General features: G+C 42.9%; 1 long non-coding RNA gene across 1 annotated transcript; it reads left to right on the top strand.

Annotated features, from left to right (window-relative positions):
* The first annotated feature begins 14,407 nt into the window (after positions 1 to 14,407).
* On the top strand, positions 14,408 to 55,453 carry LOC147015366 (uncharacterized). Its single transcript, XR_015050302.1, has 4 exons — positions 14,408 to 14,653; positions 50,960 to 51,044; positions 52,179 to 52,225; positions 54,344 to 55,453. It is a non-coding gene; the product is annotated as an uncharacterized LOC147015366 (long non-coding RNA).
* The last annotated feature ends 53,374 nt before the right edge of the window (positions 55,454 to 108,827 follow it).

Below are 108,827 nucleotides of genomic sequence, written 5' to 3'. Positions count from 1 at the left end.
CGGAGGATATTGTGTTTTTTTGTTACTCACGGACATTTCACTTTTTTCTGAGGAGATTGTGTTTTTTTTGTTACTCACGGACATTTCACGTTTTCCTGAGGGGATTGTTTTTTTTGTTACTCACGGATATTTCACGTTTTCCTGAGGAGATTGTGTTTTTTTGTTACTCACGGACATTTCACGTTTTCCTGAGGAGATTGTGTTTTTTTGTTACTCACGGACATTTCACGTTTTCCTGAGGAGAGTTTTTTTTCTTACTCACGGAAATTTCACGTTTTCCTGAGGAGAGTTTTTTTATTACTCACGGACATTTCACGTTTTACTGAGGAGATTGTGTTTTTTTTGTTACTCACGGACATTTCACGTTTTCCTGAGGAGAGTTTTTTTATTACTCGCGGACATTTCACGTTTTCCTGAGGAGATTGTTTTTTTTCTTACTCACGGACATTTCACGTTTTCCTGAGGAGATTGTTTTTTTTGTTACACACGGACATTTTACGTTTTCCTGAGGAGATTGTTTTTTTTGTCACTCACGGACATTTCACGTTTTCCTGAGGGTATTGTTTTTTTTTGTTACTCACGGATATTTCACGTTTTCCGGAGGAGATTGTGTTTTTTTGTTACTCACGGACATTTCACGTTTTCCTGAGGAGATTGTGTTTTTTTGTTACTCACGGACATTTCACGTTTTCCTGAGGGGATTGTTATTTTTGTTGCTCACGGATATTTCATGTTTTCCTTAAGATTGTTTTTTTTGTTACTCATGGACATTTCACTTTTTCCTGAGGAGATTGGTTTTTTTTGTTACTCATGGACATTTCACGTTTTACTGAGATTGTTTTTTTTGTTACTCACGGACATTTCACGTTTTCCTGAAGAGATTGTTTTTTTGTTACTAATGGACATTTCACTTTTTCCTGAGGAGATTGTTTTTTTTTATTACTCACGGACATTTCACGTTTTCCTGAAGAGATTGTTTTTTTGTTACTCACGGACATTTCACATTTTCCTGAGGAGATTGGTTGTTTTTGTTACTCACGGACATTTCACTTTTTCCTGAGGAGATTGTTTTTTTTTGTTACTCACGGACATTCCACGTTTTCCTGAAGATTGTTTTTTTTGTTACTCATGGACATTTCACGTTTTCCTGAGGAGATTGTTTTTTTTGTTACTCACGGACATTTCATGTTTTCCTGAGGAGATTGTTTTTTTTTGTAACTCACGGACATTTCACGTTTTCCGGAGGAGATTGTGTTTTTTTCTTACTCACGGACATTTCACGTTTTCCTGAGGAGATTGTGTTTTTTTGTTACTCACGGACACTTCACGTTTTCCTGAGGGGATTGTTTTTTTTGTTACTCACGGATATTTCACGTTTTCCTGAGGAGATTGTGTTTTTTTGTTACTCACGGACATTTCACGTTTTCCTGAGGATATTGTGTTTTTTTGTTACTCATGGACATTTCACGTTTTCCTGAGGAGAGTTTTTTTCTTACTCACGGAAATTTCACGTTTTCCTGAGGAGAGTTTTTTAGTTACGGGCATTTCACGTTTTACTGAGGAGATTGTGTTTTTTTTGTTATTCACGGACATTTCACGTTTTCCTGAGGAGAGTTTTTTTATTACTCACGGACATTTCACGTTTTCCTGAGGAGAGTTTTTTTTATTACTCACGGACATTTCACGTTTTCCTGAGGAGAGTTGTTTTGTGTTACTCACGGACATTTCACGTTTTCCTGAGGAGAGTTTTTTTGTTACGGACATTTCACATTTTCCTGAGATTGTGTTTTTTTTGTTACTCACGGACATTTCACGTTTTCCTGAGGAGATTGTTTTTTTTTGTTACTCACGGACATTTCACGTTTTCCTGAGGAGATTGTTTTTTTTTGTCACTCACGGACATTTCACGTTTTCCTGAGGGGATTGTTTTTTTTGTTACTCATGGATATTTCACGTTTTCCGGAGGATATTGTGTTTTTTTGTTACTCACGGACATTTCACTTTTTTCTGAGGAGATTGTGTTTTTTTTGTTACTCACGGACATTTCACGTTTTCCTGAGGGGATTGTTTTTTTTGTTACTCACGGACATTTCACGTTTTCCTGAGGAGATTGTGTTTTTTTGTTACTCACGGACATTTCACGTTTTCCTGAGGAGAGTTTTTTTTCTTACTCACGGAAATTTCATGTTTTCCTGAGGAGAGTTTTTTTGTTACTCACGGACATTTCACGTTTTCCTGAGGAGAGTTGTTTTGTGTTACTCACGGACATTTCACGTTTTCCTGAGGAGAGTTTTTTTTTGTTGCGGACATTTCACGTTTTCCTGAGGAGAGTTTTTTTGTTACTCACAGACATTTCACGTTTTCCTGAGGAGATTGTTTTTTTTTGTTACTCATGGACATTTCACGTTTTCCTGAGCAGATTCTGTTGTTTTTTTTGTTACTCACGGACATTTCATGTTTTCCTGAGGAGAGTTTTTTTGTCACTCACGGACATTTCACGTTTTCCTGAGGAGATTGTTTTTTTTCTTACTCACGGACATTTCACGTTTTCCCGAGGAGATTGTTTTTTTGTTACTCACGGACATTTCACGTTTTCCTGAGATTGTTTTTTTTTTGTTACTCATGGATATTTCACGTTTTCCTGAGGAGATTGTGTTTTTTTGTTGCTCACGGACATTTCACGTTTTCCTGAGGGGATTGTTTTTTTGTTACTTACGGACATTTTACGTTTTCCTGAGGAGATTGTTTTTTTTGTTACTCACGGATATTTCACGTTTTCCTGAGGAGATTGTGTTTTTTTGTTACTCACGGACATTTCACGTTTTCCTGAGGAGATTGTTTTTTTTCTTACTCACGGACATTTCACATTTTCCTGAGGGGATTGTTTTTTTGTTACTCACGGATATTTCACGTTTTCCTGAGGAGATTGTGTTTTTTTGTTACTCACGGACATTTCACGTTTTCCTGAGGAGATTGTGTTTTTTTGTTACTCACGGACATTTCACGTTTTCCTGAGGAGTGTTTTTTTCTTACTCACGGAAATTTCACGTTTTCCTGAGGAGAGTTTTTTAGTTACGGGCATTTCACGTTTTACTGAGGAGATTGTGTTTTTTTTGTTATTCACGGACATTTCACGTTTTCCTGAGGAGAGTTTTTTTATTACTCACGGACATTTCACGTTTTCCTGAGGAGAGTTTTTTTTGTTACTCACGGACATTTCACGTTTTCCTGAGGAGAGTTGTTTTGTGTTACTCACGGACATTTCACGTTTTCCTGAGGAGAGTTTTTTTGTTACGGACATTTCACATTTTCCTGAGATTGTGTTTTTTTTGTTACTCACGGACATTTCACGTTTTCCTGAGGAGAGTTTTTTTGTTACGGACATTTCACGTTTTCCTGAGGAGAGTTTTTTTTGTTACTCACAGACATTTCACGTTTTCCTGAGGAGATTGTTTTTTTTTGTTACTCATGGACATTTCACGTTTTCCTGAGCAGATTCTGTTGTTTTTTTTTTGTTACTCACGGACATTTCACGTTTTCCTGAGGAGAGTTTTTGTTGTTACGGACATTTCACGTTTTCCTGAGGAGAGTTTTTTTTGTTACTCACAGACATTTCACGTTTTCCTGAGGAGATTGTTTTTTTTGTTACTCATGGACATTTCACGTTTTCCTGAGGAGATTCTGTTGTTTTTTTGTTGCTCACGGACATTTCACGTTTTCCTGAGGAGATTGTTTTTTTGTGTTCCTCATGGACATTTCACGTTTTCCTGAGGAGATTATTTTTAGCCACATCGTGTTGCGAACGCTGCCTCTAAGAGAGCTTCGCGTTGTTGTTGTTGTTGTTGTTGTTGTTGTTGTTGTTGTTGTTGTTGTTGTTGTTGTCTGCTTCTTCTTCTTCTTCTTCTTCATCTAATCTTCCTCTTCTTCTTCCTCTTCCTCTTGTTCTTCTTCTTCTTCTGCGGAAGACAAAACCTTTCTGACGTGGCTCTTGGACACATTTGGCCTTGTTTTTCTTACTCACGGACATTTCACGTTTTCCTGAGGAGATTGTTTTTTTTTGTTACTCACGGACATTTCACGTTTTCCTGAGGAGATTGTTTTTTTTTGTTATTGACGGACATTTCACGTTTTCCTGAGGAGATTGTCCTGAGGCCTCGGATTGTATTAGCACGGACGTTTCGCGAGTTGTTGAATTTTGTTTTTTTCAATTCTGCTCGCCGTTTGTTTCATGTCGTGATTCCTGAGTAACGATGATTTTAACTTTGAGCCTAATTTTCATTGGTAAATACATTTAATCCAACTGTTCTACAATGCACATGAAATAAATGGTGGGTAGCAATAATTGTATTTGTCATCTTTACAATTTATACACACTCATTGCAGCTGTGACAGTCTGTCCAGGCCAAGCGATATTGGGTCTTATCTTCCCAGTGAAGCCAAAGCATTGTTGCAAATTGAGGCCCCATCCAGAGGTACAAATTCACATGTTTCCCTCCAAGCCAGTTGATTGACTTGAGGGCCAAAGGCCGAGTCCTAAATGCAGATAAAATTCAACTGTGCAAACGATATTAATTGGTCACATCCTTACACATCAGCTCACATTCCTTTTTAGGTTTGGATACACTTTCAGGTGAAGGCAAAATGATAACTGCATTCCAAAGCAAATTGTTTTCTTCTTTGTATGAACTATAAAAGAATTATTCAAGATGTTTTTGATGATGTAATGGTTTGAGTGTTGACTTTGAATCTAAGAGGTCAGCAGTTCAACCCTTGCTGAGTCATACCAAATACTTTATAAATGGTATGTGCTGTTTTTTTGCTTGACAGTCAGCGTTTAAAACAGATAAAGCATTGCCAAATAACCATAGAGTGACAATCATAGTGCAGACAATGATGGGCCTATTGGCCTCCTGTGTTGAAGTGCCAAGGGAACATTTATTTCTTTGTTAATTAACGGCCCAAAGAGGAAGCGGCCAATTTCATTGGCAAGACATAAATATTTTGAAGAATGTATTCTTGATGGCTGATGGGTGTACAGGATTCTGCTTAAGAGTTTGAGATGTTCTCCCTGAGGGCTGGCACTGCATCACTCCTCAAAAAAGAACAGCACAAATAACAATTTGGAAAAGTACAACATTCTTAATTTCCCACACCACACTTCCCCACAACAGGCAATTCTCCAGTGCTTGTGGTGGGTGGGTGTTGTTGGAATGTGCAGAAACATCTTTACATTCATTAATGTTGTACTTATTAAGAATGGGTTTATATTTGATCAGCTTCACTATGATATCTGTCCAAAACAGCTAAAACGACAAAGGCACCTGGTAGAGCGCATACCTCCACCACCACACATTTTCTGATCCACGAGAACATATCGGGCCCAATACATTTCTGAAATATCATGCTATATTGTCGTTTTTGGCCTGATCTCCCAATGGTGAAGAATCACTTTACAAATTAAATAATTAAAAAATTATAGAATTCTTCTGTCCAGATAGACTGGATTCGGATCTTCACCAAAATTAAATCAGACAATTTGTCGTGATCATACACCCAACCTGTCCACAAATTTTTGAGATATCGCGCTATATATTAGTTCAGCCTCATCTCTCAATTGTGAAGAATCATTTAAAAAATTATCCGATCTGGACCCGGATTTGGATCTTCACCAAAATTGAAGCAATTCTTCATTATCACACACCCAACATGTCCACCAAGTTTTGTCCGAATCTGTCCACAACTTTTTGAGATATCCTGCACACAAAGACAGAGAGGGGTGAAAACATAACCCCCTTCACCTTCGGTGGTGGAGGTAATTAACAAAGAAAACCAAACTAGCACTTCAATCTGTTTTACAGAACTAGATGGTATTCATAGAATACTTACCCCATGCAGTTTTGAGAAGGACTTGGTGTGAGCCAACTTGTCTGATGGCAAATTTGTAATTGCATCTGTCTACACTTCTGATATGAGTTAAAGGTGTACAAATTATACTTTGAAAAATCTGCCGTAAGAGTATATTCATAAGCCTTTACAAAGTAGTTTTTATTCTCGTTCTCGAGTATTTTCATAACTACCAAGGCTGATAAAGATGCCAGAATAGATGGCTGAAGTATAAATTGGCAGATCGTTAAAATGGCAAATTCTTCTTCTTCCTGTTCACTTTTTTTCACCTGCCGAGCACATTAAAGGCTGAAGCGATTACAACAACTCAAATAGTCATGTAACATGTTGTAAAGTTTCAATTTCATCTGTTGAACAGTTTTCAATGTCCACTCATAACACTAGAAATGCCACTTTATAACTGCTGGCAGTGATGGCCGGGTACCAAGACTTACCGTTTTGTTGCAACTCTGCTTTGATCGGATACCTGACTTGTTACATCCATTTTATTCAATTGAATTCAGAATGGGATTAAAAAAAAATACAAAACAAATGAAAGACCAAATATAATCGGTACTGCATTGGTGTCATCATAAGGAACCTGAACAAGCAAAAAGCAATGATGAAGTCATCAGAAGGAACCTGGATAGGACCCATGTTTCAGCTGCGACTCCTCTACCCTCAAACCCATACCTAGGTGCAGGCAAGTGAACCTTATTTTTTTAAAAATCAAAATCAAAATGAACCTAAATCCTGTGGAGACGTTCCGAATTAATGGTGGACAATGCGCGGGGGTCGTGAGGAGAAACCCGAAAACCTTGGAGCTTTTAAAACCAACAGGTTTATTCCCAAAACCACAAACAATAACTCAGGGCCAATTGACCGGCGGAGGGATACGATGGTGGGTGGTGGTGGGGAAGAAAGGGGAAATTCGAATCGATAATAAATAATTATGTACAATGTGAATAAAAATGATGGTGCCACACTCCAGACTCGGTCATTAATGGGGAAAAGGGACAAAAACCGGGGGACTCGGCTCTGGTAGTAGTGGGGACAAGCACGTGATGAGCGATGAAGGGACAATAAGGACGATGGGTGGCAGGTAGCAGGCAGAGGAAACAAAGCACAGGGTGAAGAAAACAGGCAGAGGCAGGCAGAAGTAGGCAGGCAGGACAATCTCCTCAAAACTCTTAGCCGATCAGCCCCAGTCCGAAATTTTGGTCACCGGTATCAAATTAGGGGAGAATGCTTATAGTGTTTTTTTATGAAGGTATAAACCCCTAGAGTTGGAAAACGTGATAGCATTGTGGCGGTGGCAGCTTTATGGGAGTTATCCCTCTTTTTCCAAAATGGCCTCCAAATGCTCAATACCCTATTATATAGCAGATTTTAGACTACCTAGAGCAGTGATACTGGTGTCTACGACTAGGTTTGAGGGGTCAGATATATCATTTCTGTATTTACCTAAAATATTGGATACAGCCTTCATATTAAAATTCAAGATGGCCACCAAAATGGCTGCAGATACATATTTAAATGACTGCTTTTAAGGTCCGAGAACAGTTACGACAGTGATTTTGGTGTACATTGGTGATTTTGGTGTATATATTGACTCTAATACTCATCATTTACTGTCAATAATTACTGTTCATCGGCATCCACATCGTCATCCTCGTCCGTACTCTCCACATCATCTGATGACCGATTCTCGCAGTCTGACAGTTTGCACATATCAGTGCACTTAAGTCCATTTGCCAGACATACACAATTTGGCAGCGTACACTTCCTTGAACATTTGCAGGCCAGTAGGGCCAAGATAGCCTCAGGTGCTGGCTGACCATCCATCCAATCCACTACCATTAATTTCTCGGCTCCATCCATGTCAATTTTCCACCCTCTGCCAATGGGACTTGGTACACCTGGGTCTTGCTCAAGACATCTTCTCCATATTCCAGCCTGGTAGTTTGCCCTTTGTGCATGTTTGACTAAGCAGTCCCTGCAGGGTGGAAGCTGATGACTCTCTATCTCACCTTTCTTAACACAGAACAAGTTGTACCTGAGATCATTGACCTTAGTGAATGCTGCTTTGGGGCCATAGAGGAGACATGTGACACACTCTAGTTTGTTCATCAGTTCTGAGGAGAGGTCCCATTCCTGGCCCAACTCTGTGAATGTGTTCTTGATTTCCCTGTTGTTGGTCACTAATTTTAGAGCACTTGCCTTTCCTTTACCTGCGAAAGCACTGGTAGTGTCACATCCAGTGTATGCATGTATACCAATAAGAGCTCTGCAGACATCTATGCCGACAGTGGCAGCGACTTTCCCGATGTCAACTAATCTAGTTCTGGTTCTAGTTCCACATTTCTGGAATAACGGAGCTCCTATCTTGTCATGGAATGCCAAACACATGATAAAGACATCTGTGTCCTCTGCGCAAATCACTACAGCCTGGTAGCCCTCTCTAGCAGCATGGACAGCATGGAAAAGTAGGCGTCCATCTGCTTCCTGGTGCTGGCACTGGAGGTCTGGTACCTCTTCACTGCCCTGTGATGTAATTCTGTAGCATTTGTCATCTACAGTTATATACAGAATCTTCTCATGTAGTTTCTCTCTGTACACTGGCTTCCTCCATTCACTGACAATGAAGTTATCAGACTGGTTTTGTTAGTTATTCCTGTCAAGAAACTTCTCCGTTGCCTCACAATTTGTGCGCTTGTGATACCCTGCAGCTAGTGTCCAGTCTCTTCACCTCGTGCCGATCTCTCACTGTTCTTGATAGAATTCTCTCGATACGTGTCGAACACAACATCTATTCTGGTACTTTTACTTCCTTCACGCAATGCCATAGACAGTATTGTAGTGGCATTGTCTCCAAACGTAGCTTGATCACCATTTACTCTTTGAACTATGTTCTTGAACTATGAACTATGTTTGAGCTATGAACTTCGTGTTCAATGTTGACTGATCTTTGTTTCAGTTTGTCAATGATTGGAAGTTCAGTCGTGGGTGGATGAGGTCCATAGACCTGAGGCTGGACCGCTATTCCGTTGACTCGATGTGATGTACCTTTTCCAGTAAGTGTCTCCTCCAGTCTGTCCATATTATCCCATGCAAGATTTGTGAAGACATAGGGCTTGAGGGAGACTGGTAGAACAGCTCTCTGGTTGAAGCCCATTGCTAACTTCTGGAGACACAGAGCGGTATCATTCTCTTCCAGCTGGTCATAAGACACCCCATGTCCAAACTTATTCAGTGTCCGAATGACCTCAATGTTTCCAGTGAGTGCTTTTACCGCATAAGGAAGCAGGAAATGTTTTGGTGGTTTATACTGCCCACGTGTCACAGCGTATATCATGTCCTGGCTAAATGACTCGACTAGAATAACAGTCCTTTGGGATTTATTCGTAGTACTAGTAGGATTTCCAGTGAGGAGCCCGACCAGAAATCGCTCTAGCTGATTTAGTATGGCGATATGAGTAGCTACATCAGACGGATGATATGGCCACGGGGTGGAAATCATGTCCTGCTTGATGGCCATTCGGATATGTGATGTAGTCTGATCTATGATCTTGTTGACATCTGTAGACTTGGCTTTCCAAAGCTTGAGCTCTCTATGTAGAGTTTGATTTTCCAAGACAACATCCTTTAATGATACACAGCAGGGAACCATCAACAACTTTCCATTGTGGTCGGGAAATATTTCCACTGCACCTCCAAGCTCGGACTTCAGTCTTCTGTGCATATTCTTCTTCGTTGAATCCTTCAGAAGATTAACTCCACCAGACAACATTAATGATTCCAGTTTTGTGGTCAAGGATGTGATTGGTATAAGCCTCTTGTTGGGAATAATATCTGCTCTGATGTATTCGAAAAGTTCTTCATAAGCTTCTCCTTCAACCTTGTGATACAGTATAAATTAATGTCTCTTTCTCTTCTTCATTCTCATTGTCTCTAGTATAATTCCTCTCGCATGAAGTGTGATAGTGTGCCTCGGCGGCAACAATGTCTCTACTGGTTAGTGCTACCATCCTTTCGTCTCCCTTTCTGACGGCACTCTCTCGTAGTGTTTGATCTACTCTCAGTTGTGAAGCTAGTGTAAGTTTTTCACGTGTATTGGAGTGCTTTTGGTACTTGACCTTGCTACAGAATATGCAGATCGGATCATAAACTCTTGATTCTGTTGTCGATCTTCTGGAAGACCGTTTTGGAGGACAGCCACTACTACCAGGGAGATCACGACTGCTTTCACCTGCTTTCCTTTTCAAAGTCTCCAAGTCTCTTTTCATGGTGAAGATGCTTCTACGTTTTCGATGATAGACCATAATTGGAACTTCTTTGTCCTCAAGCGTTTTTGCAACGTCTAAAATGGGGACATGGTTCCTGACTTTGGCGGCTTCAAGTAAGGTTAGCCAGGAGTCATGACTTTGAGGACTGATTAAATGTTCATCTTCGTCGGATACTGCCTGGTGTATGATGCACAGTTTCTTGGCGAGTCCCTGGGGCGTTTCCATGCTGACGGACATCTAATGCTAGTCTACTGTATTCCAGGCCTCTTACGTAGAACTTCCACAGCTACCAGAAAAAGAGAATATAAACATTATATTACATCTATATTATATATATATATATATATATATATATATATATATATATATATATATATATATATATAAAAATATACATACATTCAGCCTGGGGGGTTTGTCGGTATCAAATCGGGGGGGGGGGGAGGGGATGCTCATAGTGACTATCTTGGCCGCCAAAATGCCCAGTACCCTATATATAGCAGGTTTTAGACCACTTAGAGCAGTGATACTGATGTCTATGACTAGGTTTGAGGGGTTGGATATATCATTTCTGTATTTACCTAAAATATTGGAAATGTACATCAAAATCACTGTCGTAACTGTTCTAGGACCTTAAACGCAGTCATTTAAATATGTGTCTGCAGCCATTTTGGTGGCCATCTTGAATTTTAATATTAAGGCTGTATCCAATATTTTAGGTAAATACAGAAATGATATATCTGACCCCTCAAACCGAGTCGTAGACACCAGTATCACTGCTCTAGGTGGTCTAAAATCTGCTATATATACTGTAGGGTATTGAGCATTTGGCGGCCATTTTGGAAAAAGGTGGATAACTCCCATAAAGCTGCCACTGCCACAATGCTATTACATATTTTCTAACTCTAGGGGTCGACATCATCCCAAAAATCACGATGAGCATTCCCCCCCAATTTGATACCGACCAACCCCCCAGGCTGATCGGCTATCTCTCACACAGCGATGGTTCACTCCTCAGGCTTTTTCTCCTCTGTTGTGTTTCCTGTTTCCCTCAGACCAACTCCATTCTCCTCAGACGTCGATAGTTTTCTCTTCGCGCTTCCAACTCTATCATTTCCAACTTCCAACCACCTGATTAGCTCGATCATCTTCTCTCTCGGGCAATGCTCCGCCCCTCCTTGGTGATCCACAGCTCCGCTTTCTGGGAGGCAACAAACGCTCCTCTCCTTACTCTCGTGCCGAGTCTCCTGGCACCCTCCCCGGTTGAGGTTGACATAGAGGTTATGCAGCACAATTTATTTAACCATAATCCCTAACCAGTGATTACACTGCACCACCCCCTGTGTGGTGCACATACAAAAAAGACATCCTTAAGCTGACGTTCCCCTACTTATTACATAAAGATGGGCTTGCTACTCGTACACAGACCATGCTATTCTATACATTCCTATGTGCTCTGTGGAAATATCCCCTTGCCCCCCCACAAACATAATAATATATTCCCCATCACTACAAGATCATAATTTGATCATAAATAAGATCAGAATAGTAGATCTAGATCAAATCATAATCATCACTACTAAATCATAAGTCGATTGATGTAGGCAGTCCAAGAGAGAATTTTAAAAACATTTTCCTTCAAACCAATATGGCTGCCAAATTTTGTGATCGATCAATTATTCGTGAACACTCTGGTAGCTCGTTAGACATTTACTAACACAGCATAAAACTTATCAATATATTAAAACAGCTAGTCAGACATTTATTAATGCAGCACAGAACTTATCAATGTATTGAAACAGCTTGTAAGACAATTACTAACACAGCACAGAACTTATTGGTCAATTAAAACAACTGGTAAGAATTTACTAACACAGCACAGAACTTATCAATCAGTTAAAGCAGCTAGTAAGACAATTACTAACAAAGCACGGAACTTATCGATAGATTGAAACAGCTTGTCTGATATCTACTAACACAGTGCAGAACTTATTAATATATTAAAACAGCGAGTCAGACTTTTACTAACACAGCACAGAACTTATCAATAGAGTAAAACTGCTGATGAGACATTTACTAACATAGCACAGAACATGTTATTACATTCAAACAGCATGTCAGACATTTATGAACACAGCACAGAATGTTATTGCATTAAAACAGCAAGTCAGACTTACTAACAAAGCACAGAACATGTTAATACATTAAAACAGCTCGTCAGACGTTTATTAATGCAGCACATAACTTATAAATGGATTAAAACAGCTGATGAGACATTTACTAACATAGCACAGAACATGTTATGACATTCAAACAGCTGATGAGACTTTTACTAACATAGTACAGAACATGTCATTACATTCAAACAGCATGTCAGACTTTTACTAACAAAGCACAGAATGTTATTGCATTAAAACAGTGAGCAGACTTTTCCTAACAAACCACAGAACATGTTAATACATTAAAACAGTGAGTCAAAGTTTTACTAACATAGCACAAAACATGTTATTACATTCAAACAGCTGATGAGACTTTTACTAACATAGCACAGAACATGTTATTACATTCAAACAGCTGATGTGACTTTTACTAACATAGCACAGAACATGTTATTACATTCAAACAACTCGTCAGACTTTTACTAACATAGCACACAATGTTATTACATTAAAACAGCGAGTCAAACTTTTACTAACGAAGCACAGAACATGTTATTACATTAAAACAGCTGATGAGACTTTACTAACATAGCATAGAACATGTTATTACATTCAAACAGCTAGTCAGACTTTTAGTAACATAGCACATAACATGTTATTATATTCAAACAATGAGTCAGACTTTTACCAACATGGCACAGAACTTATCAACTAATTAAAATGGTGAGTAAGATATTTACGAACATAGCACAGAACTTAACAATAAATTAAAATGGCAAGTATAGTAAGACATTTATTTACAGGGCACAGAACCTAACAACATATTAAAACAGCAAGTAAGACAATTACTGTCACAGCACAGAACTCATCAATATATTAAAACAGTTAGTAAGACATTTACCAACATAGCACAGAACTTATCAACAAATTAAAACGGCTAGTAAGATGTATGATAACACAGGGACCTACAGTTAACAGATTAAAACAAGTGTTCTTTAGGGTTACAAAATAATCGGTTTCAGTTGTGGACCAAGGCTCACAGTTGTGGACTCACTGTTCCGAGAGGTTCTGGGCTCAATGGGTCGAAACCCGAATGAAGATCGGAATGCAGATGATAATCATGGCAATTAGAAAATCCTTCCATTGTTTAGGCCTTCGAGGTTAATATGGTTTTTCGCACAGATTGAGGTAAACAACCATTGTGAGGTTTATAATGAAGACAACGATAAGTTTCTGATGTAGAATTATTATGAGTTGCAACATCCTTTAAATGTTAATATATAGTACAGCTGTTGTACTTTAGCAATCGCCATTACTGATTAATAAAAAATGAGATTTCTGAGAAATACTCGTGTGTGTGTGTGTGTGACTATGTGTATGTGTGTTGCTGTGTGTGCGCGTGTGTTTGTGTGTGTGTGTGTGTGTGTGTGTGTGTGTGTGTGTGTGTGTGTGTGTGTGTGTGTGTGTGTGTGTGTGTGTGTGTGTGTGACTATGTGTATGTGTGTCGCTGTGTGTGTGTGCGTGTGTTTCTGTATGTGTGAATGTGTGTGTGTGTGTGTGTGTTTGTGAATATATGTGTGTGACTATGTGTATGTGTGTCGCTGTGTGTGTGCGTGTGTTTCTGTATGTGTGAATGTGTGTATGTGTGTGTGTTCCTGCATGTGTGTGTGTGTGTGTGTGTGTGTGTGTGTGTGTGTGTGTGTGTTTGTGAATATATGTTTGTGTGGCTGTGTGCATGTGTCTGTGTGTGTATGTATGTGTCGGTGTCTGTGTGTGTGTTTGTGTGTGACTGTGTGTATGTGTCGGTGTGTGTGTGTGTGTGTGTGTGTGTGTGTGTGTGTGTGTGTGTGTGTGTGTGTGTGTGTGTGTGTGTGTGCGCGTGTGTGTGTGTGTTATGATTGCCTTGGAGTAATTCCCACTCCCCCCTTCGAAGTTCATGCCTTTGGATAAATGGACATTAAAGGGATGACGCCCATCTTCGGGTGGATTTTCATTTTTCATTCAAATGCTATAACCGCCACCCACCTCCCCCCCCCTCACTCCCTGCTGCCCCCTATTTCTGGTTAATATGATCTTCGTGAAGGGCTCGTTGGTGTTTTACAAATGTAGTTTTAAAAAAATGAACAAAGTTATTTGTAAAAGTTGTTTTAAAATGCTGAATTCTAATCAAGCAGAGTAGTCTAATTAGGCTGATTCCTCACGGCACGAGAAACATGTTAATCATCACTGTGACACCAAAGCTCCTCATCAACGTCACAACGAGGGAACACCACAGGTGTGCCACAGTTGCCCGTTCCACCGGTGAGCAGTGACATTCATCTCCACGTGAGTAATCAAAGGGAGCCACTGTCACGCAGTCACAAAGCTGTTTGGGTATGGCAGCCCACCTTGGGGGAGAGGCCACGACGCCGCTAAAAGCTAATAGGCTCCGATGATGCGGAAAGGCGCTGAGCAGACGCTTTCTTGCCGCGCCTCGTCCCTCGGCGAGGCGCAGGCTTAACGGCAGGATTGAGTCAGGTGGCTCCTGAAAGCTTTTTCTTTCCTCCCCCATCTTGATGGGCCCTCAGATGATCTGTCATTTCGTGTAAAAGCTCAGTGCAGGACGTTTTCATTGGGCTGGCCCTGAAACGTGTGGCCAGTTGCCTGGGAAGCAGCAGCTCGCATTGGCTCTCTGTCTGGTTTGCCTCCAAACATGAACGCTGATTACATGGTCCACCGGTCCAGGGCGTTTCCTGTGTTTCGTGTAGGGGGTGGGGGTGTTTTCATCATGGCTTTCTCCAGCTTGAATGGCTGTCAAAGTTGTGAATGTGATCGCTTGCCGGTGCATTACGTAACATTAGATTACATTCATTGAGTGGATAAGCTAATGGACATCAATAAATGGCCTATATGTCGGCTTGCTTCCACATTCGCTTGCATTCCTCACTCACTCGTTCATCCCCATTTCCCTCATGATTTTCTTGAGTCCTGTAAATTAGTTCTTTCTTGATGTTCATGTTACCTGAATTTCACCAGCAAGGTGTATGTAATTGGAGTGTCGTTGACATATTGGGTCAGAGTAACTTTATTAAGTACAGATCAAAAATAATTAATTAAATAATTGAATATGCAATCTGCATTCACGATATGATTTCCTGTTTCCATCAAAGAACAAAGGGGTGTTGGAGGGGGGAGGAACTCTGGTCCTGACTGTCACATCAGAATACAGCTGCATTACATCATCACACGTAGCTGAAATTTAGTTCGAGCTTGACAGGTCCATGACAACTCCACATATCAGAAGATACAACACTAAACTGTTCAAAATATATTGAAGTTAATTTTGAAAACAAACTTTCCACTCAATTCGGTTGTACTTAATTATAATATCGTTATGCAAATATTGCATGCTGTTTTCCTTGTAACGTTCATTATGAGGCTGTGAGCATGAATTCCGGATGGTAAAACATCAGGACATGAGTATGGACAAATATCAGATGCACCAGACTTCCATCAATTAGCAGATTTCCATTTTTATCCTCTGCTTGCTTAATATTGACATTAATGCAAATCGGAAGGAAATTATTTAATGGAGGAGAGTTTATGAGGGTAGAGTGGATGAGGGGTTAACTGGTTTGTGGTGAAGGGATTGTCATCAGTCTGGGGTACATGCGTTTACTTGTCAGCATGGTGAATAGCTCATTATGCATCATTTTACGATACTTTTGCATGTTATTATGATTATTACTTGCAAAATTTGAAGCCTTTTCAAGTATATTGGTTGGTCTTGTGCAGTAATCTGTCTTTGTCTGTCTGTCTGTCTGTCTGTCTGTCTGTCTGTCTGTATGTCAGTTGACTGCAGGTCACAATTTTAAACTGATCTTCACGAAACTTCACCACCTGGTAGAATTTGTCATAAGCAAGAAGCCTATTGTTTTTGAGGTCAAAAGGTCAACAACTTTGTCAAATCTCTAAAATCTTCAATTTTCATCCGATTGACGAGAAATTTGAACATGATTTGCATATCACGTCACTGAATTCAACTGCTAATTATTTTTGAGGTCAACATAATAAAAAAGGTCAACATAGGCCTAATTTCTGAAATTGTCAATTTTCATCCGATTGACTTGAAATTTGAAGAGGATTTGTGTAATGATCATTTAATTCAACCACCAATTATTTTAAGGTCAAATTTGTTTTCTCGATTTCATAAGTATCATGTTACACATGACATCTTTCTTATTATTACCTTCGCATTCTGCGAAAGGTTATGTTTTGGTCGCTGTGTATTTATTTATTTGTGAATATGTGTGTTTGTTTGTTATTCGCATAACTCAGAAAGTATTAAACCGAATTGCATGAAATTTGGTGGTATGATTCGTGAGTATCCAAGGACGATTTGATTAGATTTTGGGAGCGATCGGGTCAAAGGTCAAGGTCATGAAAAGGACAAAAACACTCTTTTGAGCATAACTTCCTTCATAATACAGCTATCGACATGCAACCACCGCCATATTGTTCCATGACGAGATACCTTTCGGATATGTAGTGTCGGATTTGACATAACGTCATCGGAAGTGCGTCTAAATGACGTCACAAGATGACGTAAATTTTCAATTTTCGACCTCATCAGTTTTGATCATACCGTTTTGTAGGACTTACCTTAAGGACGTCACACACCAAATTTGACTTCGATCGGACTGACCGTTATGACGTCATTGACGTTTGAACATGACGTTTTTCAATTGTGGCTAAAATGTCCTGATATTTTACATTCAAATATCTATATAATTTATAAAGCAAAGTCTCCCAAATCCAGGCATTAGGATCAGTACCAAAATATCTGTTTATTGATGTACAGGTTTTGCCAATTAACTCTGTAGTCAAGGTCACACTCAAGGTCAAAATATACTTGTAGGCATAGCTTCAGATCTGTAGGCATAGCTATTGACATGAAACCAACGTTAAAACGTTCAGTGAACTACGAGCTTTCAGAATGGTAGTCCCCGATTGGACGTGACGTCCCCGAAAGTGCGTCAAAATGACGTCAAAAGATGACGTCATTTTTCAACTTTTTAATTTTTCAGTGTTTATCATTCCATTTTGTTGGACTGCCTTCAAGGAGGTTACACACCAAATTTGACGTCAATCGTACTGACGGTTGTGACGTCATGGACGTTTTAAAATGACGTTTTTCAAATGTGCCCGGAAAAAAGTTGCGGCGGCGAAGGTATGCACTCTACCGAGTGCCCGTTCTAGTTATTTATTGATATCAAATCAAGATACTGTAGGTTATTTCGCTGCAAACCTGGCTATCAGTTACAATGGCTACAGATGTTGTTTGGCTCTTTTTGCAGGTTTTCCTCATTGTTACAACAGCATCACATGTTGGCAACTTGCAATTATTACTCCGCACATGCGAAGCGAAAAGCAGGGTTAAGCATTTGGTTCATTTCTGTCTGTCTGTCTGTCTGTCTGTCTGCTCTTCTATCTACAAACATCAGTTTATGATTGAGGAACAACTTAATTTCAATTGAATGTTATATTTCTAACACAAATCCAAAGACGAACTTGTAGTATAGCAGTACTTTGGCTCTGACTTTGTCCCGATCGCACATGCAGAGAGGACTGAGCTAATTTTTTTTAAGCTGTCTGTCTGTCTGTCAGTCAAACAAAACTAAAAATCATTTCAAACAGGAAATTTGCTGTTTTTAAAGACATCACAAAGGACACAAACAACAAGCACGAATAAATAATGTAACATGTTAAATAAGGTGGTGTAATTGACACTGCATCAACAGTGGTAAACTTCTGGAATGTTTTTTTAGATCCTCGTGGAGGATCTCTAAGTCTTACTCACGTTGTTCTTGTGGACTTTTTTGTCTCACAGCCTACAGTTTTCATCGAAACTTCCTGAAACTTGGCGTATACATGTAAAAAATACCCTGCGCAGACAGTGACGGTCTCCGATTTTGAATATTCCTCGTAGAAAAAAAAGTTATGACGTCAAAATATCTCCATTCATGGAAATCGCCTAAAAAATTATCTCCGAAACTAGGCAAGCTTTTTGAATTCTGTTTGCGGGAATCGAACAGGGCATTAGCAGAGATTAATTACCGCACATATGATACATCACTATGACGTCATATCAATTTTTATGACGTCATATCAAAATTTTATTCCTATTTTTGACATTTTTTGTTTCACAACCCAGAGTTTTCATCGAATCTTCGTGAAACTTGCCATATATATGCAGAAAGCCTATGCGCAGGTAGTAGCCATCTCCGATTTTGGAAATTCTTCCAAGAAAAAAAGTTGACGTCAATATCGCCACTAATGGAAATCGCCTATACCATTATCTCCGAAACTAGGCAAGCTGTTTGAATTTTGTTTGCGGGAATCAAGCCGGGCATTAGCACAGATAATTTATCGCAAACCTGATACATCACAATGACGTCATATTCGTTTTTATGACGTCATCATTAAGAGGACGAGGATCTTAGCTCATTCGAACTTGTTTTTATACAACCTTAAAAATATTTATTTTATTTTAATTGAATTATATAGTTGAATACTGCAGAACACAAATTGCTTTTTTGCCACTTTCAAAACACTTCTGTTTCAGCAGTACTAGGACAAAATATTGCGACATTTTTTTTACATCATCAAGACCAATCAAATTTGCCACTCGTAGACCCAGTCAGGCTGCCATGTTCTTGTTGTATTATATTGATAACTGTCTTTTTATGCATCAAACCTTGAAGTTTTTGGAGAACAATTATATCGACATTTGTGAAATCACAAGGCAGGTATCTCGATTCCAGAAAAATATCAGAAAACTTTAGCTTTTTTTTGTTAACGATGTGTAAATGTTGACTCAACCAAACCAGGCCAGGATTGTGGAAGGGAGAAAGATGGACAGTACCATTCCAAAAGTCATACATATCCAAACCATCCCCCAAATCAACTGAAACAAGTATTAAAACAATTTAATAACATCGATGGATTTAATCCTTACCAAAATAACAAAATACATAAAATATTCTGCATTTTATTATTATTTTTAAAACGATGACCACATTGTTTTGTATATGTGGTAATCCACATCATTGGCTGAACCAAAAGCCAGGATTGAGGGAGGAGTGGAAGAATGTACTATAAGCAAAATTTAATAACATAGATGGATTTAATCCATACCAAAATAACAAAATATTTAAAACATTAAGCATTTTACAACTTTAAGAAATTGCAGAAACAAGAAAAAAAAAAAAACAGAGGGATGAAAACTCAAAAAACAACCAAACAAGGTAGGAATGACACCACATTGCGATGCTACAATGTGACACCACAATCCTCATGGATTACCATCACACCATCTTTTGATATTTTACTTTTATTATGGGACTGCGATGGATGAAGAAGAAGAATAATATGAAAATGACACCACATTACGATGCCATCATATCAAACAGCATCACGATATCTTTTGACGTTCTATCACAATTCCCCAACAAAAGTAAAATGTCAAAAGATGTTGTGATGGTAATCAATAATAGTATCGTGGTGTTGTATTGTGGCATTGTAATGTCATGTCATTCTTCATTGTTATTCTTCTTCTTCTTCATTCTTCTTCATCCATCACAATCCCACAACAAAAGTAAAATGTCAAAAGATGTCGGGATGGTAATCCATAAGAGGATTGTAATGTTGTATTATGGTGTCATTCCTACCTTGTTTGATTGTTTTTTTTAGCTCACCTGGAACGTAGTTCCAGGGAGCTTATGGGATGGTGCGTCATCCGTCAGTCTGTCTGTCCATCCACAAATACTATCACTTCTTCTCTGAAACTACACGTGGGATTTCAATGAAACTTTACCACAACCTTCATCACCTGTGATGCACCAAAGTTTGTTCATGACATTAGAAAAATCAGGGTGTAAGGGAGGGTTGCCACCCAAAATATGTATTTGCTTTTTTTCTCCAAAACTACACACACAATTTCGATGAAACTTGACCGCAACTTTCATCACCCGTGATGTACCAAAGATTGTTCACACCATTAAAAAACAAATCGGAGTCTCAGGGTGTCTAGATGGGGGGTTGCCTCCCAAAAGGGCAATCTACCCTACCATGCTCATCTCCCCCACCCCAAAATCCTAAATCTTTAAGGTTTAAACCACTCCTTACCATTTTTTTTGGGGGGGGGTTGCCCCCAAAAGAGGTATTCGCTTTTTTCTCAGGAACTGCAGACACAATTCCAATGAAACTTAACCACCACCTTCATCACCTGTGATGTACTAAAGTTTGTTCATCTTATTAAAAAATTGGGGTCTTGGGGATTCTACCTGGTGGTTGCCCCCAAAAATATGTATTTGCTTCCTTCTCTGAAACCACATACACAATTTCAATGAAACTTGACCACAAGCTTTATCACGCATTATGTACCAAACTTTGCTCATGGCATTAAAAAAATATTCCATCGGTATTTACTTTCTTCTCCATTACATATTTTGTTGGTCATCCATGCCTACCAGTGGTTCCCTGGTTATCTTATCCAGCCGCTATCAGGTAAGTGCCCAGGGGTATTGCTCCTATGTTTTGAGATTTCATCCCTCTATGTTTTTACTTTTTTTAAATGATTTTTTTCTTGTTATAATAGACGAGTACGTACTAAATAACCACAGAAATTCCATGTTATGTAAAATGTGACTTCAACAATATTATGCACAGCATAGTTAAACATTGTTACGAATTTGGAAGCCTTGTGCACACAGACAGAGAGCCGTCCCCCTATAGCTCAGTTATATCGGTAAGTGTGTATTTCTAGTTAGGGTCCCGTCCCTTGTTTAATGGGTAATTAAATGTTCATGTGCTGCGAAGTTATTTTGATAGTCAGGGTTTTCTTTTATTTTTACACCCCTGATAACTACAACATGCCTTCACCTCGCTTCCTCACACCGACACCATTGCCTATGTGCGTGTCAGCACGTATGTGGGCGGAGTTCACAAGACCTGACGTCGCTCTCGCCCAATCAGGGAGATGCGAGCGAGTTCCCCCGGCGGTCGTCCAATGAGCACAGCACACAGGATAATATTACTCTGCCTGTTTGGGGGGGCGGACATCCGCCACGCCCCCCGGTCCAATCAGCGGACTTGGCGTCATTTGTGGCCAATGGGTGATGACCGAACCACGCTTGAAAAGGGGAAGAAGGAAGAGAGAACAAAATAATCTGCGCCCCATCTTCTCGTTGTTGGCGTGGTCTGTATTTGGCTGCCCTGGACCGTCTTCTGGCGACCGGAGCTCCGGGAGGGGTTGGACGTCCAGCCGCGCGCTCGCGGCCAGGTAGCCTGCCATGTTCTCGTCCCTCAGCTTGAATTCCCTCCAAGCCGAAGGGATAATAAAGACCATTTAGGTCTGTTTATTTTGGTGTGCGTCTGTCTGTGTGCCCGTCTTTAAGTAGGAACTGTTAAGTACTTTCGCTGTCCATAATTTGCCTTGCTTTAGTCGGTTTAACTCTGCTCTTATGTGTTCCTTCCCCACCTATTGTAAATAAATATCCATGTGTTAAATGTATCAGCTCGTTTGTGTGTTTCTTCCATTGGTTTAACACGATGCGTGTTGGGTGATTAAAAAGGCCGTTGCTGCTGTAAATGTATGTTTGGACCGACGGAACCTCGGTAACCATCCGCTCGGGTTACGCACGGGTCGAGCACGGAAACGACTCGTCCCGTTTGAGTCGCGTCGAGGGTGTGAATACTCGGTAGCTCGCCACGTGGGTCTAGGTATTTTGAAGTTTGGCAAATAACCCTGTCCCACATGGTGGAATTATTGACGATTCATGGTCCTGTAAGGGACCCGTACCCACGGAGTTTTCCAAAAGGTATGATCTAGATTCCGGGTGTTCGGTAGAGTCGACCCTACTGCTCCACCTAGCGGTCGTGCTCACAACCGACGCCCGGCTCCACAACAATATCAGCGGAATTTAATAGTGTCGAGCTTTGTGCTCCTTTAAGATGTACCTCCCCCCGACCACAAGTCCTCAACCCCTCCTGTCCAAAGTGTTAATCCCCCTCTCCTCCCAAACCAACTCTCTGCCCCTTCTCTGCCCCCCACCCGACTCTATCCTTCCCTACACATTACTTTGTTATTCAAAGTCGGAGGGCATTCTTATATCATTACATGTTATTTCTTCATTATCTCATTAAAAGGGTTTGGGGTGTGAAGTGATAGTCGAAACAATGTCACATTCACAATCCAGTGAGATATTGTTACGAATTTGGAAGCCTTTTGCACACAGACAGTCAGCAGTCCCATAGTTCAGTTATTTTGTTAAGTATATGTGGATATTTGGAATCCCTCCCCTATGTCTAATGGGTTAATTTCATGTGTGCACTGTGGGTTTCTTTTATAGTTAGATTTTTTACATCTTTAAATCTGCCAACGCCAACAAAACCCTCACTTCACTCCTCCTCCCACTCTGCGGGCAAACAAGCGCTTCACCCGCCCAACCTTCACTTCACACCACGGCGCCATAATGCACGTGTTTCTGACTACGGAAGTGGGTGGAGCCCCCTCGCCTCGGAGCTCTGACTCCGCCCCATCAAGAAAGAATGTCTACCCTGTTGACAATGGGGAAGGCAAAAGAGCCTCTCTCAGGGGAGGAGCACCGAGACGCCGACACGCTCCTCCTCCAATCACGGCTGGCCACCACGCCACCCAAAACCCCTCGTCCAATCCGGAGGCAGGTTACCAGAGAAATTTATCCCTCCACCCCGCACGGCGGTGGGGGGGGGGATAAAAAGAATCGCTAGGTGCTCAAAGATGAGTGGGGGTCCTTTTCCGGTCGTGCCTTGGTCATCTTGGTTCCCGTCTTCGTTCCCTGTTCGTCATCGTTCGTTGGTGGCTGGTGGTCCATAGGATCCTGGTTGCTCGCTGGATTCTGGCTGTGGGTTCGAGTCCCACCGTGGTGGTTTGTGTGCACTCGTTGGATTGTGTTTCGGGTGGAGCGCTCGAGCTGGGGACCCCGATCCCTTTAACGGACTCCGAGCTCACAAGTGTGAGTCGGCCAGACTGCACGAGGCGGCCAGGTACCCCACCAAACTCCAACCCCCAGCTTGCCTATCCTCCGCGGCTGGAGGGTCCGAATAAAGGCCAGTTGGCTCCATTTCTTTTTGGGTGTGTGTCTGTCTGTGGCCAGTCTTATAAGTAGAATTGCATAAGTGCCTTGCTTATTATTGTACATTGCAATTTAGTCAGATTAACTCTGCTCTGTGTCTCCCTGATTATTGTGAATAAACCCCGTGTTAAATGTACCAGCTCGATTTCTGTGCTTTCTCTCATTGGCCTAGCCTGGTTCGGGTTTGAGTTATAGTGAGGCCGATTGTGCCATAGATTGTTATTTGAACGGGCGCGGCTTTGGTAATTCCCGCTCGGTTATGCCGGATCCGAGTCGGTAACAGCTACTCGGTTCGGACAAAGCCGGCCGAGGGTGTGGCTTCCCCGGGAGCTAGACCGCGCGGCTAATTAGGTAAATTGGAATCAGACAAAAAGACCATAACCGCGCGCTCGAAATATTAACACGAAATATTAACTCGAAATAAGACCATAACCGCGCGCTCGAAACATGGTCCATTAAGCGACCCCTCGACTTCGGAGTTATCCGGAGTGACGACCTTCAATTCCCGGTGTTTGGTGAGAGACGGCCCAACTGCTCCATCTAGCGGTCGTTCCCTGCCCCAGAACCCGCCACCACAACAATATGTCCTGCGGAAATCTGTGGAATTGCCACTGTCAAGTGATTGTGAGTCACCTCATAGTGTTCATAAATGATCCGAAATGAATTATCTTATTTGTGATGCATATATGTCAGTAAATAACACGTGAAGATTAAACAATGATGAAACAACGTTTAATTCATAATCTTGCAAGATTCTGCCATCTTGCGGTTCTGTGACGGCGGGATAGACAGACTGACAAGTGTATTATTTCATAGTTCAGCAGGGACCCACAGAAATTCCACATACTGTAATTTGTGACCTCCCCCCACCACCCTACACCCAACCAAATATTTTCACATGCCCTCTCTCCTCACAAGTCTTCAACCGCCTCCTCCCCATCGCAAGTCCTCAAGTCTCCCCCCCCCCCAAAGCCTAAATCCCTTCTCCAAACTCTCTGTCCATTGTCTGCCCCCACCCAAATCTCTGTTCTCTCCTCCCCCATTCTTCTTCAAGTCATCAACTCAACTCATCCCCTCTAACCACCAAGGCCTCACCCACCCCTCCCTAACCACCAAGTCCTCAATCCTCCTCTAACCTCCAACTCCTCAAATGCCCCCAATCCCAAGTTCTCAAGCCCCCTCCCAATCCCATGTGCACAAACCCCTCCCCACCCTATTGTCGAATGCCCTCTCCACTACAAGTCTTCAAAGCCACTTCCCACCCAAAGTCATGAACCCCCCACCCCAAGTTCTCAACACCCACCCCCCAAACTGCAAGTCCTCAAACCCACGACCCTCCAAAGTCTCAACCCACCCCCCTCTCCTAACTCTCTGCCCCCATCACCACAACTTTCTGTCCTCCCAGCACCCTCTCTTCTTAAATTCTAAACTCCCCCTCCCTAAAATATGTCCTCAACCCCCCAACCAACCACAAGTGCTCATCTCCACCACCCCGAATCCTGTCTTTAAACGACTCCCTATCAAATGCCCACCCCACCAAAAATACTCAAACTCCCCCCCAATCGCAAGTCCTCAACCCTCCCCTCTCTTTCAAAACCATAAACCCTCCCCTCCCAACTCTCCCTTCCCTGCCCCCCCACGGCACCTCTTTGTTCTCCCCTGCCCCTTTCTTCTTGAAACATCAATTTCACCCCACCCCATCCTCCCTACCCCAAGTCCACAACCCCATCCTTCCAGCCCCAAATCCGAAACCGCCTCATCCCAACCCCAAGTCTGCAACCCCCTCCTCCAAAACCCAAATCTGCAACCCCCTTGTCCCAACCCCTAGTCCGCAACCCCCTCATCCCAACTCCAACTTGGTAATCCTCTCGTCCCAACCCCAAGTTGGCAACTCCCTCGTCCCAACCCAAAGTCGGCAACCCCCTCGTCCCATCCCCAAGTCGGCAACTCCCTCGTCCCAACCCCAAGTCCACAACCTCCTCCAACCCATCACAAGTCCTCAACCACACTCTGTCCCTTCTCTACCTATCTCACACACAAACTCTCTGCCCTCCCCTCCCCCCTTCTTCTTAAAGTCCTGAACCCCACCCCCCAAATCCTCAGCCCCCTCTCTCAACTCTTTGTCTCCTCTCTGCCCCCCACCCAACTTTCTGTCCTCCCCTCCCCTTTCTTCTTCAATCTTCAATCCATCCCCCAACCCAAAGTCCACAACTCCCTCCCCCTTCCACAAGTCCTCAACCGCCTCCTCCCAACCCCAATTCCTCAATCCCCCACACCACAAAGCCTCAACACGCCTCTCCCAACTCTGTCCCCTCTCTGCCCCCACTCAGCTCTCTCTCTCCGACACTCCTCCCAACCTCAAGTCCACACCCAACCCCCTCCTCCCCCATCCATTGTAAGCTTGCAAGCCTTCAATGTTTTACCCATCGCCACCTTATCTCCAAATGCCCTCCCTTATCTCCAAATGCCCTCCCAACTATATGTCTTCAAAACCCCTCCTCAGCAAAAGTCCTCAACCCCCCTGTCCACCTCAAGTCCTCAACCCCACCTTCACCGAAGCCTCAACCCAGCTCTCCCAATTCTCTGTTCCCCCACCCCAACTCTCTGCTCCCCATCCCAAAACTTTTCCCCCCACCCAAAGTCTGTCCTCCCCCTTTCTTTTTCAAGTCCTCAACTCCCCCCACCCCCCAAATCTCAACTCTTCAAATTCGTCCCCACCCTGTCTTCAAATGCCCTCCCCCAAATCATTTTTGAAAACCCCTCCCTACCCCAAGTCCTCAACCCCACTCTCTATCCTCTCTCTGCCTCTCCCCCACCCAAACTCTCTGGCCTCCTCTCCCCCTTTCTTCTTAAAGTTCTCAACTCCTCCCCCCAAACCCCAAGTCCTCAACCTCCCCACACACAACCCCAAGTCCTCAATCCCCACCGCAACGCCTCAACCCTCCCCCACACTCCAACTTTCTGTCCTCTCTTCTCTCTTTCTTCTTCAATCCTCAACTCCACTCCCTCCCAAACTCCAAATCTGCAGCCCCTCCTCCCAACACCAAGTCCTTAATCTCCCCCCAAAGCCTCAACCCCCCCACCCATCCCAAATCTCTGTCACCTCTCTGCCCCTCACCCCAACATTAACTCTCTATCCTGCCTTCCCCCTTTCTTCTTGCAGTCCTCAATTCACCCCCCCCCAAAAACCCCAAATCCACAAGTCTCACCAACCCCAAGTCATCAGCCTCACTCTCCCAACTCATCTCCCCTCCCACCAACCCCCCAACACCCACAACTCTCTATCCTCCCCTCCCCCTTGCTTCCCGTTCTTAACAATGATCCTGATCCAGTTCGTTAAGAACAATGTGAAAAGTAAATAAACTGGAACATCACTTTTCGACGTCGGGACATGCCAGATGTGCCTCCGCCCAGGCCCAGGCAGGTTGGTGGTCTTTCTGTCTTCTCGTGTCTCCTCTCTGGCCTTGCTCTCCCCCTGCTCTGTCTGTGATATGTCCCCCCCCCATATTTCTGCAGGGCACTCAAGGTCCGCCAGCAACCCCCTTCTGGTAAAACTACCAAAATCACGAATCACTGCTCACCTTCACTCTCTCATTCCTCTTTTGTCCTGACTTTGGAATAAACTCCCACACTCTCTTCAATCCCATTCTTCCCTCCAGATCTTCAAAACAATTGTTCACCACCACCTCTTATCTTTCCCCATCCAAATCCTCGATCTTTTCTTCCCTCGTTAATCCACCCCAAACCCACCTTCAAATTCCCTGCTTTCCTTCCTGAAAGTCCCTGTAATGTCCATCTTCTATTCCCCATGTTCCCCATCCCATCCCTCTCCCTTCCACAGATCTCCTAATGTCTCTGTTCCCCACTGTTTTGTTCTTTCCTCTCTCGCCCCTCTTGTCTCCTGCTCAACTTATTGTACGTTCTGCGTGTTAGCTCTCATACGAGTCTCAACATTGTATACAAAAAAACAAAAACAACAAGCTCGAATGAACGAAGATCCTCGTCCTCTTAATGATGACGTCATAAAAAGGAATATCACGTCATTGTGCTGTATCAGGTTTGCGATAAGTAATTATCTGTGCTAATGCCCGGCTCGATTCCCGCAAACAAAATTCAAACAGCTTGCCTAGTTTCGGAGATAATGGTATGGGCGATTTCCATTAGCGGCGATATGACGTAAACTTTTTTTTCTAGGAAGAATTTCCAAATCGGAGATGGTTACTGCCTGCGCGTGGGCTTTCTGCATATGCATGGCAAGTTTCACGAATATCCGATGAAAACTCTGGGTTGTGAAACAAAAAATGTCAAAAAATAGGAATGACGTCATAAAAATTGATATGACGTCATAGTGATGTATCATATGTGCGGTAATTCATCTTTGCTAATACCCTGTTTGATTCCCACAAAGATAATTCAAAAAGCTTGCCTAGTTTTGGGGATAATTTTTTAGGCTATTTCCATTAGTGGAGATATTTTGACATCATAACTTTTTTTCTAGGAGGAATTTTCAAAATCGGAGATGGTTACTGGCTGCGCAGGGTATTTTTACATATATATGCCAAGTTTCATGAAGTTTCGATGAAAACTGTAGGATGTGAAACAAACTAGTTTTGTTAATAATGGTATAGGTGATTTCCATTAGCGGCGATATGACGTCAACTTTTTTTCTTGGAAGAATTTCCAAAATCGGAGATGGTTACTGCCTGCACGTGGGCTTTCTGCATATACATGGCAAGTTTCACGAAGATCCGATGAAAACTCTGGGTTGTAAAACAAAAAATGTGAAAAAATAGGAATGACGTCATAAAAATTGATATGATGTCATAGTGATGTATCATATGTGCGGTAATTCATCTCTGCTAATGCCCTGTTCGATTCCCGCAAACAGAATTCAAAAAGCTTCCCTAGTTTCGGAGATAATTTTTTCGGCAATTTCCATTAGCGGAGATATTTTGACGTCATAACTTTTTTTTCTAGGAGGAATTTTCAAAATCGTAGATCGTTACTGTCTGCGCAGGGTATTTTTACATATATATGCCAAGTTTCAGGAAGTTTCGATGAAAACTGTAAGAAGTGAAACAAAAAAATAGGAATGACGTCATAAAAATTGATATGACGTCATAGTGATGTATCATATGTGTGGTAATTCATCTCTGCTAATGCCCTGTTCGATTCCCGCAAACAGAATTCAAAAAGCTTGCCTAGTTTCGGAGATAATTTCTTAGGCGATTTCCATTAGCAGAGATATTTTGATGTCATACCTTTTTATTTTTTCTGGGAGGAATTTTCAAAATCGGAGATGGTTACTGTCTGCGCAGGGTATTTTTACATATATATGCCAAGTTTCAGGAAGTTTCGATGAAAACTGTAGGCTGTGAAACAAAAAAGTCCACAAGAACAACAACGTGAGTAAGATTTAGAGATCCTCCACGAGGATCTAAAAAAACACCTCTCTCTCCCTCACCCCTCTCCCTCCCTCACCCTTCTGTCTTCCTCACTCCTCTCCCTTTCACCCTCCCCTCTCGCCCCTCTGCCTCTCACCTCTATCCCACCCCTCTCGCATGTACAAATCAGATTCAGAGTGAGCATATCGGTAGGGTGCAAAGGTCGCTGCATGTATAAGCATGCATACATGCAGGCAGACTTTGCCAGGAAGATAGCGTGGGTTTTAAATGCTCCCAACCCAATTTTATATGGAACCTAATAGTTAAAAATAAAATGTTGCTGTTTGGGAGCATTTTATTGCTCTTCCCTTCCTCTTCCCTCACGCTGCCTTCCCTTCTACTCATGCTGCCTTCCCTTCCACTCAGGCTGCCTTCCCTTCCGCTCACGCTGCCTTCCCTTCCACTTGCACTGCCTTTCCTTCCACTCACACTGTCTTCCCTTCCACTCCCGCTGCCTTCCCTTCCACTCACGCTGCCTTCCCTTCCACTCACGCTGCCTTCCCTTCCGCTCACGCTGCCTTCCCTTCCACTCACGCTGCCTTCCCTTTCACTCACACTGCCTTCCTTTCCACTCACGCTGCCTTCCCTTCCACTCACGCTGCCTTCCCTTCCACTCACGCTGCCTTCCCTTCCACTCACGCTGCCTTCCCTTCCGCTCACGCTGCCTTCCCTTCCACTCACGCTGCCTTCCTTTCCACTCACGCTGCCTTCCCTTCCACTCACGCTGCCTTATCTTCCACTCACGCTGCCTTATCTTCCACTCACGCTGCCTTATCTTCCACTCATGCTGTCTTATCTTCCATTCACGCTGCCTTCCCTTCCACTCACGCTGCCTTATCTTCCACTCACGCTGCCTTCTCTTCCACCCACGCTGCCTTCACTTCCACTCACGCTACCTTCTCTTAGTGACGTTTGGTTCAGTGTCACTCTCCCCCCTCCCTTTTCCTTGCTCTTCCTCCCTTCCTATCTTCCCCAACCCTCGTTGCTCCTCTCTTCTCACTCCCCCACCCCTCATTGCTCCTCCTCCCTCCTCGATCTCCGCACTCCCTCCTCCCTCTCTCCCCCTTCCTTCCTCTCTCCCCCTTCCCTCCTATCTCCCCCTTCCCTCCTCTCTCCCCCTTCCCTCCTCTCTCCCCCTTCCCTCCTCTCCCCCTTCCCTCCTCTCTCCCCCTTCCCTCCTCTCTCCCCCTTCCCTCCTCTCTCCCCCTTCCCTCCTATCTCTCCCTTCCTTCCTATCTCCCCTTCACTCCTCTCACCCCCTTCTCTCCTCTCACCCCTTCCCTCCTATCTCCCCCTTCCCTCCTATCTCCCCTTCCCTCCTCTCTCCCCCTTCCCTCCTCTCTCCCCCTTCCCGCCTCTCTCCCCCTTCCCTCCTTTCTCCGCCTTCCCACCTCTCTCCCCTTTCCCGCCCCTCCTTCCCCTCTCTCTCCCCTTTCCCTCCTCTCCTTCCCCCCTCTCTCCCCCTTCCCTCCTCTCTTCCTCTCCCTCCCCTCTCTCTCCTTCCCTCTTTCTCCCTCCCTTAATATACCCGTCTTCAAAGCGACAGGTTGTATTTGCTCGGCACCAAGAAAAAGGTACCACAGGTAAACTTTCAGTTGTGGGAGAGAAATGGAGCAGGTATGAGAGGGAAGACAAGCTGGAGCTCGAAGAGGAAGAGGAAGCGGCCAAACACATAATCTATCAAACGATATATGAGCAACCATCGAGTTGATGTTCTGGGCAAGTGTAGGTGAAATATAACCATATGTGCTGCCATTTTTAGAAATGATGTAATCTCCTGTAATGCCACCATAGACCCATATAACACAGCACGCCTGCTGGTGTTCCTAGATTCAATATATGAAAATATTATCCCCCCAGAAGAGAGACTGCTGGATGGCCAGAATGGATAAACTTTGTCATTGCATTGGACACTGTCAAGTTCCACCACTCTATACATGTCCGAGGGTGGATTGAAGCTTATACACACTTCTCAATGCTGGTCATCCAACCCTACTCTCCCAATTCCTGAACCCCATAGAGTTTTTTCCACCTGGCACTGGAAAGTGTATGGCCGTAGTCCCCACGAGCAGGCAATACTTCTCCAGGCCATGGAGGAGGCATGTCAATACATCACTGCAGATGCAAGCCAAGGGTGGCTCCACAATACAAGGCACTTTTTTCCAGCATGTATGGCCAGAGAAAACATTCTCTGTAATGCTGATGAAAACATGTGGCCTGGCAGAAATCAGAGGCTGGATGTTGAATACCTATAAAATCCCTTTTTTGTTCAAAAAAATTATTTTCACTGTAATTATAGCAAACTATGATTTTATGTACAAGTTTTCAGTGGTGTCTGGATCATCTGGGGCTATAAGTGTACTGATAAAAAGGATAATTTATACACTTATAGGTAACATGTAATGCCACATGACACAATGTCCAAGAAAGTAAGAGGAGAAAACATGCAGAAATCGAATTAACAAAAATGAATGAAAAAGGTTGAATATTTTGATATTTATATTTTTTATTTATTGCACCTTTGTGAAACGGTTGACAAATGTGAGCTTTTCATTTGATGACAAATGTATGATTTTTTCAGAATATTTTATTTTGAGATTTGACAGCATTATTGCATTTTACAAAATATTTTTGAATTCTGGCAAACTACAAGACCATTTTGATTCGTGTGTAAACTGTTTTGGTAAGGTAGGATATTGGTTCAGGAAATGTGTTCAAGTGATCCAGAAAACTATAAGGATTCGGCGTGTGTTTGCAAGACACTCACTAAGCGCCTTTCATAAATTTGGCCCAAACTAAGGGTTTTGTCAATTTATCTTCTCTGCGAGTGCAGTGTCTGCCCTTGTACTTCTTTTTTCCTTTATATCTGTAAATTAAGAATGCCTCATTCATGTGTGTTTGTGTGTCTTGTCTCTCATCTGGCTTGAACACTACCCTCTCAAGGTTTTTGTTTCCCTTTCTGTATAGATCTCTCTTCAGGTTATAGAGCTTAGTAAGGTTGAGTATTTCTCCCCTTCTGGTTCTCTTTCCATTGATTGGTCAATCCAATCTGACATCACAAATAACACTTTGGGTTATACAAATCAGGAATTTGCGAAGAGTACAAATCATGCAACATGGAGTCAACCATTTACACACCAAGCTAAAAGCCCTGCATATTTAAGTTTATTTATGTCTTCTGATGATGCCATCATGGTCGAAAGTCGTGCATTTAAAATTCTGCCTCGAATGCCCCCTCCTTCCTAAAAGGCCTATTTTCTGGAGACTCTCTTGGAATCTTCCACCACTGCCCATTTAATTCACATATATCTTCTCAATTACACTTTCTTACTTGTTCTCTAAACTGAAGAGGTTGATGTCAACTTTGTAAACTTTTGGGTAATTTAATATCATTTGAGAATGCATCGTTGACCCTTGCTGATGAAGTGTTAGTGCTGTACTGTATTTAATTTTCCTTTACTGTGTTCTTTTATGTGTATAATCATAACTTCTCCGGTTGTTTGTTTTTGAGTTGTGCTCGTGGGAGTCGAGGTGATTGTGTAGGACAAAACAATCTCAGAAATATAAACAAATCAAAATGTAAGCAGCTTGTTGAGCAAGGTTGTTTGCCTGAGGCGGTGGGAGGTGACTGACGATCTTGTGAGGAGCTGACAAGACCAGTCGTCGTTGATATGTCAGGTCCCCCTCAGCCAATTACAGGTAAAGTAGATGCGCTCTCGCCTGGAAAGGCCGTAATTGGAGGGATTAGACAGCTGTGAATGGCGCAGCGACGCCGTGACGGGAGCACGCCTGACATCTGGCTCGGCGGCCCTTCCAGACGGGTAGCCATGTGTGAAGGGACGGCCGCTGACAGACGGCCACGCTAAACGGGCCGCACCTATGCGGACACCGGGGAGGTCGAGGAGCAGGCCGACCCTGGGAGAGATGCGGCCTGATGGGTCCGCAGCCTTCCTCATCCCTGGCAAATTGCTGTCGATGCACGCCTCACTTTGTCTCACAGTCTGAGTGTTGTTCCATCAAAACCTTCCGTTTGTCGAGCGCACTCACCTCTTTACTGTGCATCAAGCTTAAGCTTTCCATAAAATGGAATCTGAACAAGGAAAAGGAGATGGAGGATTAAATTACAATCTATTTTTCCATGTAGCTTGCACCATATGTAACTCTCCACCATGTTCACACCTCATCTCGCATGGAACAATAAAACACAAGAACACCGTAACACAGCGACAGCATTATTCTACTTTAGATTTTTTTTTAATTTATCTTTACACAAGGGGGAGTAAATAAAGAATTGGTCGAAATCCATGTTCACAGGATATTTCCAAGATACGTATGAGCAAAATGAGGAGAGAAAATGGAGGTAGGAAATTTTGAGGACCATATAATTATACAATATACATGAGAAATGTGTAGGCCTGCACACACACACACACACACACACACACACACACACACACACACACACACACACACACACACACACACACACACACACACACACACACACAATTTCTCTATCTCCGTCTCTCTTCTTCCTGTTCACCTCAACAACCTGTATTCATCTATTCTCATCCATCCAAGGAAAAATCCAATTTACTTTTAAACTGATCAACCGTGCATCCTCACTCCTACTCTTTCTGGCAAATAATTCTACATATCAATGAGTATCTAAGGTAAAATTGACTCCCTGCCTTCTTGATTAAAACTACCTTTTTCCTTTGTGCTGTGGTCCCCCCTAACCCTCACCCTAGCCCAGGGGTTTGTAACCCAAACCCTCAAAACATCCATCCATACATTGTCAATTTCCTTTAATATCTGAAATACTTTAATATCTGAAAAACTATATTTGCTTGTAATTGTTACATGTATCATGACCTGTGCCATTCTTCAAGCATATTCATGATATCCTAAACCTGTTTCTCCTCTCAGCTGTTGTCTCAGCTTCTCAGCTATATCTTGGCACTGATGTAAGACTGATGGATGAGCTTATGCATACGCTACATACAAGACAAGGAAATCAGGTGGCATCAGTGCTTTTGTTTTAGTTGCATTGACAGTTGCAGAAAATGTACACACCAACATGGCATATGGGATTTCAACCTGAGGTTGCATAATCGTGAGCTATATGCTCAGATCTGAATGCCAAACGAATCTACCCAAATTAAGATGAACTAATTCAACTCCTTCAGCTAGATAATTTCAATAAAGAATGAAGAACAATGGATACAGAACTGACCCTTGCGATACCCTGCTGGTTACGACCACCTGTCCTAACCATATTCCCATTTGCTGTATACTAAACAGGTCGATAGAACCAAGAAAAGAGGGATTCATGAGCCAATTTTCTGTCTCGTCTGCTTGCCTTCCCTTCTCCCCCCCCCCACCCCTGACCATGGCACTTGCTCTAACCTTATTTTCTCACCTCTTATGTGGAACCTTCTCAAAAGCTTTCTCTGAAAATCTACTTCAACCACATTTGCTGTACTATCATTATCCACCCAGCTCGTTATCGCCTTGAAAATCTCCAGGATGTTAGTTAGACATGATCTACCTTTCATGAATCTCCGTGCAGACTCCCCCGAATCATATTTGACTTGGACGCTGCCTCACTAAGTCTCTAATTATAGTTTAAAATACCTTTCCTACTATCAAAGTTAAACTTAGTGGCCTGCAATTCCCTGATACTTCCGTTGATCCTTTCTTAAGTATTTATACGACATATTTTACTTTCATCCAATCTTCTGGTGAAACTACTTTCCTAATCGAGCTACTGAATATATCCACCAGCATTGTTCTCATCTTTTTCTGTCTCCTTCAGCAATCTTGAATGTAGACTATCCATTTGCTCTCTAACTTTCTATTTTTCATACAACTGTGAAGGCTCATCAAAGAACATAATTGTAATCAAAAGGTAAAACAGCGAGAAAGTGGAACAAAATGGGAAATGTGAGGACAGCGCACCACGGCAAGAGGAGACGAGTTTTAAGTTAAAGGTAGATGGTTAATTAAAGTTCAGAGGTAGAGATTTGAGAGACAATAAGGTGAGGAGCAAACTTTCTAACTTCCTCCATACTCTGAACAACTTCTCTCACTGATCCTCTTTTCCTCCAGTAAACACATTTATTTTATTTTGGTGTAACGTGCTCTTCCATAGACCTTAACTTTTCTATTGAAAACAAATATTGTTATGGATTTGGAAGCCTTTTGCACACAGACAGTCAGCAGCCCCCGCAGTTCAGTTATTTCGATAAGTATGTGTTTATAGTTAGAGTCCCGTCCCTTATGTCTAATGGGAATTTCATGTGTGCGCTGCGGGTTTATTTTTTAGTCAGGGTTTTTTTTTTACAACAACAACAGCGGCACCGTCCCTCACTCAACCCGGTCGCCATTACGCACGTGTTTCTGGCTGCGGACGTGGGTGGGACCCCTCACTCCAGAGCCGACTCCGCCCACGATGGCAAGGGTGCGCCCTTCGTCCAATCAGGAGGCTCATCACCTCAGATCGGGACTCCACCAAGAAAGGTGGGAGTTGCCCCGCCTACCGTGGGCCTGTCCAATGAGGGACGGCCAGCGAATCATGCGACGCAACCATCCAATCAGGAGGCGAGTGGCGAGGAAAGAAATCCCTCCCACCTCAAGAGAGGCTGAGTGATCGGCGCGTTCTGTCTGGCTGTCTGGGTCTGCCTTGCCTGGTGTCGTCTGATCAGTGGAAGCTTTTTCGGCCTTGATCGCCTGTTTCCTCATCATCTCTCGCCTCGTCTGCCTTCGTGCTGGCTGGCATCTTCGTGCTGGGAAGAAGGCTCGAAACCTTTTTGAAGGGTGCAGGAGTCCATTGACCGGCTGGGAGCGTGGCTGTGGAAAGGTGAGTATTGAGTAGAGGGCACCCTGGGCACCGAAGTAGTAGGCCCTGGGTCCAAGGGACCGTGTTGGTGTAATGGGCACGGGCGACCCTCTGGATGGGACCCGGAGCACCAGGAATGCCACATGGGCATATACGGGGGTGTAGCCGCGAAGGGCACTCCCCACATTCATAGGGAGCAGGTAGGCTCGGAGACAGCCTCAGGCCCGAGGGTGCCGTAGTTTGAGTTCGGCAGACGGATGTCCCTGCCAGTTGAGCCACGCTGCCCAGCCACGAAATTGTGCAAAGGCACGAGAGAAAATTTGCGGCAGGGCCCAAATTGATAATGGACACCAACACAGGCGATGGGAATCATGGTTTCTTGAACCAATAGTTCAAAGAGACAGGCGTGTTGAAAAGCCCCGGGGATAGTTTAAAGTTTAATAAATGCAAGGATAGATAGGAAATGTACCCCTTCGCACCATCCATCCCTTCGCTCTCCGTAGGCTGCTGGACTCACTGTGAGAAGATTGCTGAACTCTGTGGAGATTATTCTGAGGCTACGTTGGGCCTCGAGACGGATCCACCTGTCTCTTCCTTATTCCCCTCAAGAAGGATCTTAGGGGTTGGGAGTAGACAGACAGGATAGGTTAGCTGGGCAAGGACAGTAGGAGGGTTAGGGACAAACAATTATAAAGAAATATATATATATATATATATATATATATATATATATATAATAATTATAAAATAAAAACTAGAACGGGCACTCATAGAGCGCATACCTTCGCCGCCACTACTTTTTTTGTTCTTGGTATGAGTGTGGGAAACTGATTTCAAATGAATGGTCTTATGACACAAACCACATATCTATAATGTCATGACCCCCCCCCGACTTTCGGGGGCTACGGACTAAACAAAAATCAACTCACATCGTTTTGGCGAGTCTTCACTCGCAAGCTCGGTGAATACGTTTCAACAAGAGAAGGTAATCTCGTTTGATGCTGGCTTCATGCAAATCAAATAAGAATTGACTGAGTTATGCCGAAAACCGCATATTTTTCAAGGGCGTGACCCCCCCCCCCCCGACATTTTACCCCAACCGGTGACATGTGTTATGACGTCATTGTGTCACAAGATTGGGCATTAAATTCTGAACATTTTGGTGCTGGGTTCATGTAAAGCGGACAAGAATTGACCGCGTTATGACAAAAACCGCATATTTTTCAAGGTCGTGACCCCCCTGACCTTTGACCCCTAACCGGTAACAAGAGTATGGGCGTCATTGTGTCATATTGCATATCACAAGATGAGGCGTTGAATTCTGAACATTTTGGCGTTAGTTGCATGCAAATTGAATAAAAATTGACCGTGTTATCGTAAAAAGACGATTTTGACCTTTTCGTGACCTTGACCTTTGACCCGAACGATCCCAAAATCTAATCGAATGCTTCCTGGATAATAACCAATCATCCCACCAAATTTCATGCAATTCGGTTTAATATTTTTTGAGTTATACGAATCACAAGATTACAAATAAATAAATACACGCCGACCAAAACATAACCTTTCGCAGAATGCGAAGGTAATAAATAAACCAATGTCACCCCCAGGGTGACCAGTATCTTGCCAAAATGTGAACTTGAGTGACTTATTTATTCGATTAAAGTTACTCAAAAAATAAGGGTTTCGTCTACCTTGATGCTTGACCTTTTTGTGACCTTGACCTTTGAACTTGACCTTTATATTTTCGTACGGTTAATGGTATCTCTCCAGGACTGTTGTACATGCAATATCAAGAGATTTTGATGATAACTGAGGAAATAAAATTTTCATGAAAAATCCGTTTTTTCGTTATGACGTCATAGCGTCAAACTTTTGACAGATCTGGAAAGCACTTATCAAGTGCTTTCAGATGAGGTATTACTCGATATGGTATCTAAGATTTCAAAATTTGACCTTGGGGTCAAAAACTTTCGACCTCCAGCGCTAACCATGAAGGTCAAGGCCGATCGCCACCAAAAATTAATCAGCTGAGCGCCAGAGCATGAACTATATTCCCATGAAGTTTGAAGACAATCCGATCAAAATTACTCAAAAAAGTAAGGGTTTCGTCGACTCCCCTGATTTGCGACAAAGTGACCTTGACCTTTGACCTTGACCTTGAAAATTTTATGCGCTGAAAGGGACCTCTATAGGACTCTGATATGCGAAGTTACAAAAATTTCCAATGATAACTGTGCTCTGCAGAGTGATCGATACGTGATTACAGACAAACAAACAAAAAAAAAACAACAACAAAAAAACATACAAGCTGACTAACATATCTTATCTTGCAAAAACTTCGTTTTGGCAAGATAATAAATAAATATGGGGAAGTCTAAATTTTCTTGTTGCAAACTAAGGGAGTGGGTATGGAACAAAGACAGGCAAAGACGAGAGATTGGGGGGAGACAGTAGGGTAGGTCCGAGCCCGTTTTCGGAGCGGCCGGCACCACCGCACTCCCTCCACAGAACCTCACGGACCAGACCAGAGGCCGGCAAGCTTCATATGCCGGCCTGTTGTGTTGCATCTGCTGGTCCGCGTTTGCCATGCATTGTTGCCTGCCTTTGCCTTGACCCCATTCCTGCTTGCCCTTGTTTGCATTGCCCCTGTGTCACCATCTCAACCATGTGCGCCAGGATCATCTCTTCAGTGTGTTTGCAAGGACTGCCCTGCAGGCAGCCATACACGAGGACTGCATTTGAGCAGCCCATGCGTTCATTTGTGTTTTGCATCCTGTCCATCTACATCCATTCTCATGTGCCAGAGACTGCATTGTGCAGCCCAGCTACCTCCTTGTCTTCTTGCTTAAAGGCCAATTCAAATGGCCTGTGGGATGGCGCATGGCTTGCCGTGTTAGGGTGAGTTGCCTCCAGCAGCTGAAGACTGAAATGAAAGAGAAGGCTCAGTGACAAAAGGGACCTTTTGAGTAGTCCATGAAGACGCCTGACCTTCATGCTGCTGTGCACTCACCCACACAAACTGTTGACTTTGCTGTGCGTTTTCCCCCACAGATCACAGGTCCTGGGCCATGGTTTGTGTAAATAGATAAGTTAGAATTGCAAATATTTTGCAACCCACCTGTGTGTTTCTCTTAGTGCCAGCTATATAGTTAAGTTGTCCGTGTGAGTCTGATAGTTTAGTTACGCAGCGCACGAGGTTCTTTATTTTTGGGACATGTATACAAATGTCGCACTCAGGGATCCGTCGGTAAAATGTATGAGGGGAAGAACCTACACCTCAGGACGAGTCTATAGAAAAGAGGGGGGGGTAGTGTTACGGATTTGGAAGCCTTTTGCACACAGACAGTCAGCAGCCCCCGCACTTCAGTTATTTCGATAAGGATGTGTTTATAGTTAAGGTCCCGTCCCTTATGTCCAATGGGAATTTCATGTGTGCTGCGGGTTTATTTTTTAGTCAGGGTTTTTTTTTACAACAACAACAGCGGCACCGTCCCTCACTCAACCCTGTCGCCATTGCACACGTGTTTCTGGCTGCGAACGTGGGTGGGACCCCTCGCTCCAGAGCCAACTCCGCCCATGAGGGCAAGGGCATGAATCGCGCGACGCAACCGTCCAATCAGGAGGCGAGTGGTGAGGAAAGAAATACCTCCCACCTCAAGAGAGGCTGGGTGATTGGCGCATTCTGTCTGGCTGTCTGGGTCTGCCTCGCCTGGTGTCATCTGGTCAGTGGAAGCTTTTTCGGCCTTGATCGCCTCGTTGTCTCTCGCCTCGTCCGCCTTCGTGCTGGCTGGCGTCCGTCGCTCTATCCCTCATCCCTGGTGCTTGGTGCCTGGTATATCGGTGCGGGTTCAAGTCCCGCCACCGGACAAGCTCGACCAGACTGCACGAGGCGGACAGGTGCAAGTGCAGGCTCTTGCCCTCAGCTCGCCTTCCCTCCCGAGCTGAAGGGCCAAATAAAGGCTGCGGCCACCATTTATTTTGGGTGTGTGCGTGTGTGTCTGTGGGCCCAGTCTAAAAGTAGCAATTCTTTAAGTGCCTTGTACATCCTTGCATTTCTTTCTGATAGTCAGTTTAACTCTGCTCTTTATGTGCTTCCCTGCCCCATTATAAATAAAACCCATTATAAATTGTTCAATGTACCAGCTCGTCTGTCACTTTCTTTCATTGGTTTAGCATGGTGCATATTGGGAATTAGGGAGGCCTTGTTGCTGTAATTGTTCATTTGGACCGACGGATCTTGGTAATCCCCGTTCGGTTTACACCCGGATCGGGCTCGGTAAATGGCCCGTTCCGCCCGAGGCCCGTCGAGGGTGTGGTTTTCCCCGGTAGTTAGATGACCTAGGTACTTAGGTATATTGAAATTAGGCAATTAACCCTTCCCCACGCCATCAAATTATTGGCGACCACGGTCTGCTAAGGGACCCGTGACCTTTGGAGTTATCCAAGGGTTACGACCTTGCAATTCGGGTGTTCGGTGGAAAAACCCTACTGCTCCACCTAGCGGTCGCTCCTCCCACCGACTCCCAGCCCACAACAATATTACTTTTTCCTCTGTAAATCAAACTAATTGCTTCAAATCTCTGCCATCTCCCCATCCCCTCAAATTAATTGCTTCAAATCTCTGCCATCTCACCATCCCTTACTCACAATTTGTCATGGACGTGGACTTCTCATGAATGTGCATATGGTGCTTCTGGGTAATGGGACCGATTTATGAATGGTAAAAACCCATCAATTCATTCTTATGTACAAGACTTCAGAGATATAATTTATTTGATGAGGTGATTCAAAGTTGACTATTCATAACATTCAGTGTCAAATGTCCTTAAACCAATTAACATTCTCCAGCAGTTCTTGATCTTTTTCATTTATTCCTTTGGTGTAAACTGCTTTGTTTTATTCCATAAAATTTCAGCCACTTATTCTTGTAAGTACTCTTAACATTTACATCAACATTGAGTTAACCCAACAGCAGAATTCCTCTCTTTATCTTTATCTTCCCGCTGCTATGCAATATAATTATTATTCCTCAAAGAGATATAAACCCATTGTTGCCTTATCTGAACAATCCATTTGATGGAGAGGTGACTGAACTGACATGCAGATGGCACTTTGCAACCTGGGGTTATTATGAGATCTCAGTTATTGTGGGGGTTTTTTTTTTCTTCTCATCTCTACGTTGGAAAAGTGTTGTAATATGGTCTTGTGATGGGAATTACGCGTTCCAAGCAGGCGGCCCAGTAAAATATCCTCTGCTTTCCAGAAGATAGATGCCATAACCTTACTTGATGATGCCTTGGCCCTGAACTTTCAAGGTGATGGAGAACTACATCGCTTCTTCTGAAAACTAGCATACTTTGTCTCTGGTTTAGTGCTAGAGTGCGAGATGGATGTCGTAATCTGCTATCATTTCCCCAGATAAACTGATTTGCGTATGTATTGTACTGTTGAGGTGCTGCCTTTCACTGAAGGTCAATAGTGAGCTAGCTGGGATTTCATTGATAATCTGACACCGACATTAATTCTAGCTCAGCTTCCAGAAGCTTAGAATCCTAATCTCTTAAAGCTGGTGTGTTCTGTCAAATTTGAACTCCCGACCTCTGGGGTGACGCTCCATTTTTCTTTACGACCTCACCACCATACAATTGTTCCACCCTATATCTTTATATATAAGCAACAAGTATTGTTTTCATGTAGAGCTTGTGATGGTTTACATGATATAAGAAAGAGAAGTGATCCTAATATATATATATATATATGTGTATGTATATGTATGCCCCGGTTAGAATAGTATGCCACGGTTATGTAGAAGTGTATGCCCCGGTTAGAATAGGTGTACCATATCCCTGTGTGTCGTAAGAGGCGACCAGGGTTGCGTCAGGAAGGGCATCCGGCGTAAAAACCTATGCCAAATCATTATGCGGACAACAAAACGAATTTCCATACCGGATCGGTCGAGGCCCGGGTTACCAACGACCGCCACCGGTACCGGTGGTCAGCAGGGTACCAGTGGAAATTGTGCTACTGCTGGGCGAAGGAGGAGAAGGAGACGGGGAAGGCGAGTCCGGAGGCAGTGGGAGAGGGGGAAGGGTAGAAGTGTGGAGGTGAGAGTTGGAACTCTGAATGTTGGGACGATGACTGGCAAAGGGCGAGAGTTGGCTGATATGATGGAGAGAAGAAAGGTGGACATACTGTGTGTACAAGAGACCAAGTGGATGGGGAGTAAGGCGAGGAGCATTGGAGGTGGTTTCAAACTGTTCTACCATGGTGTGGATGGGAGGAGAAATGGTGTCGGGATAATCCTGAAGGAAGATCATGTCAAGAGGGTATTGGAGGTGAGGAGGGTGTCTGACCGAGTGATGAGTGTGAAGTTGGAAATTGAAGGGGTGATGATGAATGTCATCAGTGCATATGCCCCACATATGGGGTGTGAGATGGAATATAAAGAAGATTTCTGGAGTGAGTTAGATGAAGTGGTGGAGAGTGTATCCAAGGATGAAAGAGTGGTGATTGGAGCAGATTTCAATGGACATGTTGGGGAAGGGAATAAAGAGGATGAGGAGGTGATGGGGAGGTACGGTCTCAACAAGAGAAATGTGGAAGGGCAAATGGTGGTAGAGTTTGCAAAAAGAATGGAAATGGCAGTGGTAAACACGTATTTCAAGAAGAAGGAGGAACACAGGGTGACATACAAGAGTGGAGGTAAGTGCACACAGGTGGATTACATCTTAAGTAGGAGATGCAACCTGAAAGAGATTAGTGACTGTAAGGTTGTGGCAGGGGAGAGTGTAGCTCGACAGCATCGATTGGTGGTCTGTAGGATGACTTTAGAGGTGAGGTTGAGGAAGAGAGTGAGGGCTGAACCAAGGACCAGATGGTGGAAGCTGAAGGAGGAAGACTGTTGCGTGAAATTTAGGGAGGAGGTGAGACAGGCGCTGGATGGTGGTAAAGATGGGTGGGATGATTGGGCAACGACAGCAGAAGTTGTGAGGGAGATAGCTCGGAAGGTACTTGGTGTGACATCTGGACAGAGGAAGGAAGATAAGGAGACTTGGTGGTGGAATGAGGAAGTACAGGAAAGTATAAGGAAGAAGGGGTTGGCTAAAAAGAAGTGGGATAGTCAGAGAGATGAAGAAAGTCGGCAGGAGTATAAGGAGTGGCGTCGAAAAGCAAAAAGAGAGGTGGCAAAGGCCAAGAAAAAGGCATATGACGAGCTGTATGAGAAGCTGGATACAAAAGAAGGGGAAAAGGATTTATACCGATTGGCAAGACAGAGGGACCGAGCTGGGAAGGATGTGCTGCAGGTTAGGGTGATAAAGGACGCAAATGGGAATGTGCTGACGAGCGAGGAGAGTGTGTTGAGAAGGTGGATGGAGTACTTTGAGGAGCTGATGAATGATGAAAATCAGAGAGATAGAAGGTTGGAAGAGGTGGAGATCGTGAATCTGGAAGTGGGGTGGATCAGTTCGGATGAAGTGAGGACTGCTATGAAGAAGATGAAAAGTGGAAAGGCGGTTGGCCCAGATGGTATACCAGTGGAGGCATGGAAGTGCTTAGGAGAGATGGCAGTGGGGTTGTTAACCAGATTGTTTAATAAAGTCTTGGAAAGTGAGAGGATGCCGGAGGAGTGGAGATTAAGTGTACTGATTCCGATTTTCAAGAATAAGGGTGATGTGCAGAGCTGTGGAAATTACAGAGGGATAAAGTTGTTAAGCCACACCATGAAGTTGTGGGAAAGAGTAGTGGAAGCTCGGTTGAGAGGAGAGGTGACGATCTGTGAGCAGCAATATGGGTTTATGCCAGGAAAGAGCACCACTGATGCGATGTTTGCTTTGAGAATGTTGATGGAGAAGTATAGGGAAGGCCAGAAAGAGTTACATTGTGTGTTTGTGGATTTAGAGAAAGCTTATGATAGGGTGCCAAGAGAGGAGTTGTGGCATTGTATGAGGAAGTCGGGAGTGGTGGAGAAGTATGTGAGGATCGTGCAGGATATGTATGAGGACAGTGTGACAGCGGTGAGGTGTGCGGTAGGAATGACGGACCGGTTTAAGGTTAAAGTGGGATTGCACCAAGGATCGACTCTGAGCCCTTTCCTGTTTGCAATGGTGATGGACAGGTTGACGGACGAGATCAGACTGGAGTCTCCATGGACCATGATGTTCGCGGATGACATCATGATCTGTAGGGAGAGTAGGGAGCAGGCTGAATCGAGCCTTGAGAGGTGGAGGTACGCACTGGAGAGAAGGGGAATGTTAGTCAGTAGGAGTAAGACGGAGTACATGTGCGTAAATGAGAGGGAGGGTAGTGGTATGGTGCAGTTGCAAGGAGTTGAGGTGGGGAAGGTGGATTGGTTTAAATACTTGGGATCAACTGTCCAAAGTAACGGAGAGTGTGGGAGAGAAGTGAAAAAGAGAGTGCCAGCAGGATGGAGTGGGTGGAGAAGAGTTGCAGGAGTGATTTGTGACAGAAGGGTAGCTGCAAGAGTGAAGGGGAAAGTATATAAGACGGTAGTGAGACCAGCTGTGTTGTATGGCTTGGAGGCGGTGGCACTAACAAAAAGACAGGAAGCGGAGCTGGAGGTGGCAGAGTTAAAGATGCTGCGATTCTCGTTGGGAGTGACGAGGATGGACAGGATAAGAAATGAGTGTATTAGAGGGACAGCGCAGGTAGGACGGTTTGGAGACAAAGTGAGAGAGGCGAGATTGAGATGGTTTGGACATGTGCACAGGAGGGAAACGGAGTATATCGGGAGAAGGATGTTGAAGATGGAGCCGCCAGGCAGGAGGAGAAGAGGAAGGCCAAAGAAGAGGTTCATGGATGCGGTGAGGGCGGACATGCGGGTGGTTGGAGTGTCAATGGAAGATGTGGAGGATAGAGCAAAATGGAGACAGTTGGTCCGCTGTGGCGACCCCTAGCGGGAGCAAGCCGAAAGAGGAAGAAGATATATATATATATATATATATATATATATATATATATATATATATATATATATATATATATATATATATATATATATATATATATATATATATTTCTCTCTGTGACCTATGCACGCAAAAAGTACTGGACTGATCCTCACCAAACTTCACATGCTGACAGAACATGTACCCGGGAGTGTCCCGATGTAAAAGAATTGTACTTCCGGTTTCCGAATTATGACGTCATCACCTGATTTCGTAACGTTAATTTTTCAAGTTCAGCCGATTGACATGGGGCCAACGCCATTTGCAATAGAATGAAAAAAATAATGCTACAGTCAATTGAAGACAATGACTTCCGACTTCTCGGTTTCTGAATTATGACATGCATTCGACACACACACACACACACTTGAGGCGACCAGGGTTGCGTCAGGAAGGGCATCCGGCGTAAAACATGTGCCAAATCACTATGCGGATCATGTGGATGATCCGCTGTGGCGACCCCGAAAAGGGAGCAGCCGAAAGAAGAAGAGGAGAGCATTCGACACACTTGCAAAAATGACAGTATGTATATTATACCGTATGAGCCTGGTGTTGGCACAGTGGTTAGGGCAGCAGCTTGGGACCCAAAAGGTCCTGAGTTCAAACCCCGTTGGGCCACTGAATATATATATATATATACACACACACACACATATACACCAAGTAGTATAACACCAGGGGGTTGACTCAGCCTGCCATCCTTCCGAGGTCGGCGAAATGAGTACCAGTGTACTGGGCCCGGTGTATGCCCCAGTTAGAATAGGTGTACCATATCCCTGTGTGTCGTAAGAGGCGACCAGGGTTGCGTCAGGAAGGGCATCCGGCATAAAACCTGTGCCAAATCATTATGCGGATCATTGATCCGCTGTGGCGACCCCTAATGGGAGCAGCCGAAAGAAGAAGAAGAAGAAGAGTATATTATACCATATAATGATATAATAATCATCTGTAAGTCATATTTTATTAACATTTTCTTTGTTCATTATTGTTATAACCATGATTATAAAAACCATTTTTATTGTTACTGTATAACGTTTTTACATCACTTCGGCCTGGATTCGGGATCAGCGATCAAATAATGTAAATCACGATTAAAAATTATTTTTTGATGATGCGGGAATTATCTTTATTAAAATCAGTAGAGGAAATATCCACCATGTCTGATATTTGGGTCTTTCATGTCTCCGAGGATGCCTTTATTTCCAGGGACTCATCATTCCCCATGACAAATACCAGAAGCAAAAGGGTCATACCGACGACACGGATTCCAAATTGCCAGGGTATTGTGTTGTTGTTGTTGTTGTTTACTATTCTCTCATGTGCACGCGTTGAGTATGAAGCTCACTACATTCGCTATTAAATGCTGTGCGGTGTATAAACACGATCGGGTTTGATTTCTATGTTGAGAATATTAAACGCTGTGCGGTGTATAAACACAATCGGGTTCGATTTCTATGTTGTGAATATTGTATCCACACTATTAAAAGTGTGTTTGTGTGTGCGTGTGTGTGTTTGTGTGTGTGCGTGCGTGTGTGTGTGTGTGTGTGTGCGCATCAGTGTGTGTGTGTGTGTGTGTGTGTGTGTGTGTGTGTGTGTGTGTGTGTGTGTGTGTGTGTGTGCGTGCATGTGTGTGCGTCAGTGTGTGTGTGTGCGTCAGTGTGTGTGTGCGTCAGTGTATGTGTGGTAGCCTCTACAATTTTACAATTAACTGTGACATATACTCCTTCAGACCCACCGTCATCCACGCGATTCCTGTGCGGAGCACAGGTATCCCTGCTAATACAAAATAAGGCAATTATCTGTACATCTGTAATTAGAGAAAGTAAAATGGCTGGGCCTATCTCCACTAAATTTTGCATACATGCTCGGGGTACCCAGGGTCAGGTTATGGGCACAAGATAATCCCTCCTCCCCCCCCCCCTCAGCAAGAATGGGGAGATAACTTGTGATTTTCACCTGCACACGGAGAATCATGAAAGTGGTTTAACCATTGACCCTTGCTGGAGGGAGCAGGTATGGAAACTTTTTCTGTTGCTGGAGGGAGTGGGTGTTACTATTATTAAAAGGAGACATGCCCACCCACCTGTCACATGAAGAGGAAGCAGGGCCTCGAGCCGTTTGTTAATAAAAATTGTACTTTTGGAAAGTTAATAATCAATTTGCTTGCTTGGAAAGCTAATAATCGATTTACTTGGAGCAAAAGTTTGTGTCCATTTCATCATGAGGATACCCGTTTTAAAAGCCCGTCTTTCCAGGATTGAAGATAAGGGGGAATTGGAGCTTATTGCAGCTGTTCTAACAGTAACACTTATTATTCTATGACAGGCCCAAAGGTTCTATGACATAATTTATTATGCTATGTCAGACCCATGTGGCCTCAGGAGTTTGCAATATGGGGAGCTACAGACTATCAGCTTTTTGGGCAAGTTCAGAAAGTTCTCCCACTCTTTCGTTCCACAGAGATACACCCACTTTCTGACCGTACATTTCCAAGTAATTTCAGCTTATTTTAGAAGCTTTGTGAGCCATTTTAGGCAACAGTCCTTGCACACACGACATACGTTTGGCTGCCCTGATCATCGTTGGACTTATTACTCCAATGCTAGTGGTGTGGCAAAGAATATTATTCATGTTCTCGTTGATAGTCACTGGAGGTTGCTCCCATACTGCAGGGTCTACCAGAGTGCTCAGTTCCTCAATACCAATCACAGGCTTGTTGTAAGAACTCTAAATCTGCAGCTGAAATCCAAGAGAATGGTACCATCCCAGTATAGGCTGGATGTTGGCATGCTCAAGGATGAAAGGGTAGCTGAGGAGTTTTTGAACAAGTTGAGTGGGGGGTTGTGATTATTCCTTTCAGTGTGCTGGTTATGATGATGGGATTTAAATCAGAACAAAAGAAATCTCACACATTTAAAATGTAATGACGTGTTGTAAATGAAGTTTGGCTGATAATTATTCCTCTGTCATCTCCCCAGCGGTTGGTGAAGAAGGAAGGATTTATTGGTGTCAAGAAGCTGTGGCTTTAAAGTGGTGTCCAAGATTGCAAGCATAAGAGGATACTCGTTTGTTTTCATCGTAGTTGTTCACCAAACAAATGAAATCCACTTCGCTAAATTGTCTTGATGATGTCGAACAAAACTCACTGTTAAATATTGACATGTTGAGTGACTGGTGAATAAGAAAAGGCTTGAAAGGAAAAGCTTCTTCTAACATGTCATGGTTACGAGCTCCCGTTGAGTGCCTTGCAGTGTCCACTAGTCTTTTGGCTCTCTCTGAAAGGACTCCACTGATTGGCTACTAATGCTCACATATTTGCTTTATTCCTAAAATTTGCAAAATGTGAAGAAAACTTAATCACTACAGGAGTCTAAGGTATCTGGGTGTTTCAGGAGATTCCAAAGGGTTGCGGAGTGCCTTCAAGACTACCATCCTTGTTGTTGCCATTTGGCATCTTGGAACCCACCATCAGGTGAAAAAGAACTTTGTCTCCCAAGGGATACTAAATACCATTGACCAGTGTCTCAGGGCCAGGCCGGATAGCAGAGCTGAGCTGTTCAGGTAGCTGAGACATAAAAGTGCACGTTCACTTCGGGAAGACAAGGAGGTCTATGTGCAATGAATCTGTGAAAAGGTAGAGCATCATCTATGGCCAGGTCAGGTATGGGAGCATGCGCCAGAGCAGCGCATCGCTGTGTCCACTTTCCACCAGTACTCCAGGGGCCTCCGTCTGGCCATCTCCCAGGCAGATGCATGGCCCATCCCCATCTCCTCGAAATGCCAATCAACCTGCTGCAACCACGAGGCACGTGGTTGGCCCATTAGCCTCCTCCATTCATGAGACTCCCTCGCTGAGAGAATCTGGTGAGCAGGATCAGCGTCAGGAAAATGAGCCGCATGTCCACACAGCCGCAGCTGACACTCACGGACTATGCAGGTAACAAATCTCATTTGAGTCTCTCTCAGCAACCACTCGTTGGACACAAAGTCCGACCAGCAATAGCCAAGGATTCTCCAAAGAGACCTGGTACCAAAGGAATTAAGTCTCCATCTCAGATCCTTGGTCAGAGTCCAAGTCTCACATCCATAGAGCAAGACAGGAAGCACCCAGGACCTGAAGACTCAGACTTTCGTCCTCCCGCACAGGTACCGGCAGCGCCATACCCAATTATCCTATGAATCCATGACTCCCCAGGCCCGACCCAGACGTCTATTGATCTCTGACTCACAGCCAGCAAAGACATGAATATCACTGCCAAGGTAAGTGAAGGCCTGTTATTGGCTTAAGGGAAAAGGTGGTTGGCTTAAAATCCTATGGTCTGGAGTCCAAACCCCTGTTGGGCCATTTAATTAACACCAGGTAAGGTTGAATCAGCCTGTCATCCTTCCAAAGTTGGCAAAATGAGTACCAGCACGCTGGTAACCGGGCCATTGCATCAGTGGCACAACAGTGCCCCCAGAAAATGCTGCAGCCAAACAGCCTCAGGCTGCATACATATAAATGTATATCTGTGGTGAAGTGATTACTGCCTTGAGGAATCGGTGAACTGCATTCCTCCAAGCCCATACCTCAGTGTACTGCAGTTAGAGCAGAGAGTGGTGCACTCTTGACAGAGGAGTCTGAAGTGAAGTCCTGCTGGGTCGGTTACTTTTAGCAGCTTTACCAGGCTGACCCACCAGCTGTTAAGTTGGATGTCAGGGGTTAACTATCCCTGTTGCTGACCCTCCAATCAACTTGAACAGCCTTCATTTGTGGAAACACAGGCTGCAGTGAACCAATTGAAAGGGGGCAAAGCTCCTGGGATCTGTGGCATCCATGCTGACTTTCTCAAGGCTGGTGGAAATGCTTTACTCGTGTCATTGCATGCAGTCACGTGCTCTGTTTGGAGCACAGGTATCATCCCAACTGACTGGAAGAGGGATCTTGGGTCCCACTGGAAAGGGAAGAGCGATAGCCAGGACTGCAATAATTACAAAGGGGTGACGCTACTCTCAGTGCCGGGCAAGGCCTTTACTCGCATAATTCTTCATAGAGTTCGTCACCATCTGCTTGAGCACCAGTACCCCAGAGCAGTCTGACTTTAAACCAAAGAGGTCAGCGATTGTTCGTATCGTTGCTTTTTGGGTCCTCATTGAACGCAGGCTGAATGAGGAGTCAGAGCCACTGTGATTATGGGTCTCCTGGGTCAAGACTAAAATCCAGGCTTTCACTCACATATTGGATGCTACTATCTTGTCTGTACATGTCTCTGGCAAGGATGGTGAGGTCACAAAAAGATTCAATTCCCTTAGCAGTGACATTCATGTGTTTGCATGTTCTGAGCTAGATGTCAATAGACATCGAGGTCGAGCCTGTGGAGTCTTGGATTCACTGGACCATGTGGAACTGAACCCTGACCAAGGAGCTGAGACAAATACTTAACGCCTTTGGTACCAGGTCTCTTCAGAGAATGCTTGGCTATTTCGCTGGTCAGACTTTATGTATAATGAGCATTTGCTGAGAGAGACTCAGATGGGATTTTGTTACCTGTATGCTCCGTGAATGTCAGCTGCAGCTGGATGGACATTTGGCTTGTTTGCCTGACACTGATCCTGCTCACCAGATTCTCTCAGTGAGGGAGCCCCATGAGAGGAGGAGGCCAACAGACTGACCACATGCCTCATGGTTGCAGCAGTTTCACCAGACAGAGCACCCCGAAGTACTGGTGGAAAGTGGACATAGTGATGCACTGCTCTGGTGCATACTCCTATACCTGATCTAACCTACCCCGATGACCCCCATTGCTTGGGGTTTCTGTGTATGTGCGCCAACCATTCTGGGGTGTAATATTTTTGAAAGTCCCATATTATGTGTCATAAAAGATCCTTTTTCGCACGTGTCATTTCATGTATTAATTTCTGAATCTTATAGAATCAAAAACTGTTTCCAATCTCCATCAAAGTTTGCTTATGTGCTTGAGCTGCCCAGGGTTTGGGGGTGATCCTGCCCAATGGAGGTGGTATTGATATCGTATTTCACTCAACCTGTGAGGTAATCTCAAATTGAAATCAAAATTCTTGACAATCGATCAAATCTTTATTCGGGCTGGCAAGATAGCGAAGTGGTGTGCAGACTCACCTGTGAGATGTCGAGCCTGGATTTCAATCCCAACCCAGCTTTAAACTGTTAATCTGGTGTTTTGCATATGGGATGAGGCATTAATGTTTGTGCCGTTCCACAGATGTACGTTCGACTGGAGGACCCGTTTAAAACCACTGATCGTTGGTGGATGCCAAAGATCCCACGGTGCCTTAAATGAAAAATAGGTGAGTTATCACCGGGACCCTGAACAAAGGGCAGATCCCTGCATCTTCAGTTGAACGTCCAGTCTGGCAAGCCACTTCGTGAATGGCATATGCCAAAATAGTTTCCAAAGGCAACCCCACAAGAATGATGGAATAATTAGGGCCGTCAAAGTAGTATTAGTAGTAGTCGTAGCAGTGGGAATTCTTTTACCTTTTTCCTGTTTTATCTGAACATCTTTCATTTACCACTAAACTCCCAATATTTTGGAAATTGTGGTTTCAGAGGTGTAACATGTCGGTGTGTCAAGGCCAAAAAAGAACACTTTATACAGTATTTGAGGCATTTTGTAGCAGCTGCAGCTTCAAAATTATCTGAGATATCATTGTAAAGATTGCTGTGCAGGTTGACAACTTTTTGGGAACATTGTCAATTAAGCTATCAACTCTCAAAGATTGAAAATATTGACTGAACAGGGAAGTTGCTATCCCTATAAACTGAGAAGCAGCCATAAGTTCTTGATTGATTCTGATGGACCAGATGATGTACCATACTCTGTTACAGGGCATCAGTGCTGCCAAAGAAGTTTCTTGGCAAAGGTTGTGCTGGGGGTTTGCCATTGCCTTCCTAGCAATAGTTTGAGCAGGAATTTGTCCAGGGTGCCAGCGACAGCTCGCCTTCTCTTTGCGAAAGACACTGTGGGATTTTTAACATCCACCAACTAATGCCAGCAGATTCCGTTCAACGTCCATCCAAGGGACAGCCCACACATTGATGAATCACCCTGCCTGTGAAACACCAGGATGACAGTTTATAGCTGGGTCGGGATTCGAACCCAGGCTAGACAGCTGAGGGACAATTGTGTGTACCTTCAGGCCATCCTGCTAGCCCACTGTAGGTTCTACTACCCCTTGAATTTGTCTCCATTGAGAAAGATTTGCCTGACTGTCCTTGAAAACCCTAGCCCAATATCGTGACATCTGTTTTTGCATTCTGATCTGTGCAAAGCTGTCAGACTGCACAGGAATTTATGTGATGAAATATCAGATAATTCTGAAGCTACAGCTGCTGCAAAATGCCTCCAAAATAAAATGATTTTATTAGTCCTGGATGGCCTCCAGCTCTAAAGTGACTATTTTTGTGTGTGTGAAATCTAGGTTCATGGAAGAGCGAATCAACGGGGTTAAAAGGCAACTTACTGACAGTGAGTTCTGGAGCTACAGTTTGACACAATAAGTAAGGGAATGGTGAATGGAAAAGAGGAGGGAAGGAAACACAGCAACCTGCAAGTATGAGGTTGGATTAGGTATGGTTAGTGAGGATACAAAAGATGACATGCATGGATGGGGCAGGGGTGACATGATTTGGTGGTGATTGAGGTCCTGATGGGAGGGCTAAAAAGACAAAGTATCTGCTGTTGTGCACAGCAGGTAGGATTCTGAATGGCACAGTTAACTTTCCAGTGCAAAAAGGCCATTAGACTTTCCATCTGTGCTGACCTTTCCTTGGCTCATCATGTTTCTGATCTCGCTGCTCACAGAGAGCACCCATCTTGATGTTAATTGCTGGGTCTAGTTCTCTCTTTGCTATGATAAGGTACTCAATATATGGTGTACTTGTAACTTTGTTTGAGGATCCTCTCCTTTAGGTTTGAAGCACCTGATGCTCTTCTATCACTTTTGGGATCTGTTGTCCGAAGTCTGAAACATTTTTAAAGTCGTGTCTAAAGCATAGACATCTGAGCTTATCCTTCAGTCTCTCTACACTGCAGGTTCTTTTTTTCTTTTAAAATTACCCCACGTGCATGAAGCGAAAAGCAGGGTTAAGCAATTGGTTCACTTTGTGTCTGTCGGTCTGTCGACAAATTATCTGGTTTATGATCGAGGAACAACTTGATTAAAATTGAATGTTATATTTTGAACACGAATCAGAAAACGAACCTGTAGTTTAGCAGTACTTTGGCTCTGAATTTGTCCTGATCACACATGTGCAGAGAGGTTTCAGGTAATATTTTTTTAGTCATTCCAAACGTCATTTCAAACAGAAAACTTACTGTTTTTATGGACGTCATAATGGACAAAAACAACAAACATGGAGAACTAATGTGACGTATTAAATAAGGTGGTGTACTGTTTTTATGGACGTCATAATGGACAAAAACAACAAACATGAAGAACTAATGTAATGTATTAAATAAGGTGGTGTAAAAGCCACTGCATCAACGACTGTAAACTTCCGAAAAAGTTTTTTTGCACAACTCTTAAAATGTTTATTTCATTTCAATTTATATACTTCAACATTGTAAAACACAAATCACCTTTTTGACACTTTCAAAAACCTTCCATTTTGCAGTATTTGGGAAAAAATATCCATGCCCTGAGGGCAGAGTAACTATGAGAATCAGCATTCACGCTTCCTCAAGCTATGATGGCAGAATAACTGCGTGAGATTCTGCATTCTGATAAGTTTGGCGACGCCAAGTGCTGTTTGTTTAGTGAATCTGTTTCTCAAAAATTGTTCCAAAATCGTCATTTTCTCCGAAAGGAGCTGGCAGAAGGTTTTCAATTGTGCAAATGCAGGAATAAACCTCGATGGCGACGAAAAACGCATCTCAGCAGAGCCTCTTCAGCTCTGGACTGTTTTGTTTGACCCATTGGATTCATATGGTTATCATCACGCCTGTAATGTAAGCTTCACAAGCAAAACAAACATAGATTGTGTTCAGAAACGCAAAGCGAGAGTTTAAAAGACTCTTCCCATGTCCTTTTTCAAAAGATTGCTTGGAGTCAGGTGTTGTATGAATTAAATTGTTCTCTCTTTTTAGTTCTCTCGAGTTATAATCCCATAATCTCTAGTTCCTCTCTCTTTTTCTGGATGGTAAATTATAATTAATTAAATGTTTATCTACTGCTTTTTTGTGTGCCGTCAGGAACAACCAGCATTCATTCTCTTGAACATCTTTGCAATTATCGATTTTTGTTTGGATTTCCTTTTTATCCTTGATCTTTAAACAAGGTACAATTGTTTGCTGCTTACTGATCCTTACCTTTGTTTACGGGTTACTCCCCGTTAGTGTAATCATAAAATGTCTTTAAACCATTGTGTTTCAAGAGATGTCTCTTGTTATCTTGTTCAAGTTAAATGTATGTTGACTCTTCAAAATAATGGTGAATATCACTGCCATGTTATAGAAGCATTCTCAATGGATTTCCATTTTCATGTTCTTCTTTTACCAATATGTGAAGCTGATTATCATTCTTCTCTATTCCTTCCTTCCTACTCCTATCATTCATTATACGGCTTCCCCAATCTATCCCAACAGCTTTCTTCTACTAGCTTCCATGACTCGAACCAGGACTTGATCTCCAGATACCATTGGTGCTTGACATTCTACATACTGGTTTCAGGGTTCAGACATCCAAGTGAGCCACCACCAGCACTTCTGACACCTTTGCTGTGCTAGTGACTCTGTCAGACAGTCCGTGAGAATGTGTTGGCACCGATACACAATGGGCTCCTTGCATCTTGATTTCATTGACATTTGAGATATGTTTTGCCTTGTACACCACAGCCAAAGGGTTTCCTCGTTTTCACCAAATATATTTAATTTATTTCCCTGGCTAATATGTAAACATGTTATTGTTAGCGATTGATAGGATGTACAATATAAATGACTTCTCATGGATACAGAACCTTTAAGCCATGTCCGATTTTATAATTTCGTCATTTCATGTTTTCTATTTTCAACATTGTAGAATGTGACCAAACCTGATGGCTTTTCAAGGATGTTAGCAAAAGGTTTGAAGAGTACAAAATCTCTCACAACCATAAACCGAGATAACCAAAGCAATTTTTCAATTCACAAAGTCATGGTTCTTTTTACATTTTTGTTTTATTAAGATGAAACTTGTGCCATGAACACCTCCTGAAAATACATTTTTATTTTGATGACATTGATGCCTCTCCCTGCCTGTGAAAAAAAAAGAGGGTGACTTTGTCGCTGGATCGGGATCCAAACCCAGGCTCGACAATCTCGGAGGCGAGTGTGAATACCTGTCAACCCAGACATATGGTGGCCACATCATTTTTCAGACACATTGACTAAGAACAAAATATTTGTAATGGCACAATATTGTCCTTATATTTCCCATTTGGACATTTCTGACTTTTAAGACATTCATTACAAGGCATTGTTAGCAAACATTGGAATCAAATAATTAAGAAAACCTAGCTAAAGATTGTTTTAAGTGTGTGTGTGTGTGTGTGTGTGTGTGTGTGTGTGTGTGTGTGTGTGTGTGTGTGTGTGTGTGTGTGTGTGTGTGTGTGTGTGTGTGTGTGTGTGTGTGTGTGTGTGTGTGTGAATTGGTTGAGCACGTGAAATCTGATAACCATGGATGCCATTTTGCATCAGCAGATATATATATATATATATATATATATATATATATATATATATATATATATATATATATATATATACTTTGTTGAGGCTCATATAAGAGCTAACATGCAAAATATAACAAAGGGATAAGGACACAAGAGGGGCAGGAGAGGAAAGCACAAAAACAGTAGGGAACAGAGACATTCGGAGATCTGTTGAAGGGAGAACGTTTACAGCTTCCAGGATAATCATACCAACATGCGTTTATCAGGTAATTTTTGTTTATTGAAGAATTTGCTGTTTCTAAGGAAGAACAATGAATTTCGAATGAGAGGAGTAAGACAGAAATGGAAGGACTCTGCTGTCTGCTGTTTGCAGCCGGTTTACTTAGCCGTGGGAGTAACTGGCATCGGGCCTAGCTCACTAGTTCTTCCACAAGCGGCTCCTCCAAAGCTGCTTTTTTCTCGTTTTTTGTGCTGACATGAGACATAAAAAATAAACACAAAGAACCATTGTGTTTTGTCATTGACGGGCTTTCAAGGATGTTTGCAAAAGGTTTGAAGAGTACAAAGTCTCTCTCAACCATAAACCCGAGATAACCGAAGCAATTTTTCAATTCACAAAGTCACGGTTATTTTTGACATTTTTGTTTTATTAAGATGAAACTTGTGCCATGAACGCCTCCTGAAAATACATTTTTATTTTGATGACATCCAGCACCTCATAAATTAGTTTTTCTGTCCTTTTAACTGGAAACATAATATGAAATTTGCTTAATTATGATTGGGGATTTCTACAGAAGGCAGGAGCATATCTTATTATGGAAGTTCAACCAAAAATTACCTTTTAGGAAGACCACATAACTGATATTGTGAAGCAGACATCACAGATTGTTCTCACTAATTGGTACACTGTTACACCTGGAACTTAAAGGAAAATTATTTATTAGTGATAACTTTCCGTGAAAGGTATTTGAAGCTGTCCTTCCTGACCTTTAAACAATGACTATGAAGCTGCTGTTTCATTATGTAACTCAGACATGGTTCAAATATGTAATAAAGCTGGAGGTCAAAAAAGTGTTGAATTATCTGGAAATACACCCATGGAGAAATGCCTATTGGTGTTGAGTGCTGATTGGTCAAAATATTAGCTACCATTGATGTTGTCTCTCTTGCAGTAGTTTTTCAAATGTCTGCTCACTCACTATTCAGTAATGTTCCTGCTCTACTGCAGCCCTGAGTTTCATCTTCCTGGCTCTTTTTTTGTTGAGGCTCATGGTTAAGCAATTGCCGTGATGAAGCTCCCCCTACCAGTTTACATGGCAAATCCTATTGAACATAACTTTGGAACCTCTCATAATTTTCAAAACAAATGTGTTTGTGTTTTGAGATATGTCAGATCCCAAAATCCAAGCTCACACAAAGCTGAATGAAGAACGAGTCTTGCTGGTGAACGCTCGTGTCGATTTGTGTTGGCAGACAGGTGGTACAATCAATTAAATCGACAGGCTGTTGATTGTGGTATGCTAACCACCGTGGGAAGCACGGAGAAGCCAATGTTTCAGGCTTTATCCCTTCCTTCATCAGGGCAACAGAAAACCTATCTTAACTTTTCCAAAACTGTCTGGTGCTTGGTAAAGTCTGTCCTTGAAATAATGTTTGTTGTGACCGGTTAGCCATGATATCTTCTTGTTCTTCTTCTTTCGGCTGCTCCCGTTAGGGGTCGCCACAGCGGATCATCCGTATGATGCGCATAGTGATTTGGCACATGTTTTACGCCGGATGCCCTTCCTGACGCAACCTTGGTCGCCTCTTACGACACAGGGATATGGTACACCTATTTTAACTGGGGTATACACCGGCCCCTTGTACTGATACTCATTTCGCTGACCTCGGAAGGATGACAGGCTGAGTCAACCCCCTGGTGTATTAATTCAGTGGCCCAACGGGCTTGAACTCAGGACCTTTTGGATCCCAAGCCACTGCCCTAACCACTGCGCCAACACCAGGCTCTTAGCCATGATACCTGTAGTGTTCATATTTTCTGATCATGAAATTCCATATTTGCTTCAGCCTGAATGCAGTGGAAGGTAATGCAATGATTACTTGATAGTACAATGAATGTCGGCCTGAAGCGTAATCATAAGATGACGGCAATTTCTCTGGTCATCTCGTTCATTCAACATCTTATGTGACACCCTGTAGGACATATTATCAGCAAGTGGCATCCAAGCCCACTGTATTCATAGATGGCCCAATCCGTGACTTTCAAATGACGTATTCCACCCCAGAATGCTCGGTGCCCATGCACAGTAACCCCAGGAAACGCCTGCATTCGCGGCATCATAAAGCCCATTGTCTGTGGTAGATATGGATTGTTACTTCCAATGGCTCACCAAGCTTCTGAAATAATCTGAAAATACTTGGAAAAGTACCTGAGGGAAAGGGCTGTTCCTCTGCACAATGAAAGAGTTGGAGAACTTCCTCAGCTCGCCGAATGGGAAGCTGCTCGTAGTACAAACTCCCGACCATGTGGATTGTTGCAAGACCAGTGTGGACGGACGTGGACAGCACAACCCCCTGATGGATTGCTGATGGTGAATGTTCTGTGTATCTGGTTTGGGTGCTTCTTAACACTGAAGGGAAGGATATATCTGGGGCTTGTGAATGTACAGGGTAAGTTTTAAATGATGATATTTACTATTAATCATGTTTGGAGGAGGGAGCTATGGCAGCTGTGAGGGCAGTTATAAATATATTATTTGTTTGGTTCTGGGGCCATAAGAGGAATTATACGAGATTTTTGCATTTATTGCTAAAAGTTGAAGTGTCCATGTGTGTGTATGAATCTTTTTTTTTATTTATACATCATCACTGCGGCCACTAATTGTATTAACAAGGAATTATACGATGTAAACACCTCTCTGTGTCATCCACGATATTTGTCGTATTTCCCTGAGTCCGATTTGCATTCAGGAGCAAAACAATTATGGTTATCCTTTTTTGAAATTGGCCATTCTTTCATTTAAATGCTGAAAATTCTGTTAAAATGCCGATTTTTAATTATCGATTTAGTGCTCGCAGCAGGATAAAAGTACCCGGCGAGCAGAACCGAGTCACTGAAAACGCACACACAGTGCATCTGCAAAAGGCCTTGTTGTTTCGCATTCATATGTCATTTTGAAAGTCACGTATTCCTCCATGAATACAAATAGCATGATAACCGATAACGCAACTTTGTCCCATCCCCTCCTTTGTTATTGTCATTACACAGAGCAATATTCTTGCTCGAGGTAAATTTGTTATATGCATTAACAAACGATAAGCCTTTGAATTAAGCCTTGCCCTTTATTTTGTTCATTTTTTCATTCTATTTCATACGATGTTTTACTTCAAATAAAGACAGCAACTTCACCATTGAGTTTATGATTTAAAAATAAAGTTTCTTGCGAACATTAGTTTTGTTGAGACATTGGCAGAAGCCCAGTTGCTCTTGCTCGTTGGAATAGAAGTCAGCCACGGCCCGTCTTGTGCTGAACCCATATTCATCCTGGCCATCCAAGCCAAGCTTAGACTGCACATCCTGTGCTGGGCCATGGTTGTTGGTGGTGGTGTTAATGTTGTTTACACTCCCAAGATATTCGCAACATCGCAAAACTTCATACATAGTGTCATCAAGTGCATTGCATTATGCACTAGAATCTCAATATCTCATCCAATATCTATTGATTGTAAAATGCACTGCTTTGGGCATTATCAATACCTCTCGTCCTGGGGATCTGTTACTTAGCAAAGACTGGTTAGCAGCCTTGTTGGGTTTCTTTTGGGTTTATCTCAGAACTTGCATCACCTGCCTGTCTTCATATACCAACCTGGATCGACATTTCAGGAAGCTTGTGGCATCGTACATTGTCTGCTATCCATTGATTAACATAAAGAAAATACTAATAACTGTGGGGTTTTCACAAAATTTGGAAGAAACCTTCCTTATGGGGTGATCATTCAAGTTTATTGAAGCCATCCATTCACCCTTGAGCCAGACCCCAAAAGTTTCATCATCGCTCTCATTCAGAGGGAGCAAGGGTAATTGTGATTTTTAGCAAGGCTCGGGTCTTTAGAGATGTAAAATGTGTGATAACAATGTGTAGCTCTTTGCCTTCTCTATTTTATCACCACATATACAACCATACCCTTAAAACCACAGATTGCCAGATTTTTCACCCAAAGTGTATATTGTCATTGTCAGTTTATGGTGTATATAAAATGTACACAAGTATTTTCACCAAAATTTTGTATGTTGTTGGCAAAGATATTAAATTCCTCATTTACTGTTATAAAATTATGCACCATTAATAAATATAATGGCCACAATGAACTTTCAAATGCGATCGAAATAAGTGTTTAAAGCCACTCAAAATGAAGTATTTTCAATCATATAGTTTTACATTTAATTATTCAAAGACATCATGCAGCCAAATAGTATCATTCATCAATAATTTGTACCATGAGCCCTTTCCCAACATTTTGATACAATTTGCAATCTTATCTGATGTATGCTGACATGTATGTGCTCCATTTTATTCACTGACCCTGAAATTACGATTCTCACCAATTTTGTGACTGAAATTGGAATGTGACACTCTTGGCAATACTGATGTGATGTTCCCAAGTTTGAATGTAAAATGTATATTTATGCTTCACCCATGTCTTTCCTCATACATATTCATGTTTTGCCTCATGTATACAGTATTTATGCTCCACCCATGTGTTGCATCATCTCTTCTGGGAGGGGCGTGGGGGTTCAGCCCTTCCCTCTCTGTCGGAATGGTAGTTGTGTGTGGAAAAAGCACGATTTTTACCGTCGCACTTGAAGTGTTTTAAAATAAAGAAAAAGTGATTGAAACCTCTAAGTGTTGGTAAGCTACCTGGAGCATTCTTTTCGAAAAGAATCGGGATGCAGAGGCCCTTCCAACATAGTAAAAACCTGACTTCATGCTTGTCTCGCCACCGTGCAGACAGAGCTGTCATATCGAGCTGGCTTCACATGTCGTCTGTCACTGGCTCCTGGGGTTCGTCCAACTCTTCCAGATCCTTGCTTATATTGAAGGCTAGAACAGAAGCAACCAAAGCCTCTTTCAGAGCTGCCATGGAATGTAAATCAGAAAAGCTTGATTGCTCCTCAAGAAGCAACAGATGCAGCAGCTATTGATGGCTGCACAGCAACAGAGTGATCTCGAGCAGGAACAGAGTGATCTCAAGCAGCAACAGGCACAGCAAAAGCAGCAACAGATGCATCAACAAATGCAGCAACGATTGAAAGCTACGCCACAACAGATACATCTCAAACAGCTGAAGCGTGAGGACGAAGGTGGCATAGCTCAGACCCGTTTGGAAGTGATGTCTGTCACCATCCATTCTATCTGAAGATGATAATGAAGGTATTCCACCAGATACCCGGGTATGTGCTGACCCAGCTCTGTTGCTCGAACCAGTGTCATTTCAGGCAGACCCCCTTTCACTAGCCATCAATGCTGCAGCACCGGCATCCATGGATTACTCATTGACATCAAATGTGTCCAACAGGCAAGTTCTGTCTGTTCAGTATAACATGATGCCAGTTCCTGGTCTATCATACACAACTCACCAGCCACCAACTAATGCCTTACACACAATCGTCGTGTCATCATCCTTATCCAATGCTGCGTGCTACAGTTGCACATCGACCCCCACTGTGCTCACGTGTCCCGCTATGAGCTCATGGATCACAAACCCAGCTCAGATTATGGCCGATCAGTATTCCACGGTGTATGCTGACCTTATCCAGTGGAATTACCCTGACCAAGGTCCTTCTTGCCCAGTTGCTCAGTTTTTTTGGATGGCCAGCTCTAGGAAGAGTCTGGGTAATTCTATATTATTTCCATTTCTTAATGATGGAGCACACTCTGCTCTTGGGAACTTTCAATACCAGAAATGGTTTTATACCCTTCCCCAGATCTATGCCTCCTCACAATTCTATCTCTGAGTTCTACGGACAATTCCTTGGAATTCTTGGTGGAGTTTCTGCTCTGACATGCACTGTCAACTGTGGGACCTTATATAGAAAGGTGTGTTTCTTTCTGAATCATGTCCAATCAATTGAATTGACCACAGGTGGATTCAAGTCAAATGCTAGAGAAATCTCAAGGATGATCAAAGGAAACTGGATGCACCTGTGCTCAATTTGGAGTGTCATAGTGAAGGGGTTGAATACTTATTGATGCAAAACATTTCAGGTTTTAATTAATATATAAAAATTTCTAAAAATATGTTTTCACTTTGCCTTTATGTCGTATTTTGTGTAGTTTGATGACAACAAAAATTAAATTTAATCCATTTTAAATTCAGGTTGCAACACAACAAAATGTGACAGAAGTCGAGGGGTGTGAATACTTTCTAAAGACTCTGTATGTGGTGATAACACAGAGAAAGCAAAGAGCTACACAATACTCTCACATATTTTCCATCTCTAGGCACATTAGCCTTACTAAAAATCGCAATTAGCCTTGCTCCCTCTGACTGATACTGACCAACCCCATTGGCTCATAGTCTACATCTCCCAACTGACATTATATATTGCTCATTGTGGTGTCAAAAAGGACCTAAACAGCCTCTTGAGCCATTACTAAAATATTTAGCATGGAATTGCACATACATTTGTTGATTAACTTAGGATCCAGAACTCATTGTAGATCTATAAAGATGCTCAGACCCAACTGACCAACAGGGAAATTGGGCTTTTTAACCCTTTCACATGATACAGCATTATAACATTGAAAAACTGCATCAAGAAACTCACAACAACGTCATATCGAATTTAGGTGTGTTTGCTTATGTCCACTCTTTAATATACCCGTAGAAGACATTTCCAAACTGCCATCCTTCTTACTCTTCTCTCCAAACTTTCAGGTTGACAGTCCAGAAACTCCCCCATTTTTATTTCATAGTCTCTGCTACTTTAGATCAGGAATGCTGCAACACATTGGGTTGCTTTGTGGTTTGTTAATGAGAAGTACAGGATCAGTGATTACTGAAATGGCAGCAGTTTGTTTTTTTGTTCAGAAGACCTCTAAATTTTGTTAGGACAGTCAGGCTATATTTTCTTAGCAATGTCACTCAATATTTATTAGGAAGGTGAGTTGATATTTTATAAGGAAGGTGAGTTGATATTTTATAAGGAAGGTGAGTTGATATTTTTTAAGGAAGGTGAGTCTATATTTATTCCGAAGGTGAGTCTATATTTTATGAGGAAGATGAATCTATATTTATTCGGAAGATGAGTATATTTTATTTGGAAGATGAGCCTATATTTTATGAGGGAGATAAGTTTATATTTATTTGGAAGATGAGTCGATAGTTGTTGGGAAGATTAATTTATATTTTATTCCGAAGGTGAGTATATTTGATGAGGAACATGAGTCGATATGTATTAGGAAGATCAGTATATATTTGTTAGGAAGATGAGTCTATATTTATTAGGAAGATGAGTCTATATTCTTTCAAGTAGATGAGTCTACATTTTATTCGGAAGCTGAGACTATATTTCATTCGGAAGATGAGTCTATATTTTATAAGGAAGATGAATCTATATTTATTCGGAAGATGAGTATATTTTACTTGGAAGATGAGCCTATATTTTATGGGGGAGATGAGTTTATATTTATTTGGAAGATGAGTCGATAGTTATTGGGAAGATTAGTTTATATTTTATTCAGAGGATGAGTATATTTTATGAGGAAGATGAGTCGATATATATTAGGAAGATGAGTCTATATTGATGAAGAAGATGAGTCTATAATCTATAAAGTACATGAGTCTACATTTTATAAGGAAGATGAGTCTATATTTTATCAGGAGGATGAGTATATTTTATTAGGAAGATGAGTATTTTTTACCAGGAAGATGAGTATATTTTATTAGGAAGCGGAGTCTATATTTTATCAGGAAGATAAGTCTTTTTTATCAGGAAGATGAGTCTATATTTTATCAGGAAGATGAGTCTACATTTTATAAGGAAGATGAGTCTACATTTTATAAGGAAGATGAGTCTATTTTATTAGGAAGATGAGTATATTTTATTAGGAAGATGAGTCTATTTTTTTACCAGGAAGATTGGTATATTTTATTAGGAAGCTGAGTCTATATTTTATCAGGAAGATGAGTCTTTTTTATCAGGAAGATGAGTCTATATTTTATCAGGAAGATGAGTCTACATTTTATAAGGAAGATGAGTCTATATTTTATCAGGAAGATGAGTCTACATTTTATAAGGAAGATGAGTCTATATTTTATCAGGAAGAGGAATCTACATTTTATAAGGAAGATGAGTCTATATTTTATCAGGAAGATGAGTCTATATTTTATAAGGAAGATTGGTCTATTTTTTACCAGGAAGATGAGTATATTTTATTAGGAAGCTGAGTCTATATTTTATCAGGAAGATCAATCTATATTTTTATAAGGAAGATGAGTCTATGTTTTACAGAAAGATGAGTATATTTTATTAGGAAGATGAGTATATTTTATAAGGAAGATGAGTATATTTTATTTGGCAGATGAGTCTATATTTTATTAAGGTGAGTATATTTTATTCAGAAGGTGAGACCATGTTTTCCATGATATTTCTGCATAATCGAAGGTGGAGCCCTTCCACTTTTGCCTCTCTGTACATAATTGTGAAACAGGTCATAGATGATTAGCATGTAAGCAAGCATAAATATGTACTTATTTATGATATTATTTGTCCAATCGGAAAGTGATGCAAGAAACCAAAATTACTGATATTATTAAGCAAGTATTAATCACAGCTTTTAGGAATCCCAGCTGCCTTTTAGGAATCCCAGCTGCCTTTTAGGAATCCCAGCTGCTATGTCCTGATCAGTTATGGATGTCCCCTCTGTGACATTGTGGTGCTCCCCCACTTTCTGGAACAAGTGGATATGCTTTATGACCACAAAGTTTGCAATTTAAATGTCGAAATACATCAGATGTTTCAAGTTCAGTAAGTGCATCAAAGCAAGTAAAATCCAGAGATTATGTGCTGGAATTATTGTCTCCTAGTAGTTTTACTTTTCCCCCTTCTTCCCTCCCCTACCTCTTACCTCACCCTGTTGTATAGCACAAATGAGTGTCACTTCCTGAGCGTTTTTTGTTTTATCGGCTGGAAGTTGGTTTCCATGTGACAGGTGGTCACTGATGTTTCAGCCTTCCATGTTTGGGTCTGTGTTTTGATCGCTGATGAGCCACCCCTGAGACAATCTCATAATTACTGTGCAGGCCGACACCACGGTACATTCGTATTTGTATTCTGGTGTTCTGCCCAGAGGCAGGTTCAGTACTGCTGAAGCAGTTTCTTGGCAAGGGTTATATTGGGTGGCTTACCATTGAATTCCCAGCAGTAGTTTGGGCAGGAGCCTGTAATTTGTTCAGGGTGCTCGCCTTCTTTTCATGAAGGACAACGTGGGATCTCTTATGTCCATCAGCTAATGCCAGCAGACAGGATGGACATTTAACATCCATCCATGGAACAGCACACACATTGATGAATTACCCTGCCTGTGAAACTCCGGGATGACAATTTATAGCTGAGTCAGGATTCGAACCCAGACTAGATGGCATCGAAGTGTGTGTGCATATCCTGGCCATCCTGCCAGCCATCCTGCCAGCCCACCACAGTATATGTATATATATATACATATATATATATATATATATATATATATATATATATATATATATATATATATATATATATATATATATACTGTAAGAATATTGTGGACAAACACATGTCAAACGGCATGATACTGGGTGCCTTATATGCATCTCATCCCATGGAAGCTGCCATTTTTGGCTTGGTCTTCACTGCCTTTGAAACTGATGTATTTGACACGGCCCTCGGTTATTTCTGTCCCAGGTAAGAGGGAGGAGACAAATCATGCCACCATCTTGTGTGTCATTGGTTGTTATCTCCATAGAATGGTTTCAGAAGGTGGAACGGAGTTCTTCCAGGTTTAGAAGTTGTGGAAACATGGAAAATGTCTTTCAATACTCCATTTCAGTAAAGGATCACGATTCATGGAACAATTTGTGATGTTTTCTTGTTCTCAAAGTTTTGTTTCAATGGCTCTTTTGAGGATCATTACTGAGCCCCAGACAGCTCCAACTGCAATTCATTTGTCGTCATATTCCAAGGGAATGGGTTTTAAGATCTCTGTAAGGCTTTTAAAAAAATCATTCCCATTGCTCCAATAATCACTGATACAATTTTGGCATTCTTCAACTTCCAGGATCTTTTTATTTCATTTTTGAGATCTTGGTATTTGGTCATTTTCTTGATTTCTGCATTGTTTAGGCCAAAAGTGCTGGGTACTGACACCTCAATTAGCAATGCCTTCTTTTCTTTTTTGTGCCTCAATACCATATCCGGTTGCAATTATTTGTTTTTTTAATGTTTATGCTCGATGGTAACATTAGGTCATATATGAGCATTACTTCCTTGTTTTCAGTGATTGCTTTTGGTGCATGTTTCCATGATTTTCTGGAACTGCAATATTGAGACTTTTGCAGATGTGCCAATGGATTACTTCTACATACCTTGTTGTGCCTTTGGGTGTACACCTCCTCTGACATGAGTTTTTGCATCCCAATAAAAGGTGGCTCGTACTTTCTGTTTCTACCTTGCAGAACCTACACTTTTCTGATTGATTCAGTCCCACCATTTTCTTGAAGCCATTGGTCTTTGGTCTTGGGCATTTATTTGTTCTTCATCCCATTTGAGCTGACCTCTTCTTAGCCATTCTAAAGAGCTTTTTTGTCTATTCCCAATCTGTCCAACTGTTTTCTTCATATTTTAAAAATATTTTTATAGTACCTTCCTGCTCTTTTGCCATTTTCCAAGTTGTCACTGTATATCTGTTGATATTTCGTTTTATATTTTCTTTTGTTTGTCTTTTTTTGTAATTCATTGTTGTTTTGATTTCTTGTGTGACATTTTGTGCTCAGTGGGTTCGGGACACCTTCTCTGGTTTGTTGTCTTCGTGTTTGCTTACAAATTGGATTTCGTAGTTTGTTGCACTTTTCACATATTCAGCCAATCCTACAGTTATTCTGTACACTTGGTTGAGCTCCATCAGGCCGCTGCGTCCTCCTCATGTCAGTTGGTACATTCTCAGGATGCATTGATTTTTGAAACCATTTTGTGGATGGTGAGGAGTTGTTTTGATATCCACTTTATTTCTGATTGTGGCTAGTTTATTATTCGCAAGCTGTACTGGAATACTGCTTTTGCAACTTTGTTTATGGCTTTGATTTTGTTCTTTGGAGAAAGGTGTTATCAGGATCAGCCTCGTTCTATACAGATATTCTTTGGTAATTGTTTTGCTCATTTGTTTGTGACATATTTGGTGGCCCCCTTCTACCCAGAGGTATTTGTATGTTGCTTTGTTGTCCAGCTCCTGTTTTGTTGTATTTTTGTCAATTTTTATGTTGTCCATTTTTGTTGGTCTACCCTGTATGAATGTGCACTTGGCACACTTATCTATGCCAAATTTAATTTGAATGTCATCAGAGTACTGTTTCACTAACTTGAGTTTCTCTGCCAATTTTTCATCATTTAGTGCAAAGAGTTTTAAATCATCCATGTAAAGCAGTTTGTCACCTTTCTTGTTTCTTTGGATGTTCTCTTATTTGATGCCATGATATATCCATGTCTTTGTTTATTAATGAGGTTGCTCAGTGGGTCCAAGGCCAGGCAAAACAGGAGGGCGTGAAAGGCTGTCTTCCTGGAAGATCCCTCGACGTATCTTCACTCCTGGTATTTTGATCTTTCCTTCCGAGTGCTGCAATATCAATGTGGTATTCCAAAGCTTCATTGCTGTCTCCATCAGTTTGATTATTTGCGGGTCGATCTTGTACAATTTCATGCATTTTATCATCCATCAATGTGGGACACTACCAAAAGATTTTTTTGTGGTTTATCCATGCTGTGGATAATTTGGTTATTCTGTATTGCCATTTTTGTGTACAGTATGGCCTTGTTTAGTAGTAGGTGGTCTATTGTTTCATAGCATCCTCTCTGTCATCCCTTCTGTTCTGCCTCTCGGTCTCCTTCTTCTGTTAAGTGACGGTATATCATTTCTGTGAGGATTCCCATCAGAAGTTTGTACGTTGTTGGTAGACAAGTGCATACTTGTGAGGTAGTTGGGATGTCTTCAGATTTTCGGATGAGGAAGGTATTACCGACTGTGAGCCACTCATCCAAGGTCTCCTTCCCTTGGATAAGTTTGTTGAATGCTCGAGCATAGTGATTGCAGAGAGCATCTAGTTGCTTTAGTCAGAAGTTTGAAATTCCATCCAGGCCTGAGCTTTTAAAGTTTGGCATTTTTGCAAGTTGTTTTTTAATTATTTTTTTTTCTTCATTAAATATCATTGGAGGCATTTCCTTTAGATTATGTTTTTTCTTCATGTTTTGGATCCAAGCGTCCTCTTTGTTGTGTTATTTTGTGTACTTATATATTCCTTTCCAGCAGTTTTCAAGTTTATCTTTCTCAGGGGGATTTGATACGTTTTGCTTTTGTTTCTATAGTTCGTGATGGAATCTTCCTGGGTTATTTTCAAACATGCGGTTTTGTTTTCTCCCTTTGTTGACTTTGTCATAGTTTAAAAAAAAAATCTTTCTTGCGATCATTTCAATTTTGAGTTTGCTTTGAGCAACCATTACCTCAAGGTCTTTAATTCCAATTTTGTAATTTTTTTTGTCTCCCCTTTAGCATTGGGCTTCGATTTCCCCCTTATAAATTGTTGTATTGTTGTATTGGTCCTGTTTCTTTTCTCAGTTGCTCTTTTTGTGTCTTTTGCCTCCGTTTCCATGGTGGTATCTGGTCTTGATCTGAATGGGCTGGTTTGCTCTTCTTGTGATAGTTTTCCCATTACTTTTTTCTTGTATGGGCAGTGTCGCTGCAAGGCTCATGGTATTGAGTTCCTTTAATGTGGATGATTTTGGTACCAATCTCTTGAGTGCTTTGTTGGTTCTCCCAGCCAGCATTTTTTTGCCGGTTTTTTTATATTTTGTATAGTTGTGGTTTCTCCCCGAATGGTGTCAATCTCATCCCCACTACTTTATTTGCCAGCTCTTCTTCCAGTCTTCACTGTTCCTCATCATCCTCATCCTCATTCTCTCCTTCACCCCTCTGTTCCCCTCCATCCTTCTGCCTGTTATCTTCTGCCATTTTCATCCCCTCTGTTTTGCGAAGTGGTTTCATTCGGTCCACGACTTAAATCGGGTCTTTTGCCCCTCCCCATTTGGGTGGTTCTGTGTCTTTTTCCCCTCTCTCTCACCACGCCTTCGCCGCAGGGTCCCCAGTGACTCTGGCGACTGGATCCCCAGTGACATTAAGCATTCCAAACCTTTGCTTCATTGTACAGTTCCTCCCTGAGCCATTGTGGCCACTCTTCCACTATTCCTTTGTCCACCACATGGAGAGTGCTCAGCTCCCATCCTCATCATATCTTCTTTGGCTTGTCTTCTGGCCTTCACTGTTGGCTCCGTTGGCTCCGAATTTATATTCCGTTGATACAACTTTTTCGAACTTTTGGGATAGCACCATCTCTGCTCTGGTGGCCAATCTGGTCTTCTTCAACTGGTCCATGAATCTAGCTCCCTGACCGGCCATCCCCCACTACTCATGTCTTGAATAGACTTTACAGTGGTAAATGGCGTCCTTCTCGTCTCTCCTCCAATATTTGTTTTTTATGTTTCCTCTTGTTGAGCTTCATTTTTCAGACAGGTAGTACCTGTTGTATTGCCTCTTACCACAGCCTCTTGGCTTGGATCAAATTCCTTTCACCTTGTGAGATGGTTTTTCTTATCACCAGAGGAGAGGCAGGCTTCATTGTTTACGGCGAGCATTCCACCTGCATGGTGCTGCTGCAGAGACTGAGTATAAGGGGTCTGTGTCCCATAATTCAGTTTCCTTTCCTTTATTTCCAACACAGTTTGTTTGTCGAAGACTTCCCTCCCCCCAGCCTTTCCCTGGCCCATCCCCTGCACATCGGTACCAGTTTCTCACCCAGGGAGCGTGTGTGTGTGTGTGTGTGTGTGTGTGTGTGTGTGTGTGTGTGTGTGTGTGTGTGTGTGTGTGTGTGTGTGTGTGTGTGTGTGTGTGTGTGTGTGCAGAATAATAAAAATGGTTCTGTTAGAAAATTATCAATCCATTTACTTGGTTGCAAAACTAATACTGTAATCTATTTACTTGCAACAAAAATTCATGTCAGTTTAATCACAAAAATTCCTATTTTAAAAGCCCATCTTTCGGGAGGGAAGAGGAGGAAGCATGACTTGGAGCATTACTGTGGCGGCCCCAACGGTACGACAGCATGAACCTTTTATAATAAAGTGTGATGGGCACAGAAGGATCACGCAAAATATACATAGTAACACTTCTTGACGGAATAGAAAAACAAAAAGTAATAGCACACGGAAGGAGCACGCAAACAGCATCCACAGCCCCCACAACAGTTGTGGGTGATACAAGATCAATTTTTTGTGTGTTTCACATTTGCATCCACATTGTGAGTCACAGATAGACATACAATAGTTTTGCGAAAGAGCAGCATGGTGTGTTTTGATTAAACCCATCAGCGAAGCGACGGGTAGGCACACCTCGTATTGCCTATTTTTTTCTTTGTCTCTAATTTTCTCTAAGGTTCCTGAGATTTCTAGGTTTCTAAGGTTTCTCAAATCCCCCTGAGAAAGATAAACTTGAAAATTTCTGGAAAGGAATCTATAAGTACACAAAATAACACAACAAAGAGGACGCTTGGATCCAAAACATGAAGAAAAAAACATCATCTAAAGGAAATGCCTCCAATGATATTTCTCTTAGGATTTTTCTCTAAGGTTCTCTAACATATCTCGCAGGTTGCTCACCTTATTAGAAAACAGGGTGATCCCGATGATATCGTTATAGATATTCCAATATACACTTAAAAATCAATCACAGAGCTTCCGATCAACTATAAAGTTATTTTCACAATAATTCATTTTTAAAGTTATTTGATTGAAATGCTTTGAACGCCGATATTGAAAGGACTTTTATAATGATAATGTTATTTAAACCCTCTTCCGGTGGAAAAATCAATGTTGATAAATTCTGACCAAAGTGATGGAACTCACAGTGATGTGATAAGGTTCCTTCAGTGAATTTACTCAACACCAATTACATGCACAAACTCGATAGGCAACCAAGAGTATCTTGTGTATTGTCCTTTTCAATATTTATTTATTTTACAGAGCCAAAGGCTCATGAGTTTAGGTTCCACTGTTTACCCACAATGCCACTTAGTCGAGAACAAAATAACATTTCCGGTTGTTTTTGGAAAATGAATATTTGACTGGGATTCAATTTTCTGAATCCAGGTTGCTGGCTGCATTGTTACCGTGGCAGAGCTGTGCCGTTGGTGCAGTGCCCCTGCACGTTCAGGCAGGAATGTGTAATTTGTTCATGGTGTTTGTGATAACTCTTTGACTTCGCGAAAGACGTCCACCAATTAATGCTGCAGCATCCTTAATGTCCACCAACTAATACTGCCTCAAAACCGTCTCGGCTGGGATCATATCCAGGACCCAGCTATATAAACAGTCATCCTGGAGTTTCACAGGTGGGGTGGTTCATCAATGTGTGTGCCATCTCTTGGATAGACTTACATTGGGAGACCCATCTGCTGGCATTAGTTGGTGGACGTTAAAGATCCCACGTAGTCCATAACGAAGAGGAGGTGAGCTACCGGCAGCACCATGAACAAATTACAAATTCCCACCCTAACCACTGCTGGGAGAGGGATGGCATTACCATTGGCCAAGAAACCGCTACGGTGGAACCAATGCTCGAAACACAGAGTATGTACAGGTCGTGGACAAAAAAAATGGAAACACCAATGGAAACCATAGTTACTATTGTCTCTCAGTATACTTGATGAGTATCTAATAATAGGAAGAAGATAATCTATTGTGAGCATTTGAGGTATTTATAATCTCTTGTTGGGGTTTCCTCTTTATAAGTAGATTGCCATTACACCTATCTTGTTTTTATTCCGATAATAGTGTAAAAGCGAATCAAAAATGATGGGTTGAAGAAATGGAAACAAAATATTTAAGGAAACTGCAACATATGATGTTCGTAGCAAAAAACACGATGACACAAAAACACTATTTTAAAACACGACGTATAAATGTGACCCTATTTCTTCTGGGACGTTTCCTTTCAACGGTACAGCCTCGTCAGCATGCCAAGGTTTGAAGCCTCGGCCTAAGGCAGGTATGCTTCTATCTTCTTTATTTATTGGACATCTTACGGACGTAAGTGAACACTCGTTTTACTCTGCACGCGTTACACATCATGTGTACTAAATTTCACCTCCCTGTGCCTTCAATTTATTGTTATTTTTTAAAACGTTTCTGTACACCGCCATTGAGGCCAGGTTTAAAAGTCACCGTCTACAATTCCAATAGAAGAGATGTAATTACTCTTTTATGGAAAATGTTTTTCGAGTTTTTTTTTCACCCCCCCCCCCCTGAAAAAATTGACCACAGTGAACACACAGTCGAGTTGAAAGATATGACTTTAAAAACCCTTCTTAAATCATCCTTATGAAGGGGGACAGACAAATATACAAATACACCTTGTGTTGTATGTAGGTAGATTTCAAAACAGTTACTCTTTAACTGTTTTTAGATCCTCGTGGAGGATCTCTGAGTCTTATCCACGTTGTTCTTCATCTTCTTCTTGTGGACTTTTTTGTTTCACAGCCTACAGTTTTCATCAAAACTTCCTGAAACTTGGCATATATATATATATATATATATATATATATATATATATATATATATATATATATATATATATATATATATATATATATATGTAAAAATACCCTGCGCAGACAGTAACCATCTCCGATTTTGAAAATTCCTCCTAGAAAAAAAAAGTTATGATGTCAAAATATCTCCGCTAATGGAAATCGCCTAAAAAATTATCTCCGAAACTAGGCAAGCTTTTTGAATTTTGTTTGCGGGAATCGAACAGGGCATTAGCAGAGATGAATTACCACACATATGATACATCACTATGACATCAAAACAATTTTTATGACGTCATTCCTATTTTTTGACATTTTTTGTTTCACAAACCAGAGTTTTCATCGGATCTTCGTGAAACTTGCCATGTATATGCAGAAAGCCCACGCGCAGGCAGTAACCATCTCCGATTTTGGAAATTCTTCCTAGAAAAAAAGTTGACATCATAATATCGCCGCTAATGGAAATTGCCTCTACCATTATCTCCGAAACTCGGCAAGCTGTTTGAATTTTGTTTGCGGCAATCAAGCCTGGCATTAGCACAGATCATTTATCGCAAACCTGATACATCGCAATGACGTCATATTCGTTTTTATGACGTCATCATTAAGAGGACGAGCATCTTAGCTCATTTGAGCTTGTTATCCTTTAAGTCAGCCCACTATCTCATTTCATCCTCAACCCTATGTGACATCCTTTGTGCCCCCAATAAAACTACCTCACTCAACACTCTAACTTGCAGTTTACTGTGTCTGTCTCTCTCTCTCTCTCTCTCTCTCTCTCTCTCTCTCTCTCTCTCTCTCTCTCTCTCTCTCTCTCTCTCTCTCTCTCTCTCTCTCTCTCTCTCTCTCTCTCTCTCTCTCTCTCTTCTCTCTTTCTCTCTTTCTCTCTTTCTCTCTTTCTCTCTTTCTCTCTTTCTCTCTTTCTCTCTTTCTCTCTTTCTCTCTTTCTCTCTTTCTCTCTTTCTCTCTTTCTCTCTTTCTCTCTTTCTCTCTTTCTCTCTTTCTCTCTTTCTCTCTTTCTCTCTTTCTCTCTTTCTCTCTTTCTCTCTTTCTCTCTTTCTCTCTTTCTCTCTCCCCCCCCTCTCTCTAATTCGGGGGGGGGGGGACATTTGTCGATCAATGGAATTGTCTCATTGCGAAGAAACAAGCTCGCTTGTTGCCAAATTATTTGGTGTCATAATTGGCATATCTGATCCTTTCTTGTGTTCTTCTTATTTATTGGCCACAATTATTCCCACGTTCTTGTGGGGGGTTGACTGGGGGAGGTTTGGCCCAAGTCTTTCACGAACCGGCTGGCCAGGCATAACGTTCGACTAAGGTTAGGGCAGGAATTTGTAATTTGTTTATGGTGCCAGCAATAGCTCACCTCGTCTTCGTGAAGGACACCATGGGTTGTTTTTTTTTACGTACACCCAGACGGGACGCCGCCTGGGAAACATCGGGATGACAGTTTATAGCTGGCTCGGGATTCGAACCTTCGAGACGAGTGTGCGTACCTCTCAGCCATATTGTCAGCCTCATGTCTAATCCGGTCTACATCTTATAAATTTATTGAGGGGCATATATTTATTACCTCCACGTGAGGGTGGTGGTGATTGTGGCCGTGGTGGAGGAGAGCATTGAGAAAGTTATCAACGAGGAATGAAAGGAGGGTTAGGAGGAGTGTGAGAGAGAAGGAAGAGGAGGTTGGGAGTAAGGGAAGGAAGGAGCACGCACACATGTAGTGTCCAAAAAATAGGGGTTGGGGGATGGAGGTGTTGGTGGTGTCAAATTCTCCACCATATTTGCATACATAATTAATAGATATTCAATTAATTGTTCACCAGATGTTTTATGATAAATCTGTAACCCTTTCACCTGGCTATGCAAACTGATAAATGATAAAATGTTGCTGCTTTTTTATTTATTTATTTGTATGCAGCCTGTGGCTGCTTGGCTGTAGCATTTTCTAGGGGTGTGGCTGTGCTGCTGATGCAGTGTCCCTGATGCTCATTTTACTGACTGTGGAAGGATGACAAGCTGAGTCAACCCAACTGGTGATGATTCAATGATCCAACAGGGGCTTGAACTCTAAACCATGGAAACTTGATTCAACGATCCAAAAGGGGCTTGAACTTAAAACCCTGGAGACTTGAACCAGCCACCTTAACCGTTAAGTCCCCACTCGGCTTATGTTGTTGCTGTTTCTGTATCATTGTTAATTTGAGGCGCTCGGGTTGTAACCGTTAGACATCCAATATGTCCATGTAGTCGTGGAAAGAAATATACATGTCTGCTCAGAAAGTTTAAGTAAAGGAAGCTTGAATGTTCGTTAAAAAGCACAAAGAGACCGCTGAGTTGCACGAGTTGTGATAACAGAGCAGGGGAGAGTGAGTGTCTCTGACACGGACAGTAAGCGAACATCCAGACATTGGAAGGTCTAAAATTACCTTTTTCAAGAGAACGATTTGTAAGTCGTTTATTTTCCAAGAACAAGCCATCCGAGCCATGCTTGAGCAATTCGATCCTCCATGGTCACACGGAACTCTTGTTCGTACCAAGAGGTGATGCGAAAAAGTGGTTTCTGAACCACCGAGCGAGCATTTCAACTCCAAAGTGCCGTGGACCTTCTTTGGGGAGTAAAGCTTGTTGAGTGAGGTTTTCAAAAACATCTTCATCGTGTCTGATCCGATGGGTACAAATCCCGGGTTGAGAAAACCACAATAAGGGAAGGAAATGTGGATTTATGGTTTCGGCTCAGGAATGTGACCATGAAAGAGACCACAACGTCCTGCATTCGAGACCACGTCGGCAACCCACAGACCCCGTGATGCATATTAAAGGGAGATTTGTTTTCCATTTGAAATAAGAGTTCGGGAATCGTGTGATTCGTACAGTCGGAGTGGACCCAAATAGAGCGCATGGCGGATTTGGAATCTTACGAATAGGTCTACCCGGGGTCCCTTTCCCAACTGTACCTGTGATTGAGGTCTGTCTCGCCGGATCGTGCATTTTGTGATTCGGATCGATTCGGCTAGATCTAATTGAACACGATCTTCAACGTGTCTACAAAATAATGAAGTTCAAGGGGTCGAGGAGGGTGGTGTACAGAGTAGCTGGAAAGGGAGGGAGGGGGAGGTCCTTTCTGGTGCATGTGTTGGACACGCAAGAACAGACGCCAATAAAGTGTCTACTATTGTCTGCTTTGGATGTTTTTTATCGAAGGCTCATTGCGGGCCGTCCCTGGGTGATGGTCCATGATGCACACGTGCCCAGTGGGTGATGGGAGGTAAATGCTTGCACACCACGTGGCGGCGATCCTCCATAAGCTACACCATAAGCACCTTTTTTGGTGGAGATCCCCTGCACTCGGCCTTATCATGGATCCATCTCTTGCACTCGGCCTTACCATTAATACATCCCCAACACTATAGGCCTTCTCATGGATGCATCCCCTGCATTATGTCTTACCATGGATGTATCCCTGGCACTCTTGGCCTTACCATGGATCCATCCCTTGCACTAGGCCTTCCCATTGATGCATACCAAACACTGTAGGCCTTATCACGGATGCATCCCCTGCATTAGGTCTTTCCATAGATGCATCCCTGACACAAGGAATTACCATGGATGCATCAATGGCATTCTTGGCCTTACCATGGATCCATCCCTTGCACTCGGCCTTACCCTTGATGCATCCACGCCACTGAAGGCCTTATCATGGATGCATCCCCTGCATTAGGTCTTACCATGGATCCATCCCTTGCACACCATGGATCCATGCCTTGCACTAGGCCTTACCCTTGATGCATCCCCGCCACTGAAGGCCTTATCATGGATGCATTCTCTGCACTAGGTCTTACCTGTATGCATCTCTTGCACTAGGCCTTACCATGGATGCATCCCCTGCACTAGGCCTTACCATGGATGCATCCCCTGTACTTGGCCTTACCATGGATGCATCCCCTGTACTTGGCCTTACCATGGATGCATCCCCTGTACTTGGCCTTACCATGGATGGAATCCCCTGTACTTGGCCTTACCATGGATGCATCCCCTGTACTTGGCCTAACCATGGATGGAATCCCCTGCACTTGGCCTTACCATGGATGGAATCCCCTGCACTTGGCCTTACCATGGATGCATCCCCTGTACTTGGCCTTACCATGGATGCATCCCCTGTACTTGGCCTTACCATGGATGCATCCCCTGTACTTGGCCTTACCAAGGATGCATCCCCTGTACTTGGCCCAACCATGGATGGAATCCCCTGTACTTGGCCTTACCATGGATGGAATCCCCTGTACTTGGCCTAACCATGGATGGAATCCCCTGTACTTGGCCTAACCATGGATGGAATCCCCTGTACTTGGCCTTACCATGGATGCATCCCCTGTACTTGGCCTAACCATGGATGGAATCCCCTGTACTTGGCCTTACCATGGATGGAATCCCCTGTACTTGGCCTAACCATGGATGGAATCCCCTGTACTTGGCCTAACCATGGATGGAATCCCCTGCACTTGGCCTTACCATGGATGCATCCCCTGTACTTGGTCTAACCATAGATGGAATCCCCTGTACTTGGCCTTACCATGGATGCAGAAACATTTCGGATCTGTTTTGCCCGAACTCGGCCGAGAACATTTCCCTTTTGTCTTTATTTAACTTCCCGGTCTTTGTGCTTGAAATAAAGAAAGAAAACCTGTGATTAGACCGAAGAATAATGCTTTTACTTCGCTGTATATTTCAGTGTTTCTTTATCTTTACAGCGCATTCCGTTATTACTGTCCGTGTTAGCCGAGCCCATTATAAGCTCGCCGTGTCCAAAATATACCAGGGATGATCTACGGGACACGCCGGGGAGCCAAGGGGCCAGGGGAAGGGGTGGGGGGCCAGGGGAAGGGGTGGGGGGCCAGGGGGGGGAGTAACCCGCCCGCATGGCGCTCGACACGCAGAGCGGAGCCATAAAAATGGTCTCTTCTCGGGCCCGTTTCGATCCGACGGCCATTTTCCTTCCTGATCAATCCATTTGCCTAAATGAGCTGATGTTATCTCTTACGCACAAATGTCAAGCTGAACGCGCCGTTAAACGACTATCGCCATATTAAAGTGCATTCCCAATGTCAGCAGGAAAGGTTCGTTTATCTATTATATACAAATATATCTTTGTAATAAATTATTATTATCTATTTATTTTATTTTCCCAAACAAGACGTTCCGGTGAGCGATCTGTTCGAGCGACCCGAAGGACGTGATCCTGATATGATTTTCCCCCATTCCCCGTCACGTCCATCATTCTTCATCTCACGCTTGCGTTCCTTGCCATTGAAGCGTTTTTTCGCGGGAAACGCCAAATTGAGGACCATTTTATGGCCTTAGAAGTCCGACCTACACCCTTTAATGCCTTTAGGGCAACCAAACGAGTCGTGAAATCCGAGTGAGCGTGGACCCAGCGCCAAGGAGCAGGGGCAACAAATACAGCAGAACGGCGAGAATCGATTATGGGAGCAGTTCATTAAATCATTATCTTGTTGAACGTCTTGATAGACCGAATCCTATTCACGGACTAATTGAGTCTTCCCAATCGATCTGGATGTTAATGCTTCGCTCTTGTCACCGGCGGTTCAATAGTGTTCACATTCACCCGGGATCGTAACAAAGTCGCGCAGACAACCAAGGACACTGGAAACACCGACCCCCACCCCCACAGCCCCCCTTCTCGCCCCCCCCACTCCTTTCCCCAACTCGCATTCAACACCTCCACAAGCTCTTCTGATGCTGATCATGTATCTCAAACCTGCACAAAAAACAGCAAAACGAAACTTCAAACCACACTAAAAACGCTCCATGTTTCACTCACTTTGTGGACTATATCTATATATATATATATATATATATATATATATATATATATATATATATATATATATATATATATATATATATATATATATATATATATATATATATATATATATATATATATATATATATATATATATATATTGTTGTGGTTACCAAATTCGCAAACCACCATTCAGGTCCCTTAGGTGAGATATCTCCGTAAGTATATGTGTAGTTAGGCCCAAACCCGTTGTCTAGTGGGAATACATGTCATTTATGCGTGCTGCGACTCTTCAGGATAGCCGTTTTTCTTTTACTATCTTTATTTTGGACCAACCGCCATTGTTACCACCACCAACCACAACATCAACCACCCACCGCGGCGCCGCTTCACGTCACACCTCGCAACCGTCGCATCGCACCGTTCTTGCGCCGCTTGTGGGTACCGGTGTTGGACTCGTGCAGGGCGCGCGCGCCGAACAGCGTGTACAAAACCATGGATTTTCAGCTCCAAAAACGGATCAAAAACGACACACGCCCACTTTTGTTCCGTCCAATCGGTGAGCGAGGGGCGATTTGGCCCCGCCTCCAGGGCGTTGGAGGGCGGTCGCTATATGCAAATTTATGGATCAAAAAGCATTCACACCCACTTTTTCTCGGGCCAATGGGGAGCGAGGTGAAAGGTCGAAGGCAGGGGGTCAAAGATGAGAGAGCGAAGCCACGGGGCTTATATAAGCGACCGCGTTCGTCAAGTGAAGAGAGTTAAGACTTCGCGGGCGGTGGAGTTGGGAAGAAGAAGCAAGAAGGAGTTGGTCGTCGTCGTGTGCGTTGGAGTCGGAGCGAAGGGGACGGAGCTGTGGAGAGGAGGCGAGGGCAGACGAGGGGGTGCTCGCGTCGTGCCGGGAGCTGCACACCAGGGAGGCCGACGGCGCGACCTGGTCGAGGTGGAGACGCTCGTCGCGGGACTCGAGGCAGAGTAGAAATCCTCTATACCCCGAGCATCAGCAACCCCCTCCTGTTTCCCCCCCGCGCTGAGATTGTGCGACCAAGGGGGCCCCTTTCCCACCCCCTACCAGACACTGCCCGCGAGGCCCGCGGAGTTGAGGCACCATCGCCGCTCCGCGTCTCATCACCAGACGGGTAGGCCCGACCCGGTCTCGGCCTCAGGCCCGCCTCATCTTTGAGGGTGTTCTTTTCCTTGGTTTTGGGTATGTGTTGTCGGCGCCGTCTGTGAAGTAAAATTGTATAAGTGTTGCCGTGTGCTCGCGTAATCGGTATTAGATCTGCATTGTCGCATTTGCTTTTTGTGTAAAATTGCATTGTGTTTCTTTTCTTTTCTATGTGCTTTTGGTGGAATTGTATATGTGCGCTTTCCGTTCATCGCGAATAAATGTGCTTTGTGTTGAACTGTTTCCCGCTTCGCTTCGTCATTTCTTTCATTGAATCCTCATCTTGCTTCACGTAAAGGGTTGGTAGTGGGCTGAATACGCCCGATAATTAATCGAACCGTCGAGGCCGACGATAACACCGCTCGGTTATCCCGATAGTACGGAACGGGTCGCTTAAGTGGCCCGTGTCCGAAGTCGACCTGCGGCGAGGTGCGATCGCCCGGTCTACCCTCCGTGTGGGTACTTAGGTAGGTCGAATTTGGCGAGCAACCCTATCCCACGCGGGGGCTGATTGGCTCGATCGCGGTGAGACCGAAAGGTCCACCCGTGACTGGTTCCCGGCGTTAGTCCGAGAGTGTCACGACTGGATTGTCCGTCCGGTGGGCGACGTGCCGCGATTCGAGTTACGTGGCCGTCAGCACGCCGGCGGGCGCGAATCCGTAACACTGGTGTCAGGTCGTGCGATACAAATCCATCGCCCTCCTCGCGGCACTGGTATCGGAGAACAGGAAAACGGGCTCTCCTGTCTCCAATTAAATTCACGGGAATCGGTCCAGGGGTGAGAGGAACGATCCCCGATTCCCTCCAAATTACGAGCGAGCTAAATTAACCCTTTGAGAGAAGCAAGATGGCGTCTCAAGGCGAGCGGGAGCCGGGGGTATTAGAAATGTATATGTGTAGTAATGTAGAATCCATGGTCCAGGATGGAATCCCCGTGCAGGAAATGTTGATTGTGCAGGAACACGGACTCGCCCAACTGAACCCAGAGCCCGAAATGGGTGCGGCAGCGGCCGCGGTGTATGACACCTCCCCCCCCCCCTCTCCACCAAAACCCTTCCCCAACCCTTGCCGAAACGGCTCAGCTGAGTGCATCCGACATAGCCCAGCTATGCACCATGCTGGCGAACATGAACGAAAAGATGGATGCGAATACACAAAAATTGGATGCAAATACACAACAAATGAACGGAATGGAAGCAAACATGAAGGAAGAAATGAAAAAGCTCTGGGGTGAGACGCAGAACATGGGCCGATGCCTGCAGGCGGGCATGAAGGCCGTGACCAGGGAGCTGGGAATGGCGATTCCACGTGTGGGAGCAAACGAGCTAGAAGGGGGTGCAACGGCTGACAGGCCCGCGGTGGAGGCGGGTAAGGAAAAAGTAATTCGGGAGACAAGAGACGAGGTGAAAGTAATTGCGAGGGAGAGAAAAGAACAATTAATACGGAGAGCAAGGATGAGGTACGCGGAGATCGTGAAAGAGCAAGGAGTGAAAAACAGGGAAGGACGGGAGCGACTTAAAGAGAAAGCAAGGTTGACCTACATAAAGATAAGGGAAAGACGCCAGAAAGAAGCGGAGACGAAGAGACAGGAGGGGACAACGGAAACTTATAAATGTATAGAGACACGGGAGACAAAAAAAATAGAGAGACTGCATGATAATGACAAGGTAAGTGACGCACACACACACACACAGAGGTAGTGGTGGATAATGGGGGTGAGCTCGCGGAGCGTGTGGGGACCCAGTGCGAGCAGCTGGATGGCCTCCTCCAGGAACGAGGGGAGGGAGTCTGCCCCCTTGAGGCGAGTCACGACCAGGTGAGTTCGGTCGTGCTTAGCGAGGTTGAGGGGATGAGTGCTGTGGACAGGTGCACGGAGAGCTTGGGGGGTATAGAGGCCCCGGAGACCCTTTTGGGGACACGAATCCCCAGTGTGGTTGTCCCGGTGTGTGTGGTGCAAGGTGTGAGTGCGTCCCCGTGTGTGGAAGCGACCCCGTGTGTGAGTGGTGTGGTGGCGAGTGTGCCGGAGTGTGTGCTTCCCAGCACGCCGTGTGTGGGTGAGGCACCGTGTGTGAGTGAGGCCGTGTGTGTGGATGAAACGGCCAGTATGAATGAGGCACCGCGGGTGAGTGCCCCCGCGTGTGTGAGTGAAGGACGGTGTGTGGATGAGGCACCGCGAGTGCGTGGAGCCACGTGTGCGAGGGAGGTAGCATGCGTGAGTGAACGGCCGAGTGCAAGGGAGACCGTGTGTGTGAGAGAGCGGTATGTGAGGGAGATGTCGGTTGGCATGCGGGAGCACGCAGCCGCGTCTCCCGGTGTGAATGTGATGGAGTGGAGTGTGTGCGTCGTAACACGCAGGTGTGCGTGGGTCGAATGGCGACGACGGAGACATGTGACGAAAGAAAGCCGAGTAGCGGCTGTAGCTATTTCGGGGACCGTGCCGGGTTCACCCAGCCGCGAGCACGAGGTTCGTGCTGTGCAACGCACGAGACCACCACGTGCTCGCTTGCGAGAGTGAAGTCCCGGTCCGGAAACGCACGCGGTGGATTTGCCGATCCCGCGGACTGACAAAGTTTAGGCAGGTAAATGGATTTGGACCGGACGGGTTCTCCACGCGATCGTGTGTGTTAAGCTCCAACGGGCAAAGCACATGTGTTCGCGTGGGGAACCCCTCGAGACGTGGGGCTTGTGTTTTTTTTTATGCGCACGGTGACGCCATGGCTGCACGTGGGGTTGGAATCCGGCAGGAGGGGTATCTCTGCCGGATGGTACCGTCCAAGGAGGGACGAGGAACACGTGCAGCTGCATGACATCACGGGCAGGTGCAAAGTGCGCGAGCTCTGAGTTGCCGCGCAGGTGCTGCGCATGAAAAAAAGAAAAAAAAAGAAAAAAAAAGAAAAAAAAAAGCCTCACTTTCGGGTGCACAGGATTCCTGGGCAAGGGGTGGAAGACCCCCTTGACCCTAGGGCACAGGATGGAAACTAGTTAGGGGGAAGGGTTAGTTTAGCTAGACCGACTTCATGGGGCAGGGGTAAGTCCTCATGGAGTCCGTGGAATGGATTAGTTAGAGGGATTGTAGCCAGATTTAGGTTGGGAAATAAAATGAATTTTTGAGTTAGGAGACAGAGACAGACTGGTGAGTGTGTAGAGGGGACGTAGTTTAGCTACGTAGTGTTAAAAGGAACGTGCTGTAGTTTAAGGGACGACGTGGGAGCACGAGTTAGTTAGGGGATGCAGATAGAAGGATGGCAGAGTTCAGTGGTGAGTGTGTTGAAGAGTTGTTGGTGAGTTATGAGGTGTAGGCATGTGCTTGGTGAGTGAGTGAGGCCAGCGGGTCTGTGTGTATGGAGTGAATGGGGAATGCATGGTGCGATGAGTGATTGGGGGGAGGAGTGACTCCCGCCCAAGGGACCCCGGGGTCAGAGTAAAGTGAGTTAGGGGGTTAGTCAAATTGAAAAATGGAGGTCGTTTTGTTGTTGGTGGGAAAGTAGGCTCGAGACCCATTTGGAGGGGTGCAGGAGCCCTGTTGACGGGCTTGGGAGCGTGGCTGCGAAAGGTGAGTATCGCTGAGTGGGTACCCCGGGCACCAGGCTAGTCGGCCGTGGTAGGCCAAGGGCCCATGGGGGCCGGGATAGCGTAGTGGGCACGGGTGCGCCTGCTTGGTGCGGGGGCCCGGGGCGCCATTAGCCGCGTGGGCAGTGTTGTGGGCACGGGTGACCCTCGGAAAGGGGCCCGGGAAGCCAGCCTGCCACGTGTGCGTTTCAGGGGAGGTGCCATGGGGGGCACTCCCCGGTGTTTAGGGAGCTGGTAGGCTCGGAGGCAGTGTAGTGCCCGGGGGTGCCATAGCGGGAGATTCGGCAGAGGGTCGTGCCTGCCAAAGGGAGCCACGTGTCCCAGCCATGAGACCGTGTGAGGGCACGGAGAGAAAATTGGGGGGCGAGACCCAAAAATTGTGAGGACACCAACACAGGCGATGGGAATCTGGGTTGTTAGAACCAATAGTTTAAGCGAGAGGCGCTTGTTGAAACCCCCAGGGTAGATTAACAGTTAAATGGTTAGGGTAGATAGGAAGTGTACCCCTCCGCACCATCCATCCCCTCGCTCTCGTTGTGGGCCGCTGGACTCACTTTGTGTTATAGATCGCTGAACTCTGGGGAGGCCATCCTGAGGCTTCGTTGGGCCTCGACACAGGACGCTAGCTCTCCCTTGTTCCCCTCCGGGAAGGGAACGTAGGGGTTGGGAGTAGGCTAGGTGACAGGATAGGTTAGCCGAACAAAGACGATAAAGGGGGTTAGGGGACGATTTATAGTGGGGAAGTAAAAATAAAAAAAATAAGTTGGGGCTAAATTGGAGTTTGACAAATTAAGGGAGTGGGTACAGACAGTGACAGGCAAGGGCGATAGGTTGGGAGGGAGACCGTAGGGTAGGTCCGAGCCCGCCTTCCGAGTGGCCAGCACCACCGCACTCCCTCCACCAACCCCCACTGAACGGCAAAGGCTGGCCAGCTTCATCTGCTGGCTGTGTTGCTGTAAGGCCTGTGCCGGCCCACTTCATCTGCCGGCTGGCTGTTTTTCTTCAAGGCCTGTGCCGGCACACTTCATCGGCAGCTGTTGTGTTGCTGCAAGGCCTGTGCCGGCCGGATCGTCTGCAGCTGTGGTACATCAAGGCCTGTGCCGGCCAGTTCATCTGCCGGCTGTGTTTGCCTGCAGCGGCCTTCTTCTGCGGGCTGTGTTTGCCTGCTGCCTTTGCCATGCCATGCCCACTGCCCACGTTCACCAGCCCCGTTCAATTTTGCTTTGCCCCCCCCTGTTCATTTCCATGTGCGCCAGGATCCGCAAAGCAACAGTTTGCAAGCTGCAAGAACTGCCCTGTTGGTAGCTACAACACGGGCCTGCAGTGGCGGCCCGTGCACCGTGTTTGTGTCCATCCATCCATCCGTTGTGTTCATTGCGTGTGCCACTTGAGCTGGCACGGAGACTGCATTTGTGCAGCCCATGCACCGTTGTGGTTCACTGCGTTCAGTTCAAAAGGGAAGGCCTTGGACTGCGTGTGAGCAGCCAGCCACGTTCCCTGTCACCTGCATTGTTTTGAGCCAGAGACTGCATGCGAGCAGCCTGGCTCCCTGCTAACTGCTTTTCTTTTGCAGAGTTCATTGATCCTGGGCCATGGTTTAGTGTAAAATTTGTAAGTTAAGGTTAAGATGTACTGTAAATATGAGTGTGCCCCCGGCATGTCTGTCCTTGCGCCGGCAATTTTATTTAAGTCGTCCGTGTGAGTGAGTTTGTTTAGGTAGTTACGCAGCCCTCAGGTTATTTATTTTGGGGACACGAATACCATGAATGTCGCACTCAGGGATCCGTAGGTAAAATGTACTAGGGGAAAACTACACATGATGGCACACGAGAATTTGACGACTCGGGACGAGTCTGTAAAAAGGGGAGGGGTAGTGTTGTGGTTACCAAATTCGCAAACCACCATTCAGGTCCCTTAGGTGAGATATCTCCGTAAGTATATGTGTAGTTAGGCCCAAACCCGTTGTCTAGTGGGAATACATGTCATTTATGCGTGCTGCGACTCTTCAGGATAGCCGTTTTTCTTTTACTATCTTTATTTTGGACCAACCGCCATTGTTACCACCACCAACCACAACATCAACCACCCACCGCGGCGCCGCTTCACGTCACACCTCGCAACCGTCGCATCGCACCGTTCTTGCGCCGCTTGTGGGTACCGGTGTTGGACTCGTGCAGGGCACGCGCCGAACAGCGTGTACAAAACCACGGATTTTCAGCTCCAAAAACGGATCAAAAACGACACACGCCCACTTTTGTTCCGTCCAATCGGTGAGCGAGGGGCGATTTGGCCCCGCCTCCAGGGCGTTGGAGGGCGGTCGCTATATGCAAATTTATGGATCAAAAAGCATTCACGCCCACTTTTTCTCGGGCCAATGGGGAGCGAGGTGAAAGGTCGAAGGCAGGGGGTCAAAGATGAGAGAGCGAAGCCACGGGGCTTATATAAGCGACCGCGTTCGTCAAGTGAAGAGAGTTAAGACTTCGCGGGCGGTGGAGTTGGGAAGAAGAAGAAGCAAGAAGGAGTTGGTCGTCGTCGTGTGCGTTGGAGTCGGAGCGAAGGGGACGGAGCTGTGGAGAGGCGGCGAGGGCAGACGAGGGGGTGCTCGCGTCGTGCCGGGAGCTGCACACCAGGGAGGCCGACGGCGCGACCTGGTCGAGGTGGAGACGCTCGTCGCGGGACTCGAGGCAGAGTAGAAATCCTCTATACCCCGAGCATCAGCAACCCCCTCCTGTTTCCCCCCGCGCTGAGATAGTGCGACCAAGGGGGCCCCTTTCCCACCCCCTACCAGACACTGCCCGCGAGGCCCGCGGAGTTGAGGCACCATCGCCGCTCCGCGTCTCATCACCAGACGGGTAGGCCCGACCCGGTCTCGGCCACAGGCCCGCCTCATCTTTGAGGGTGTTCTTTTCCTTGGTTTTGGGTATGTGTTGTCGGCGCCGTCTGTGAAGTAAAATTGTATAAGTGTTGCCGTGTGCTCGCGTAATCGGTATTAGATCTGCATTGTCGCATTTGCTTTTTGTGTAAAATTGCATTGTGTTTCTTTTCTTTTCTATGTGCTTTTGGTGGAATTGTATATGTGCGCTTTCCGTTCATCGCGAATAAATGTGCTTTGTGTTGAACTGTTTCCCGCTTCGCTTCGTCATTTCTTTCATTGAATCCTCATCTTGCTTCACGTAAAGGGTTGGTAGTGGGCTGAATACGCCCGATAATTAATCGAACCGTCGAGGCCGACGATAACACCGCTCGGTTATCCCGATAGTACGGAACGGGTCGCTTAAGTGGCCCGTGTCCGAAGTCGACCTGCGGCGAGGTGCGATCGCCCGGTCTACCCTCCGTGTGGGTACTTAGGTAGGTCGAATTTGGCGAGCAACCCTATCCCACGCAGGGGCTGATTGGCTCGATCGCGGTGAGACCGAAAGGTCCACCCGTGACTGGTTCCCGGCGTTAGTCCGAGAGGGTCACGACTGGATTGTCCGTCCGGTGGGCGACGTGCCGCGATTCGAGTTACGTGGCCGTCAGCACGCCGGCGGGCGCGAATCCGTAACAATATATATATATATATATATATATATATATATATATATATATATATATATATATATATATATATATATATATATATATATATATATATATATATATATATATATATATATATGTATGTATGTCAAGATTTTACATCTCATAACATCACATCACATATATATCCGGTCATTGACACTTGTACCGCAATGTTTAAGTTTAATAATAAACTCTACCGATGACCGAGTAGTTGTATAACCCCTTACGTGCCATCAGGACCAGGTGTGCGCAATCGCCTCGAAACCGTCTCGTCTGAGTTCGAATCCCGACCCAGCTATAAACAGTCATCCTGGTCTTCCGGCGGCAGAGTGATGTACATGGGATGGACGCGAAGCTCGGCATTAGTTGGTGGACCATAAACATCCTATCGTCGCCCTTCGAGTCGGCGAGTCATCGCCGGCACCTTGGAGCAAATGAGTAATTCGTGCTCTGAACCTCCAGGGGCACTCCGGGCAATGCACACCCGACGACATGCAGACGAAAGATTAATAATTTAATATATCGAACAAAATGCCGTCACACCACTCTGAAGATACGTCATCGTTATCCAACACGTCGAACGAGACAATTTATTTCATTACCTCCACAACCGAAGGTGAAGGGAAGTTGTTTTCACTTCTCACTGTTTGTTATTTGCAAAATGGATGATTTTTTTTTTTCAACTATATTGGTCAGTCGATGTTGTTATTGTCTGTCTCTCTACTCTGTCTGTTTGTCGCTTACGGGTCACAATTTTAAACCGATCTTCACGAAACTTAACCACGTGGTAGAGTTTGGCATCAGGAAGAAGCCTATTGTTATCGACGTCAAAGGGTCAACATACACCAAAGGTCAGCAACTTATGTGGGATTTCTAAAATCCTCAATTTTCATCCGATTGACGAGAAACTTGAGCAGGATTTTCACACGAGCTTACTGACTTGAACCACCAATTATTTTTGAGGTCAAATTTGTTTCATGGATTTTGCAAGTATCGTGCTCTGCACGAAACCTTCTTCTTCTTCTTCTTCTTCTTCTTCTTCTTCTTCTTCTTCTTCTTCTTCTTCTTCTTCTTCTTCTTCTTCTTCTTCTTCTTCTTCTTCTTCTTCTTCTTCTTCTTCTTCTTCTTCTTCTTCTTCTTCTTCTTCTTCTTCTTCTTCTTCTTCTTCTTCTTCTTCTTCTTCTTCTTCTTCTTCTTCTTCTTCTTCTTCTTCTTCTTCTTCTTCTTCTTCTTCTTCTTCTTCTTCTTCTTCTTCTTCTTCTTCTTCTTCTTCTTCTTCTTCTTCTTCTTCTTCTTCTTCTTCTTCTTCTTCTTCTTCTTCTTCTTCTTCTTCTTCTTCTTCTTCTTCTTCTTCTTCTTCTTCTTCTTCTTCTTCTTCTTCTTCTTCTTCTTCTTCTTCTTCTTCTTCTTCTTCTTCTTCTTCTTCTTCTTCTTCTTCTTCTTCTTCTTCTTCTTCTTCTTCTTCTTCTTCTTCTTCTTCTTCTTCTTCTTCTTCTTCTTCTTCTTCTTCTTCTTCTTCTTCTTCTTCTTCTTCTTCTTCTTCTTCTTCTTCTTCTTCTTCTTCTTCTTCTTCTTCTTCTTCTTCTTCTTCTTCTTCTTCTTCTTCTTCTTCTTCTTCTTCTTCTTCTTCTTCTTCTTCTTCTTCTTCTTCTTCTTCTTCTTCTTCTTCTTCTTCTTCTTCTTCTTCTTCTTCTTCTTCTTCTTCTTCTTCTTCTTCTTCTTCTTCTTCTTCTTCTTCTTCTTCTTCTTCTTCTTCTTCTTCTTCTTCTTCTTCTTCTTCTTCTTCTTCTTCTTCTTCTTCTTCTTCTTCTTCTTCTTCTTCTTCTTCTTCTTCTTCTTCTTCTTCTTCTTCTTCTTCTTCTTCTTCTTCTTCTTCTTCTTCTTCTTCTTCTTCTTCTTCTTCTTCTTCTTCTTCTTCTTCTTCTTCTTCTTCTTCTTCTTCTTCTTCTTCTTCTTCTTCTTCTTCTTCTTCTTCTTCTTCTTCTTCTTCTTCTTCTTCTTCTTCTTCTTCTTCTTCTTCTTCTTCTTCTTCTTCTTCTTCTTCTTCTTCTTCTTCTTCTTCTTCTTCTTCTTCTTCTTCTTCTTCTTCTTCTTCTTCTTCTTCTTCTTCTTCTTCTTCTTCTTCTTCTTCTTCTTCTTCTTCTTCTTCTTCTTCTTCTTCTTCTTCTTCTTCTTCTTCTTCTTCTTCTTCTTCTTCTTCTTCTTCTTCTTCTTCTTCTTCTTCTTCTTCTTCTTCTTCTTCTTCTTCTTCTTCTTCTTCTTCTTCTTCTTCTTCTTCTTCTTCTTCTTCTTCTTCTTCTTCTTCTTCTTCTTCTTCTTCTTCTTCTTCTTCTTCTTCTTCTTCTTCTTCTTCTTCTTCTTCTTCTTCTTCTTCTTCTTCTTCTTCTTCTTCTTCTTCTTCTTCTTCTTCTTCTTCTTCTTCTTCTTCTTCTTCTTCTTCTTCTTCTTCTTCCCCTTATTGTCAGGTTTTCCGTCGTTATGTCTGTTGGGTAGTCGATCTAGTCTAAAAAAAAAAAATTCCAAAATTTTTTTTTTTGAGATTTATTCTACCCTTATTATCAGTATTTAAAATGGCGATTTCAGTTAATACAATGACGATTTCGATGAAACTTGGTTGGTAGGTTCATACCATGACCTAGTTGTGTGCAAATGAGAACCGTTGCTATGGACACCACCGTTGCCTAGCAACAGGACTTTGAAATTTTTGAAAAATAATAAAAAAATTATTTTTTCGAAAATCAAAAATCAGGCCACGAGCGACTGTGGGCAGTACATTCAGCCATATTGGCAAAGATTTCCAGCCGGATCCTATGAAAACTCTCGGAGAAGATAGACTTTGAATGAACCCTGGTCGAAAACAATAAAAAAAACGAAGTTCGTTATATCTCAGAGACTATGAGTCAGATATACATGAAACTGGTATGGTAGGTTCATGGTATGTCCTAGTTATGTGTGAAAGAACCGTTGCTATGGACCCCTCCATTGCCCAGCAACGGCCAAAAAACCTCTAAATGTGGGGGGTATTTTAACGAAAAAACAATCTGCAGCATTAATCCTTGAAGCTCGAATCATGAATTTTCTTGTGCTTAATCCTCAGGTCATTCCCCATTGAACGGGCCCATCGCTTCAGGTTCTATTGGGTAGGCGACTCCCCATGTCCGCCTACCGGCTTGTTTGCCTGTCTCTGTTTGCGTGCAGGATATATCAAAAAGTTTTGGACGGATTGGGATGAAATTTGGTGGACAGGTTATGTGTGTAACAAGGGCAAACTGATTAGATTTTGGTGAAGATCTGGATCCAGATAGTAAAATTTTCAAAGTATTCTTCACCATTGAGAGATAAGGTGAACAAACTGATATATATATATATATATATATATATATATATATATATATATATATATATATATATATATATATATATATATATATATTTAAAAAGTTGTTGATGGATTCGGATGAAAATTGGTGGATACATTGAGTGTGTGACTCGGAATAATTGATTCAATTTTGGTTAAGATCCCAATCCGGATCTGGATACGAGAATTATTTAATTTTTGAAGTGATTCTTCACCATTGAGAGATCGGGACAAAAACAATATTTCAAAAATGTATTCGGCTCGATAGTTTCCACTAGATCAGGCATTGAGTGGTGGAGGTATACGCACTCCCGAATGCCCTTCTAGTTATCACATTTCCTGTCCTCCATCTTTAACAGTGGAAACCGATTACGTAGTCCATGACACACACACACACACACACACACACACACACACACACACACACACACACACACACACACACACACACACACACACGGATCTTGAATGATACCAGCGTCAGAGAATCACACTGAAAAGCGTTAAAAACCATTTCATAACATTAGTCGTCCTTTCAAACCCTGAATGGAGAAACGTCTATCCCTGACCATGACTCCAAACCAAAGCCAGGTGCACTTAAACCACAGGTGTACATACCAATAAGGTGTTCTCACGTGGTGAGCAACTGATTGTGTATGACAGTAAAATGACATCAGAACACCACAGGAAGCATTTTACCGACGATCGATTCCACTGAAGGATTCATATTTATTTCCATAAACGATTCAAACACTCACTCTCTTTGTCATCCAACCACGATCCTACACCATGTTCATACTTGGCAAGTCCTCTTAAGGGGACCCTTTTAATAAACCCAGACGTGATATGGCAGCATGTGCTCAGGCAATTGTTGCATCTTTCAAGAGTAAATTAATTTGAATTTTATAATTAAGCAATAAATGTTCCTTTATGGACCCACAGCCTCAACACAACCTATTTATCAACACGATTGTTCAGCAATTTAAAAAAATGTATGATGTCATAGCTGATGTTATTGACGTCATAAACGAATTGGATTGTGTGGGTCGGTCTAGTGTTGTCGACGTTAAAGATCTTGGGGCTATAGACTGCACCAACCTCCAAGAAACACAAATGCAACAGGAAAAAGAGCAATCAGACAGAGATTGCAGACCCTTGCCAGGACTTGTTTTGTGTGGTGTGTTGTGTAGTTTTGTATAGTGTATTTGGTGTGGTGTTTGTGTACTGGTGTGTTACATCATTAATAATAGACATAACTAGAACTGCCACTTTATAACTGCTGGCAATGATGATCAGGTACCAAGACATCCCGCTTTGATGGGACACTTGACCCTGACCTATAACATTTATTATGATTCAATTTAATTCAGCATGGGATTAAAGTAAATTTAATTTAAATCAAGTGGAAGACCAAATACTGGAGGTGCAGTCCTGCATTGAAGTCATTAGAAGGAACCCGAACAAGCAAAAAGCAAAGATGAAGTCATTGGGAGGAACCTGGATAGGATTCAGGTTTCAGTTGTTACTCCTCAAACACATTGAGGTGCAGCCAAGTTAGTCTAATTTAAAAAAAAATAATCAAAAAGAATCCAGATCCAAAAAATAAATAATTCTGGCTACCACACAATACATCCCATCAGGTTGAAATTTAAAATATATATTCCACATCACTACTAGATCATAATTTTGAACTTTCACATTAATCAATGAAGTGATTCAAGAGAAATAATTTTTTTAAAGATTTTCGATCAATCCAATATAGCTGCCAGACCATGTGACCTATCAATTATTCATGCACACCTTGGAATCCTGATGGCTTGGCAAACATGGGTGTGAAGTTTCCCCTTCATCTGTCCAGCCGTTCTGGAGAAGAAGATTTTTCAAGGTTTTCGGGTTAATCCAATATGGCTGCCAAACGATGTGACCTATGATGTCATAGCTGGGAACGTTTTATTCCTCATGAATAAGCGGTCATAGCTGTAAAGTTTGCATTGATCTGTTCAGCCATTTAAGCAAAGAACATATTTGAAGGTTTAAAAAAAAAATTATATATATATATATATATATATATATATATATATATATATATATATATATATATATATATATATATATATATATATATATATATATATATATATGGCTGCCGAACCATGTGACCGATAACAGCATCAATTTTTCTCTGTTGACCAATTTATCCCAAGATGACCATCAACAATTTTCATACTGATCGGATGTAGCGTTATACATATGGAATTATGACATCATAACAAAGGCACCTATGACATCATACAAAAATAATTCTTATTCCCCATGCAGAGTACTTGCCATGTGCCAAGTTTTAACTTTTTCTATGGTGCAGTTTCGGAGATACAGGGGTCCAACTTTTTTCCTTTTTTCCAACATGGCTGCCACATCAAGTGACCTATTACGTCACAGGTGAGCAGCCGCTCCTATGTTGATAATTTTGTGTCAATCCGACAAGCGGTTGCAGAGAAAACCCGTACTCGTGTTCGGTGCGGTCAAACAAACAAACAAGAAAGATGTTCGGCATAGCACGATACTTGCGAAATCCATAAAACAAATTTGACCTCAACAATAATTGGTGGTTGCATTCATTAACCAAATATGCAACTCCTCTTCAAATCTCAAATCAATTGGATGAAAATTAAAACGTTAGAAATTTCATCTGTGTTGACCTTTTGGCCTAGGTTGACACCTCAAAAATAATTGGTGGTTGAATTCAGTGACCTGATATGCAAATCCTTTTCAAATTTCAAGTGAATCAGATGAAAATTGACAAGTTTAGAAATTTGGCCTATGTTGACCTTTTGGCCAAGGTTGACCTCAAAAATAATTGGCTCGTTGAATTCAGTGACCTGAAATACAAATCTTCTTCAAATTTCAAGTGAATGGGATGAAAATTGAGGATTTTAGAAATACCACCTCAGTTGTTGACTTTGGGCCTGTATTGATTTTTTGGTCAATGTTGACCTCAAAAATAATTGGCTAGTTGAATTCAGTAACCTTAAATTTAAATCCTGTTCAACTTTCAAGTCAATCGGTTGAAAATTAAGGATTTTAGAAATCTCACCTAAGTTGTTGATCTTTGGCTTATGTAGACTTTTTGGCCAATGTTGACCTCAAAAAATAATTAGCAGTTGAAGTCAGTAAGCTCATGTGAAAATTCTGTTCAAATTTCTCCTCAATCGCATGAAAATTAAGGATTTTAGAGATCCCACCTAAGTTGTTGATCTTTGGCTTATGTAGACTTTTTGGCCAATGTTGACCTCAAAAATAATTAGCGGTTGAAGTCAGTAAGCTCATGTGAAAATTCTGTTCAAATTTCTCCTCAATCGGATGAAAATTAAGGATTTTAGAAATCCCACCTATGTTGCTGACCTTTGGCCTTTGTTGACCTTTTGACCTCAAAAACAATAGACTTCTTACTTCTGAGGAACTCTACCATGTGGTGAAGTTTCGTGAAGATCGGTTTAAAATTGTGACCTGTCGGCGATTGACATACAAATGAAGAACACTCAAAGAGTGATACTTGGCGAAACGGAACGGCACTCATAGGCCAGCGGTAAACCTTGATAAAGGGCTATATTTTAGGAGTTTAATCAACCGGCTTGACACAAAGCTACAACTGGTCTCGTATGAAAGATGGTGATCTCAGTAACACATTTAGCCCTGTTGTCCTCATATTTTGGTGTGCGGTCCATGAAATATTCACATTTGTAGGATATACACCTGTCTGAATATTTGGACCATTTCAGAAAATCACATAATTTCCCATAAACTACAAGACAAAGAGCCCTCTTCCTACACGTTTGGTATTGAAATGTGTCGATTGGACAGGAGAATAATGTAGTATCACAACCACATCACTATATGTAAATTTACATGCCTTTATTGACAAAATACGATAATTTTCGAAATTTTTAGGACCGCCATAAGGAAAATATCAGAGAAGGCGATTTTTCAAAACCGATGTTGACATTACTATGTTCAGTAGTCATCCTTTACAATATTAAAGAAGATATGATAAAACGTGATTACATAATTATCATCCTCACCATCGCTCTCATCCATGCACCGAGGTTGTCCTGCATGGTTGTGCAAAAATGGACACTACTGAAAGGCTTTAGCTAAGCAATTAGTTAAACCTAATATATCTATTTTTTATTCAATTCCTTCTCTTCCAGGGTTGTAGAACGCCAATGCCAATGGTATGGACACATGATAAATGCTCTATCCATTATGCAATAATGCTTAAAAGTGGTCTTTCGTTAATCATTTAACGGAATTTTTAATTCCTCTTTATTATAGGACTCCAACATGGCTGAACGGTGTCCAGATGAACCGCGATCGAGTCCATTGAAGTTACAGTTGCCAAAAGAAGCGAAAGTTGTCGACAGGATGGGATACATGCATCATACGTATGTCAGAATTCGTCAAAGGAGAAGGTCAGCAAAGCTGGGAGCACGGGTTTGGAAGCTTTGAAGTCATCTTCACAAATACGGAACGATGAAATTGGCCAGTGTTTGGAGTCACGTAAGGGAGGAACAGATATGTCTATATTCTACCACCGCAGTTGCTATCAATCGTACACTAGTAAGAGGAACTTATCCTTCTTCTCAGAACATGCATCACAGGAGAAACCAAAGATTGTGGAGCCTAAACACACACGAGCAAATACCCACAAGATGACTGATTGGTCAACCTGTTTCATCTGCCATTCCAGGAAATGTGATAAACTTCACCGTGTCTGAACAGGACCTAGACAAGCAACAGTTCGCAAAGCAGCAGAAGCACGTGACGATCAGGATATGCTTGGTCTTCTTGAAGGCGAGGACCTGTTTGCAAAAAATGCTATATATCATAGTACTTGCATGGCTTCATACATCAGCACCCACAACATGAGCTCTGGGCAATACCAGCAAGATGTACCTGAATCTGATGAACATCAAAATGCCTTCTCCCATCTTGTTGATGAGATAGATAGTGTGGAGGAAAATTTCATATTAATGTGTTCTTAATTCTAACAAATGGGGTTTGAGAAATGTAAGTTTTATGCTATAAGTTGAATTGGCTGTCCTTTTTAGCCAAGAGTCTTTTTCCCTAAATGTTGATAAAATGTCTTTGTCTGGAGCGGTGTGACCTGGGCTGATAACAGCGAACCTTTGCCTCGAAATGCACGTCGTGTGCTTCTCAGCACCGAGAGGACACGTATGCAGTCTGAGTTGGTAGCCCCCACCGCTCTCCCATGGAGGTATAAAATGCCTTGAAATGTAAAATTGTTTTAGTGCAAGCATGTGAGGAAGTATAGCATCTCAGTGGCTTGTACTCCTTGGGACTGACCAAGTACCAAGTTAGAATAAAACTCTCTGATTTAATACGGAAGTGCATTGAATCGGGTTTGGTTTAACTGTTAACTAAAAGTAAGAATAAATGAAGTGTAACCAAATAATATTGCTAAATGGGGATTCTTAAGTTAATTGTACAAGGGTGAGAAGTGTATGGTGGATAATTAGAAAATAAATTGTTTCACAAAGAAAGGACTTGTGTTTGGAGTCATGTAAGGGAGGAACGGATATGTCTCTATTCTACCACCGCAGTTGCTATCGGTCGTACACCAGTAAGAGGAATGGACATCGGTTATCAGTGTCGGTGAGTTTTATGCAGGATTTTATAACCAAATCGGATAAATGTTAAATTCTGCCTGAAGTTAAATAGGATTCCACAATCAACCAGGAAGAATCCTTCAACGATCACAACGGGGTGGGTGAAAAAATTCACAACAGTTGGTGCCGTGACTCAGATTCGAACGGACGTTGTGCGGTGCTCGTGACTGGAGGTGCTTAATCTGGAGGAACGACAAGTGCTTGAGCGAAGGTAAGGGAGAGCGCTCTCAGCAGGTAACGCATTTCGAACAAAGAAAAGTTCATTGTCAGATAATTTTATTTGTAGAAAGAAGAGGTCGCGGAGAGAGTCCATTTAAAAGTACACGATAAGTACTGTAGTTGTTTTAGAAAAGTGCTGGAGAAGAAGAGGAGTCAGATGAAATGAGCATGACGAAGTGACATGCCACAGACCGCGCAGAGGACGTGTGAGATATATATTTGCATTGATACTTACCTGATAGGAGAGATACCACGATCAGTTAGTTAAGGCGGTATTCTCAGGGCGAGGCCTACCCATTGTACTGCAGGAGGGAGGTTGAGGCTTGCGATTTCCCCAAATGTGGGAAAGTCGACAGTGAAATTTGTAGGATGCAGGAGACGATAGACTGGCTGGGTGCGTGGCTGGTGATTTGCATTGAGAGACATGTGTTGCTGAGAGTGAAAAATGAAACTTGTGCGCGTCCAATAGATTCCACTGCAATGAAACGTGTTCTGTGGGGATTTTGACGATATTTTTTAACAACTAAGAAACTTCAGGCAGAGAGTCGAAATAACACAGCCTGGCTGTTCGTGGTTTGGTGCTGATAACGCGAAGGTCACGAGCTGCGACAGTGCAGCTCGCCCCTCCACTGGATCTGTGGGGGGTGGCATGTTCTCTCCACTGAGTCTGTGTTTGAGTCTTAGCTTTAGCTGTGAAATTCGATTCATATGCAGATTCAAGAGGGTGGGGCTATTGTGTCGAAGTGTGCATGCCGTTGGCAATGACTTTAAAATGATATAGAAATGTGATTGATTTGGAAGATATTTATGGGGTTTTGCAGGCAAAAGGAAGCCTGAGAATGGTCCCGTGGTCAGATGATAACACTTTAGAAGGTTTAAGAACGTCCTTCATGGATTTCTGTAAAAATTTTGATGAAAAATGAACATTTTAAGGTTTTGTAAAAAATATTTGTCACGTGACCACATGCGAGTCTATGAGATGCAATGCTCGTTTGTGTGTGTGTGTGTGTGTGTGTGTGTGTGTGTGTGTGTGTGTGTGTGTGTGTGTGTGTGTGTGTGTGTGTGTGTGTGTGTGTGTGTGTGTGTGTGTGTGTGTGTGTGTTGAAGCCATGAGATAGTAATGCTAAACTGTGGGTTTTGCCTGTCTTAGAGTTTTTCTTCCCACCGGATGTGGAGAGAACTAACTGTTCCTTGATGTGGTGTTTGTGGCGCACCTTCTCCACTGAATCTGTTTAAAGTAAAGTCCATTTGGGGAAAAAAGTGTTAAGTTTTACTTAAAAGCCATAGGGATTTTGGATAAATTGTGAAATACCAATTGTGAATGTGGGATATATTCGGAACGTGAAGTCTTGGGAGGTGAGCTCTCGCTGGCATTGTGATGATTTGTAATTACACCACCCGGCAGGTTTGAGTGCTGGGCAAGCTCTGAGGACGTGTCAGAAATGTTTCGCAGATTTTGATTTAAATGTAGAAACGTGATTTGGAATGACTTTAAAAATGATTGGATGATGTTTAGCACGTGGGGCAATTTCACAGATAATTGATGATGCCCTCGGATGGACATTGAAATAGACGTATTGTTTTTATTCGGCTGTGAATGTTAATGTTGCCTGAACTAGTGCTGGGAAGGCAATGGCAAACAACCCAGTGTAACCCTTTCATCGATTCAATCAAGGTAAATTCATAAGATTTGATTGGATAGATGCTGAAGATTTAATTTTTTTTGATTTATTGATTTTAAAATAAAATATTTTATTGTTTAGACCAAAAAAGCAGTTTAAGAGAGAAGTGGATAGATGGAAAATGTCAGATTTAAAATGTCGATGGAATATTTTTGTGCAAAGAATTATTGATTGCAAATTAAAACCCTGATAAAGACGGTTTGCTTTTACATGGAAATAGCAAATGAGATGAATGTTTTGAGTACACATACAACTGAGATTTCTGTATATTTTAATTGTCATTTCAGGAAATAACAAGGAAAGGGATAAAATATTGAAAATGCAAGTTGAATGCTTTGGAAGAACCTTTGTCAGTCTTGTGGAAATACATGAGCCCATGATGTTTTCTGATGATGTTTAATCAATGTTAACTTTGTTTCGATTTTGTTTGTTTCGGAGTGTTGAACGCAGTTAAACCATGCAATGTACGATTTTGGCTAAAATGAAGCTTGGAAAGAACTTCCACCAAAAGATTGGACGATGAGAGAACCCAGATTTTAGTGATTGGGCATTCAACATGTGATCATGAAACTGTGCCCCTTCCTGAGAAGATAAGATGGAGCAATGTGGGGAAAAAGAAAGAAAAAAACCCACTGAGGAGAAGGTTGGGCAAAGTCTTAACGTCGGCGTTGTGTGGTGCCTGCGTGGAAGAATGTTCTCAGCCACACTCTCGATTGCCGCTCTGCAAATACATCATGAACTTGCTGTGGTTGCTTCAATGTACGACAGGCCTGGAGTTCCACACTGCGAGTCGTTTACAACATGTGTTCAATGGTGCGGGTGGGGGCTCGTGCTGCAAAGCGACTGCATCTAACGTGCACAGCTTGCTTGGTGAAATCAGGCCTGATTGCACGGACTGCTGCTGCGAGGCCCCAGGCTCTGTTGGGGCTGGATCTCTGTTCACCTCTCGAGTCCTTTTCGTCTCCTTCAACCCAGTGTCCGGCCCAAGCTTGTACTTGCCCACATCTACCTACTCCTTAGCTCAAGGAGTGCTTCGATTGTGTTTCCCGTTGGGTGCTGCTCTATCCACACCCTGACCTGTTTATCTTCTGACTTCGGGTAGCATGTTTTCAATGTGTGACACATGCTGATGAACAGGCCATAAATTAAATGGAAACTCACTCATCTTCTGATATGAGCACTCGCTGCCATTGTTGATTGAACTTGAGTAATGGAAAGCTCTTCTCCTTCAGGAATGGGGCATGGTAATCATGTGTAAGAAAATTATTCAAATTTTCCTTTAAAAAAAAAATGGGGGAGTGTGGAGGAAAATTTATATTAATGTATTCTAAATTGTAGCAAATGGGGTTTGAGAAATGTAAGTTTTATGCTATAAGTTGAATTGGCTGGCCTTTTTAGCCAAGAGTCTTTTTCCCTAAATGTTGATAAAATGTCTTTGTCTGGAGCGGTGTGACCTGGGCTGATAACAGCGAACGTTTGCCTCGAAATGTATGTCGTATGCTTCTCAGCACCGACAGAACACTTATGCAGTCTGAGTTGGTAGACCTCACCGCTCTCCCATGGAGGTATAAAATGCCTTAAAATGAAAAAAATTGTTTTAGTGCAAGCACGTGAGGATGTATAGCATCTCAGTGGCTTGTACTCCTTGGGACAGACCAAGTACCAAGTTGGAATAAAACTCTCTAATGTAATATGGAAGTGAATTTAATCAGGTTTGGTTTAACTGTTAACTAAAAGTAAGAATAAATGAAGTGTAACCAAATAATATTGCTAAATGGGGATTCTGAAGTTCATTGTACGTGGGTGAGAAATGTATGGTGGATAATTAGAAAATAAATTGTTTCACAAAGAAAGGACTTGTGTGGACATCGGTTATCAGTGTCGGTGGGTTTTATGCAGGATTTTATAACCAAATGGACAAACGTTAAACTCTGCCTGAAGTTAAATAGGATTCCACAATCAACCAGGAAGAATCCTTCAACAATCACAATGGGGTGGGTGAAAAAATCCACAACAATAGATAGGTGAGATGAGAGCTATGAAGACACTGCATCTTCAGAATAATGGTCCACACCTCGAAGTCCTCACCACTGACGATCTCCAGGAGGCAGTGGCTGCTTCAAGACATTTAGTCAGTGCCATGTATGATTCTCAAGGGAAATATATGGATGCACACACAAATTTGAATGATCTTCAGGAGAAACTCGCAGCGACCAAAGATATCCCAGTGTATAAGTTGCCTCCGTCCGAACCAGCTTTTCTCGAACATGTGAAGAGATCCGTTCACCAAACCCGAGTATGGATGAATGCCCACCTGGCAAATCCATAAATTCCCACACCAGAGGGTCGTGGATGGTACAGAGGAGAAGGTGTGCTGCGTCCCACATTGTTTGATGGACCCACATCAGCGGAGATGTTAGATGGTCTTGTGTGTTCATGCCGTGGTAGTGAATCATGTACCAACAGCTGCAGCTGCTCACAAGACAGTTTGCCTTGCACTAACGAGTGCATGTGTGTCACCAGTGACAGGCAGTGTGGCAAGGAACTGTCACATGGTGACCAAAATGACACGGACAGTGATGGTTGAACATATCGAGGACACTCGCTCAAAATATGTTTTAGTTCATTTCTCGTAGAACAATGTGAATTGGTGGAACATATAGTTATCACATCACTTGTGCAAACTTCAGTCGCTATATCGTATAATTTGCTAGTAGAAATGTTTCAAAATATTCTCATTATATTGATATGATAAACTGAACACATATAAAATAAAGAAAAAATATGACAATTGGCAGATGTTTGTTTCTGTAGTTGATGATTTTCGAAGTTAGTGGTCCGGAAATTACGTCCTTTTTCTATTAAAAGCACTCAAATATGCATATATTTATCTATAAGTATTCCATTAAGTAACTAGTAGTATTCCCCTGTTCATTCTGCACATTTCAATACCAATCATGTAAAAATAGGGCACATTGCTTTGTAGTTCTGGCTAATTCACTGATTTTCGGAAATGGTCAAAATGTTCTAATGGGGGTATCCTTCAGGTGTGAATATTTCATGGGCCGCACACCAAAAAATGAGGACAACAGGGCAAAATGAGTTACTGAGATCCCCATCTTTCATATGAGACCTCTTGTAGCTTTGTGTCAATCCGATTGATTAAGTACCAAAAAATCTGACCTATACCGCTGGCCTATCAGTGGAGCGTATACCACAGTCAGGCTGAACAGTTTATATTTTGTTTCCAACTGATAGGTCAGATCTGAATCTTAACCAAAATCGAATCGGCTTGTTCTTATCACCGAGATAGTTATATCGTTAGTATTTGTATTTAGATAACCCCATCAATGGTTTAACGCCATTCTTCATTGTGCGGCCCACGAGCCCCTGGCAGCCCCTGGTGGCCTAATGTGCGGCCCCTGACGTGCAACCGATAATACAAAAATGTGAAAACACCCCATCATAATCCACCATAACTGCTATCTAATTGACTGAATGAATTCAAATGAGTGTTCCAATGTGATGCATAAAAGTAACATAACTACATCAGCAGCTGGCAGTATGCAAACAATTATGCTTGCAGCCCAGTAACCACACAAAAAAAAGAGTATGTGGAGGCAGGGCCTTAATAGCAGCTATTTTGGAGTCTTGCATGCGGCGTGGCGGCTCTCACACTGATGTCTTTTTGGCAAAAGTGGCCCCCTTCTAAAAATAGTGAAGATCACTGGTTTAACGGGACATGGGATATGGATCGCAAAGGTCTTCTTCTTCCTTGTTCCATTGTTCAGCTCGAGCACCACCACCATATTCCGAAATCCAAAGACCATAGAGGTTTGTAACCATTGCACATTGTAGACACATGATTTAATTCAGTTTCTCCTCTTTGCAGACAGTTAGACACAGCTCCAATTCGGTTCTTTTACCTCTCCAGACACATTTGAGACAGCAAACCTTGTACTCCTTATAAATTCACAATCCACAGTTCTCCTGGTCGCCCAGATTTTACACCACACCCAGACACCATAATTAAACACCCTCATCTCACACGAACCACGCACCACAAGGAACCGAGCCGCGGTATTGCCATGGAAGCTTATAAAGATCGAAGCTTGAGTGGCCAAGTAGCTTTCGCACTCAAGCCAGCACTCCAATGAAATGGTTGAATAAACTTTTAAAAATGAAATGTTTAATTTTTTTATTTATCTGTTTATGTCGAAGTGACGGGTCGTATAATGAAAGAAGATCGTACAAAAAGGGGAAACGTTGTGTAAAATAAAATTGCACATTTTCAGCGATCGAGCCACTGCCCGAGGCACGACACAACGAGGGGCCAAACGCAGGCAAGTAGGGCCTGAACTTTGTTCAAGTCAATAGATATATTCAGTAACATAATTTTGCCGTGTATGGTCATGGCTTGGAAATAAACAACCAAGCAACTTGCAAATTGCTCGCCAAATGCCTTAAGTACTCAAGCAAGCACTCTAAGGAAATGGTTGATGAGGATTGGTTGGCTTGGCAAATGATTTGTGATTGCCGATTGGCTATATAAAAACTATGCACCCAAAGACACCTGTAATGTCAAGCAATATCTGAATTGGCCAAATGAACACTTTTTGTTTTTAGCTGTCAGAACTGCTGCTGAGGTCAATAAAGAAGTTTCAATTTTGAAATTTGGTTCAGATTAAGAGATTTTACAGGTTATGGCATGTGTGGAAATTAAATAAAGCAACCAATGTTGGTGTCGCCTGGATTTTAGAAACATTGCAATGTATCCAGCAATTCTAAGGTGTGATGAACAGGCAATCGATGATATGAGGGAGAAAAGTTTTTTTTTTTTAAAGCTGTATCATCAAGAAACCATTACGACCTGTTCCAAGTCAAGGCATTGTTGACCAGGCGAATAAAAATCGCAAATTAAGACCCCAGCAAGGGACAGCGAGGTGACCAAGGATGTGTCTTGATAAAGGATAATTATAATTAAATAAAGCCGTTAATTATATTAAAAAGGGATGTTTGAATTAACCCAACACACACACAAAATTTTCATTCATGCACTCCCTTGGAGTTCCCGAAGTGTTTGGGGCCCCAAGGTTTCATGGTTTTGGAGTTATGGAGGAGACAGGCGGACGGATGGACAGACTGACGGAGTGATTGATAGACATACACTGAGATTTGTTCGTATATACGTACATATAGATATACAATGTTTTAGGCACTATCTCTCAACGGAAAAGGATCACTTTAAAAAAACACAAGAACTAAATAATTCTCGTAGCTCGATCTGGATTCGGATCTTCATCAAAATCGTACTGATTCTTTCTTGTCACTCACACAAGCTGTCAACCAAGTTTCATTCGAATCCGTCCACAACCTTTTGAGATATCCTGCTCACAGACAAACAGACCTAGAAACAGACAGGCTAAAACAGAAATTTGCATGACAAACCGTCAACCATATCGCAGAGGTAATTAAGAATCCCTCGGGAGGATTATGGATGGATCCCTGAAGTTGGACAAAGATTCGCGATCTTGTTGTGTAGAGCATGTCTTTTGGGGTTGAGTAGAAATTTTCTCGACATGACACCACTTGCACACATCAAGGGACTTTTACCTGGACTTCGCCTCCTGAAACTCTCACACACCTGAGCTCCATTCAGTGTACCTTCACCCATTGGCTGATGACTTCCTTGGCGTTTACCCATTTTGGTGTTAAGGTCCAGACATATGAGCCTGGTGTGGCTCGGTGGTTAAGGCAGTGGCTTGGGATCCTTGGGGTTCTGAGTTCGAGCCCCGCTGGCTGCTGAGTTAGCATCAGGGGGTTTGACTCAGCCTGTCATCCTTCCGAAGGTTGGCAAAATGAGCACCAGTATACTGGTAATTATCCCTGCAGGGTCGATAAGGCGACTAAAGGGTTGGCGTCAGGAAGGGCATCCGGCCGTAAACACATTGCCACAAAAAAGGGTACCATGATTGGATCCTGCAAAAAAGCTGATCCCCTACTCAGGGATAAAGGCTTTCAAATGGTGTGATGATGTGTTAAGGTCCAGACATTGATAAAATCGAACTTGGCCGATCTTTCCATGATACACAACATGCAGGACCTGATGTGTTTTGGATGACGTATGCTTGGCAAGTTGCTTGCCCCCTTTATGACGTTGATCTGTGGACAGAGAACATGTTTTATGCCTCTAATGACAAAGTTGCCGGAGGAATTATGTTTTCAGGTCGTCCATCAGTCCGTACGTCCATCCATACATCCATACATTCGTAATACGTCCATCCGTGCTAATTAACCTCCGCCATCGAAGATCGGAGGTTACTGTTTTCACCCCTTTCTGTTTGTTTGTTTGTTTGTTTGTTTGTGAACAGTATTACGGAAAAAATCCTCGATGGATTTTGACGAAACTTGGTGGGGGGATTAGGTCTGGTCCAAGGATCATGCCATTAGATCTTGGACTTGGTCCAAAGTCCAATATGGTCGCTTTTGCGGCCATTTTTAAAAATATATTTGAATTTTTTTTTTTTTTGCATTTCTACGTTTTAAGTGATTTCCAACCCCCCCCCCCAAAAAAAAAGAAATTGTGAGAGAAAAAAATTTTTGCAACTTTTTTTTTCAACAAAATTTCGATTTTTTTTTTTTTGCATTTCTACATGTTATAAGTGATTTCCAACAAAAAACATGCCAAAATTATAATTGCGGCTGATTTTGGAACTTCAGATGGATATACCCACGTAAAATCAATTTATGTCTCAAGGAATCTAGTTATGACGAATGAATTGAATATGTAAAAGTTAAAAGTAAAAGGGAAAGTTGCAAACTATAACTCTGTGAGCACTGTTGACGTCGAATTGAATGAATAGGATATCAGGTTCACTTGAGTGACCTCGCAGTATTGACGGGGAGGTTTTGCACTCTACCGAGTGCTCCCCCTCTAGTTTTTCTCTGTTTTCTCTGCAACTGCTTCTACGATTGATGCAAAATTTTCACCATCGGTGCAACTACTCACGTAGAATGTTTCAATGATAATAATTATGAAAATTGAAACTTGGCACTTGTTAAGTACTTCCGTGGGAAATAAGTGTGATTATTTTTTGATGATGTCATAGGCCGCTTCGTTATGACGTCATAATTGCATACATCAAATGCTTTATCCGATCAGTGTGAAAATATTTGAGGGTCACCTGCAGAGATAAATTGAATGGGGGGAAAAATTGATGGTGTCATCGGTGACGTGATTTGGCAGCCATATTTTTAAACATAAAAACCTTCAAAAAATCTTCTCTGAAATGACTGAACAGATTGAGGCAAAACTTTACAGGTATGATCATCGATCCATGAGGAACATAAAGTTCGCCACCTATGACGTCACCGGTCACATGGTTTGGCAGCTTTGATTTTTTTTGAAAAATAATCCTTCAAAAAAATCTTTTTCTCTGGAATGGCTTGACAGATTGAGTGGAAACTTCACCCACATGTTCCCCAAGGCTCGGGGATACCAGGGTGTTCATGAATAATTAATAGGTCACATTGTCTGGCAGCCATATTGGATGGAATGTTAATCTTAAAAAAAAATTCCTTCTCTTGAACCACTTCATCAATTGACATGAAACTTCATCATTATGATCTCGTAGTCATGGGAAATATATGTTTTTAATTTTACACTGATCGAACACGTGGTCTGGCAGACAATTATTTAATATTTAGATTCTGGGTTCAGAGATTTTATCAAACTTGGTACAAGTATGTATAATGATATAGTAATATGGGTGGAGGCATAGGCATCTATTTCGCGACATCGAAGAGTGCCATTACGGTTGTGATTTGGATGTCGGTTACCATGCTTTACAGAGCGTTGATGCTGCTGTTTCTTGGCAAGGATTAATACTGAGTGGTTTGTCATTGCATGCCTCAGCAGTGATGTTAATTGTCCAAGCTCCATTCTTTAAAATGCTGAGCATCAAGCAGCACATATCATTAAAAAAAACTCTTTGGTATGACTCAGCCAGGATTCAAACCACCAACCTATCAAACTCAGCACAGATGATGCAACAATTACACCACCAAGGACTTAAATAGGATGTGGAGGTGTGCATTTGTACACCTGCGCTTGATCTCTTTCAGAAGTCATAAGCTGTTTGATGGCAATTGATGGTAACTGACAAAAAATACAGGTGTGAGATCACAGAACGAGCTTGGGGAGGGTGTTTGTGGGCTCACATGTTGATATGCTTCTTGTTATAGTTGATCTTCTTTTATTTAATAATGTGGAGGGAAATCTCATTTGATCTCACCTCGTGTGCTTATCTTTGAGGTGTCTATTTGGGTTCAATTTCTTGCCTGAAGTCTTACAGGTGTCTTTGAGACACACCGTCCCCCATCTTTCGCTTGTGTGGACATCGATCAATTGTGTTGAGCCAGCTGTTCTGTCTGACAACACTTGTAGGTGTTAATGGCTCCACCGTAACCTTTGGAAAAGACAGGCCATTAGGTGCCATTACTCTCTTCAAATCCTAAATGATTTACAGATGGCGGTGAAGGTGGCAAGACACGCCCTCGGAAATGATGCAAACTGTACCCAGGTAATGGATGATAAGAAGAACATTAGTTCTGTTAAAGGTCACTCTCTGACCTTAGCCTTGTCCTTAGAGCATTTGCTGGTTACTTGTATTGCTCAATATTGGATGGGAAACACAGAGGATTACTTATTGTGTCATAGGATGTGTGATATCTGTGGTGGAAAGCATTGAACAAGATTACAGCCAAATGAAAATAATCTCCAAAAACAAATAAATATACGAATTTTAATTTTATATGCCACCCCACCCCCCACCTCTATGAGTGGCCGAGAGACCTTGTGATGGGTGAACTCCCATAAAAAAAAAATCACAAAAATCTCGGGGTAAGTTGAGCAAGTCAACATTTATAGCAAGAGTTACCTCCGCCACCGAAGGTGGACGGCGGTTAAGTTTTCACCCCGTCTGTCTGTCTGTCTGTCTGTCTGTCTGTCTGTCTGTCTGTCTGTCTGTCTGTCTGTCTGTGAGCAAGATACTGCAGGACCAAAACGTTATGGACAGATTTGGTCGAAATTTGGTGGAAAGGTTGGGTGTGTGACAAGGATGAATTGATTCGATTTTGGCGGAGGTGGCGACTCGAGTCGGTCGACTTGGAGTCGTCACAAATTTTGTGACTTGCGACTTGACTTGAGAATTGGCCTCAGACACTTGAGTTTGGAGACAATGACAATGAATTAATGAACACTTTATCAAAATAACTTATCTCAGTGATGTGTTTGTGACTAATTTTCATTCGATGTCTGCTCGGATGTGATTATGTTATTTGTTATGATTAATAATCACTGCCGAAGTCACGCGCCAAAGGGAGCACAAACTTGGTAAACAGATTGCGCCGAGCTTCGAAAAGGTATAAGTTGTCCACCGCCCAAAGTGCTGCTGAACTCTGAGCCACTGATTGCACATGCATGTGTCTAGTGCTGTAAAAGGAGGTAAATTATGGAGAAAAGCAAGTACAGTATATCTATAGTGTCTTTCATTACATGGATTCTACGTCCTTGAATTCAGGAGGCATGCATTTCGTACGGCGGACGTGTGGAATTGTTATTGCTTCTGCTCAGTTCATACCCAATAAGCTTCTTCATGTTTTCTTGGGTTTTTTTTCGTCTACGTGTTTTATGACTCATAATGGAATTAAAAAAAAACACACACACACACACACACACACACACACACACACACACACACACACACACACACACACACACACACACACACACACACACACACACACACACACACACACACACACACACACACACACACACACACACACACACACACACACACAATGGTTTCAGGGACGTTCTTACCATTACATCGTGGAGACTGTCACTGCGTTGCTTGCCACTTGCTGTGATTTTTTTGATGATGTCATCAAAAGTCCACTTCGTTTTTGATGAAGGCCACTTCATTATGACGTCATAATTGCATACTTCAAATGCTTTATCTGATCAGTGTGAAAATATTTGAGGGTCATCGACTGGGCTAAATTGAATGGGGGCGGGGGGGGGGAGGAATTGATGATGTCATTGGTGACGTGGTTTGGCAGCCATATTATTAAACATAAAAACTTTCAAAAACCTTCTCTGAAACGGCTGAACAGATCGAGACAAATATGCTGCTACTATCTGCGCATGCACGCTTCACTTCATTATCGCTGGCATGGAAGAGATTTGAAGATTTGCTTCCAAATGTTTTGAAGGTGCATTGAATAAAAGAAGTTCTGTTTGTCAGACGTGTGGTATAAACATTTCAGATGGCCCATCATTTCAGTAAACATTTCAGATGGCCCATCATTTCAGTAAACATTTCAGATGGCCCATCATTTCAGTAAACATTTCAGATGGCCCATCTGCAACATCAAATTTCATTTGTCACTTAAAAACTCACCCACAGAATTAAGTTCTATTTTCCAATCGACGTTCTACCAAGTTTCGTTTCTACATTTCTAACGTTTGCACTGCATTAGCACAGACGAACACTGAGCCCGTACTCATGCTGGTTGTGTGTGGGATGTTGGACGAGTCCTTTCGGTGTAAGATGACACCACCAAGTCTGGTCATTGGCTTTGAATTAAAGCAATTAAACTTTGTCATTTATATTTTTACCATGTCATTTATTTTACAGAGGGCACGTGCCCATAAAATCATCAAGCTCATATAAACAACCATCTCATGACTCGTGTCAACATTTTGAGTATTAAAAGCTGACACGTAACCAAGGTTTATGATAATGACGTCATGACTTGAGACGACTTGAGAAATGACTTGAGACTTGCCCTCATAGACCTGAGACTTACTTGAGACATGGCTCAGGTGACTTGTTGATATCTCTGGATTTTGGTGAAGATACGAATCCGGTTTTGAGAATTTTAAAAGTGAATCTTAACCATTGAGAGATAGCGCCAAAAACGACCAAAAAAACATGATATCTCAAAAAGTTGTGGATGGATTATGACAAAACTCGGTGGATGAATTGGTTTGGTGACCAAAACAAGCTGATTAGATTTTGGTTCAGGTCTGGATCCAGATCTGGCTTATCAGTGGGAAACAAAACATAAACTGTTCAGCCAGGTGGCGGTATGTGTGCTCTACTCATTGCAGTTCTAGTTTTGGACATGTTTTTCAACAAAAACCTGCAAGAAAAAAAAAGAAGGGAGCATTGAAAGACAGTTTGCCTGTGTTTAGACCATCGTGAGACAGGTTGCCTGCATTTGGAGCATCATGAGAGAGTTTGCCTGTGTTTAGACCATCGTGAGATAGTTTTCCTGTGTTTAGACCATTATAAGATAGTTTGCCTGTGTCATGGACCATCGTGAGATAGTTTGCCTTTGTTTAGACCATCAGGAGATAGCTTGCCTGTGTTTAGACCATCGTGAGATAGTT

Source organism: Eptatretus burgeri, chromosome 12 (genome assembly GCF_056783735.1).
Source record: "Eptatretus burgeri isolate ZD-2024b chromosome 12, Ebu_testis_v1, whole genome shotgun sequence".
NCBI lineage: Eukaryota > Metazoa > Chordata > Myxini > Myxiniformes > Myxinidae > Eptatretus > Eptatretus burgeri.
This window is presented reverse-complemented; position numbering and strand designations above follow the sequence as displayed.